At 40.6% G+C, this 144,179-nt stretch overlaps 4 protein-coding genes across 11 annotated transcripts; 1 reads left to right on the top strand and 3 right to left on the bottom strand.

The window, feature by feature from the left end:
* Positions 1-29,772: 29,772 nt before the first annotated feature.
* CPM (carboxypeptidase M) lies at positions 29,773-64,695 on the top strand. Of its 2 annotated transcripts, XM_076332583.1 has the most exons (9): positions 29,773-29,838; positions 30,032-30,182; positions 49,438-49,535; positions 57,533-57,705; positions 59,180-59,364; positions 59,615-59,785; positions 60,624-60,776; positions 61,829-61,977; positions 62,753-64,695. In XM_076332583.1, exons 1-9 carry the CDS (start codon positions 29,821-29,823, stop codon positions 62,984-62,986), a joined length of 1,332 nt encoding a protein of 443 aa, XP_076188698.1. In that variant the 5' UTR covers positions 29,773-29,820; the 3' UTR covers positions 62,987-64,695. The 2 variants fall into 2 exon arrangements, with proteins under 2 accessions (XP_076188698.1, XP_076188706.1); XM_076332591.1 differs by lacking the exons at positions 29,773-29,838; positions 49,438-49,535 and having other exon boundaries at positions 30,061-30,182.
* A 40-nt stretch (positions 64,696-64,735) lies between these two features.
* On the bottom strand, positions 64,736-84,064 carry MDM2 (MDM2 proto-oncogene). Of its 5 annotated transcripts, none has more exons than XR_012994836.1 (12): positions 83,978-84,064; positions 83,265-83,337; positions 80,909-80,983; positions 80,401-80,534; positions 80,192-80,241; positions 78,777-78,844; positions 78,524-78,617; positions 75,791-75,951; positions 74,625-74,780; positions 72,909-72,986; positions 70,731-71,352; positions 64,736-67,178 (listed from the first exon to the last, which is right to left on the bottom strand). XR_012994836.1 is itself a non-coding variant. In XM_076332546.1 (12 exons), the coding sequence occupies exons 3-12, from the start codon at positions 83,331-83,333 to the stop codon at positions 70,783-70,785; spliced, it is 1,455 nt and encodes a 484-aa protein (XP_076188661.1). In that variant the 5' UTR covers positions 83,334-83,337; positions 83,486-83,569; positions 83,978-84,064; the 3' UTR covers positions 64,736-70,782. The 5 variants fall into 5 exon arrangements, 4 of the variants coding, with proteins under 4 accessions (XP_076188661.1, XP_076188651.1, XP_076188676.1 ...); XM_076332546.1 differs by adding an exon at positions 83,486-83,569 and having other exon boundaries at positions 64,736-71,352; XM_076332536.1 differs by having other exon boundaries at positions 64,736-71,352.
* A 19,266-nt stretch (positions 84,065-103,330) lies between these two features.
* On the bottom strand, positions 103,331-109,901 carry SLC35E3 (solute carrier family 35 member E3). Of its 2 annotated transcripts, XM_076332512.1 has the most exons (5): positions 109,472-109,901; positions 109,163-109,273; positions 107,380-107,538; positions 106,335-106,417; positions 103,331-105,863 (listed from the first exon to the last, which is right to left on the bottom strand). In XM_076332512.1, exons 1-5 carry the CDS (start codon positions 109,859-109,861, stop codon positions 105,677-105,679), a joined length of 930 nt encoding a protein of 309 aa, XP_076188627.1. In that variant the 5' UTR covers positions 109,862-109,901; the 3' UTR covers positions 103,331-105,676. The 2 variants fall into 2 exon arrangements, with proteins under 2 accessions (XP_076188627.1, XP_076188638.1); XM_076332523.1 differs by lacking the exons at positions 103,331-105,863; positions 106,335-106,417 and adding an exon at positions 106,466-107,150.
* A 1,020-nt stretch (positions 109,902-110,921) lies between these two features.
* On the bottom strand, positions 110,922-142,379 carry NUP107 (nucleoporin 107). 2 transcript variants are annotated; one of them, XM_076332492.1, is made up of 28 exons: positions 142,324-142,379; positions 141,420-141,518; positions 139,588-139,677; positions 135,124-135,239; positions 133,020-133,155; positions 132,387-132,490; positions 130,627-130,754; positions 130,263-130,311; positions 128,977-129,048; positions 128,333-128,421; positions 127,330-127,408; positions 126,217-126,330; positions 123,933-124,023; positions 122,697-122,773; positions 122,096-122,155; positions 120,530-120,675; positions 120,374-120,422; positions 119,166-119,235; positions 118,591-118,709; positions 116,895-116,933; positions 116,381-116,531; positions 115,245-115,351; positions 114,160-114,262; positions 113,821-113,981; positions 113,448-113,573; positions 112,587-112,700; positions 112,122-112,289; positions 110,922-111,250 (listed from the first exon to the last, which is right to left on the bottom strand). In XM_076332492.1, the coding sequence occupies exons 2-28, from the start codon at positions 141,514-141,516 to the stop codon at positions 111,143-111,145; spliced, it is 2,763 nt and encodes a 920-aa protein (XP_076188607.1). In that variant the 5' UTR covers positions 141,517-141,518; positions 142,324-142,379; the 3' UTR covers positions 110,922-111,142. The 2 variants fall into 2 exon arrangements, with proteins under 2 accessions (XP_076188607.1, XP_076188614.1); XM_076332499.1 differs by having other exon boundaries at positions 141,433-141,518.
* Between the last annotated feature and the right edge of the window lie 1,800 nt (positions 142,380-144,179).

Below are 144,179 nucleotides of genomic sequence, written 5' to 3'. Positions count from 1 at the left end.
TCCACAGGTACTGCGAGGTTATGAAAATACTTGAAAAAAATTATTCACTACCAACTCCATATCAGTAGGCAGTGTAACTGCCCTGCTTTTGACCCCCTGAACAATCTGGGATGACTCAGACTCACAACTTTACTTTTGGGAAGCTTCATTTTAGAATGCTTATATCGTTTTTTTTTAACACATTATTTGCACGTATCTTTTCTAACCCCTCAAAACTTGCATTGCAGTTTGTTTTCTAAAAAAGAAACTCATGTAGACAGTGCCTATCCCTGATCTTCACTTGTTTCTTTTCCAGTTCTTCAGGTTTCTCATCATCTGGGGCTGGAAAAATTTAGTCCTTTATACTTCTTTTGCAGGAATGTAACACCTACGCAAAACTGGTATTAAATTGAGGCCTTATGGTTTAAAATGTTGGCTAAAAAGCTGAATTTGTGTACTGAGCTGCTATATGCTCTGACTCAGTTTTAATGACAATAGGTGAAATTTTCTACCTTATATGATCAGGGAAATGTAGCCCATAGATCAAAATGAAAATGGTTGTACTTCCTATTATGGAAAGCAAACACATTTTCTCAGTCAAAGGTGATTCTTTATCTAGAATTACTTTTTTTTTTAAAGTAAAAGTAATTACAAATGTTTTCTATTGCATTTAGCACACTTATCAGAAACAGTAAGTTTATAATAATTCTTTGATTTCACATATCACCTGATACATGACCATATTGACCATGACCGACATGGGAGTTACTGACATTTTTTGGTTTTCTTTAATTTTTAAGGGAAATTCAACATTTGAGTCCTCAGTGGATGACTCTTTTCTGTAGACATGTTGATATTGCACCTGTTATGGTGAATTTAACGACCATAAGTCAAATGAAGCACATTCACTTAACAGAAAAGCTTGAGAACCATACAGGAGCAGAGGGAAGACTTAAGTGTGACACTTGCATTTGGAGACAGCAGTAACAGGCAATCGCATGGTTTCTTGCATTTGTAATCCTTGGGGCCATGCCAAAGTATATCAGAGTTGTCAACTGATTTTTTTCCCAATTTCAAAAGCATCTCCCAAATCCTCAGCAAATTCTTTAGCCTTAATTGAAAACACCTCATTTCCTGTGTTTTCTGAAAGGGGGAAAAATGTAAAAATATTTATCTTGGAGACAAATTATTGGACAAATGGTGCCCTGTAGATAATTTGTTGGGACAACAGGATGCTTGGTTGGAAAAAGGGGGTGATTATGTAAAAAATATTTATGACTTACATGGTTCTCTGTACTGGAGTCAAATCTCCTAGTAAATGAACTTTTCTTCTGGTTCTGCCTCATGCCATGTCATTTTAATGCCTACGGTGATGGAGATGGGGACAACATCAGGGAGAAATATTCTGAAGAAGCAGCAGACATTTCTGTTTGCTTTCAGACATTTTAGTTAATGCTTTTCTACCTTATAAGAATAGGTATGAGCTTTTAATTATTAGGAGGATCTCAAAATAGGCTAAGCACAGGGTAAGCAGGTAGGAAATTTGAAGAAAAACTAGAAACAAATACAATTGTTCTGGTGATTTAGCAGCAGCATTTCTAACTCATACAAACCTCAGGAAGCAAAGGGGCTTCTTGCTGAGATGACAGACACAAATGGTTGATTAAATCTAGCAGAGGAATAAAAGGGCCACTTTTGTAGGAGGTAGGCAATACCTCTCCCAGTTACAGCAGAGTGCTTGAGTTTCTTAAATGAGCTTTTGTTATGTTCATGCTCACAAGGGGAATGCTTAATGTGGATAATCTCTCTAATCACGATGCAATCTGAGAGTTTATTTTTTCTGGAAAGATCACTGCGAGAGCTCTTGAGAGAGAAGATGAAAAGGGTGTGAACTCTGAGAAGTTGCAAACTGAGAGGGGAGAAAAACCCTGTCCTTGTAGGGCCGTGGAAAGGAACAAAAGGAGGAAGGAAGATGAACCAGAGAACAGAGGGCAATACAGCAAAAATGTCACAAGCGGCATGAAATGTCTTCTGTAAGGGAATCAGTGGGAGTTGTAAGCTATCGGTGTCTGAGGCTGGCAACAGAGATTCTCAGGACAGCAATGAACACTGTTTAACCGAGGAAAGATATCACCAGATGTTGTTTCTTTTCTCTTGCGTTTATCATTATTTTGTCTGTTCTGATTTGTCTATCTCTGATTCATATCCTCTACTTTTACCCTTCTGTGTGTGAACAGGTACACCTCTACTCTAAAAGCATCCTTAGTCATATATAGTGTGAACTTGCAGTTATGGTAACTGGAAAGACTGAAATATTTTCCCTATGCATTTCAGGGGGGAAAAAGATAACCTCAATGTGTATTTTTAAAGATATTTTCTAAAAATATTTACACTCTATGCATTGTTAAATAGTTAAAATTATCAGAAACACTGTAACTTCAAAGAAAAACAGGATATTGTATTGATTTCATTGGCTTACACAATCAAGACTTAGAATGTGGCAGTGTGAAGATTATCTAATATTTGATAGCAAAAGTCCCGAACCCACTGGGAAAAAAAAAAAATCTATCTTCACTGCATAGTCCTAGAATCCCAGGATTACATGATAACTGAGGCTGGAAGGGATGTCAGGAAGTCTGCAGCCCGCCCTTCTGCTCCAAGCAGTGTCAGCCATGAGATCAGACCAGGTTACTCAGGGCTTTTTCCAGTCGGGTCCTGAAAACCTCCAAAGATGGAGACGGCACAGCATCTCTGGAAAACCTGTTCCAGTGTTTGACTCTCCTCAATGTGAAAAATGTGTGTGTATATACTGGTGTATGCCAGTAAGCCAATATTGTTCTTCAGGAAGATGTACAGGTCAGAAGCATACAAGAGCTTCATGTCAATACTTCAGAATATTCATACCAGGATTCCTGAATTATGTTTTTTAACCATGCTGTATGTGTGTAAGTATATATGTTTGTGGAAGGCTGAAGAGAATGCAGAGGACTGCTGATTGAACAGAGACCCTCACCAATGCCCAGCTGGCTAACACCCAAAACAGATTAATGTCTAAAAAAGGCTAGAATTTGTACATTCGGTGAGTATTTTATGATATGTAATCCAAGAAACATCTGTGGCTCCAGCCAGCTTCTCATGAAAGGAAGTTCTGATTACAAAGCTGTCATAGCAGTATACACTAATCTATATACTTAATGGAAATTTCAAGGAGAGGAGGACACTGAACAGTTCTTACCCTCTAGAGCTAGGAAGTGATGTGAATCGCAACCCTTCAAAACCCTGGAGACAGAACCTAATGATTCATGAGATTAGTTTAAAAAAAGGGGGGTTAAAAATAGTAAATGTTCTTTTTATTGTTACGCTGGTTTTAAATCCATATAGTTCACATGTTCTGGCTACACAGGCCTGAAATCTATTGAAAAATGCACCTACTTAAAAAGCAAACAAATAGCAGCTGAGACCATTGTATAATCCAATGAAACTATGAGCTTGGCTTTATGCTGACAAACAGGGCTTTTACATTGCAAAAGGGTCTTGGTGTAAGTAAGAGTCAGGCCCAGGAGTTTTAGTCCAACCAGATCAATACCTTCTACAGAGGATGATAATTAAACCCACAAAACCTAAGGCACGAGTTTCTGCTTTTTATTAACAGAAATCTCAGCTCAAGAGAGAAGGCGGCTGATGCTTTCTTCTGAAACACTGAACTCCTGATCTACAGATCATCCCTTCTTCCTAAGTAATGTAGAGGGGCCAGCATCAGACGACAGATGGGTCTGACATCGACTGTCTTCTGCATGCTTCTGCTTGCCCCAAGAGCTCGCCTGACTTCAGTTCTGTGTGCTACAACTGTATTTCTGACATACCATCCTCTGTGCTGTCCTTGCAATGCCCTTTGCACTGTGACTTGGTGGGGTGACTGGAAGACAGTCCTACAGCTGTTTTCCTTAGCGCCTGCCCATGCTCCAGAAACCATCTCAGTTACAGAGTGTTTAGGACTTTTCCAAAATACTTCTCATTTTTGTCAGGGCATAAAGATTTTAGGGTGCCGATGAAAAATATGAGGATAAACCAAGTCCTAACACCCTTCCCAAGTATCATTTAACTTTTACTCAGTCAAAACTCCCACTGACTTCACTAAGTCTTTTGAGATTTGGCTGTATCACATTAGCACATTGCAATCAGCTATAAAAGCAGCAACAGAAATGAATCCCAAAGAGTAACATCAGAGCAACATACATTATTTCCATCCAAGTAAAAAGATCTTCCGGGATTTTCTTTTCTGGTCAGATCTAAAGCTAAACACATTACTCATCTGTGCACAAGTCTGTTTGCTTTCCAAGCCAAAACTCACTAGAAAAACAGGAAATAATAAGATTGTGATATATAAAACTAGGTTGCTCTGCTCTGTTAATTTGTCAAAGCCACAAAATATGTTTTCCATTAGCTTTCAAGTACAGGGTAAAATGTTTAGTGCATCTGTCTACCCATCAATCCATCCATCCGTCCGTCCATGCACCCATCCGTGCATCTTATTTTTTCTGAGCAGAGCAAAAGTTCAGCACAATTTTCAGCTATATTTCTTAGAGTCTTTTCTTTAGAGAAAGCAACTGGCAACAAAATTAAGATTGCATTTTGCTCTTACTGATAAGACTAACCCTGTGAAAGGGGAGTAAAAGAGAGTCAGGAGCCTCACGCTTAAAAGTGCGGTTCTGCTGGTGCCAGTCTCAGCGGTTCAGAAGGTGCAGTCCTTCCTAAACTCCTTCCTCAGGGCAGCTAAAAGCGAAGGAAAGTCATTGGAAAAATCCCATCGATTTCCAAGTGCACTGCATTACTCCCTAAAGAGCAGCGTTCACCCTTCATTTCCACACTCCTTAGCTTGCATTCTCTCACTAAACCTCCATGCAATAACCAACCTCTGTAGCTTTTTATTTCTGACCATGTTTTCAGAACTGGATGAAGTGATTTGGTGACTGGTGATTTTTGAAAGAGAGGTCTTAACAGTATGTATAATGCATTTAAGCCTTGGAAACTGTGGCAACTTTGGCTGCCTGTGCTGAAAATGGAACTTCACATTTTTATTTTTTGATTTTTGTGAACTCCAAATACATATATATACATGTATATGTATATGACTATGCTGTATAGATGTGGGAAACGATGACCATCATCAAGTCTCAATACACCCAAACCCTCCAATTTTTAACAATTGATTTTACTAGAAATACATGGGTTTTTTCACTTACACTTCTATATTCATTGTGCTTGTAATGATTATATGCGAGAAATCAGAAAGTCCCATTTACTTGTAAATGTATTAATCCTAACTATAGAGCCCAGGCAACTATAGTTCAGGTCTTCCTCTTAATTTATTAAACCTTTGGACAGTACTAAGCCTTGTTAAAGTGTAAAAATGTTACTGATCATACTGGTGTAATAGCACCTGAATAGGCAAGCGGATGTACTTAAGCTAACCTTAGTATGACCCCAACACATACACAGTAATTTTTGAAGAAAAGTTATTATATCCATATACTAAATTTGTTCAAATGCATACCTTGTTTTGTACTGAACTTGCCCAGGTACGTAAGCCTTCCGTGGCGATGTCTCTGTTTGTTATCTGATCCAGTAATCTTTGGACCACACAATTGTCAAGGATTAAATGCAAAGAATCTTCCGTGCAATCAGAAGTGTGTCAGGCCATTAAATGGCCAATGCTAAACCAGTGGTCAAATGGTTTATAAGTTTCATGAAATTGTTCCAATCAGTCCTTGTCTTCTTCCTGCATTCCCTCCAATGTTCGTATTTTATGAAAGAAAGGTGGAATTGCAACACCAATATGTACAGATGATGGGGTAAAACACAAATCTTTGCATACTTCCCAAATCGTTAGCACTACACTTGAGGAATCCACAAAAATTACAAATGCAGCCTTGTGGCTTAGTGCGTACGATAGACAAAGAATAGATAGGAATTACGGCTAACATGCAAATCGGGTGATTGCTGCTGGCAGTCCTTATAAAACCAAGTGAATGCTGGGAATGCTGAATGTGTCTTTTAACAAATTTCTTGAACATTCAATAGAGAATACAGATATGAAGTCATTGAAATAATATATTATCAATTTTTCCCCTACCAAAGGTGATTTTTAAAAAGGTAGAAGCTATAATGAATATCAGGACTTTGGTGAGGATCATAGTGACAGTACAGCTATGATTTCACAATGAGGTGAAGCCAGAAAATGTCATGACAGTGGAGAGTGAGCGGACTTTTTGTCGGGACTAATCTCATCTTTGTCCAGGTGAGCTACAAATGTGAAACTGAAGCTAAGTATAGGCTTGGCCTTGTGTGAGGAACAAAATACATTTTAATACATTAAGTAAGTAGGTATTTAAATTGTGCCAAATTTCTCACTGGCATGTACAACCCTAGGTGCCAATAAGCATATGCTACATATACCCTAGCCATGTAATCTCTATTATTAGTATTGCTTATTTTTGAATAACAGTTTAAAAAGCAAACCCAAAGCTTGCAGCTGATGTATGTTGCTAAATGTCATACACTCCAAAGACTGTCCAAAAGTCTTAAGCAGTTCCACAATTCTTCACAGAAGCAGAGTTGCAAGATAGGACCCATCAGCAAAGCCAAAATATGTCCAAAATTGTACCTCATTTCTGTGGCAGGAACATATTCTTTCAGTCGTAACTGAGATGGGTTCAAATGTGCTATTGTGTTTTGGCCTGGATTTTTCAAATCTGAAACACCATATATTGATGATCACATCTGTTCCTAAAGCTGTGAAGGACTCACAGATCATGTGAAGGACTTTGGTACCCATAGCGGGCCGTGAACACCAGCACTCAAAATTGCTACCCTTCAGACTGGTGCTCAGATATGATCTCATCTGGGAGGGATCTAAAATCATTGGCTTTTCAAAAGTCCTGAAGGTTCAGCCTCTGGACATGTGCAAAAGCACTTCAGTTTTGACGGGGCTCAGCAAATTGTTTTCTGTCTCATGCATGTACTGCATGTACCTCACCAGAATTCAGAAACAAGAGTTTCTCTGCCAAAGTGTCTTTGGTGGTCTGCTCCAGGAGGTGTCAAAGCCTCTCTCATGCACCAGCAGGGACATTCTCAGAGGCTACTGATTCCACTTAGATCATGGTGTGGTTGATGCGGCACCGTCACTCCTTTTTCACAGGGCTGCCCCAGAGCTGCAGTTCTCTCCTTTGCCTGGGAGCATTAACAACTCCTATTTCACATCTCCTGCCTCTTTCAGAGACTGGCCTAACCACAATCTGTGAGTTACTTCACCTTCCAGTTGAATCTGTGCCCCCATGAAGAAAAGAATTAACAATTTCTGAGGCCAGAGGGAATACCCAGATGAAGCCTGGCTTTGTGACTGCAGCCCTCTCACTGGTGGGCAGGATGCTCAACCTGCCCTAGAGGCGGCTCCTGTGATACTGGAGAGAGACCAGTTCCCACCAGCTGCTGTTTCTCCAGACAGTGCCTGAGACTTGCCACTGGCAGCAGCAGGACAGCTGGAGGAAGCTGGGAAGGGGGACACTGGGGAGGGGCTGCCAGCGCAACTGGAAGTGGCTATAAGGAGACAGAAGGCATATCTGAGGGATGAGTGTGCCCACCTTCCTCCCCGTCCCCCTGCTCCTTGCAGCCTTCCTGGCACAGACAGGAATATGGCCGGAGGTGCTGTCTAGGGAATAAGGACATTGCATTTCAAGAAAGGCAGAATCAATGAAAGCCACTTATTATGTGCCATAATAAAACAAAGCCACTGAATAAAACAAAAACCGTCTATTCTGGGAGCAGATGCTGGAGCTGAGGTGACCGCCCTGCCACCTGGGCAGCACTCACCCTTTCGCTGGCATTTTTGCTGCCCTTGGACTTTGCCTGCACCATTAGGAGCTAAGCACTTGAGTGGTGAGCACGCTGTGTGAGCAGATTCACACTCTGCAGGCATGCTCCTTAATTGAGGATGTGTCTGCCTATTATGCTGGCTCTGTGATTTATCATTTGCCAGACTGAATACCCTCATCAACAGCCTTGTGTTCTCAGTGAGCTGCTGTGTGCTGGGGGAGTGGGGAGTTCAGCAGAGTCCTCCTTCCCCATCCTTCACAAGCAGGCAGTCTCTTTCCTTCCCCCATGCAAAGCAAACATCCAACTACGAGGGGAAACAATCTAACTGCTGGGACAAATTGTAAACTTCTGCAGCAAAAAGTACAGACAATTAAGTCCAGTGACTGGTTCTTTGTTACAGGCTTTTCACTCCAGGTTCATGCATGGGACATCTGGATTTATGCGGTGCATGAAGCTGAGCACAGGGGCATAGAGAATGAGGGATTAAATCAAAGGGAGGGTGGGGTGATGGAAACCGTGGGAGGGAAGAACGAGTGGGAAGAAAGAAGGGAGGAAGGGAGGGGAGATAGGATGGATACAGGCAGTTGAAGAATGGGAACGGGTTAGTGGGTGATCATACAGATTACGTGAATCATCCTGTGCTGATCTCTTCTCCCACTCTGTTGACTGCTGGAGCTATCACTTGACATTTTTTCATGATGTCTTACTGAGAATAGAAGTAACTCTCATGTTTCCAGTGAGCAGAAGATGAGCTGTTAAAAGTTAAAGACTAGAAACCAGTAGCTTTTGGAAGAGATGCAGCTCCTCACTGATCTAGAAATAGAGCTGAACTGGAAACGTCATTAAAAAGTTTAAGTCCTTGCAACCTGGCAGATTTCCTACTTTTTAAAGGGGTGATTACAGTCCAATAAATGTGTTTTGCTAAATTGTGGGAAATGATTAATTTTTAATGTGGCATCCCCAAAAGAATTCTTTTCACTGAGTTGTTTTTTTCTCCTCTCATAATTGATTTGAGATGTGTAAATATCAGTACATGATATTTGCAACTGGAGTCAGTTGCAGAGCTTTTCCTGAATTAAACTCATCATCTACCAGACATCTGAGCATTTTTGTAAGGAACAGGAAAACAAGCTTTAAAGGTTTGTTGTACAACTTTGTACAACTAGTCCAGTTGTACAGAGGATATATCTGTCTTGAAGACTTTTCTGGATCTGGGCAGAGATCTCTTGTACTTCATCTTCCACCACAAATATCCCCCTTGAGGTTCATTCATCTGTCCCAGTAGTGTTGCCAAGAACAAACTGAAGTAACATCTAACAGTATTGTTGGACACTGTGATTGTAATTTCCAAAGTGACTACAGTAATTTTTTTCAGCTGGGCCTCGGCGCTCTTGTTGGCTGCCATCTTGTTTGAGAGGATGACTCTCCATTCTTCTCATCTTTCAGCAGAGTCTTCTGCTGAAAGTATCTGCCAGATGCTTTCTTGATGGTATTTTTAAAAGTTTTGAGGCACCCGCTGTTTTATTCTGGAGGGTTTAGATGGAAGCTCTGGAAGTAAGTGGGTATCCAGAGACATCTGACCCTGGCAGAGTACGTCCCTCTGGGCCACGTGGCCCACCTGGAGTCCCTTCAGCTGCGCTCCCCAGGGTGGACAACAAATTGGACAGAAGGTGGCTTTATTTTACTTCTGCTGCCAAGTGTAGCGGCAGCCTAAGGGCAGCTTTTACTATCTGAGCGTATAACTTCCTATATATTATCAATTAGAGGAGGTTCTGTTGGCCACAGTTTTGCTGATGAACCATCAGTGTCACGTCAGGCATTACAGAGGTAAAACCCCATCAACTAGATCACCATGACTATATCCAAAACACTGCCGTACGTTAAAAGGAGCTATGTACGTACACTATAGGGAGGTCATCTAGCAGCCAAGATCTGAAAAAGAAATAAAAGATCTGTTAGTAAAGGCAAGGAATATTGCTTCCCTGTTTTTGAGCACACCCAGAATGTGCACAGCAAAGCTCCCATACAAACAAAAACAAGATAAGCCCACCCAGGTACTGCTAGTAAGACACAGCAGAAACAGCCTTCACGTCTTTGCGTGTTAGATTTACCTCTGTGACTTTGGAATGAAGAGCTCTGGAAACCAAAAAGACGTGCGCTCATAGAAGCACAGTTCGTGGCATATTTCCAAATAAAAGCAGAAGAATCATCATGTTAGAAGGTTTAAATTATCTATGTCTTCTTCATCAAGTTGGTTTGTCTGAGGTTGCATTTTATCTGTATCTCATTAAAAAGAGTAAATAACGTATAGTCATGACTGGATAATGTTGCACGGGCAGGTCTTTCCATAACTCCAACATCAACATGTGGAACTGCTGTAATCCAGACCTGGAACTGTTCACAAAACAAAAATAAGCCCTCACTTTGTTTTTGGTTTTTAAACCTGATTGCAAATCCCATATACTTTTTTTGTTGAAATGATGCCCAGCATTCCAGTAAGACTGGAAATCTTAATTAATTTATCAATCATACTTTATTTCCAGTGTGACACATGGAATGGTTTCATCTATGCCGGCTGTCAGAACTTTTCAAACTGGAGATGTATCAACAAAAATGATATCATCTGTTCCTCATTGTTGTGAACTGTGTGCTTTATGACAAGATAGAAGAGGAAGATTTATCGGGAGAAGATTGCCAGATGCTGTCCAGAGAGTAGAGGAGGTCTTTAGCTCTGAACTAGGCTGAGTGCTTGTTCCTTACCAAGCCAATAAAGTCCTGGCACTGTAACAAATGCTGTATGTGTATTTGAAGGTTTGAGAGGGAGACAATGAATAATAAAATATCCTAATTGAATGGGGATAGAGTTAGCTTTGAAAGCCACAACACAGGTTTTTTGCAGATGTCCAAATTAAAGCACATCTCATTATATAGATATAAAAAAAAATCTTGAGCATTCCAATTATCTATTAAAAATGTCAGTCTTTTATGGAGACTGTGAGTTTTAGAAAGCTGTTTCCCCTGTTTATCCTCCTTGCCGCTGCTGATGGAATAAACTACAAACTGACTTCCAAGATAACAGCTAAGTAGCAATCGGCTAGTGATTGGTAAAAGTAGTTCATATGAAAGATCAGTTTTGTTCCTGTGCTGACCAGGTTGCTGTCTCCTACTAAACACACGGACCTTCCAAGAGAAGGAAATAAATTTTCTACTCCCTATTCCTAGAGTAAAAGGCACGAGAGAGAAACCATGGGAGAAACTAGCAACAGGAATAAGAAAAGCTGTACCAGCCTGGAGAAAGATGATCAAGTAAAAGAAAACCTCCAGAGAAAGGAATGATTTAGAGTCTATGCAAAGGGTCTTCCTGGGGCTTCATAGTAAAATTACAATTTGACCACTGTGAAAGTCTCACCATTCTGGTGGAATTAAGGGGTGAAAAGGGAACAAGGAGCCCTTGGAGGCTGCTGGATATTTGGATATTGCTTGATATTAGATGCCAGATACTGGCATTCTATGATATCCAGCAGTGTAATGAAGAAGCCTAGATACAAGATGTCTACTCTGATGAAAAAAAAATTGAGGTAGAAGAAAAAAAGAGAATAATTTGCTTTTCTTGGTTGTTTGTTTTTGTTTTTGTTTTTTTATATTTTCATTTGCTGATTTTTTTTTTACATTCATGGAATCTCTAACATGGCTTCCAAAAAGTTTTGGAAGTAAAAGAGAGCTATACACAAAAAAGTTCCTGATTGTTAGCAAATTTAAGGCAACTAAAATGGGGGATTCAAGATAAGCAAATCTAAGAGGTATCAACATAATAGTTCAGGCTTAGTGACAGTTATATTATGAAAATCAGTAATGTGTTTTCAAGTAAATACGCGAGTATGTGCATGAACGAGATCTTGGAGGAGTGTGTACATCAGCTGCACAGTAAGCGGTGGAAAGAAAGGAAAAAGGAGAAGTTTAAAATGAGAACCTGAATAAGTGCTGTTGGCACTGAAGTGGTTAAGAGCTGAAAGAATTGTGGGTTTAGCATGTGTATTTGAAGATTTGAGATGGAAAGAATGAATTATATTCTTATTGAAGAGGGATACAGTTGGCTTTGAAAGCCAGAAGTCAGCTCTGTAAGCGTGTGTTTCTAACTGATGTGTTAAAGCCAATTTTTCTGATTATGTAAAGAGGGACTGTTGATTTAAGTTAAGCCATAAAGTTCATCTTTTGTTACAGAGAAGAGGTGGAACCAATGGATAACATACACAAAGTAAAGACTGATGAACAGATCACCAGAAACTCACCAATGGAGAGAGAGGTTCCTTAGCTTTGTTTTAACTGTGATTTTTTCTGGTTTTATTATCATATATGTGCAAGTGAAAGGGAAAAGATATAATATTATTATCAGATTGTTTGCTATAGCTGAACTTAAAAATAGGAGAAAAATATTAACAAATTGAGGTAACATGGAGAAACACATCCCGCTTTAACCATGCCTCCATCTCCGAACACGTTAAACTCTTTCTCTCAGTGAGAACAAATGTACCTCCATTATTAATAGGAGTCATGACTAACAGATCACTAATACATAAACAAACAATGTCTGTGTATGTAATAAAGTACATACAGGTAGATGTGAAATACATACAGGTAGATGTGACTTCATGTCTGTAAGATGTTGAAAAGGTGAATTGGTTAAGTATGGAAATGCTTATTATGGTAAAAAGTACTTTGAAAGATTGTGTAGCGTCATGTGTCGTTCTGCAGCATTGAGGAGAGAAAAAAAGTCACTTTGTGCAGGGCTATTTTGGGGATATTTTTAAATGCTTATAGGAGGAAACTGATGGAAAGAAAATATATGGTCAAAACCAGAGGTTTGTCATTTGTGGAGACTGATGATCAAAACTTTCCGTGTATGTACAATAGGCAAGCATTCCAATTTAATGAAAAAGGGTGTTTTTTTGCTGAAAGACCTGACCAGGTAATGTTAGAAATGTACGACAATGTTAAAAGAAAAACATGTTGCCACTGGGTTCATATAATCGCAAATCCACCTGCTCACTCAGGGTATGGTAACCCAAAATACGTTCTGTTTTAACCTTGCTATTTATCAGTCAAGATAGACTAGAGCAAGAGAAAACTTTCTGGATAGTTTTACTGTCCAGATATTGCTAGCTTAAATTGCAAATCAGCCTGTGCAAAACATCTGTGAAGACCTGCACCTACAGCCATCAGATAATTGCTTATATTTTAACTTAATCATATGTGACCTTACAGATTGGTTAGAAATGGGTCAGTTGTGTCTGTAAACCTTTTCAGTGCATAAAGTGACAAAAATATGTGTATTTGTAGAATAATCTCCATGAAGGGACATGATTACAATTACATGACATGCATAGAAATGACCATCAAACTCCATCAAGTAAAGGCAGTTGTTCAATAACTTTGAACTGGTGCCTTTAGGTACCTGCTAAACTACTGAGGTACATGCTGAAACACCCTACCTTTACTGGATTCGTCAGCTAGGTAGCTTTCCAGAAATTAGAGTCTGTTAGAATAACAAGATTACTCATATTGCAGCCATGGTGGGAATCCCTCCTAATGGTGGCTTCCCACAGTTAGAGGCATTTTCAAATGGGGCTTTCCCTTTTACAGTTGTCATTTTAATTGTAATAATGATTTTGTTAACTGCGCAAATTGTTTTGGCTATAAAAATGAAATGCTTAGCAAAATGACTAATGGCAATACATCAACACTGTGAATTACAGGTCATCCACAGGCCTGTAACAGTCATTATGAAGCAGGACCAGGTAGGAAATAGCAGATAACTCCTAGAAGAGCCTCTGCTCAAGTCCTGATCAGGAGCCTTTAGCCAAAAGGGTGTTTCCAATATCCTTTCTGTTCTTGTGAGTGATATAGCTTGCAGTTTGCAGACTATCAGAAGGGGAAGTTTTGGTTGCCTGTAATAACACCGTGTATGTAACATTAGAAATAATACCTGCTGTAGGACGGGTGACAGTGAACCAGGTTTCATGGGCTGGCCCTGCAGTAGTTTCTCCTGGGACCACACAACACTTCTCTGAGCTTCCTTGCTTTTCAGAGTAATAAGTTCGTGATGCAACAGGACAGATTTTGTAGAAATTTGCCTTCAACTGAAGAAAGAGATTCTAGGGACAAATTGCTGTGCACAAGAATGGAATAGGCATGCTGGTAGGAAATGGCATTACAAAGCATATAGTCAGAGAAATGGAAACAAAACTGCAGTGTCCCAGACCTCAGAACAGTCCAGATACCATCAGTGAAAGGACAAGATTGGCTCAGAGTGATGTGCATCCCAGAAAGGCAGGACAACAGCCCTACTGTAGCTTAATTCTTTGAATACAGAAGACTAACACAGTAACAGCCCGTACCAGAAGGCAATAGTGCTGTGTTAGTGGCTTACAGACAACATTAAATCTTTCAGAACATAGAAAAACACCCCTGCAAAGCAGGGTGACTTTGAAAAGACTGCTAGTGAAGGGTAAGGGAGCCTGACGTGTGAGTCTTCTCAGGAAACTTGTTCAAATACTATCTAGAGAGTCCTCGTCATTACAAAGATATGCAATACCTAATATCAGTTTGTGGCAGCCCCACAAGCCGTCACAGATAGAGATCATAATTTATTGATGCAGGACGACTGTGTGACTCTTCACTCAATTAATTTATTACACAGAATTATTCACACCATAGTTTGCAAGAGCCTGGTGTTCCCAAATTAGCCTCAGCAGTCTTGGCATCGTGTAACAGTGGATCTAACAATCTATTTCTCAGTAAAATTGAAGGGTCACCTTAGCCTCCTGTGTCAGGATAGGGCCTGATCCTATACTACAGTGCAAATAGTATTCTCAATTGTAGCAACACTTTTTCAGAATTGTAACAACATTTTACATGGATAAATCCTCCTGAATAATATGTTCATACATTTTAAATCTGTCTGCATTTTTCTTTCTTTACCTTAACTTACCATTGATGGAACTACAGTAATATCAGTGGAGCTACAGCATTTATTACAGGATAAAGTGCAGAGCGCCTGTAAAATGAGATGAAATTGAATATATGGCAGTTTAGGCAAAATAGCATCATTTTCTGCACTCCATACAGGGCTATAGTAAATGTACCCTCTTTTTCTGTGTTTGTTTGCAGGGTGTAACCACAGATTCACTATATACTTCTTGCGGTTTTTAATTGGTGTCTAATTTTCTCACAGCATTGAGCAGATCATTTTGAAATGTCCATAAAACGTACATTTTAAGCAAACAGGGCACCAAGCTGGATTTCAGTCTTGTTTACAAGTTGAAAGATCCAAAGGTGCAACAGGGCTGCTGCAAACTCTGTTCTGTGCCCTGGAGCAATCTTACACTAGCAGGATAAGCAGTTTATTTGATGATTCAATTTAAAGCCTTTTCTGATTGCAGATTACTGTCACTGAAGTGACAGTATCCTTCTGTAGGGAGAGTTTGTTATAGGAAATTTTAGTGAAAGGCTCTTTTGTTCTACCTTTACTATTTTTAAAATCACTTTGTATTAAATGCATTTATGAGCCCTCTGTCAATTTACTTCATGCACAGCCTGAGTGTTTTAACTAGAGATGAAACTAAGGTTCTGATTTTTGAGTCTTTTCAAAGTATGAAGTAATGGGTTTGTCCTTTTTACAGAGAAAAGGATGAGTCAAGATAGCCAGTTCCAAGACTGGATTTAGTCTTAAAGTCTGGATTCTATGACTTTCCAAAAAATTTAGTGTTTTCACCTTGGGTTTTAATACTCGAATATTTTGGTTTTATTAATATTTGAGTATTTTTATTTTAATGTCCTGATAATGTCATTTGTCTGTGTATGTCTTGTCATTCTTCATATTCTAGTATTTAATATGAAGACTTTCTTTCTACTCCCAGTATCTTCTTCTTTGTGAAACTTAGGTTTAATCTTTAACTATATATATATATATTTAGACTTAATTCAGCCCTTACATAAGTGGATATATCTCCCAGGAACTTGAAGACACTTGTAGCTATTTATGCAAACCTGAATTTGACCCACTGCTTTCTTTGTGAATAAGGAATAAGGAAAAACAAGGAGCTTAGGTCATTAGTCATGAACCATGTCATTAGTTACATAAAATTCGTTGGACCCATTACTTTGCTGATATTACATAAATAAATCAAAGCCTTCACATCCATGAATTGCTTAGCAACTCACGCTTTTTGTGTTTCCTTGATAAAATCTGAGTGCTCAGATTTTTTGCTGGATGAATGGTATTGAATCAGAACCTGAGATCCTTAGATTACCAGCCTGATTGCTGTCTCCAGTTTTATGGGTCTCCCATTAATCAGAACTCCAGGTATGGATGGGAGCATAAAAAAGGTGAAAATAGTTGGATTTTGAAGGGTGGGGAGACATATGTTCACACTATGCTCAGAAAATGCTCTGTGTATTATCAATGGGCACTTCCAAGTCAAATTTTCTTCTTCCCTCATTTTTGCTGATCATTTGTCCTTTTAAATGAACGTATCTGCTCTCCCCCAGTTTGGTTAGATCTTTTTTGTACTTTCCCAAAGCTTGTTAGCACACTCCTTTTTAATAGCTTCTCCTGACTGTTTTCCCCCACTTTTATCTCTTTCACAGAAGTAATCAGAATTGGTTGAAGCTCCCAGTACACACTGGCCATTCCCACCAAGTTAAGGAAATAGATTAATTAAAATACCAATGGCTTTTAATGTTACCCTTCTTTAAAATCCAAACTATCCAACTTAAGCATTTGAGTGATACTTCTTATATTAGTTGAAGTAACACAAAAGAACTTCTAAAAATTACTGAAAGAACTATTTCTACCCAATTTTAAAGATGCAGGGAGGAGGGCACCTAGTGAACTCTGAAAAAAAGATCCTTGAGTATTTTTGGCTAGAAAAAAGCCCACTAACTTTAAATCCCGAAAGTACTTTGGAAAAGTACATATGCTGTGTAATGCTCAGCTTCATATAACAAAGGTCATTTTTCTGTTTAAACATCCTACTTGGGGTTGTGACTGGACATTGCATATGGTGCTGTGGTTATTACTGAACAAACAGTTTAAACAGGTTTTATAAACATCTTTGCCACTCAAGAATATTTATTCTTACATGTAATGCTCATTTATCCACTTATTTAATTATCTGTATAGTTGTGTAATTGTTTTATATTTTATGAACAAACTTTTTTATATATGTTAGCAAGAAAAAGGGTCAACAAAAGGGGAGAATTACGTGAGCAAAGAGAAGAAGACATCAGATTTGTGAGAACTCATACACTGCAGTATATAAAAACATGCAACTCCTTTCAAACTAGATAGCAAAGTTGAAATCAGTAGCTGGCATGACACAGAAAATCAGCGTCATCTATTAGGTCAGCAAGCCAGGGTTCTGAAAAGTCCCAGTATCATTTTTGATTCACCCTGAAAACTTGACATAGACTGGAAATTATGTTCTTGTATTTTCCTAATTTCCTAAGTATTACCCAAAATAATAAAAAACCCAAAGCATTTCTTATGCCTCATTGCACTGTCAGAGTCCTGTTAGTGGGGCAACAGCAGGTAAAATAGAAATGACAGAGCTGAAAGTCACTAAAGGCTTGAGAGATGTGGCCACTGATGACAGGAAGGCACACAGATATCTAAGAGAAGAGAAGCGGCTGATCAACGAATGGTTAGAATGGCTTGGCTTGCTATGACCTAGGCTGCTTCCTAAATATTTCTGAGAAGGCCATCAGTTTTTCCCCAGTGTTAACGGAGAGAAAGAAAAAAAATGTTTGCAGCCTTTAAGAACAATCTGAAGGGTGCCCTTACGACCTGTTGGGTAGCTCGTGCTACTTGGTAATCGGCCTGAAGGGGAAAAAAAGTCTGTTGAAGATTCCACAGCAAATGGTTTAGTTCACGTTATTTTTCAGTCTTCACAGTGCTGTCTTTGCACATTATTAGGCTTTTAGCAAATATGATAAGATGGTAGTTCATGTTACAAAGAGAATAGCAGTTACCAAATACTTGTGCAATAATTCACTTGAGCTAATATAAATAAGGTAGACGGAAGTGGTAGGAAACAAGCAAATTAACTGACTAACGTTATGGACCCTGACTGTGGAAAAAGACAGCATGTAGGCATTTAAGTGTTGTCCAGATTTACCTACCATGACAGGCAAGAGTTATATTAATTTCAGGGATACAGGAGTTCAGTTTATTTGAATTCCTCGAGTCTTCAATTGAATACAATGCTGTGAATAGAAATGTAAGCACAGAACTTTGTTAGGCCTGATGACTTTGAAAGTGAGAGGACGTTTTTTGATGCTGTTGTCTGTACAGAAAAGAAGTCACAGGGATAGCTTTGAGGCAGATGAGCACTTTTAGTGTTCAAGTTTCGCAATGTCAGCTTCAGTTGGAGGTATGCGGCTTCTCCTCTATATCCAGAACATGGCTAAAAATCAGTCAGTAAATACAGTGGGTGAGACAATACCGAAGTAATACAATAGCCTGTTTTAGGTAAATGGAGGCAGGCTGGGCCTAGGAATGTCTTTGGTACATCTTGTGAGTCTTGTTAAGTAAAGAAAATGGAAGTGGAAAAAGAAGCCAAGCACCAGGATGGATCAGGCCGGAAAAGGAGGACGTCAGTGTGCAGAGGGTGTGCAAAGTCAAGCCGGGCAAAAACAGCTTCTGTGCCCTCTTGGAGGCCAAGAACAGATCCCTGAGGTTCCCAAACCTCGGCTGGCACCAAATATCTTTGAAAGATGCTGGCACTGTCCCAGATGTATCTGTTGACACAAAAGATAATAAACTATTTCTGGTCTCATTAACTCAATCCCCAGAAAGCAAATATAACCTCGTTCATGAACTGTATAGAGGATGACATTTCACAGGACTGAATACCTGTTCTTTCTACGTGTTTTGGATTTTTCTTGTGGAAGATGAGGTAAAAAGTCTCTTCACTAAAAGAACAGGATTGCAAACTAGAGCGTCCATGCATCCTTTTCCTGGCTTCTTCATGTGTAGGCCCTGTAACAGACTTACTAAATGACACTTGAATTTAGGCTGTAAATAAGGGTCATAGCTGAGTCTAGTCTCATTTGCTGCTGAAGCTGGAAAGGATTGTCTGAGACCATGGACTGCAGGAAGAAAACATAGTTCTGTGTTTAAGGTTGCAAATACTGTCCAGCTGAACGGGGTTATGTCTCTGCCTCTATTATGTGATGCCACTTTGTAAAACTACTTAACAGATGTGCCGTGTTCCTTATTTTTGGGGACCTCGACTGATCTGGAGTGGCCAAATTTGTAAAAGTCTCTAGTATTTACAGCTGCAGCTGAAGCCAGTGGTAGTTTTCTTTTAAGCATAAAGGAAGTAATATAATGCTAACTATCCTCAAAATTCAGTTTGCTGGTGTTTCAGATTGGCTCCTAAGACTGATGAAAACTTTTGATCCTATTTTTTCTGTGCTCCAGTGCCTCATCTGTAAAATGAGGATAACATCAATCTTCAGAGAGGCTTATGAATATATTAATTCTTGTGAATTATTCATATTCCATTTTTATGAACATGACAAAAAAACTCGAGGAAATTAACAATTTGGTCCTCCTACCAGGGTTTGGGAGGTCTTTTTGTGGTTAAAATAGTGGTTTATTGAAATATCATGTAAATTAAATTGGTTTTAAAGTTCACCCTGAATACAAAATAGGAGAATTACACTTCTTTTGAAAGTGAGTCAGCTGTAAATACAGATTGTATACAAAGTTGGTCAGAAGCTGAGCTCCCTGACTAGATGAACATTAGTTGGAGGGACTGGGTATTGTTTGATGGAGATGCCAGCAGAAGCAGGACAGAAACTAACAGCAGCAGAATTAATGCTAGTGTTGCTTGAAAATGTAACAAAAGAAAATGCTTCTTGTCTGACTCCTACTGAGTTCAGCAAACTATCACTTCATGACTGTCAATTATTTCTAAATGAAAGGGATTAAATTGACAAAATCCTTGATTCCATCACTAGTCTCCCCTTTTAGGGGGAACACCCACAAGATCTGAATGTTGACTGATCTCTCAGATGAAAACAGGCCACCCTCTGAAATAGAATCATAGAATCATAGAATCATAGAATCATTGAGGTTGGAAAAGACCTCTAAGATCATCGAGTCCAACCGTCAACCCAACACCACCACCCACTAAGCCATGTCCCTAAGTGCCTCATCTACTCGTCTTTTAAATACCTCCAGGGATGGGGACTCCACCACTTCCCTGGGCAGCCTGTTCCAATGTTTCACCACTCTTTCAGTAAAGAAATTTTTCCTCATGTCCAATCTAAACCTCCCCTGGCACAACTTGAGGCCATTTCCTCTCGTCCTATCGCTTGTTACTTCGGAGAAAAGACCAACACCCACCTCGCTACAACCTCCTTTCAGGTAGCTGTAGAGAGCGATGAGGTCTCCCCTCAGCCTCCTCTTCTCCAGGCTAAACAACCCCAGTTCCCTCAGCCGCTCCTCATAAGACTTGTTCTCCAGACCCCTCACCAGCCTTGTTGCCCTTCTCTGGACACGCTCCAGCACCTCAATGTCCTTCTTGTAGTGAGGGGCCCAAAACTGAACACAGGATTCGAGCCTGTGCGGCCTCACCAGTGCCGAGTACAGGGGCACAATCACTTCCCTACTCCTGCTGGCCACGCTAGTTCTGACACAGGCCAGGATGCCATTGGCCTTCTTGGCCGCCTGGGCACACTGCCAGCTCATGTTCAGCCGGCTGTCGACCAGCACCCCCAGGTCCTTTTCCGACAGGCAGCTTTCCAGCCACTCTTCCCCAAGCCTGTAGCGCTGCATGGGGTTGTTGTGGCCAAAGTGCAGGACCCGGCACTTGGCCTTGTTGAACCTCATACAATTGGCCTGGGCCCATCGATCCAGCCTGTCCAGGTCCCTCTGCAGAGCCTTCCTACCCTCGAGCAGTTCAACACTCCCGCCCAACTTGGTGTCGTCTGCAAACTTACTGAGGGTGCACTCAATCCCCTCATCCAGATCATCGATAAAGATATGAATAGATAAAATAAGATAAAAAGATGAATATAAAACAAAATATTAATTAGTTGCTCATCAAGTGGCACTACTTATTGTGTACTTTGACCAAAATAGGGGTCCTGGGTACAGAAAAAAATTGAGTTCATATAATAAATATCATAATACAGGCACAAAGTATCAGAGTAACTGTTGTGCCAGAAATCTTTATTCTATGCTAGATTTTACAACCCTACTAATATTTTTTCAATTCTGTGTATACATCAGGTAGAGGATCGCTACATTAATGGAGATCAACACGCTATCAATTCTCCACAGAGAACCCAATACCATATATAGTAAGAGATTTTACATAAACCTTTATGAACTCATAAATAGAAGATACTTCAAAGGGAGAAACTAAAATATTGTATTAAAAACTATTCCTTTGTACTTCTAACCATATTGAAATTAGAATCACGGCTGAGATTTGCAGAACAGGGTGGAGAATATAAACTAAAATTTTCCATTAAAATTAGTTAAATTCAGAGTTGATCTAAGCATTTTAGCCACGTATTCTGTCTCAGTAAAGAAAAAGTATTTAGTGGAAATATATCTATTTTCATAACACTTTCCTGTGGACATCTTTTGAGGTCATTTCTGACCAGAGAGAGAAAGGAAGTGAGTGAGAGATGCTGGCAGACCAACCCTAACTGAAAACCCGAGGGTTCTTTTAATCCCCAGACAGCTCCATCCTCTCGGAGGCCTGCCCTTCCCACTGCCCAGGGACTCTAGTCCCTCTGGTCTCAAGTTCATTCAGATACTGGAACCGTCCCTCAGCATTGTGGCAAGTAGTAAAACCAGTAGTAAAACTGTTGGTTACAGAATACATAGACAATAATATGGTGGCATTTGGCTTTTCCGCAGCCAGAAGCAAAGACCATTTACCATAGCCTCCATATTCTGTGGAAGGTCACGTAGTTGCTAGTTCACCAGCAGTTACTCCATACACATAAACAAGTGTTCTTACCATGTTTATGATACGTGCAGTGTTGCCTGATTTTTAGAGCATTTTTGACTTTCAGTAAACCTTTTGAATGAGCTATTGCTACCTACAAGTTCAGCTAAAGTCAGCAGAAGTACAAGCACCGTGTCTTTCTAATTAACCCTATTGACCTAAGTCAGCAAATAAATAAATACCAAGCTTCTGCAAGCAGCTCTGTTTTCATTTTACTTGCCCATGGTCTTTGCAGAATGTCAAATGATGGTAGACCTATTCTCCATGGCCCAGTCAATACATCAGTGCAAAATGCTAATTTATCACTTTTGCATACCCTTCAATTACTCTATGTACATGAATGACAACACAGGGCAATGCAAAACTGAGTCTAGAGAATCTAGAATCTTGAGTGGAGCAGAAAGATAAAACATTCTCACTTCCTTAATTCTTCAAAGAGACTGGAGTAAGATACTTTCCACATTAATCAGTTCTGAATAGAACATAAACACAGAAAGGAAAAGGTCTTTGAACAAGAGTAAACAACAATATCATATTTTAACCTGATAAAATGCCCACAGGGGACAGGGAAAGTTCATGAAATCACTATTGGCTCAGCAACTCACTAAAATTTTGTTTCAAAATAGGATGGAAGGAATTAATGATGACCAAAATTCTGAGCCCAAATCATTAAAAGAAGACACAACAGAAATTACAGATGCATATGTCCATGGATCAACTTTGGTTTCATATAAAGCAATGTAAACTCTAGAGTGACTAATGCATATTCCCTCTCCTACAAGATAGCACATGTGTCATCTTAATAATATGCTTAACTGTGATTGAAGGCAAGAGAACTTTGGCATAAGTTTAAAGCTGTTGAACATATGGTTGTGTGTTTTACTGGCTCAGATTCTCTATTTGCAGCTGGGTAAGGCTGGACAACAGATAGAGATAAAGATCTTTTTTGTAATTCTAGATCTAGACAAAAGTACCAAAAATATTGAGAGTAATTGGTACAACACTGGCTGGAGAGTAAGAAATAATTTTTTGTCCTTTTATAAGGAATAATGTCATAGATATAAACTTACGCAAGGAATAATATCTTTTGTGGTTTTTTCTTACATGCAGTGAAAAGAAATAATCCTTTGTTTGAAGACAAAGAAAGAAGTCTGATAAAATGATCTAGTAGAGTGACCACCCGTTTTGGTTACATTTAGACTAAAAGGCCAAATTTAGAGGTCTAATCTCATGAAATGTGACTCTAAGGGAACCAAGACAAGTAAAAAATCTGAGTTTACATTAACATAGCTTACATCATAGGATCAGGAGAAGATGCAAGTTCTGCCAACTCAGGTTCTCCTTTAAGTTTAGTGCATTATTTAAAATGATTAGAGGCAACATAAAAACAAGAACTTTCTTCAGTTCACGTAAGAACTGGCTAACATTCCAGTCCTGTAAAACATCTGGTCTTTCTTGCTCCATATCAAAGCTTGACTACTTTTGTAGTTTTCCAATCATTCTGTAAAACATGAATTAGGGGGGGAAAAAGAGTTCTCTGGTGTCAGCAACAACTTTTTTCATCCTGATTTTTGATTTTCTGATTAAGTAATGCATGACCTCCAATAAACTACCTTCAAAGCCTGAGGATTAGAAGATTCTTTCTTTCCAGGTTGCGTCTTGTTAAGGGCTGCTCTTTAGCCAGCCTCCATAACCACCACGGGAGCAGCTTTTCTCCGTGGGCTTACAAACATTTGTGACTAAAAGTTATTATTTTTGCGGGCTATTGTGTTTGCAAATACTGATTGTATCAAGATAACCTTAACAAGCTTTCTGTCATGACAGGTTGCCTTGGAAGGCTCATTTGTCTGGAGGAATTGTCCATATATTATCACTTCCTATACAGAACAAGCAATAGTATCAGACTAAGCCTACAGAGGTTTCCATATTGGAAAGAGCATTCTCTTTCTCTAATTTTTGTTTAACTGGCATTACAAAACTGCCAGACAAGCACTAATTAATCTACAGATAAATTCAGCATTACTATTCCCATATAATTAGTGGGGTAGGAGAGTAATAGGATTTCACGTCCAGCCTATCTCTAAGGAACGAGCCATTGCCAGAACTGAGGCACAGCAGAAGTCTCCTTCTTCCCAAGAAACCCTCTGCTGACCTGTGGTATCACATACCTCCCTACCTCTAGCTAGCAGTTCACTGTCAGTTCATTCTCACCCTCCATGGGCCATCTAGCCCTTCTGCACCCTCAGCCAAGGCCAGTGCTTGTATGGGCTAGGTCAGGGAGCTGAGGCAGGTGAAAATGAAGAGATTTTTTGTGTGTGTGTGTGTGTGTGTTTGGGTTAGCTTCCAGATGCACCAGTTCCCTGATCCAACTGACAACATGGCTGCTTGAGTACTAACACTGGCAAAAGGGAGGCAGCAGGGCTGGGTGCAAGGATGCCTCCCTCAGGGACAGCTCAGTTTTAGGTTGGTTTAAGCTGGCCACAAAACCTACCTGTATCTTCGGAGAAATGGAGCTTTCACAGAGCCATATGGTTTAATAAATGACAGTCCAACCAGTACACAGCCAGTACAGATTAATCCAAGAATTAAGCCAGCTGCTTTCAGTGAGGTCAAGCAAGTGGCATATTTGTTTAATGCACCACTAAACATTCATTTTTAAACTGCTGATCAACAAATTCACAGTTATTGTATATCTAGAAAGCTCCCTTTTCATTTCTCTCCCAAAAGAAAAAGGTTAGTTCAAAACATCACAATGTGTACTTTTCACTGATAGGAGATTTCAGCGCATACTGTTTACTTGGTTGTCTGTGTAGAGGCCCATTATGCATAAATCAGTGCAGAGAAACAGAGGATTGTTTTATTACACAATAAAGTTTTCCAAAAAGTCTTAATTTCTTGTTAAGGAAATGGCACCATTGTTTACTTGAAATAGATATGTTAAGTGGCCTGGAGGAATTTTGTTTAAGGAGACAGACTAGCCATCATTGTGAGTAAGAGTGCTGCATTGTTCTTGACAATGGCAATTAGGAAGATATTTTGATCTGAAGGTAATTAGCAAAAATGGCAAAATGCTATTCTAAAACTTGATGAATTTTCCAAATGTTGAAAAGCTGAAATCAGTCCAGTTCTTGGGACAAATTTCAGATTACTCAAAAGTATTGCTTAATATCAACAAGAAATCAGCTATGAAGAATCTCTGTAATTTCCATGGTATTAACTGCAATGCATTTCACATACAAATTAGCAGACCTGACAAGATGCTATGTCAACATCTTAAAACCCTCACATTTTGTTATCCTGGAGTCAGATCAGCAAGATGTTAGTGAGCAGAAAGACTACTCTCAGTCCTTTTCCACATGACACCCCCCCGCCCCGAATCCTCTCAATTGCTTTTTCCCAACAGCAGCATCCACAACCCTTCCAACTTCCAGCCCCTTCTCCTCAGCCCCCAGTCCTCCCACCTCCTCAAAACCTCTATGGACATTCCTCACCTTCCTTCTTCCCATTTACTTCCCTGAAATCTGTCGGTCCCCAGCCCACTGAACTTCCCACCAAACCTTCCTGGCTTTCCCCATTCTTAGTCCTGTTCTCTTACCTACCCAGGGACCCATTATGCCACAGGTGCAAAATTAAGTTAAGTTCTGCCTTTCCAGAGAGAATGTATTTTCAAATTACATCTAATTCTGTGTGAACCACTGAAAGGGCAAGTATAAGCCAATTTAAGAGGAGAAAGGTAAAACTGAAACATTTTACAATTGTATTACAATACCCAACACACAACACTCAAGACATTTGTCTTGAACGAGATCATGTTCCCACGCTTCAATCCCCTGTGGAGCAGAACTGACCTGTTCCACCATAGCACATGACAACGTGTTGTCATACAGTAGCTCAAAATCTCTGCTGTATGCAGATTTTGCTGTTTGCAAGATGGGATGAGCAAGAGGCTTGTCAGGCAGCTAGTTGTGGTTCCAGATTCTCCAGCTAATTCAGTGCTTGTCTGGACAGCTCTGAACCATACCAGCTGCTAATAGTCCCCCTCGGGATCATTTTCTAATTGCAGATTACCAGACACAGCAGGGCATCCCTTTCTTCTCCGGGGGTAATCCTTGTGCTGGGACAGAGGTGAGGAGATTTATGAACCAAGTACGCAAGCCTCAGCTGAGAATTGCCTGCGTGGTAGAGACAACTAATAAGTTGGTGAATGCTTGAGTGATTTCTGGTGCTTTTGTGTCTTTCATGCAGGGAATCTATCTTTTGCCATACTTATGTCAGTCTGTTAATTCATCAGTGTGGGTATTATACACCAGAATGGCTCCGCTGCAGTTTATTCAGGTGATTGGTATCTGGGTTTACGCTAATCCAGGGCTGTGCTGTCCTATCAAATTCATGTGTCTGTGTCGTCACTTGTACTGAGCTCACTTGTCTGGTCCATCTCACCGGAGAAAGCCTTTATCTTGTGTTTTTCCCACAACAGAAATCTGATTGTCAGGTCCTTGGTGTTACATCGGTGCAAAGAACATGAAGCTGTAGTCTGTATGCCTAGGACATGATTTCAAATGAGAAAGTTTTAATAGCAGCGGTGATCCTTAAAAAAATTAATTCTTGTTAGTAACCTCTTTGTATTTCTTGCTAAAAATAATTTGATGCTTCAGTTATAATGTGGGACACATTTTTTTTACTAATCTTTGGAAAGTGCAGAAATCCTGCATGAAAGATCTCAAAACACTAAGATTTCAAATTCCAAGATCGGCTCTGTGAACGGCTCTCCAAAATCACAAAAGCTTCCAGAAGATCTTTTTACTGCTGAGACCTACCTTAACTGTGTGTCTGTGAAGTGTCAGGCTTACTGTGCTACCTAACTATCGCGTGAAGAATTTTCGTACCTGTTGCTTGTGATAGGATTTTCTTTACCTGTCACTAGAGGGCAACACAGCTACTCACATCATTACACCACCCTGATACACGCCCAAGCAACTCTCTGCTGAGATCCACGGGTGAGAATTTCACGTCAAAATTTGCATTTTTTTCCCTACAAAACCCATGCTCAGGTGCTAGCTTTAATAGTTACTTGTTGAATGCTTTTGAATGGACGAGCCGGAATGACACTGAGAGGAGAACAATTAATGCTGTTTACAGCAATAGGACTTCTCTGTTTATCTCGCGTCCTCATAGGGGGTCATTGTCCACTGCAGTGCTGAGAACAATAACTGCAATCCGTTTCAGACACGTAGTCCCTGATTTTGAACTACTGATGCCAATGGGAGATTTATCGCTGACTTAATTTCATGCAGGATTTAGTCTTTGGTACTGACTTTTACCCACAACTGAGTATGCCAGAATATTATTTGCCCAGGTTGGATTAAGCTGACCTTCTGCAAAGTGATTCAAGAGCAACAGGTATCTCTTGAGTTTTGTGCAGGCTGGGGGAAAAAAAAAATGTTTGATTCTGTCACATGTAACTCAAATATTGCCAAAGAGGCCGACTTGTCTTAACTTGCAAGCACCTGGCATGGAAACAATCTATCATTTTGAACATTCCTAAATACAGTAATGCTCTCATTTAACCATGACTATGTTGGCTACATTAAAGGATGGCGTAATTTCCAAAGGCGATAATGCTGTGTGATTACCTAGTATCAAAAGCTATTTTAGTCGTGTCACTGAGATTAAGTTTTTACAGCCCCGTGTGATTTTTACCATGTTGCCAACACCCTACTCTGTCTTGGAGTCACAGTTCTCTGATTTCATGTGATTATCTTGGGACAGTTTCCAAGTATGTATAGGTTGGATTACCACCTGAGTGTATTTTCTTCCCTGCTTACTCAAGTGGTGTCTCCAGATTATCTTTCAAGGAGCCTATATATATATATGTATTTTTTTTTTCCAAGCCTCACAAATTCAAATGTGAAGCTCACATACTTGACTCCTTCCTTCTGCTTCTCTGCAGACATGTTTGTGGTGTAACCCCCCCTCCCCCCAGTTTCACTCCCATTCCATGTAGAAAATGTAACCAACTAGTAACTTTTTAAAAATATATATAAAGAAGGTAAAATACATCCATATTTAGGTCTTGCAAGAATTTTCTTTTGTGATAGGTGAGAGGAGGTCTTGTCAAATTATGAGAGTTAAAATATGGTGGAGTCACAGTATGAGAGAAAGGCTCTGGGGGCTGTCCCCTCCCCCAAAATGCCATGCTAGAAGGAACACTATTCAACAGAAGCCTAATATATCCCTTTTAACCAAGTAGCCTTCTACATTGCATACATCCCTTGTCATATGTCATATGTGGCATGGAACTCCCTCTCATGAACTAAGAATATTTGAGGGGTCTGAACGTAGAAATCTTGCCACCATTTTTAGATGTATATGCCTCTGGTACATTGGGATACTACAGATATTTGCATTAAAATATAGTTTGGGGTTTTTTTCTTAAAGCTTTGGGGTAAAAAAAAAAGGTATCTTAATTTAACAGTAACTTTTTATTTAACAAGAACTTTTTATTAAATACACTGTCTTCTATTTGGAATGCAGGACTTGTTATTCGGGATTGGCTCATACATTAATTTCCTTCAATATCCTTTTTCTGACATTGTCCAGTATAGCAAACTTCAGAAGAAGGCAGATAAAATCCTGCTGCTGGTTATAATGGAAACTGCCATTTTCTGTCTCAGAAAAAATTTACAAACAGTTGTATTCTAACACTCAGTTATATCCACATCACATTTTAAAAGAAATTTAGATGCTATCCTAATTCTTGTTGCTGGAGGCCAGCTTCACTTTTTTTCTCTTAGTCCTTTTCAATCTTAAAGACAATAAAAGGTGATGAAAAAGTCTTTGTGGTGAATCCCAAGACTAGGATATCCCCAAGGCAATGTGGTTAGTACAAAACCAAGAAAAGCATTTAATTCTGTAGATATAATCCAGTCCTTTCAGTAAATGAATACAAGCCTATTAAAAACTCATCTAAAAAAAACCCGCTAGGCAGAGATTTTGTTAGATTTGAGCAGATAAATTCTCTCAAGATCACTCTGCAAGCAGCAGGTTTTGTCTCTGGGCCCCAGGTGCTGATACCCTGATCACACCCCAGGACCACACAGGTGCTGAGGAAGAGCAGTGGTATGAACGGTACATGTCAGCCGGAGCCGGGCAGCTGTCACACCTCCCATTAAGAGAGAGAGAGGGAGGGAGGGAGAGAGAGAGAAAGAGAGAAAGAAAGAAAGAGAGAGAGAAAGAAAGAGAGAGAGAAAGAGAGAGAGAAAGAGAGAGAGAAAGAAAGAGAGAAAGAAAGAGAGAAAGAAAAGAAAAGAAAAGAAAAGAAAAGAAAAGAAAAGAATTGAATTCGTTTTGTTTTTAACAACCCTTCTTGTGAATCAAAACAATCACCAAAACTCAAAACGTGAACTTTTGCGCCCCCCCCGCCCCCGTCTTTTTTTTCCCTTCAGTCACCCCTCAGCCTCTCCGGGAAGAAAAATGAGGCAAAACCAACGGGGACTCGCCAACACGTAGCCGCGCTGTTTCCTCAGGACACCGCCCAGCAGCAGGGCCAGCCAGCGGGTCCGCGACGACACCAAGTCGGCTACCAGCCGTATGCTCGAGCCCTTTCCCTCCGTTCAACCTACAAGGAGGGACACGCGGAGGAGGAGGAGGGTCGGTTTCACCCCGAGGGGCTGCCGAGGATAGCGGGGAGGGCTGCGCCGCTCGCCGCCGCCGCGCTGACAGGAGCCGTGCCGCGCACAGGTGAGAGCCGCTGGCGAGGCGGGAAGGAGGGAGGGGAGAAGGGGAGGGGTGTGTGTGTGTCCCCCTCTGCCCCTTGGGCGGGCCGGGGGGACCTGACTGGATGAAGCCTGCGTCAGTCAGGGGCAGGGCGAGGCCGGCGACGGGGGATGGCGGCCCCCGCCCGGCGTCGGGGCTCCAGTTGTGAAAGAGCGGCGGCACCATGCGGGCGGCCGCCGGGGTAGGAGCGGCGGTTGTGGGTAGAGGGGGAAGGCACCTGCTCCCCGTGAGGGGAGGCGGGCTGAGGCGGGAGGTCTCCCTCCGCGGGCTTGCCGCTGCCCCGGCTCTGCCGCCGCCGTCCTGCGGCGGCAGAGCCGGGGCAGCGGCAGGCCCGCCGGTCCCCGCGGCCGTTTGGCTCATCTGTTTCTTTCTAGGACGTGTTGGCCATCCTCTGCCTGGTTTCTCTGGCGGCCGCGCTGGATTTCAAGTACCACCACGCCGAGGAGCTGGAGGCGTACCTGAAAGGGGTTCATGCCGCGTACCCCGCCATCACCCACTTGCACAGCATCGGGCGCTCGGTGGAAGGTAGGGGGTAATGGCGGGGGGCCGGGGGGGAGCGAAGGCTTTCTGGTTTATTTAAATTGGGACAAGCGTGGGTAGAGGTGGCTGCGGTGGCGTTTCGTGCGCGCTTGCTGGCGGCGGGGCTGCTCTAATCCCAAGTGCCGGGTGCCTCTCTGCTTAAATCTCTGTGAAGTTTCCTCTTCCTCTTGCTTAAGCGTGAATAACAAATTCTGATAACACGTATGACGCTTCGGCTAGGGTCGAAGTTCTCCCAACGCCTGTTTTTTTGAGAATTGGAAACTTCTTGAGTGGCAATTTCAGAAACCAGGCTGTCTTTAAAGAGCTTAAAAACGTGTGTTACCCCGTTTGCTAAGTGCCCGTTCTAGGTGGGGCTGTAATAGGAGCGTGTTTTCTAACTTGTGGGTATGTTAAAAATATCTTCTCTTTTGGCTTTACCTATTATTCCAGTAAACCTGGACTGACTAGAAGAAGGATTTTGATTTCCATACTGATACAAGGTCTTGTGTTTTAAGTGAAGATTTCAGTCTCAAATCCTACAGTAAAATATACCTCAATCAATAATCACCTTTCTGTCCTTACATAGATATCTTAATTTATCTCTCTATGATTGGTAATTGCTTACAATAAATCTATAGAAAAAAAGGGACTTTTAAATTTGTTTAAAGAGATTAGAAAGTTTAGTGTTTATTAGTGTGTAAATACCTTAATGTGTATCTGTCTAGTTTTACGCAAAAAACCCCTTAAGTAGACCTCAATTCAGAAAATTAAATCACTTTGCTAGGAGGTATAAAACTAGATAGAGAAGCTCATTCTTCAGAAACATCATCTGTTCCTCTAATCCCATTTCATACCACTGGAAGGAGACAGTTGTGGCATCTATTATAAAATCTATGCTTGTGTTTAAAAAAAAAAATCTACATCCTTCAGGGTAGATAATCATGAAGAAAGCTAGTAGTTTCTTTTCATACCTCCTTCTTTGTGTTATTATGTGTGTCTTCAAATTTTTTAAATATACTTGTATTTGTCTGGTACATTACTTTTAGTTGAAAAGAGGGTTCTGTTTCAGGGAGATATCAAACAGCTGTCATGTTGCTATGGTTATGTGATCTTGTCTGTGTGCATGTCTGCTCTCATCTTTTTAGGAAGTCTCATTGTGGGAAGACTCAAACTAGACATGAAATCTTAAAGTTATTTGTGTTCTTGGTTTCAGCAAAGGCAGAATCATATTGGATTATGTTATTCATTTGCACGAGAGAAGGCTAGTCCCTTTAAGTACAGTTCCCTCCAGTACAAACTACCAATTAACCACATCCTCATTTTTCTACCTTGAGGGGACTTAGCTAACATTTTAATGATAGGACTAGATTCTGACTTTTCTGGCATGAACTCTGCTGGCTTATTTTTGTGCAGGTAGGACAAAACCTTTCATCCAACCTGAGAGATTGAAATTTTGGCTTTTGCATATCTAGACATCCGAAAGCTGATAACGTGAAGTCTTCAACTTGTCTGAGTTCCATTAGCATGAAAACTGGAAATGCATCATCTCTTGATTGTGAGCGAGCAGTGCTCTGAAACATCATTCAGATTTTGGTATGTTGCCTTCTGCTCTGCCAAACTCTGTGAGAAAAAGATAATTACGTGGGCTGTCCCTTGTTCTGCCAGCTACACATCATGATTCACAAAAAAGTCATCACTTATGCTTTTTGCATGTCCTGCATGCCTGTAGCATTGCTCTGAATGGAATAGGTGGACAGTGGAAACTTTCTCAGTGCCACATAAAGCAGAATGGCAGTGAAAAATGTTCAGTGCTTCTCTATTCTTTTCTTCTTTCTAAATGTTAAGAGACTTCTACCTCTGTTAAGAAACGTGCCTTTAGAGTCCCCTGAAATATGGTAGAGGATGGTACTGAATTAGGGTGTCTTTTTTTTTTTTTGCTCATACTAAAAGGAAGTTTTGTGATAACAGTAGTTATACAATTTTGCTGAAAATGAAGTTTCAATTTTGGTCAATGGGCTGAAGTTCTGTTCCTCTTTTTCTCAACTAAGTTGACACAAACAAGAATGCACGTATGCACATGCATGTGTGCTTACTCGTATGGGTTTACTAGTGTTGTCCTGCTATCAATTAGCTAAAGCCTGATAGCAAAGTGTACTTGTTGATGATGAGAAACAGAAACTAATTTAAATGTTATAAAACTGCGATCAATGTGATGTAGTAAGTTCTCTGTTAAGCTGTTGATGTTCCTGGTATGGAAATTCTTGATGATGAATACAAAATCCTATGAATCAAAGTGGTGGCTATAAAGCCACCAGACATAATTTTACTGTTTCTCATGAATGGCTATTGTTCCCATGTTATTCTTAAATCTAATCTAGGTTTTACTCTAATACTAGATTATTTGATAAAATTATATACTGCCATCTAGACTTGGATTATGAAGAATGTGAAGTAAAGGCTTGGCTTTTGGTTGGCATGTGTAGACCCAGAGCTCTGCGAGGGTGTAGAATCCACTCCTAGGAGCCCAGATGTGGAAGGTGATAGGGACCTGTGTATTACCACTTCAGAAAGTGATTGCATGTAGTTCTTCTACAGAAATACCTAAACATTCTTCATGTAAGAAGCCTCACATGGTCCAGGCAGATCATAAAGTAATTTAGGTCTGGAGGCCATCTAGTTTGAGCTCCTGTTCAAAGTGGGGCTAACTCGAATGTTAGATTATGATGCTCAGGGCCCTTTCCACCAAAGTTTTGAATATCTTCAAGGGTGGAGATTATACAGGGTGTCTGGACACCTGATTCAGTGCTCAACTACCATTGTTGTGGAAATGTGTTTTCTTGCATCAGATTAGAATTTCCTTTGCGGTGAGTTGTTACCTGCCCTTTTGCTTTTAGACCTCTAAGAAGGGTCTGGTTCTGTCTTCTCTATAATGTCCCTTTAGGTAGTGGAAGGTTGTAGCTGTATCATCCTCCAGGCTGAACAAACTGACCTCCCCCAGCCTCTCCTCAGATGTAGTATGATCATCTTTGTGGCCTTCTGCTGGACTTCCTGCAGTGTGGAGTTGTGTCTCTTGTGCTAGGGAACACATAGCTGGACACGGTATTCCAGATGTAGCTTTACTAATGCTGAGTGGAGGGGAATAATAATTTTCCTCAAGCTGCTGGTTTATGTTCTTGCTGATGCAGCCCAGCATACAGGTTGCCTTTTCTGCTGCGAGAGCGCACTACTGACTCACATCTATCTTGTCCACCTAGACGTTCCTCCCACACCCTGCAACCCCTAGGTTGCAAAGCCACAACCTAGCCAGTCTGCAGCCTGTACCCACGTGGGGTTATCTTCTTGGGCTGATGATCCCAATATGGGGTTCTTCCGCTCCAGGTGCAGGACTTTGCATTTGCCTTTGTCAAACTTCATGAGTTTTCTGTTGACAAATTCCTTCAGCTTGTCAAGGCCCCTCTGAACGGCAGCCCTGGCCCTGTTGAAGGTGTTAAACAGTATCAGCTTCAGTATTGACCCTTGAGGAATGCTGCTGATAATTTGCTGTCACTTGAACTACCAATTGCTCAGTCCAGCCAGCTTCTGACCTTGCTATAGTCTACTCCTCTAATCCATATGTTCCCAGCTTGTTTACAAAGATACTGTGAGGGTGACTGAGCACTGGAACAGGCTGCTCAGGGAGGTTGAGGAGTCTCCATCCTTGGAGATATTCAAAAGCCATCTGGGCAAAGTCCTGGGTCCACCACCTGCTGTAGGTGGCCCTGCTTGAGCAGGGCGGGGTTGGACCAGGTGACCTCCAGAGGTCCCTTCCAACTGATTCTGTGGTTCTGTTGAAAGCCTTGCTAAGGTCAAGGCTGAAGAAAGAGTGCTTTCTTCTCTCCCACTAAGCCAGTCATTTCTGCATAGAAAGTAAGCAGTCAAGTATGATTTGTCATGGATAAATTTGAGGTGAGATTTACAAAGTGTGTTTATTTGATGTATGTAGACTATATCAGCAATATACGCAACAGAACCAGTACCAAGAGCCTCACTGGAAAGCAAACTAAAAGATGCCCAATCTGTTTGGTGGTGGTTTACATCACAATACGGAAATTCACGGCTCCTCTGCCAGATTACTGGGAAGAACGTGTTCTAGACTGGCAATGGCCTGTTCAGTCTCCAGGTCTGTACATTTGGAAGCTATGACATTTAATTATGCATCTCATAGCTAAGCTGTTATCCTTAAACAAGGGGAGAAGGGAGCTTAAAAAGATGTAGCCCACTGGCTGACAAAGCTGAGTGTTATCTGTTTGGTCTAATTTAGTAGGTAACCTCAAATACCTCAAGATTTGTAGGTGATTTGTATGTTTGTGAGAGACTGGATATGGTCTTATAGCAGGTAGGCAGAGATGTGTGGTGGCCCAGAAAATACTTTGATTCTTTTATATTGTTTCAGATGTGTTATTGAATAAGCTTGTAAAAGACCTTTGGCGGGAGCTCTGTTTTCTAATACATACAATATCCAACCTCAGTACAATATGTGCACTCTCTAATAATAGAGGAGGCTGTAGAGCTGCATCAGTCTGGAGAATGGGACCTGGTGTAATCATATTAACCTGTCCTGCCTTATGTCACCCCAGTGAAAAAACAGACTGACTCTTCAGCAAGCAAATGTTACAGTGTGCATTATCAAAAAGAAAATATTTGATGTATGTGTATGATCTGTGGCTTTTCACTGTTCAAGATACTGTGCTGTTATTCTTCTTTGAAAAGAAAATGAAGGTGGTGGGGTGGTGAGAAGAGATTCCAATAAATAGACCTAATGACCTTATTAGGAGAATAAAAGCAAGCAACTGTTGAAAGAGCTGAGTGGCTTTTGTAGTAGATCCATACTCTTTAAAAACTCTTTCAGATACACTCTGGATTTAGATAAAGTGATAGCATGCCAATTACAGCTTGTTTTAGATCTAGCTTTTCTGGAGGCCAGTCCGCATTTTTAGAATTCCAGTCAAACTGGAACAGTTGTAAACATCATCCCTAAGCCAGATCCTGCTCACTGAGCAAGAAGTTGTGTATGCTTAAAGTATCTCTGTCTTTACCTAGTGGAGAGCTTCAAAGTTGACTTAATAGATTAACATCTCTCTGGCAGATTCTGTCATTGGAGAGACAAAAAGCAAAACAAAACAAATTGACCAGATTTTATTGTGGTTTCATTAGAAACTTTCAGAAATAGCTTCTTGCAAAAGAGCTGTCCTGAAAGCTTTTTTAGGTGAGAACTATGTGGTTTAATCATCCTGCTCTGCTGCTTACTATTCAATTGCTCTCTCTGCCCTTGAACTGGCATATTCCATCCTTTAATCTTAAGCACTTTGCAAACTTTCACTAGTCCACAAAAAAAAACCTCACGTACTAGCATTCTGCTCTACAAACAGAGAGACTGAAGCATGCAGGGTGTGTGTGTGTGTTTGGTTGGTTTGGTTTTTAAAGTTCATGCAGGACTTCCACATGGATGTGTGCATAGCGGATACTACGTACTACAAGGAAGGTGTACTCGGCAGGGCTCCCAGCAGGCCAGGTTTCTCAGTGGCTCAGGTGAGGTGCCTGTTGGAGCTCATTATGTCTCCCTCCTGCCTGCATTAATGGGTTTCCCTCCTCAGAAAACAAAGGGAATGGCACATGCCCAGGTTTCCATCTGATAAGCAGCTGTGACTTCAGCAAAAGGGCTTGTTAGGTATCAGGATTCAGTAGTGCAGTGGGAAGTGTGTGCTTGCCTGGTTAGTAGGGTTAATAGAGAAGCTAGGTAATTAATCTGTCCCTGACGTCATTCTGCACAAACATCAGTGGAACGTGTGCCCAAAATATGCCAGGGATCACTTTAAATCTCCTGACTGTTCAGGAGATCATGCTGTTCACGCTGATACTGCGTGATTGACACTTCTAGGCGTTTATGGGAGGCTATTGAACAGGGGAGTGCTAACTCCAGGTTCGTTGCGCTCCAGTGAAAGTATTTAATAATAAAATTGTTATTATTTAATAATAAAATAATAATAAAAGAGCAGGTATTATACTTGTCTATATCTTGATAGTCTGTGTATGTAGCTGAAAAATTATGTCTACCTAGGGAAAAATAGGAACTTATTTTCAGACATTTCTTGTGATACAGTACAGAAGGAGCCTGGGTTACTACCATCAATAGTAAAATGCACTGAAAATTTTATTGAATTTACATTAGAAACACTTATATTCTGGATGTTTTTATTTTGTTTAAAGTACTAGAAAACAAGTTTTACTGTTGGAGAAAACAAAACTGAAATATGTATCCATAAAATGTTTGTACTCTACTGGAATTGTTCTTATCAGGTTAGTTTCAGGGGTCCTGGCACTCTACAAAAATAGAATGAGAAGGTTATACATAGCCCAGTGTACTTTGAAGTAAGTTTCTCAGTGTTACCCATTATTAAATGTTTGTACAAACTAAATGCGAGTACCAGTGTATTTAAAAAGAAGGAAGAGGGGGGAAAAAAAAGGTGATAAAGATGACTCTTTTTTGTCTTCAAAATAAACAAATTGTCTAGAGGAAAATCCACCTCTGTGATGTCATAATGTGATGTCTTTAAAGAAATATTGCAATTATTTTTTTCTGTGGTTACATGATGTGAAGTACATCTGTGTAGAAGAGTATTACCTTCTGTTTGTTCCATTTGAATGACTGCTGCAGATGGCTTTACTCCTGTCTCCAATCCCTGATAGTATCTCCCCTTCCCTCCTCCTCATCTCCCACCCCACAAATTTCCTTAGTACTGTGAATTACAGGCTCATCGTGCAAGCATGGCATGTGTAGATAATATAAGCATTGATATTTTCAATGTACAATTTTAGAAACAAGAATGAACGAGGCATTTCCCACTCTGAGGGCCTCATGTAAAGCACACTAAAGTCACTTGGCTCAAGTCCAGACTTTCATTTGAAAATGGGCGTTCTAAAACTTATCGTGATAGTTGAACTTTTACCCATTCTTGTCTGCTTCTCTTCTGATTTTTTTTTTTTTTTTTTCTCCTTATGTGCTACTTGCTCTTTTTGGTCTCTTCCTTCATAACCATCTTTGTTCTAGTCTTTGTCAGTACTTGTGGGATATAAATGTATGTTAACAAGATTCTAGGTAGGTTTATATGTTCATTTTATTATTGAAAGGGTGTGCAGGTTCATGGATGGGCTTGATCTTAACAGCCTTGTAAACTCTATTTGCAGCACGTTATGTGAGTCACTGTGATGGGAAGGGGGAAAAAAAAAAAACAAGAGGAGGAGGATTGGCTCCTTCAGGGTTTATCTAGTCAGGCTAAACCATGACTTTAAAAGCAAGAAGTATTATCCTGTATTTTTAAAAAAATCTTCAGCTTCCAACTGAGCTTTGCTCTAAGCCGTGTGCTTAAATAGAACTCACGGTTACTGCATTAGCTTTAACTTCTAAGTCCATTTGTCCTAACTGAAGCTAAAAAGTCTTTAAATGTTGAAACATAGTTTCATTTTTCATCTGACTGCATCCTCTAGCTATTTAGTTACCAGAATTAGTTTAAATGTGAATACTGTGTATGTCTACTTATAGGAGAAGAGCTGTAGCACTTCTACCTTCTGCAATAGTAGTTTGACTACTGTAATGTGACATAAGTAGTTTGTGTGCAATTAGTCTTCCGATAGCCAAGTACTAAGATTTTGCCTGACGATAACATGACTTAACATTGCTTTCCTGTCAGTATGGCTACGCTTTTTATGCAAATAACTTATAAAAAGTACGTAGCTTGGTCAGCATCAGATGTTTAAAAGATTAATAAAGTAAGACGTTACTCTTAAAGATGCAGTCACTGACTCTGAGCATGTTCCTATTCTCTTGCAGTGAAAGTAAAATAATTTGCTTAAATCTTCTCTTCTCTATGCTTGCTGTGAATTGGTCAGTCATCTTTGTCTTGCCTTCTATGCTATCTCCTACACCCAAAAATAATAATGAAAGTATGTGTATGTATTTGTATGTGTTGTGCAGTTTTCTTTTACATACATGCATGCATACACACAAATGAAACTTAAATACGGTTCTTACAGAAAATCTTGTGGGAAGGTTTTTTTTCTGTGAAACCTGCCATATCGGAGATTCCTGTCCCAGCCTAAAAAAACCCACAAAACCAAAAAAATTTCAAACAACTATTTGAAAGGAACATATCCTAACAACACAGATCAAACACTTCTTGTATAAAAACTGCTATCTAGTACTGGAATCTTTATGTTGTAACTTTAAAATGGGAAGATCTGTTCTATTTAGAAATAGTCCACTGTTCCTGTGAGCAACACTTATTTAAAATCAGTGTTGTGGGAAGAATCTCTGCTCTCCTGCCTCCTCTCTACCCCTTGCTTTGTAGTTGTCCAGTTGCAGCATATATTTGTCAAACTTTTCTTCAGAACAGTAGAGGTCTTAAGCCTGCAGCCATCCTGTTTTCCTTCAGGAAGACTTTGCAGCTTTCCATGTTTGTTTAGAAGTAGACAGAGTTGACAACTGGATATTGTAATTCACACCAGTGAAGTTAGCAATGCTAGGGAGCTTGTGTAACATAGAATCAGCAATTGCAGCTGGTAGGTGCGGTTTGATTCTTGTCTATCTCCATATCCTTTAGCTGGTGTTGAGAAAGTAAATATGTGGAAGATGTTTTTAAAAAACCAACCAAACACAAAAACACAGAGCTCAAGATACTAAGAACCATGCACAATGGATAGATAAACTACTGGGTTTTTTTCCCCCTCACTTCTTGTAGGATTCTGCTTTTTGCGGCATTGTACATAAATTTTTTGGCCATGGAAATAAGAGGTGTGATCTTGAAACGTGGCTTGTGATCCTTTGTATAGCTCATAACTATACTGATAATTTAATTTATGGTCTGCTGATTGCAAGGGGCAAATTAAACCTGTACTCTTAATTCAAGTTATTTTTTATATGTAACTCAGTGTTGACTTACACTGGTCCTAAGTATTCACTTCCTCAGACAGCTGTTTTTCGGATGCTGTAAAGTAGCACAGGAAGAGAAAGAGATTCTCCAATAAAGAAAAGAAGAGAATGGCTTTCAATTAAGGGTCTTCTACCACCAGATCAGGTCTGTTTATTAGCCTGTCACAGTCTATATTTACTGGTCTTTGGGTTGTGCTGCAGGGCCTATATTTCCCTAGGAATAGGGAAAATCAGGTGAATATTGATGTTAATGATCAGTGGTGTGCGTTGAATTCCCTTTTCAGTACAATGTTGTTAATTTTAAAACAAATTCTAATCGCAGACTTACTTAAAAAGAAATAAAACTCTTACCCTATGCCTGTGTTTTACCCAGATGGTCAATCTGTCTGCATTCACCACTTACTTGAGGAGAGCACAGTAACACATCCCTCTTACCCCACTTCAGGGGATGATGCTTTTTAGTAAAAAAGCGTTTCTAGTAGCTTTTTATTCACGTCCCACAAAAGAAGAGCAGTGCACCATGCATCCCTTCTGGGTGGCCTTTCTGCCGAGGACCTCTGGCTGTAGATCCTTGGAGCTACCAATGTTGTTGATTCTCAGGGCTGCTGAAGTAAAGCTTTACTGTATGTAGCTATGGTATGGCATATTGTGTTCAGCTCGTTCACATAAGTACAAATGGAGACCTACTCATAATACATTAAGTAGTTGACAGGCAAGTGTGACTTCTTACCCTGAAGCATTTGTCCCTTAGGCGGCAGTTCTACGCATGATTTTGCATAGAAGAGAGATCTAGATTTTTTTTTTTAAGGCTGGGTTTTTTCTTTGAATGAAAGCTGGATGTGCACGTGATTGCTAGTTCTGCTTTCTGAACTTTTTATGCATTAGGTAGCTACTGGAGATGGAAACGAATAATGCATAGGGCTGGCTGTAGCTCTTTTCCCCTCCCAGCTGAGACATTACCCTCCCTGTAAACTGCACCAGTTCTGGCACAGTAACTCTTACAATCTATGGAGTGGTTCAGATGAGAGGAAGAGGTTAGAGGATGCTTCTAAGCAGATGATTCTGCAGTTTGATGTATAGGGCTTACTTCTTGTTATGGGAAAGCTCAGTCCATGGCAGTTGGACTTAATTAAATGACTGTAGCTGCTGTGTAACATGCTGAGCTCACAGTGGATTTGGGACAGTTGAGTTACACTTCCTGTTTGTTCCTAGCCAATGTGTTCTATAGCCATAGTTCTTTCAGTTACTTGGGGCATTTAAACAGAGCTTGAGCAGATCTGAAAAAGTAACATTTACGCTAAAGCTAAAATAAAAGCAAACTGTGTTCTCAATAAGAAATATAGTCCTACTGTGTCAGTTCAAAAGTCCAGTCTGGTCCAGTATTCTTTTTTCCAAGAATAGCTAGATAAAAGTCTAGGAATAACGTAGGCACAGAATGATACCCCAGTATGCACTTCTAGCAACGTGCAACCTGGCTGTTTCTGACAAAGTGAGTTTCCTAATCGTGGTGGACTTAAAGTAGGTTAAAGTACAAAGCTTGCTTTGATACACAATTGCATTAGGCTGATCTCAAAATCCAAGAGGAAACAAAGGCTGCCAGAACATGTTTCTCAGAGACAAAGGACTAAGTTACTCTGTAGGTAGTAACACTGCCTGAATTTTAGCTCCTTGCAGTGTCTGTTGCCCTCCTAAAAGACAGTAACTAATGTTTCTAAGGAAACATTTTGTTACGCATTTTGAGAGAGAATCTGGAAGCAACTGGTCTTTTTCAGCCAGTTAAAAAAAAAAAAAAGAAAAAGGGAGTGGGGGGAAAAGCTGCTCACTGTCTGAATTTGTAGGACTCTGCTTGCCAGTGTTGAGATGTGTATTGTTTGGAGCTTACTATTCTTGGAGCAAACATAGTGTCTGAGATCTGCCAAGGATGTTTACAGGACATGCATAGCAAGTCTCTTGATGAGGCACTTCAATGCACTGAAACCCACAAAGTACACCAGTAACTTCTCAGCCATGTAGGAGCAACAACCTGTAGTCTCCTCCTGGTTTTCTACTCCCTCTCTTGCCTTCAAGTGGCAGGAATAGTTTTGGCCTCCTCTGCCTCTGGTGGTAAAAGGGTAGGCCAAATAAAACTGTTGAATCTGGATAAATTGCACTTAAAAACAAACCATCCCCCTCCTTGTGCCTGGCTTGTATTATAAGCAATCACTCTGCTCATGATGATCCAATGGTACTACTGTGAATGGGTAATATTTCTTTCTTTTATGTATACAACAGCTTTTCTGGTAATTACTAGATGCATACCAGTTTCACACCTTTCTTGGAAAATCAAGCACGCATTTTCAGAACCAGGTTTAAAAACCCTGTGGTAATAGAAGCAAGAGTTGGTGAAAAGGAAAAATAGTCTGTTTGATTTCTGGGAGTGAATATGAAACCAGTTAGTGTAAATAGTGGGGAAAGCCTGTTCAGGTTAATTCTACATGTCTGTGGTGTTCTCTTCTTCTCAGTGAACAATACTGAATAAGGTTAGTGTATATTAATTTAAAAACAGTATTCCCTTCTGGGTTGTTTTTTGTTTGGATTTTTAAAATTTACTTTTATTTCTTGATTTGTGTTCAAATAAACAGGAAAGAAAGAGTTGTTCTCATAAGATACAAGTCCTGTGAAAGTGTCGAAAGCAGCTATGGATGTCCCAATCAACCAAAGATTTGTAAACCTTTAGGAAGATAAGCAAGCACATGAACTATGAACTGTTTTGACTCCCTTCCCATCTCAAGTGCTTTGGTTACAAATAAACAGTATCTAGGTTATTGTTGTGTTTGTTTTTGTTTTTTCTAAAGAGTCACTGGTTATTCCTACAGTTCTGCTTATAACGTACTGACTCTAAATTGGATTGGCTGGTATAATCTCTGGAAGTGGATAGGTGCTTATTAAATAGTGAGAAACTGTTAGGTTTATTTTTTGCCTTTAGAGAGAGGGGTAGCCTTATGCCTGTAAGAAGGGATACATGGGAAGAGACCAGAAGTGTTAAATTAAGCAGTGGCCCCAGCATAGTAACTGTGTCAGGGGTAGTGCATCTGTTGCTGAAACATTCTGGTCATTTGTACCTCAAGAAATAGCACAAATTGGCTGAGATGGGACTGTCTGTATTAGCACTCAGAAAGTTGTCGAGTGGAAATACAGAGCACAGGATAGTCCTAACACTTTGAAACAAAATTTTAAAGTGCTGCACAGGTACTGTACCAATTGGTCTCTCTTGCTGTTACCCTCAAACAAGCATTTGCTTCCTTATCAATTATTTTTACTTCTTCCAATAGCTTACTAGGAACAGTGTAGTTAGAGTAGTTCTTGCTAAGTATGATCTCTCTTACAGTCTCTCCATTAAGCAGGATACTTGGGGAAACTAAGTAGTAAAACTTTTGCCCCCTTCCACAAATAAGAGGTGCTCTCAGTTTGGGGCTGGGTTGGGGAGGGGTGGGAGTGGTGGCTATGGTAGACCTGCAGTCTAATGTTACCTTGGGCTCTTTTGGGTTTGTTCTGCTTACCTACACACCATGCTGAATATTGCCAGGTATGCCTGGCTAACATATGTAATTGATCTGTATCTTTTTAATACTTCAAAATACCTTGAAGACTTTCTTATATTTAAAGTGTCCTAGCTCTTCTTGGGATACCAGCTTTGTTCATTACTAATGCTAATCCAGGCTGACTTTAGATAATCCTTTCTGCCTCAGTGGACCATGAGAACATGGTATACTGAAAGTGAGGATAAATGCACAAAAGAATCTGATGTACTACAGTTGTTCATACAGATGTCTATCTGATCCCCGTTTCAGGTATGTAGGTTATTCTGAGTATAAATTAGACAGAGTGCCTGTTTTCTGAGCAGACAGCTGTCTTTTTTCTTTTTGGCTGATAACTTACAAAATTTATATCCCCAAAGGATACATTTATATTACTTGCCATAATCTGGAGGTTGCTTTACTCAGCAGTCTGGCTAGATTAAAGTCACTTATTTGTTCATGTTTGTAAGGCTACTTCTGCAATGCTACTACCTCAGTCATTCTGATTAAACCCTTCTAGTTATATAAATAATGTGTCGGTAACTCAAATTCTGTCAGAATCTGAATCAAGCTGTGTGCTGTTGGGCAGTCCCCTTGTGGAAGACATGTTCCAAAATAGCTTTAGACATTCCAGCTTGAATTGGTGATGGCAAATTAGAGTACCACAGGGCCAGGATGCTGCTGGTACTTGCTTAGCAAAAGGGGATTGCTCCTGAAGTCCTTCATTAGCTGTGGTAGTGTTTTGCTGGAAGACAGTATTGCCCCACTGTTATCATGGAGAAACTAACACTTTGTCTTCATATTGAAGCTTGGAAGTACAATACTAAGTTACATAAGCATTTAATGTCTTCATATTTCCATCTTCTTTCCTGTGCGTGTGTACATAGGTGGCAATTGTACTCCTGTGTTACACACTGAGAGTACTGATCTTTGCAGGGAATACAAGTACAGATCAGAAAAATTAAAAGACAAAGAATGGTTTGTGTTAGCACGGAAACAGATTTGCCATGAATGTGATTTAAAAGTTAGAAATTATAAAGCTGGGATTGATTTCTTGATCTCTCCCTTCCTGCAAGATAAGGAACTTTATGTAGTAATAAGCATAGTTTGACTTAGTCTCAGAAAATAGGTGTCAGGTGCAGCTGGGAAGATACCCTGACATAGTTCTGTAATAAAAAGAAAACTGTAGAGATGCCTTAGTATCTTGCATGGTAACAATTAACCTAGATTTACACTAGTATTACAGGTAGCCAGTAAGGATGTAGTATCCCAAGACATAGCAGAATATGTTGCCAAATGCAGGTAAAGAAATGTTTCCAATAGTAGTATGCATAGTTAAAGTGGATTAAAGAGAGTGTGAGAGATTACGTGGGAATTGTGGTATATCTACAGAAGAATTTATCAAGGAGTGACTCCCATGCCATCCCATCTCCCCACAATATTTTGTGTAAGTAATGCAGAAGCTAGTTATTTGCATCACTTCTCTTCTGTCAAACCGTAATTACCTAGTGGTTGCTCTTGCAGTGGAAGCTGTTATAAAAATCAGCTGGTATGTTTATTTCACTACTGTTACTTGGTGTTCTCATCATAGAATCTAGGCTGAAGCTCTTCTGCTTATACTGGAATTGAGCAGGATTGATATAAGCTATGCCTAAGGCATAGCCACCACCCTCTTACATTCTCATTGAATAAAACCTTGTCTGTCTGGTCCCCCTTCTTATTTTGCAGTGCTTTGATTGTATGCTTTGGGGGTCAGAAACATATATCTTAAAAGTTTGTGTGGAGCATGACAGAATGAAGCCCTGATAGGGCGAGTTCTCAGGACTGGTGATCTATCAGTAGTCAATATCAATCTGAAGAATAAAGATAAAGCTTTAAGTTGTTTGCACTTTCTATCTAACTTCTCTATCTTCTTTTCTTATTACTAAGGTGGCCTTCCCTACAGCTTAGGGCCTCATCTTTCTGGGTAATATGTAAACCACCCTGGTAATATGCTACTTGGCCTGTAGAGTTTGTTGCCAAACATGGGATAAGTAAGAGTAAAAAATAGTAAGTTTTAAGGAAGAGGATATGAAATACAAAGAGAAGTAAATTGTGGCTTGTATCAAATCTCAAAAGTATATTTTTTTTGAGGTCATTACTTTGATTTGGTGTAATGTCATGTTGCCTTTTTTCATAATCGAGCTTTATGTGTTTTATAGGTAATGTAGATGGATCCAGGTAGATTCATATCTGAGGCTTGGATTTAGACATCTAAAACCTCAGTTTTCTAGCCAGTGTCAGAGCAAGTTTTGTATAAGCTATATTCAGTGCTGTACTGTTCAAATAGGTATTCAGTCAGATCTGGAGCCAGAGTAAACTGGTTTGACACTGTTTCCCACAGCCTTCTCCTGGACAAACTGGCAAGATACAGATTGGTTAGGTGGCCTGTGAGATAGATAGGAAACTGGCTAACAGGCCGCACTCAGAGAGGTCATCAATGGTTTTTACTTAGGCTGGCAGCCTGTCACAAGTAGGGTCCCCCAGGGATCAATACTGGACCCTACACTGTTCAACATCTTCATAAATGATCTGGATGATGGGATTGAAAGCACTGTCACCACGTTTGCTGATGACACCAAACTGGGTGGTGAGGTGGACAAGTCAGAAGGGTGAGCCGTCTTAGAGAGACCTGGACAGGCTGGAAGACTGAGCTAGCAAGAACAGTATGAAGTTTTACAAAGACAAATGCAAAGTCCTGCACCTGGGATGGAATAACCGAAGAGCCCAGCACAAGCTAGGATCTGCGTGGCTGGGGAGCAGCCTTGCTGAAAGGGATCTGGGGGGTCCTGGTGGACAACAAGCTGAACATGAGTCAGCAGTGTGCCGCTGCAGCAACGAAGGCAAATTGGATCCTGGACTGCATCCGCAGGGGCGTTACTAGCCGACATAAAGATGTGATCATCCCACTCTACCCACTGCTTGTCAGGCTGCACCTGGAGTGCTGTGTCCAGTTCTGGTCCCCACAATTCAAGAAAGATGTGGACAGACTGGAGAGGGTCCAAAGCGGGGCCACGAAGATGATCGAAGGGCTGGAGAACCTGTCCTGTGAGGAAAGACTGAAGGAGTTCAGGTGGTTCTCCCTGGAGAAGAGAATGCTTAGGGGGAAACCTCATCGCAGAATTCTAGTACTTAAAGGGTGGCTACAAAGAGGATGGAGGCTCTCCCTTCACAAGGAGCCATGTGGAAAAAGACAAGGGGCAATGGATACAAGTTGCACCGGGAGAGGTTTCGTCTCAATATAAGAAAGAATTTTTTTACAGTGAGAGCAATCATTCACTGGAACAGCTTCCCAAGGGATGCGGTAGAGTCCCCATCACTGGAGGTTTTCAAGATGCAACTGGATAAAGTGCTTGATAATCTCATCTAGGCTCCCTTTCCCACAGAAGGTTGGACCAGATGATCTTTTGAGGTCCCTTCCAACCTGGGCCGTTCTATGATTCTGTGATTATTTCTATGATTAAATTGTTCTTGGACCTTGCATTCTAATGAGAGTCAATCTTTCTTCCTCTTCTCTCTGTCCTGTGCCTTTCTAGGTAGTGACTACCTCAACATGGATCAGCATTACTACAGTTCCTACCCATGAAGTCAGCGTGCAACACATGACCAGCCCAGGAGGACTGTAGTCAGTCTAATGTTTTTTCTGGGTCGAAGTGAAAAGACTTTTGAATCAGTAGCCTAGCCTGAGTGGTACTGACAGTGGGTCTGGTGCATTGCCCAGTCATTTAACTTCATCTCCTAGCCATAACTTTCTTTGAAATAACAACAGTTCTTTTTCATAAATGAAGCTGTAAAGAACAAAGTGAAGAAAAGTAGAAATAAATTTCAGAATAAAACAAACCAGGGAGTGCAATCCAGACAGCAACATCTACAAATGACTGGGTTTCTTTCCCACTAGATCTGGAGATCAATTTCAATTCCCCATCTTAAGTCCCAGTTGTCATAGATCTGTTTAGAATACTGATACTATGCCATGAACTGTGGCAACGCTAGAAAACTTAAAAAAGGGCTGCGCATTCTACTAGAAGCTGTGTAATCTGGCTCTGTTCCAATACAAGTCTTGTTAGTTGTCCTGAGACACACAGTTAGAAACATGTTTGTCTTGATTACTTGAAATATAGTTCACTAATTAGTTGAAGTCAGTTCTGGTTTGGCAGTGAGAAATGGCTTTTTGAGATACATTCATTTGATTCAAAGCATGGGAGGTAGCTTAGCTGTTCACTTCAGGTACAAAAACAGAGTTATCTAGGCTTTACTGATTAAAGGAAACTTAATCTATATGTTGAATCTTTTTACACGCAGTAAATTACTGCTGTATGGAAAGAAATCTTACATCATCCCTCATAGGTACACTATCCAGTACTGCAGGCTGAGCAGACCCAGGAATTTATTTTAATTGTTAATGGTAGGTTTAATGGTTAATGGTAGGTTCTCACAAGCTGGAAATGCCAGGAAATAATTGATGTCTCAGTTCATGGGAGTGTTTATCATTTAGATGGCCCTCACACAAACTATAAAGAGTCTAAACACTAATGCTGGAAAGACCAACTTCAATCAGTAGTTAATGCTAGTCTATACTTAGCTCTTCCCTGAGTTTCCCATGAGTGCAATTTCACAGTGATAGCAGCAGGAATCAGCACTGCTGATGGCAAGGCACTGGAAATCTTTTTTTAATTTGAAATCAGAATACAATATTATTTGTAGAAAGTCTTAAATGACAGAAATAACTATAGCATTTTAGCTGTACTTGGACTTGCTTTAGTATATATAGTACTGAATTGGTGCTAGTGCTGCTATGGGGAAGTGGCTAAAGAATATGGCACTGTTCTACATTGGTTCATGAAGTGCTCTAAAAAGTCTGTATGCAATGGATATGGATGTCGTCATTGCTAGTAGTTGGATTTGAAATGGTCTTTATGATCTGCTTCCATTAAAATAAAACCAGGGGCTAATCTTAATGTCTGGTTATTGGTGAGATAAGATGCTTCATGTTCTGGGGACTACAATATTGTTTGGCTGCTGTGATTGATTGGGTATTTTATATATTAGATAATAATTATATACAGAAAGGTAATATAAATATAGCAAGTATATTGGCTGGTTTAATGTCCTGATCCTGCACTAAGCTATCTCACTGTCTAGGTCACTCCTTTGTGCTTGTATAGGAAATCATCAAGGATTTGAGGAAACTAATGCTTTTAATCAGCACTTAACTTCACTTACATGTAAAAAGCCCTCTCAGATGAATTCACTGAACCTGTTGGCTCTAAGATATTTTGAAGCCCTGTCTGTGTGCCTGGTACTCATGCTGATAATGGGCAGTCCCAGGGCCGAAGGAATTTATAACTTTATAGAGGATATACGTCTCCTCTGTAGGAAACCATGCGTTTTACAGTTTAGCTGTATCCACTTCCATCTAGAAGAGAGCTGGGACACCATCAGGTCTCAGTGCATCTTGTAGTGTTCCTTCTGTCCTCTTCAACTTTTTTTTTTTCTCCCATTCCTGAAGGTACTGCAGTTGCCACGTCTTTGTTTTCCTTTCTAGCTGTGTGACTGGCTCACTGCAGCTATACCATGAGGGCCATGGCTTCCACCTTTGGGAAATTGTTATGCTCCAGAGTTTGTTTACTGCAGATTTGATGATCCACAAAGATTTAGGAAATAATGTTTTTTATAGTACTGCATATAGCAGCACCTACATTCTTCTTTCCTGTAAGTAACAATGACGTCTGGAATCTGCTGAGACAGCTCATGAGTCCCAACAAGCCCTGCGTGAGAACTGGGGACAGGCAGCATGCATGCAAGATCTGGCCATTAGCAATCTATAGGCTGTGACCGCTGTTATCAAGGAACCGGTCCGGTTTCATTGCTGCCACCTACTGAAACTAGAGCTTTCCACCTCATTGAGCAGAATAGTGGGAAGCATAGCTTTGCAGATGAGAACTGAAATGCCACATCACTAAAAATAATCAGAAATGCCCCCCACCCCCTTTAAATGAAGACTTCCAAAATGTATGTTTGTTTACTTTGTTACTTAAAGTTCAGCTTCCTGTGCAGCTTTACTGGTCCTAACTAATACTCTTTCTGTAGCTATTAATTCTTTCCCTGCTGACTTTTTTTTTTAATGTCTCTGATACAGCTCTGCCTGGTATCTTCTGTTTTCTGAGCAGTAACTCATGAATTTATTTAGCTTTTCTGTGTTGTCTTTAATACAAAAAAGTTATACTCTTTCTTTGTGATAATGGAAACAGCTGTATGTACTTCAGAAAACCCTTATCATGATTTAATATTTTTGGGGGAAGAGTGTCTTTTATTTTAAATAATCTTTAGTTGCTTGGTGACTTTGCTTGACAAGCTCTTGCTTGCTAAACTTGATTTGAAAAATGTTTATTACAAAAACACCCCAAACTATTTTCTAGCACTGGTTAAATGCATTTGAAATTGCAGGGTTCTCTATGCACTTCTGGTCAGAAGGCAAAACATATTTATTCCTATAACTAATTTAGCAAGTACTCATAGAATAAAAAAAACCACAGTCTACTTTGATATCCTATATATAGGACTGACTGGGCAGCAATGAAATACGAGAACTTGTACGGTGGTCTTAATGACCAACTTTTTTTTTTTCTTTTTTTCTCTAAGGTTTGTATGATTTTACACTTGTTTAAAAAAAATGTCTTTTCCCCTTCCCCTCTTAAAGGTAGAGACCTGTGGGTTCTTGTTCTGGGAAGGTTTCCAACCCACCATAAGATTGGCATTCCAGAGTTCAAGTATGTTGCTAATATGCATGGGGATGAGGTACGTTTCAACTTTTGTAATGTCATTTATACCAAATACACTTACCAGAGGTTTAGAGTGAACTTCTCTCAGGTGTGTGCTACTCATTATTAAGGTATATCATACCTCGAAGAAGTCCTAATATGTGTGTGTTTCTTGAGGAATTTCAAGAGTAAAGTTCCCTTGTTTTGGTGGAAGGGCTTTAGGAGACCTTACATCACGGTGAAGAATCCTACACCTAAGACCGCTCTTAAGTAGAGAGCTTTGTCTTCTCCATGTGGATAAAACCAGAGGCTTTAACTTTCCTGGCAATGAGTCAGATGCAGTAGTTTGCTTGTATGTTGTTACTGCCTAGGCATGAAGTATGACTGATAGAACTCTTCAAATACATCCTAAGATTGAATAATAATTCCTGTGAAGCACCAAATGATTTATTTTAGAAAGAAAATTTCTCTTGGGAACCTTAAGCTAGGAATACCTAGATTCACCTGAGATAACACAGGGAGTACAAAACAAAAAGCAATTTCAGGCTTAACTGGCTGTGGAAAGAATGCCCACTTATTAACAATAAAGGGAAAAATGGTGATTGTGAGCCTTCCTGGTGTAGTACATGAATCTGGAACAGAAAGCCTCAAAGCTTCACTCTTCTCTCTGATCTTTTCTTGCTTTCTATTTCCCTTATTCTTTAGTTTTACCTGCTTTTATTAGTCATGTTCAGGATAAGTTTAAACTACACAATATATTTCTATGTAGTCTTTAAGGTGAAGGGTAAATAATTCAACAGAGAAATGGCAAAATTTATATTTTTCACATATATACGCTAGACTGTGAATTCCCAAAACTAAGAAAAATAGATGTAGTAGGAAGTGTATCCTGTGTAAAGCATAACATATCACAAGCTATTGCTATTACCAATACTGTGTGTGAGCACTTAGAATCATTATCATTAAGGCACTTGCACGCCTACAGGCACTTGTGACATTATGTGCCAAGAATTTTCCCCAAGTTAGACTAGTTTCACCTTGTTTGACAGTGGCTGTGCTCAAAGGGCTGCTGGGAATCTGACTGCTTTGGAATTTAACTCTGTGTGGGAGGAAGCTGATTCATGGTTTCAAATGGGTACATGCGTTACTGGATGCCCAAGATAGGGTTTGCAACTCCTAAAACCTGGTGCGTATCAGCAGGGTAGTCCAGGGTGCCTAGGAACTGAGGCTCTGTGTGACAATCCCTGCAGACTTTTGGACAATCCCTGATTTTTTTGCAGACAATCCCTCATGGGAATTGCAAACCTATGGCTACAGATGACCCAGCTTTGGTGGGAAAGAGATGGAGGGCAGGATATGATCTCATCCAGAATGGCCTGGCTCTCAAATCCAGTATTGCTGGACTGCAGAAGGCCACTCCTCCTATCGAAACCTCCACAGTGAAGCACTCCTGCCGCTATCACTGCCCAGCTGGATATGCACAAGGAACTTTGACCATGGAGACACATGCTGTTTGCGTATCCACAGGGTCAAGAATTGCTGGAGATCAGGCAACCTGGATCACTGCCTAGGATCTAAATTTTTATACTGACTTTAAGGAAGTGAGGCAAGACTTTTTTTTTTTTAAAGTATTTGGCACTGTGTCTGAGTTTGTCTGAGCAGGGTTGATCCTAAGCTGCCTAGGTACTGTATAGCGCTAAGTGCCATGCTACATTCTAGCTTGTTCATTAGACCAAGCACGCACCTAGGGAAGATTCTGGAAGTAGAGCTATTCCTCCTTTTCAGGCCCTCATGATGATCTTATCCATACTCACAAAAACATAAGGCAATAACGCACAGTTGGTGTTTTGTTTTTCGTATCTGACCATAAATGTATTTCAGATGGCAGGAAATGAATTCCTCATATAGAGAAGCGTTGGAGAACTTTAATATTTTTTCCCATAATCTAAGATTCTGCTGGACTAGTCACTGGGGAAAGATTCAACTACCCCTATAATATATTAAGCAGATAAGTTTTGCACTAACTGTATGACAAGCTTCAGCTTGTGTTCCACAGTCTTTCATAACTTAAAATTGCAGGATTATGGCTTCATTGATCTAATTAGGTCTTTTGTGCTTCAGTGATGCTTTCCATAAATGGTACAAAGTAAGAAAAGTTCTGTTCTCAAGTATTGTTTGGTGATGCTGCCCTTCTAACCGGTCACGATCACGCAAATGACATTTTGGCCGGCTGCTCCTAAAACCTAAAAGTTGGGGGAGAGCCTGAATTGCATGTGTACAGGCTGTTCACACATGCTGCTGGAAGAAAACCTAGGTTATTTGGAGAGCTGCCCAACAGGGAAGTTCTAATAAAATAATGTGAGTACACAATACTAGGAAGAGAGTATTTTTTTTTCAGAACTAGAAAGATTTTTAAGTAGGTTCATTTTTCTTAATATTGTAAGACATGACCAGCCAAGGTTTAAATGACCTTATTTTGTGATCACTGTTGCCAAATAGAGTGAACTTTTGCCCCAGATCCCCAGAGATGCAACAAAAGACTTCTCCCATTCTTTCTGTGCCTGTATGAAGTTGGCCATTTTTAGCAGCACTTTTTGTTTAACCCGAGCCAGATTAAAACTGATAATTAGTTCAGTCACTTGCAGTTATGTAATCAAAATGGCACTAATAGACTGCACAAAATGGACAAGCCTGTGAAATGTTAATAAAGTCTGCACTGAGGAAGATGAGGGAGAGGCTTCCTGCTGTTCTGGGGCAGCTCTCATTCTGAATTAGGCAGCAGCCTCTCTTGTCCCAGGCTTGTAGTCTTACTTGAAAGATCGTCTCTTCCTCAGTGTGTACACTCACACGTACCTCTCTGGGGAAAAACTCATTCCACTTAACATCGACCACAACCAAACCCCCAAACACTCCGAAGTCATAAATGGAGCAGAACTATCACCTTTTGACCAGCTGTACCAGTGACTTGAATCCAATCTACACAACTGAACCATAGGATCTAATTAGAAGGCTGTTCCTAAACCATGTGTGTCACAGCAGGAAAACGCTTTAAGGAAAAGCATGTCTGAACAAGGTGTAAACTACCTGTGCATTTCTGCTTGTCCCCTTTAATATATTAAGTATATGGCTTCCTTAACTTTCTATAGCTATAGTGTAACTGGGCCATCACAAATAAACTCTTTTCCAGGATGGTAATGCTGATACCAACCCTTTTCTCCTAAATCATCCACTTCTGATCACTTTCTTTTCTTAGTGTAATAGTATTTTGCCTCTTTCATTATGTGAAGCTGAGCCTATACTGATAGGCCTGAGCTAGCCTATGTGAAAGGATGTGTTTGTTTTGCTGGCTTATCTTGTGATTTAAGTTAAAGCAACTAGACCCTATTTTCCATGTCATCATAGACATGGTCATATCCACAGAAGGGTTTCCTGAGATATGGTCACTTATTAGGCATTGGGTGACTGAGGACTGGGGTAGATTTATTTGTGATCAGTATAACTGGGGATTAAAAACAAACAACAAACTAATGAGTCTTGTATAGAATTTCTCACTCTCATTTCCAAAAAATGAAAGGAAGCTGCATTTACACTATCAAAATACCACTATAAAAAAAGGCTTGCTTTTTTTTTTGTCACCAGGTTGGGCAAGAAGAGTTGTGTCCACATACAGTACAATCTGCTATAAGGAATTTTCAGCACATATTCCTATGTCCTTTGTTCTGTGCAATATAGTATGGAAGTGGTGTGGCAGGGAAACAAATATGTGCTCTAGAAAAAATAATAAAGAAAAGAAATATTTCTTGCCTAGTGAACTGTTTTCCACCTGGCTTCAGTATCAGCTGATGTGATGTAAAAAAGGTCAGAAGCACCAGAGATTTAAAAATTCAAAGCAACCAAATCTATTTGCTAACCTCAGACTTTAAAAAAAGCTGGATGCTGCTGAGATCTCTTTCAACACAGGTAGGGCTGCTGCCTCGCCCCAGTTACCTTTTTCCTTATCTTTACTCCCACTCTTCTGAGTGGGAAAAGGAAAAGTGATCCATTTCTCAGCCAGGTGAAGCTTAGACTGAGAAGAAGCCTGAAGGCTGTGGAATTTGTCCAGGTGGTAACATCTTATGCTGGTTACTAGTTCAAAAGCAGCCCTTATGTTGCCATTTCCTTCAGTGATAAACCAAGGAACTGCAACTCCCTGTCATACATGTGGTAGTTCTCGTATTTCCATAGTGATTACTGCTATAGAAGTAAATGGGTATGTGCCAAACTGTATTTGCACAGTCAGTTTAACACTGGTAAAGAAGGACAAACACAGTGGGGTGTGTCGCAGCCGTGCATAATAATTAGTGCTGTACAGGCGTTAAAGAACGTCTGGTAAGTGTGGCATTTAAGTGGTAAACCAGGATGGACTATTGGTTTCTCTGCTGTAATTCTGCTTCCTTAGGTGGGGTTGTGCCTGGTGTGCTGCGCTAGGTCTGTAGAGCAGTCAGGGCTGGCGCAAGGAGACTGGCAAGACCATGTTGCTCTGAAACAGGTCCTACCTGATGGTTTGGATCTTTCTTTCAACATAGTTCAACTTAAAAAACAGGCCACATTTAAGGAAAGAATTTTAATCATAAAAATGGGCAGACTCTATCCACACATGGTCCCCTGGTGTTGGGTCTTTATCATGGGGTAACAAAAATGTTTTAAGAACAGGGGTGCTGCAGTAAAACGTTACAGTGCAGGTGCACTTGGAGCTAACCTTAATCTCTTAACTGGCTGCTACTAGGGCTTCTTGAGTAAGTCCTTCAGTAGCTGAGCAGGGTGCTGGCCCAGCCACGCCAGAAGCGATAGTCAGCAAGTTTAAGGGGTATGTCTACAGAAATGGCAGTCACACCCTTTTCTACAGTGTTTATCCATGCCCTGACACATGCATGCTTCTTCATTCAGGACTTCCCCTGAAGATCACTGGAAGCCTTTCCTGCTGACTTCTTTTGGGGCACGCAAGGAAACTGACAGCTGAAAGTGCATAGAGAAACTTAATGTCTGTGTCCCTAGAGGTGGGAGAAAGGGTTTTCCGTTGCTTTTGTGTCACCCCTCATCTGAGCTACAGCAAAACAATGCACCTGGGCATCGCCCTTGGGATACTGCAATTAAAACCAAATATTCATCATGTCTTCTCAAAGCCCCAGAGCACAGAAAGGCTGTCCCCTGCTCTCTACATCTTTGTGTTAGACTAGAGGCAGGTTAAGGTGTCTGTCCTTGACTTTACTGTCAGAAACCTACCTCCACTGTGTCTAGATCCTTTATTTGAATCTCTAAAGTAAAAATAAATGTCTCGCAAACTTTTCTCCACAGGTAGAGTTGACCTCTCTAGTAACAGGGTAAAGCTTGGCTGGGCAGGAGATGACTTCCAAGGGCTAGATCAAAACTTGAGCTATACTTTCCCAGAAACAAAAACTTTCCCTTTTCTTCCCCTCAAACACCTCCAGATGTGCTTTCTCAAGAAATGCAAGGTGCTCTGGATGAAAATAAAACCAACCTTCTGTCACTCCACCAAAACAGAGTGGTAATAAATACATTCTTCCCCCACTGGGGAATGATCTAAGTACCAGCCCTCTGTGATAGAGATTAGCCAAATTGTTTAGTGTTCTAAGTACTGCGGTACAGCAATAGCTATACAAGGAATCCTATAAAATAGGGTTAGTTTTTTAAAATACCATATATGTAAGTAAGTGGGTTTAACTCTTAAGTGCAAAGAATGTCATCCATGAAAAACTGGTCATCTTCCATTCTTTATAAACATTGTCCTTTTACACCACCTTCTCTTGTTGCTTTTCTTTATCTTTTTCCCACTCCTGTTCCTGCTTCTCTACCCTTTCTTTTCTGGATGTCTTTTTGTCAGGCACTGAAGAGAAGTATGGTAGGAGCAGAGGCACTTTCCTAGTTCCTCCAGAGAGCAGTCCAGTCTTGTCTGTAGTTTAGCTATCTCTGTGGTAGGGCTGTTCTTGTTGCTTCTGAGTCTGCTAGCTTTATCTCTCATGCCCAGGGCCATGATTTGACTGACTTCTCTCCCCTCCTTTCCCCCCTCCCAGCTCTGTATGGTTCCCAAGATGTCTATCACCCAGAGCTGGAACTGAGCTGCCTGTACAAGACAGGTTCTGTTGCATCACTTCTTAAATTTCACAGAGTAAATTTATCAAACCTGCAGAGCAGTCTGCTTTCATGTACTCAGGTGCTGTTTTGAAAGCTACTGGCAATGGAGGAAATTAGGTGACTTTTCTCCCCTTGTGAAAGCCCATTTGCTGTAGCATCTAGAAGAAGAACCACTTAGTTATCGGGACAGTAAACGCATTCGTGTAACGCAGCTTCCCCTAGTGGATTACTAGATGGTGGCTTGCAGGAGACCATCAGGACCTGACAGGAAGGGTTAGAAAACTTGGGAACAAATCTGCTGGGGGGCAGGTGGGAAGAGGTCCTTCTTTTTCCCTGTACAAAGAGCATGGCAGAATTGCTCAAGTACCAACTCGGAGACCATGGCTGTCTTCAAGTATGACACTTAAAATGGTGTGATCCGCAACTTAGCGGAGTCATGTTTGGCACTACATTGTTTGTTTGTTTCTCCTGCGATAAACAGCAATTGCTGGCTAACTGGCAAGATATGGTTTGTTCCCAACCTGAACAGCAGTTATACCCAGCCCTCCTTGCCCCGTCGTGTACCAACCCAGCTCCTGCTGGATGGTGTCTGTGTTCCTGTTTACCTCAACACCCAGAGCAGGATTTGCCACTTAAAATGCACCAATGCTAAAATTTAACAAGATACTATTGCAGCAAATAGCTGTGGAGAAATATTCCTTTTCCCCTGCCCAATTTCACCTACCTTTTACCTTAGCCTGTACCAGTCTGAAAGCAAGCTGATGTTTATCTGTGATACCAGGTTCATCCAGTAATGCCACTCCATGTTCCTCACTTCAGACAAAAAAGAAAAACTCTTTGCAGTATTTCCACCTTAGTGATGCAAGACTCATTCTAAAAGATACTTAGGTGCTGTAGCTCTGAACTGGAGCCTGCAGTGATTTACCAGGCTTTGTTCTTGGAGATAAAGTAGAGATAAATTATCTCTTGCAAGTCTTGATTTGTTCCCATCCCAGCCAGGGCTTAGGAACCCTACAACACCCTTGAGGTACGGATCACAGTGCTATAGAAAGTACTCCTGTAAAGTATGGTCCAGTGAACACTGTCCTAGTGGTTTCTGGGGTAGAACAGGACTGTTCTTAACTCACTGGATCTGGAACTTGCCACTGTTTTGCCTGAAATCTGATAGAGTAGACCGAAGGGAGATGTCCTGCCAGCTTTCACGAACTATAGAAACTTAAATGAACAAAAATACGCATTTAGCTTTTTCTCTGCCACTGCCTTTCCTTGATCCAAAGTCTGCATCCAAATGTCCTTCCATCTCTTTGCCTAAGGATTTATATATACCTGTTTGGTTTCCCCAATGCTTCTGTTCATGGCATTAAAATAAAGCAACGTAACAGAGAATATAACAGAAGCATCTATGGGGCCTCTCTTGATCCTGTATTAAAGTTGACTTCCCATGAAAGGGCATCAACAAGAAAAAAATCCTGCTCTGTAGCACCCTGGAAAACATGGAAGGTGTCTCCTTCCTTTCTTCTGAACCATCAACATCACTGCAAAGTGGTGATGCACAGCACTGATGCTTATGTGCAGGGCCCGGGGTCCCTCGGGCATCCATGCAGGATTTAAGCAGTGCAGCTGACACAGTTTCCCATTACAGAAAAAGCTCTGGTTGATTGAGGTTTAAAACCCTTGTGACAACCCTCCAGTGACTCCTTTTATGTATTAAATTACTTTAAATACATTTAGGGGAGAACATAAAACAAAACGGTGTTGACCAGAATGCTCTTGTATGCCTTTTATGTGTCTGTAATCCAGTAAGAAAAATCTGTAAGTGCAACGTGGTGGGTCTTTTTTTTTTTTTCTTCTTCTTCGTTTTCTGTAGCAGACTTAAAATAAAATCTATGCTGCTTTATACAGACTGTTGGGAGAGAAATCCTGCTCCATTTGATAGAATTCCTGGTGACCAGCTATAGACGTGACCCAATTATTACCCGGTTACTCAATAATACCCGGATTCATATCATGCCAACAATGAATCCTGATGGATTTGAAGCTACAAAAGTACCTGATTGTTATTACACACGAGGAAGGTAAGGGTGGCTTAGGAGGGTGGGAGTAGGTAAAGAAAATGGGTGGGGAGTAATAATCGGAGATAACCAAGAGACTGAATCATACTTGGTGGAGAGGATAGCCTAGAGGATGTGTTAGGGCTAATTTTGGCTGGTGCTGTTCTGAAGACGCACTGTTACAGCATAGAGTTTTTGGAAGACTGAGTCAGACTGGTGTTTATACGTGGTGTGGCTAGAGGAAATTGCTCAGAATGGTGTAATGACCTGACCTAACCTTTCAGGCAGGACACCCAGGCTGCAAATAGAAGCACAATAACCTATTTAAACCTTTAGGTTGCTACAAAAAAAAGAAGGAAAACTCCAGCCACAGGGATCTATTTCAATTGGAGAACTCTGTAACCCTCTTAATGAGAAAAAGGTGTGTCTAAGCTTGTTGAATGAACTTCTAGAAATGTGTTTAAAGATCATGTCGAATGCAGATCTAGTAAGAGGGAGGAGTTAGGCAAGCAGAGCTAGCTACAATAGGTGCTGTGCTAACAGTAGTGCTAGGAAAAAAACTTACGCATTGCATCCTGTGCTACTTTTGCATTCTTTAATGTAACTATTGCAGAGACCAAAAAGGGGAGGAAAAGTTTAACAAGCTAGAAGAGGGAAGAAGAAGAGAGAGTGAGAGAATGGGAAGAAATGCCAAAGGGACAAAGTTGGAATGTGCAGAAAAAGCAAACTCATGTGCTAGAAGTTCTCTTGGATCACTGGCCATGGCAACGTCGGAAGCAAGTGAAAAGGTAGTTTAGGTAGTTTAGTTCTCTAGGTGACCGGTGTAGGCCCTCCTTTTTATTAGGAAAGAAATTTATTCCTCAGCAAATTGATAGGATTTTTATGGAGGGTGGGATATTTAATCCCTTCACTGTCAAATAGACAGAGTTTAACTGAGTTTAAAAATCAATACAGCTGATGCTAAATACCCTCTCTACTCTCTGCACTGACCTGTGTGAGTGAAAAAGGAAGATAACATTTGCACAGGCTGGACCTTCAGGTACAGAGGGAAGAGAATAATACATCCCGTGTTTGAGTCAAATTTTTTGCTCTATGTCCCGAGTGACAGCAGTACAGGGGACACAGCCACCCAGTAGTTACCTTGGTCTTCTATACAAGAGTGAAAAACACGTACAGAAGGACAACAGCCTCCTTATCTAGCTTAGGCTTTTCTAATTCACGTATGAGTAGGTGTGAGCATGCCATATGCATATTAAATATTATTCGCTGTTTCCACCTGAAATATAATAGAAGAATTGTTTTCTTGTGTCCTATGAAAATTCCAGTGCTGCCAGAAAGCAAACGAGAGTCCATCTTCTTAATGCTTGAGATTTGCAATGGTCATCTTGCGTGTCTCCTGAAGACACTAGCATGCCACAGACCTTAAGTACTGGGAGGCTGGCGACGTGGAAGCGCCTATAGGCAAAACGGTAATGGGAATGTCTTCTCTCTTTCTAAGGTACAATAAGAACGGAGAAGATCTGAACAGAAATTTTCCTGATGCCTTTGAAAATAACAACGCTAGCATTCAGCCAGAGACTCAAGCAGTAATGAACTGGATAAAAAATGAAACGTTTGTTCTTTCGGCAAATTTGCACGGGGGTGCCCTGGTTGCCAGTTACACCTTTGATAATGGTAACTCAGGTAAGCTAGTAACAAACTCTTTTCTCCACAGCTGAATTGGTTTAGGATCATTAGCTGTACCAAAGCAAAATTTGTAAGGATTTCTGCAAGGTTTTTCCAGCTTTTGAGCTGGGATGGGCAGACTTTGATAAACCCCATCAAAATTCACTGCCTGATACGGCTATTTGGGAGATGTTTATCCTGTATGTAAGCCAGCACTGTATGTTTTACCAGTAACGAGAGTTACACGATGGCTATCTTTATTCTGCAGTTACCGGCTCTTTGAAAGGCTATAGCAGGTCTCCAGATGATGATGTCTTTATTCATCTGGCAAAAACCTATTCTTTCAACCATGCCATCATGTACAAAGGGACTGGGTGTGACAACAGACAACCCTTTCCAGAAGGCATCACCAACGGGTATTCTTGGTACCAGCTGGAAGGTAAGAATGTCAGTGATATTTTTTTTCAGCTGCTTCAGATACGATGTTCTCACTTTCTCCTGCCATCTTTGATGACAAAAGGGCTGTGATTTTGCCCAGAGTAGAGGGTTGATGAGGGGAACAAGCCAACGCATTCACGCGGATTCTCTGAGCAGGACGTGGGTGTTTGCAGGCTCTCCCGATCAGCAGTTACACAAGTGAATGAGGCAGTCTCTGCCGTCTGGCTGCTTCTGTGCCCTTTCTTAAGGCCTGCATAGCTGTATAGATTACGCACACGCACTGGTGTGGCACCAAGGTCGTGTCCTTTCAGAAAGAAAACCAATCTTCTGCTTGTATATCATCCTTTTTTTTTAACGTTTGATTACTGAAATAAATGTTTTCATTACTGTTTATGTGTAGCCAAATAGAATATGGGTCGTGTGTACTGTGGCACTGCGTGTTGTTTTCACAGTCGGAATTCAAAGCCTTAAAAGGCTCTTAGGGTGGCTTTGGCAGTGGCAAACTCTGTGCCAGCCTGTGAATTTATCTGCCCCTATTTAGTTGGGAGTGCTCGAATGAATTTAAGTCAAAGACCCACCCTTCCTCAGCCATAATAATCATCATTCCCGAAATGCCACTGTGCTTTAGAAAACACCGCTCTATATGTAACTAGAGTAATCAAGTTGGTTTTCCACAGGAGGTAGTAAATACAAGTGTGACATTGAGGAATAGTTTATCTGATTTACTTTTCTTGCAGGTGTGATGCAAGTACCAACACTTTAACTCTCCTGTTTTTCTTCTAGCTTGAACTTGGTCCTTCTTTGCAGCTGAACACTGTTTGTTTTATTTCACTTTTAAGGTGGAATGCAAGATTACAACTATGTCTGGGGACAATGTTTTGAAATTACATTGGAGCTGTCATGCTGTAAATATCCTCCAGCAGACCAGCTGGAAAAGTTCTGGAGAGACAACAAAGTTGCTCTGATCGAATATATAAAACAAGTACATCTAGGTGGGTACGCGAATGGGGAAGGGAGCTAAAGCTGAGGCCAGGCCGGTGGGCAAAGCGGGAACCCTTCAGCAGCCTGGGCCAGTGTCAGAGCTCACAGGTGAGGAGCTCTGGCGTGGACTTGGGAGCTATGGCTTCTCAATAGCAAGTGCTGCAAGGCCAGGGATGGGTGAGGGAGGAGAGCTTACAGGTGTGTCAGGTGTGAGGCGATGGGCACTACTACAGTGGTGCAAGGGCCTTAAAATGCGCTGGGGCAGGAGCAAGGGACAGGCCCCTGGGGCCGTCTTACCATACACCCCGCTCAGGGAGTCTGCTTTCCTGAGCAGCCTCGGGGCGGTCGTTTATTCCAGAGGCCTCTAAATGTGTGCGCGCGTGTGCATGTGGATGGTGTTTCACGGGTCTCTGCTGCTTGGATTCGGTATTTTTGTAAGGCTTTTCCAACTGTGAGGTCAAGATCACACCTAGAAGAGAGCTGTGGCTTAGTGAAGCAGCGGTACTTTACAATGAGTTGAAGGGTTTGCATAAATCTGTTGCTTATCTTGCATTTTGTTGCCCAGAATGTCTGACTGCCGTTTTATCTTTGCTTAATCCCAGTGCTGCCTTGAAGGTGGTGTGTGAGAATTTAGGGAAACTACTTCATAAGCAGACACTGTTGGTATTCTGCCATTGGGAAGTACTAGATAAGAGGCTGACTTATTTTAAATAAAAAAAAAAAAAGGCAAAAAACCCCCAAACCAGTACTGAAGATTGAAGCCCTTCAGTAAAAGACGTGTACAATAAGTATACATGGTGTTTTCAACAAAAGAGATTTAGAAGCAGAGATTACAACGCTGCTTTCTGACTTAATATGAGGGTAAACTATTAATAACAACAACACAGGATTTTCTATTTTAATTCCCTTCAGTAAGATAGAAGCGACTAGTGATACTAGATGTGCTCGAAATCACTGAAATAGCCTTAGAGTGCCTCCAGCAACAAACAGTCTGACTTTCCCAGAGAAGGAGGCTCACCGCAGTTACAGGTTGTGATCTTTCTCTCCTCTCCCTTTTTCATAGGTGTCAAGGGTCAAGTTACTGATAAGAATGGGAATCCTATTCCCAATGCCATCGTGGAAGCCAAAGGAAGGCGTCACATCTGCCCCTACAGAACAAACGAACAAGGGGAGTACTTTCTTCTCCTTTTGCCTGGGACGTACGTGATCAATGTAAGTGTGCGGCCTCACCAAATTATTGTTTCTAATTGCATTGAGTTCCTGAGCACAGTGAGACTGCATCCCTACAGACGAACGAGCTGAACTTGCTCAGGTCATATACAGGAGCTGTAAAGACTCTTTAGCAGAATTAAATGAAAATAATATCTTAAAACATTTTGAGTCAGCAGAAAGGAAATTTTTTGATACAGTAAGATCTCAAGTCCCCAGAACTTCTAGAGATAAGCACTCATCTGACCTGGATGGTGGAGCCAGCTGGGATGAGCATCCGGACCACGGTGACACTAGCCTGAGGTGTCTGAAACAAACCGCAGAGCTCTTGAAGGGCGAGGAGGTGGAGGCTGGGATCCACGTAGCCCCAGGCAGCGACGGGCTGACGCCGCCATCAGTTGACAGTTATTTCCTTGGGTCAAAATGGCTTCTCTGCGGAGGTTGTCTGGTATTAGAGAACATCCATGCAGCATAAGCCCTTGGCTGGCAGCAGGCAGGGCCTACGCTTAAGCGTAACTGCAGGATTCCCTCTCCTGTACAGCATGTGGTGCACCCCTGTTATAAATAAATATTCTGTTTTCATCTCAGGGTTTTTTGGGGTTTAGTCTTATTGCTGTAATGTGAAAAACTTTACTCTTTTCTCATTCCGTGTTCTCAAACTTATGTTTAGAACGCTTTTCCTATACATTGAAAGTGTAAATAAGCATGTTAGATAATGATTGTTTCACAGCTGAACTCAACGCTTCAGGCCAAGTAAATCTTTCATGTTTGCTCCTAGGCTACTGTACCGGGATTTAAACCGATGCTGAAGACAGTGGAAATACACGACAATACCGGTAACTTCAGTGCTTTGAAACACGACTTCTCTTTCTCAGAAGTCTCTATCAGATCGCGAGCTGCTTCGTGTCCCAAAACTCCCCTCTACCAAGAGCTCGAACGGGCTTCAGCTGCAGTAAAACCAACTCTACACGTCTTGGTTTTAATGACCGTTATGCTTGTAATTTTCAAATAAAGTCAGGAATGACATGACAGGGCGAGGCAAAATCTTCCTGCACAAATGTGGCTTTTCAGACAAGGAATTGTATAAGAACATACATTCTTTCGCATATACACCAAATTCTCAGATTTACAATCATGTTTACTGTATTTTGTAAAATACTGGCTCGACAATCAAATGTTTTACTTTAATTATAATATAGACTATCATGTTTTACTCTAAAGAAATTCTGTACAGCCTGTGGCGATAACTGGAGAATTTTGACGCAGAAAGTACAAATACATTCTGAAGAATCTGCCTGAGTTCAGAAAAAGGTTTCATGCAAACTCAGGTTCCCTGGTGAACCAACAGCTAACGTGCCACACAACTGTAAGCAGTTAGCTCAATCCTAATTTCTCATAATAAAGCCACTGCTGTAACTGAGGAATGGCATTTTTACGTACGCTCTTTCTTACCTAGACAGATGAGACTGCTCAGGGCTGAAATAAGGTAAAGACCAGTAACACAGACACGTTGTAAGACAGGAAGATGGAAATAATGAAGTGTAAGTATGCGGCCAAGGGCCACATTGCTGGAAGCCTGATGATAAACTGTGCCGTCAGGCAAAAGAGAGTAACTCAGGTCTCTGAAAACTGTGTTCCTCTAAGACAGAGCTATTGAAAACAACGCGGAAACGGTCATCTACAGCTTTATACCGTTGCTGTTGGCCATTTTTTACCGGATTTGGTATGGAACAGAACCGCATACAATTCAGAATTTTTTAATCTGACTAGTTTTAGCAATGGCTTTAGAGTGTTTATGTTGCACAGCTCTGTTACCACCCTGTTTGGGCCACGTCTCATGTGCCAGAAGCTGGCAGGCACACTCAGCAAGGCGCAAACCAGATCTTGTTCCAGAGGCTGGTTTTGGTGACGGCTGAGCTGCCTGTGTGCCCCTGGCTGGGCTGTCTTGCTTGCGGAATGAGCAGATTCCTTTCGCCTGGCCAAGATGAATTTGGCAAGACATTTCCAGGGCCCTCTGAAGTGGTCCAATAAACACAAAATTTATCAAGAAGAAAAGCCAGTTAGTACCGTCTTCTGTCTTCATTTTAAAACTCCATCTGCCAGTAATTTTCTTAACCAATTTCAAAAGTAACCAGAAGAGATTATCTTTGGAAACATCAATCTTTTCCTGTGCACAGTAAATAAAATTGCAGGAATGCAGTTACGTCTTTTGATGCCTTTTTAAACACACCGCCTCCACTGAAAAGGCACTCCTGCCCGTCACGCCAAGCCCTGCCACCAGCCAGGCTGCAGAGCTTGCGCATCAGCCACTCGTCTGCCAGTTGGCCGGATTCTGTGCAGCCTACGAAGTTGTAAATACACTTTAGAAATTGAAACAGCAATGCCGAGGTGGAATGAGGGCTCTGTGTGCAAGATACTGTATTTTGAGTGTTTTCATTGTATCCACTTGAATTTTCTAACTTTTTTCCCCCTCTGAACTGCTGTGGATTGTTTACCAGTCAGAGGAGTAAATAATCATCCACTAATCCCTCCACTGATACTTGGTTCCGATTCTGTCACTTACAGCAAGAGGAACTAGAGCCCCCTTGAGTTTAAAATCCCCCAAAAGTATGAAATCTGTGAGGAGCCAGCGGCCCAGCAGCTGAGTGCGGGCAGAAGGAGCCTGCATACTGGTGCACAGAACTAAAAATCTGTATGAAAACCAAGTAGCAGAACTTCTAAAAATTAAGTCATTGACATGAAAAGAGAGCACACCAAGGAGTATATAAACAAATCTTTATTTAAGGCTTTTCGACAGAACATAGTATTTAGCTTTCTCAGCAAAGGAAAAACTGAAAACCAAAAGGCAGACACAATACACGTGAAAATTCTTCTCATAAATGTATCTATACTCTGTGCAACTCGAGCGGGTACTTGTATTTTAACGGTTACCTACTGTGGCAACACATGCGCTGGTTATCTAGACGGTACGCAGCGTGACAAGTTCTTGAAAGCGTGTTCATCTAGGAGTAGCGGCAAGATTGCCTAGTTATTTAAATTCACTATAAACCGGTCTGCTTAATAGTCATTCCAATGATGCGTAGTCAGACGACAAAGTAAGACTGCTTTTGGACAAGCTATTTGGTATTTTACTGATTATGTAATAGTCATGTTGGCGGCCATTAATTTAGCTCAGTAACAAGAACAAAGTCAGGCCATTAAGTTAAAGCAACATCTACTCAAAAGGGAAGACAACACCTTTCTAAGTATCAATCACCAACAAATTTTACATGTAGAATATATATATATATACACACAAACACATACACACACGTATAGAGGCGTTCACCTGAAGCTTTCAGTGCATCTGTGCTAAATAAAAAAAAGAAGCACACATCAGTTAAAAGCAACTTTTTTTCCATGGTTCAGTAAGTGCAACTCATTGTTAAAAGATTCCTTTAGCTACATTTCAGAGAATTTCTTCTTTTTTTGCTTTAGATTGCTTGCGTAACCTTTAACTGACCAGTAACTCCAGAAAATAAGGCTTTGACTCAGGAATGGATGAGCTGGAAAAGTTCAGTTAGGGTAGGTAATCCCCCCAGCGCAGAGGCACACGCCTGCCAGCCGGGAGGGCTGATGCTCTAGGGAAGCGCTGGCCCGCTCCCCGAGGCTGGAAGTACAATAATGCATCGAGAGCACAAGCACGCTACATAGCGTCCTCTCTTAAAGTACATCGGTGACCCTACAGACGCTCAAAGCCTGCATCCACCTGCCGGCACCGTGAATAATCGAGAGTGGCCAACAGAGCTGAGAACCGGTATGAACGCGAGTCCCGTACACACGTTCCAAGCTCTTCCCTGCCCCGGGAAGCACCGCATCAGCAAATGTTCCTTTTTAGGCTAAGTGTTGCACAACACAATGTCGTTTCTTCCTGAGATAACTGGCACCCCACCAGACGTGTGGCAGGTTAACTGGCGGAATAAATTAACTGCTTTAAAATTATAAACTCTCCTTGTAAAGTTACGCCCTAACACAACAGCAGCTTTAGATTAAGATGGGAAAGAAAAGTTCTTCACCCCTATACTAATCCTATTTATTCAGTTTCATTATGCTTCTAAATATTTTCTAATCTTGCTTTTGTAAGAACACAATTTTCTGAAACAACTACTCTTGTCAACGCTTTCTGTAAGAATAAGGAATTGTTTTTCCCTCACATTAGTCTTCAAGGGGAAAAATCTGCCTGAAGTCTTGCGTGTGGCTTCATACCCGCACAGACACATTCCAGAGACAGCGACATTTAAGCAAATTCACAGCAATCAGAACTCGGTGATAAAATTGTACCACGCTGTAACGCTTTTCATCAGTTAAAGTTTTGTAGCACTTTTACCCCTTCCAAACCAGCTTGCTAACGGAAGCGGCAGCCGCAGCCTCCTGCGCACTACGGCACGGCACACGTTTCTTCCTGTGTCCTCGCTGGCAACACTTTGCAACCAACATTCAAGGGGCGCTGCTCGGCAAAAAAGCGTCATCTTTGCAGCGTGGATGTTCAATACAATCAGCAATCCAGCTACTTCTGTTTCAACTGTGCAAGTTTTTTGAAGGACAAAAGCAGCAGACTTTGTAACTAATAAATCTTAAGTGGAGACGCGATATTAAAGGTTCTCAGATATTTTAATATTCAACGCTTCTAGCCTTTTTGAGCAATGTCAGACACTGAAACAAAGCAGTTTTGCCACCTGCCTCGAGTACTTCACTTTGCATTTCGCCTCCTCGGGTCAAGGGTTGCATTTCAATAATAATAAATAGCTACACAGCGAAAAAGTCTAATTTAATCAGAAAGTGGGTTTATTGTACTTCATAAAAAAGAAGAAATGCGAGTTCTTGTAGCATTTGTACTTAGCTGTTGCCTACCTGAAGTGCACGAAGGAACAGACTAAGACAATTATTGAAAATTGTGTACTGTCACATTTCGTCAGCATCCGGCCATCCCTTCAGCTTTCTTGGCCACGTGTTCAAATGCAAAAGCAATTACCATCCGTTGCAAATTAACCTTGAAACCTCTCATCACCTCACCGCACCTTCCAGACCATCACCTCCAATGTCACCAGCACAACGAGGCCGTCAGTTAGCTTCTTGGCTGTCCTCGGAGATGCAAAAGCATTCCAAGGGAAAATAAACACCATCAAAACATTTTCACTCTGCTAACGCTCCACCAGCCTCCATCTCTATTTAAGAAATGTTGTTCAGGTTCAACGCAGTCGTCATTTTCAGGGAAGGAAAAAAGAGAACAAAGCCGTAAGTCTTCCTACGCCCCTCTTAATCTGAATATAATCTGAGTATTTCACTTTATTTTAATGCTACAATTTCTTAAATACGTTTCCTGTGACTGTGCTTTACTAAGTATACCTATTTATGTATCTACCCACGTACCAATAGACTAATTCAATAAATTAAAGCTCAAAACACTAACTGGAAGCACAAGAATATTTACAAACTGCAATAAATTAAAGATTAAAATCAGCACGATATTAAATAAGAATCTCAAAGACCTCGTCAACTACAGACAATTGTCAATTTCTTCTGTGCTGCTACCCAAGGGCAGAAACATGTTTACAGGACAGAAAGAGCAGAGTGACAAACACCAGGCTGGTCACCACTCACCCGGCACGTACCGAGCGCAGGTTGGGGTGACGGCACAGGGGCAGACCCAAGGGTTTCAGCCTTTCGGACTGAACACCCGTCCTGGCTGGGGCTGGGGTCACAACGTCCCGTACACAGCCCCCAAACCCCGCAGGCAGGCACGCTTGCCTGCCAGCATCTGCTACAGGAGCTGGAATAGGCACCCACGCTCACCACTCCCTTACTGATAAGGCATGCCTTGGGGAAAAAAAACCACCACCACAAACAAAAAGTCCTAACGTTTCACTAGAAATTACTATCAGAAAATAGAACTCAAAACAAAGATTCACTCTGGCACAGTAGTTTGGCCACAGATGCAGAAATCAAAATTACCCATTTCCTCAGCGCTGTATGGAGTGGAGGGTATTTCCAGGGCTGTTCTCCACCACAGGAGACATGCTAGGGAAATACAATTTTAGATCATAAAAGGGGAAATTCATCATGCTGTATGCTCTCACTTTATCTTTTGCCAAAGCATAAAGCATTAGTAGGAGATGAAATTGTTTTTGAAGAAAAATCCCAAAGCCGAGTGGTTGTGAACGCCGAGGATCATCACCCACCATACGTGCCTTTTTTTTTTTTTCTTTTGAGAGCTGAAGTTTTTTGGGGTTTTTTTTGTTTGTTTGTGGGGTTTTTTTTGTTTGTTTGTTTGTTTTTTTTTTTAAATAGAGATATCACTTAAGGGAAGTGAAAGAGAATGCCAAGAGCGGGACAGTACACTTTGTCCCAGTAGGAACTAGGTAAGAACAGCTGCTCTCCCAGGACCGCAGTTACATAACCATCACAGTGACCGCAGAGAAGGTATCGCACTGAAAAAGCGTAAGATGCAGGAGATGATGTAATGGACAAAGCTTTTTAAGTACGGCCCCCAGGTTATCAATGCTTCTCCTGCATATACACGTCCACAATCCTCTCTCAGCTGCCGATTCCAGACTGCGATATGACCGCTATTGGGTTCTGACCTGCAGGTGCAATGGAAGAGCCTCTGCAAGCTTCACTGCGCTGAAGTCTACCAAATCAAAAATTAAGGATGCGTGAATTAAGGCAGGTAACCATCTATTAGAAGCATCCCTACTTGAAAAATTTAAGCATCTGCCCACAGGACTTTCTCTATCTCGGGCTGAAGGATTATCAAACCCCATGAAACCCATGAAAGGTTACTGCTGACCAAAGAACTTCTAGAACCTCCAGCTACCTGCTGTGGCTTTACAAATTGCAAGGGGCAAGAAACTCGCCTGTAAGAATTTGAAGAAACATATACAGCTGGGGGTTACATTTTGTTCAGTTAAAATTAATCACGGTAAAACTTCAGAGACACCAGTATCTTTTAGTAGCATTTTCCAAAAATGAGCTCAAGTGTACAAACAAATCGTGACTGATCCTGGTAATTCAGTCTTTACCTAGGAAGGCATTTCTTTGCAGGCAAGTAACAACCAAAGGTTTACAGAGTCCCTCCTGTACAGCTTTACATCCTTTTCCTAGGCGCTTCCTTGTATTCCAAGGCGTTTGCAGCCCCGGTTTACAGACACTTTATACTAGAGTAACTACTTCAGCTCCGACATGAAGGCAATTATAGCGGTAAAAGTCTCTGTGCTAGCGCACAGGCATCAACAGTTTTGTACTGGTGGTGTTAAGCAAGCTGTTTGACCTCAGCCTGCAGGATGGCAACACAGCACAATTCCTGCATTTAGGCTAGGTCTCCATTCTTGGCACTCCCCTGACGCTGAAACTACTTATTTGCCATTCTCTGTCGGGCAGATGATCAGCAGCTATCTGTAAAATTAAAAGGCGCTGAAACCATACAATTCCTCTTGTAATCTAGTTTTCCAAAGGAATAAATACACACACACTGGTACAGAAACTCTCCATCTGAAAAACAGCTCAGATGAGTCATCTAACTAAACCCTGAAGATACATGTGAGAATATTTTTGTAAGCTAAGGTATTTTTATACTACTCTGAACGCACCACAGAACTGAGTCAGTAGACTCCTTAATAAGGAACCTGGTAAGTTTCACAAAGTTTCTGACAAGTACAGTGAGGAGACAAGAGCTAAAAGCAGTAAAGGACAGGTCCAATGCGACCAATTTTCAGTTGGCCAAACACCTTGCAACACATTTTCAGAATTCTTGTGATACAGATGAAAAACAGCGTTAAGTTGGAAAGACTACTGAATTTAAAGAATGTCTATGTGAACTAGAACTACACAACTTACTTGTTTCTGCAGATGGAGGTGGACTTTTTTTTCCTCCCTATTTTTATTCAAGCGAATGTAGTGATGAAGCTGCATGCTATACTGCTGAAGCCAAAAACAAGTGCAGAAAGAGTAAGGTTGTCCCCTACTATTACCCGACTTGACATTACACAGCACCTCCTTCATTTGTCTCGCCTGTTCAAGTCTTTTCTCACACTGCTAAAATAATGAGGATAGTACAGACCTCCAGACCCACAAAGCATTTTAAAAGCCAGTTTCTCAGGATGTTTAAGAGATAACTGTAAGACTGAACTTGGACCAATGACTTCTCAGGACACACACAGCCCTGAAGTTTACAATGCACACTGTGAAAGACACGCAATACCCTTTTCTATTTCCAAAACCTTACGTGTTTTTCTATCGTAAGATCTCCCCTGTAATTTGGTTACTCGGAGGAATTTAAGTTTTGGGAATGAGGGAGACAAAATTCTATTTTATTGACTTATTCAGAGGGTTCCGATTGAGCCTGGTGTCTTCACCAGGCAACAGATACAAGGTTCTCCAGATTCCAGTATCTTCTTGAGAGGAGAAACTCACATTAACGAACTCTTCAACATGTCTCTCCTCTCATAATCATTGAATTTGGGTTTTTAAATGTGTGCATTGAATCCAGTAAAACAAATGTCACTATCTTGTATGGAACATAAAGCACGCAGAAAGGCAGGTAGTTTACAGGAATTGGTCATTTTTGTTGAGAGGGATTTAAAATCTTCAAGTTGACTTACAAGTATTAGGCTAACCTCCTAACAACTCCAGCACATTTATTTCAGCAATTACTTTTCATACCAAATGCGAAGAGACCCAAAATATTATTTTCCAATACGCATACAAAAATAGTTTCTTACTCTCTCAACCAGTTTATGAAGTTCCTTTTGCTGCTCACCAGCCAACGTCCATCTAACCGAAGTAAGTTAGTACAATCATTTGTATGGGCTGTCTGCACACCGGACAGGGTTTGTTCCTCTTCTTAAGTTTCCTTGCGCACGTAAAACATGACATGAGGTGTCCCGTTTTGCCATGTACTATGCAGCCATTTTTAGGTCTGCTCTGACATATGACACAGGGCTCTATGCTGGTAACAGGCAGACTGGATTCCATGCTTTCCTCTTTGTCTGCCATTTCTCTCTTCTCGGGTTCCTTATAGTCCTCCTGACTGCTACAAAACATGCTGCTTGACGTCGAAGGCTGAGAATAATCTTCACTTTCCTGAGACTCAGAAATTTGTACTGCTTTATCCTCATTCTCCTCTACAGCTGGTTCTTTATCTTCAGTCATTTTCACTTTCTTGCAGTCAGGAACATCAAAACCTTCTTCAGACTCTAGGGGGAGGGAACTTTCTAATTTGCTCTTTACCAATTTATCGCTCTTTTCATCTGGAAGCCAATCCTCACGAAGGGCCCAGCATCTGTGGCAATGTCGTGGCAGCGGAGGATTCATTTCGCTACATTCGGGACACTTCCAATAATCCTTCAGTGAATTAAAGGTTGGAACAGCTTAAGCTACTTGGAATGCTTACAATCCAAGCATTCAGAGATTATAAACAATTTATTACTGCCAAAGTAACAGTTATCTTGAGCTATCAACTTGTATACAAGTTAAAAATTCTATTCAGTGTTTGGTCCCATTTTATGATTCTGAATTAAAATAGTCTGATTTTTAAAAGACTCTGACTTTCCCTCTTCTTGCAGTAGATTTGTGAAATAAAAATAGAGGTAGAACAATAAAGACTTATTATTTCTTAGGCAAAATTGAAGAAACCAGACCACAAAAGTCTTCAGAGAACCTCATGAAAAACTTCGTTCTGATAAAATGGTCACCATTCCCGGTATTTCAACAATGGACTTCCGAAATGGAAACTATTCAAGATTAAAGGGACATTTAACCTGGGATGCTAAGCTGTTGGTGTGCAAAACGGCCGGGTGAGGGCACTCTGACACAGTAGTATTAGAGAACAGAAAACATCGGCCATTTTGGGAGGGGGGGGAAGGCTGCATCACTGTCTAAGGTTACTCAATACGCTACACTGAAAATATGCCACTATCTCATTAAAAACATGCTTCATTTCTAAGGAGAAAGACCCTTCTTTGAAATAATCTATGCCGTAGGGGGAATGAGAACAGAAAACAAACCAAAACTTATTTAGAAGATTCGAAGCACTTTTTGGTTTGAGTCCTAAATAACATCAGTGACATCAAAAGCTTCAGAGACCAATTTTAATTCCTAAAAATAATGTTCAGACATATTTTTCCATACATAAGCAGTGCTATGTTTTTAGATGGTGGCTAGCCCTATGTTTTACACACAGTAAAGTCCCTCAGTCCTACAGACCATCAAGGGACTGGAACATTTCAGACAGTTTTGGACAACAGCTTTGTTCAAGCTTCGACTGTGAAAAGCAAGTATAAATAAAAAGACGCACTGCTTTTTAGTTCTAGTGTGTGCTTTTTTCATCTATGTCTACATACTTTGCCTCAAACCCCCAAATTTCTTCCCACACTTCAAGAATGTCTCACAGAATTTAGAAAAAGCCTCCAAATCTATTAATTTTACAGTACTGTTCTGAAAACAGGTTTGCCTTCACATCTGTATGCTACGGATTCCTTCATTCAAGCTGGACAATAAAACCAGGTATTACGATTTATAGGAAGATTTTTTTAAATATACATGACTAAGTTTTTTGGTTTGGGTTTTTGGTTTTTGTTTTTGTTTTCCCATTTTGTGCAAAAAGTCAGATACTTAGGCTCCAAATAATTTCCTTCCATTAAGTCAGTGAAACGGTAAGTATTTTTTTTTAATGGATTAGGAAGCTTACTTTTTTTTTTTTTTTTAAATAGCAAGGTTCCTTAATAGTCACATGTTCAGTAGTTAAAATATTGTCTTGGAATCTTCAAGCATACAAAAAAAAGTCGATTTAATTAAAAAAAAAAAAGGTAACTGGTAACAATAGAATTCATCTATACTCCTTGATCTACTCTGTCAATTCACCCAACTTATGATGCTTTGCCAGTCAAGTTTTTACTCACAGCTAGAGAAATCTCTGGATCTTCGTCAAATGAATCAGCATCACTATCTTCATCCTGGTAAATAGTCAGCTGATATACCTGGTTTAAATAAATAATAAAAAAAGTATTGATGTAACTGTTTTTTGGCATTCAATTAAAAATCTGATAGATTTTTAATCTGATAGATTTTCTGATAGACTTTTAATGAAATGTAATAAATAGCGCATATAAGTTAATTTATGTTAGCAAATAACTCCACAAAATCTGATGACTGGTTTAGGGGAAAAGAATTCTGTTCACACTTGTAACACACAGTTTGAAGAAAAACGTAGACCAGACAGGTAGAAGGCACCACTTTCTAGAATAGAGGTGATCCCTCCCCTCTGCTCAGCACTGGTGAGGCCACACCTGGAGCAGTGTCCAGTCCTGCGCTCCCCAGTACAAGAGATACGGAGCTACTAGAGAGAGTCCAGCGAAGGGCCATTAAGATGATTAAGGGATTGGAGGAGCTCTCACATGAGGAAAGACTGAGAGAGCTGCGACAGTTCAGCCTGGAGAAGAGAAGGCTCAGGGGGGATCTTATCAATGTATATAAATACCTGAAGGGAGGGTGTAAAGCAGATGGAGCCAGGCTCTTTTCAGTGGTGCCCAGTGACAGGACCAGAGGCAACTGGCACAAATTAAAACACAGGAGGTTCTGTCTGAACATCAGGAGACACTTTTTTTACTGTGAGGGTGACCAAGCACTGGCACAGTGCTCAGTTCTGAGCAGCTGTGGAGCCTCCATCCTTGGAGATATTCAAAAGTCATCTGGACATGGCCCTGGGCAATCAGCTCTGCTTGAGCCAGGGGGGTTGGATAAGATGACCTCCAGAGGCCCCTTCCAACCTCAACCATTCTGCAATTCTCAACACTGCTGCTGGGGGCAGGGGCACACCTCAAGCCTTTCTTCCTCCAAATCACTGTCTTGTCTCAGGGTGCAGCTCCACAGCACTGTAAGCCAGTGTACATCAGTACAGTCAGTCCCATTCAGCCCTTCAGTACCACAATCACGTATGTCTCTGGCAAATTCTGCCTCTGGTACTTAACCAATCTTGCCATGAGCTGATTCACCTCTTTGAAGTAACAGAAAACTAACCCAGAAAAAAAAATAATTTCCCACTTCAGTCCTGACATTCCAGATATCCAGATCTCTTGAAATGATGGTAATCACAATTTTACTGTCTTCTTGCCTCCTAATGAAAATTTCTAAAATTGTTTCAGCATCTCTATGAAACATTTATATTCCTGGAGGCAAATGATTCAGAAATACCCCTTTGAGAGTTACCAGGAAAGTTTTCATTATTGAAAGTGTTGTCAAAGCTCAACACATACTTCTATAATTAAACATGCAGGAATAGACTCAAGTACACATGCTGCCATCGACTCCAACAGCTAGTGACTGAAGTCAAACAGACTCTTCCAGACTGTCAAGAGTCTGTTTCAGAGCCTATGGAAAGCCTTAGCACCATTCTGGTTACTGCCTGGTGGGTGTATAATGGTGACCCAACTGCACAGGCATGTAATTTGATTTAATGAACAACTGGGTGCAGTTTGTGACATAGCACACACAGTCCTGAAATAAACCTGAAGAGTTACTTCTTCTTGTTGGAATCTCAACATGAAGTATTCCTGTAAGTTTCCTTCCCCCTCTCACCCCTCCAAGTCAAAAAAACCCCAAACAAAACAAATATGTACCTCATCATCTTCATCTGTGAGCTCCTGTCCTTCTTCATTGTGACTATAATCTTCTGAATAAATAGACTCAACTTCAAACTCTACACTGAACTGGTCTGAAACAGAACTGTGGTCAAACCAATCAGAGTTTTCGCTTAATGAACTGGCATCAAGATCCTGAAAAAAAGAGAAAGAAAGTACACATTCAGCCTCACTAGTCCAAATCCATAACCATTACTGTTAAGATAGCTCTTAAGATAAAACCGAACTACTCAGTTTAATTAGCTATGGAAGAAGTGACACCACCTGCTGTTAGACAGAACATCTTCTGAGACAAACGAATCATAGGCAGGTCAAAATAAAGCCAGATGTGAAAGCCTTTTGTCAGCTCTGTAATAGAGGCTGCAGTCAACCTACAGCCAGCTTGAAGACTACTGCTACTATTTCACAAAGGCTCTCGTAAGAAGTGAAAGAACAGATGCAAGAAGATGCTGTCTTTTGGCGGCATGTCATTAAATTCTCTACTCTCATCAACTCTGTTAACCTTCATTTGAGAAAGTGGCTAAACAATTATAAAATAGCAAGAGTGAAGATACAGTATTAGTTCTGTCAATTCAGAATACAGTATGTGACTAGGAATACTGTTAGTTTAGCTCTTCATGACTTAGCCTAACCACAGATAATTTGCCTCAAGTGTTTGCTGAAAACAACAATAAAAAAACCAGTAAAGGCTTGGAAAATTAATACAGCACATCATCAGGGCACTACTATGTACAGTTACCAAAGCCGTACCGGAACTACCAGATGCCCAGAAGCACCAACTATTCTGAATTATGGAACACCTGTGACTGCTTTTCTTCTCTTAGCATTCTAAGAAACACTTATTTTAAAACACAAAAATATATCTCACATTTTTTCAATACTGCGCCTAGCAGCAAGAGTCTTTTTTTTTTTTTTAAAGAATATTCAGAGTTAGTATTTTTAACGATTTCACTTCGGCTTTGTCAGCAGATCTATGAAAGACCCCACTCCACCCACACACCAACTTTTCTTTCAGCCTCTTTTCTCTCCTCAGACACCACTGAAGGAACTGCTGCTTTTAATTAAGAACATGGTGTTTTAAGATGCATATTTGTACTTGTGGTATCTGCAAAATTTGTACCACAAAAATATGTATTTTGACTTACAGGAATGGAGAGAGAATCTGTTGAATCACTGCTATTGCTTCTTTCACGGCACAGACCACTGACTACACACCATGAGAGGCTTTCATCAAACGTCAACGAAATGCTGTCCGACTTGTGTCGTTTTCTTCTGTCACTATGCAGATCGTCTGAAGCATTTTCTTCTGGGCACATTCAAGAATTTTTATTACTCCAAAAACATCTATGCAATGTGCAGTTTTGAACATTCTTAACAGAAGCTTAAAATATAATTTACTTATATAGGAATTTAAGAAAAATAAAGTCATTCAGTATTATTTTATGGGGAAAAAAGTAAAGGCACCAAAAACTTATTTAAAAAAAGACACAGTAACACTGAGAAACATGAGAAGTGTGAAACATTCCTGACACCAGTATTTCAGGGTTTGGCTTTCCCCACTTGTCCCATCAGTACAGCTTGTAAATGGCAGTCTCCACATGCAGGAAATAAAATAGTTGCGAATTTGGAAGCATTCTTACTCCACTTCACACATGACACATTAAACCCCTTCTAATTTTAAGGAATACAGTTAGGATCTTAATTGTCCTAGCTCCCTCTACAGTCAGTAGACAGAAAGGCACTTTCAGAGGGCTTCTGAGCCCATCCCAGAATTTGCAGGGAGACACAGCAACTAGCTCCCATGTCACATGCATACAAAGGACCTCATGCTAGGCAAGATAAGTTCAGGTTCAAGTTTCAGATACCTCAACTAATGTATTAGTTAACAGTTGCACTATATATAATTGTATTTACTCAACAGGATTTTTGTAACAAACCATTATGACTTTCACCACACACTAGCAAGAAAATCTTCAAGGCTACTATGTAAAAACTGAACTCTGAAAGCATTGCTTTAAGCTGTGCTTATTAAATATGCTTGGTTTGAAGGCAAAAAGACAATGCTTTTTAAATACATCACATTTTGAAACAACCACCTGCAGCAGCATAAGGAGTAGGGGGACAGCATTTGAGGGGTAGGTAAGTCAAAATTCAGCTCCACTGACTTTTAGAGTGTTTGGTAAGAAACAATTTTATTTAAAAAGGCATTGCAAAGTCAGTATGTAAGCGCAGCGGAGTGAAAACTCCCCAAGAGGCCTGACAACTTGGTTCAACAGACCTCAGTAAGAGCCTGCTGCCTCCCTACAGGTGCCTTTTGCACCCACCCTCTATTGCCCAGCTTCTCCCTTGCCTTGCAAAACACACCCTGACAATCCACGAGTCTTCAAGTCTTGAATCTTTCATTGTAAAAGAAAAGAGAACAAAACACTTGTACATACTTTGAGACTTCTCTTACTTTCCCTTGGTGCTTCTTGGCTCAGCCCCTCTCTTTTCTTTTTTCGCCCTGAGAGCCCCACCAAATTTGGTGCCCCCAGGCCCAAGGGTTGCTCCTGTCCATCGTTGTCCTCATTTAGTTGTCATGGCTCCATGCTGTACTGATACTGTATCACCACAAGGTTTCTATACACTATATAAGCGGCTCCAAAGGAGCCGCTACCATCCCAATTTAACAAGAATAGTGGTTTAAAAGGAAGATTTCCTATAAATTAGAAAAAAAGTGTATATAAAAACACTATATTAAAAGAACTTTTAAGGTTGTAACAAACTAATAAATGGATGCAAAGACAAGAGTTAATAATCAAACCTACAATAAGTAAGCACAACACAGGACCTTATGTGCTCTGGGTCATGCCTAAATATTACAGGTTGTGATGTTTAACCGAGACTTTCCATCCTTTCACCAGTTTTTGTTACAACATTAAAATGTTCTTTTAATTTAGTGCAAACCGCTCAGCAACGCAGCACAGTTTCTGGACTGACTAACATAACAGTGGCCTACGATGAACACAAAAAAGACACTACAGAAAAGCTGAGGAACTGAAAAATGTTCCCGAGCAACTGAAGAAAAAGTTCTATGCAGCGACAGAAGGTTATCACTGCCCAGGTAATTACAACCGTCAAGTCATGAGGTAACAGAAGTAAGTGATGGAACAAACTAATGTAAGAAATTCCACAGAATAGTATTTAAGTAGAACTGTAGAGAACACTTCCATTGAGAAATTTGAAGTTATTCAGGTTTATGCTGACCAGCTTGTTATTTGCTAATTATTGGAGGAAACATTCCACATTTTGAAAATGTATTTGCCAGTGATTACTGAGTAACCACAGTAAGGAGAAAGAGGAGACAAATACGATGCTTAAGTCACCAAACTTTTAAAAAAAGTGCTTAAGGAATGGTCAGGTACCTAAATATATCCAAAATCATCCCATGTTACTACCAGACCTTTGATGTCTTTGCCACCAACTGAAATCCAATGAAAACCGCTTTTAGAGAGCGAACAAAATGTAAGATTTTGTGGCTGTCTACAGAGGGAACTGAAATGAATTTGACTACATCAGCCTCTTACAAACAAAAGTGTTCTCATCACAAAGACAACACAACTGATTAAGTCCTGCTGATGTGAACAAGTTTAACAGATCTGTGGAACAAGTTATTCCATCATCTTGCTAACAGTTCTAAAGATCTGAACTGTAACATGATACTGAGGCAATGCAAGGAATTGCGTATTTCTTCCAGACTGAACATTTTGTTTTAGATAAGCAGAGAAACATGCATAGTATTTCACAGCATGTTTCAAACTCAGTAAGGCAACAGAACGTACTTTTTTTCCCTAAGTGGCCATGCTACTGAAAGCTCTGCATCATAAATCTGCACATACCAGATTCACTGTGCGTTCTCCTCCTAGAAGATGTAGTTGGTCGGGAAGTCACATTTGATGAAGTCTGCTTCTCTTCTAACTCTTGCATAGATTCCTGGTTAACAGAAATACTGAGTAAGCCTGAGCACAAATATGAGGTAAAAGGCTAGAATCAACTAACTGCATCTAAACCATTGACATCATCACACAAAACTAAACAGAATTTACTTACATCTCAGAACATTTATTTAAAGAAAAAAAAAAAAGAAATCACCTTTAGAACATTTTCTTCTTCAAGCTGAAATCTGGCATCATCCTCAGGTGTGTCAGCAAGCATAGAGTCTGAAACCAAACCAAACCACACCACCATAATACAGCACAGCAGAAAAATTCAATTTCAGGCTCAAAAACATTAGAGTAAAAGCAAAGGAGAGAAGTTAACTGCACACTGCATTTACACAGTAAATTCTAAACAGAACTTACTATCCAGACGTTTTGCAACAATGGAAAAAAACCCATTCCTTTGCTTTTCAGATGTGTGCAGCACTTTCCCTGTAACATTACTGAAGTGGGAAAGCGGGGAGGAAGAAGAAATCTCGACTGCAAAGCAGCTCAGAATATTATAAATGCCTTCAAATGAAGGCTGTGCATTAGCTGGGATTCTGCAGATATGAAAGAATACAGGCAGAAAATATTTTACACTTCTTCCTCTCCAAAGTATATTTTACTAGCTATCATCTTATGGAAACACTGAATTAAAAAGACATTAATAGAAGAAAAATTAAGTTCATTAAATAGAAGAAAAGTTAACTGTTGTTAGTTAGATATGCTTGCTACCAGACTGACCCTGAATTAATAAGTTATCTTTCAAGAAAAGAATTTGAGAGATAATTTAAGTTTGCAAGCATAACAGTAAGGGGTAATAGAGCATGTTTCCCATCTTCAGCAGCTGAACACTTGCCTTCAGGAAGAGTCAGAAACAAAGGGATTTCTAATATGGATTTAGAAGCCAATTTACAAAATGGCTTCCATTGTTTAACTTCTGGTTCACTCCTTGTATTAGCCAAAAATTACAGCTATATTGAGCATTTTTATACTGCAGGAAAGATGACTGTATGTAACGATTCTCCATTTATGGAGTGGCTATCCACAAAGTTACCACAAAGCTACTTTTTTTAAGTATACAGACCTTTTAAAAGATGACTCAGTATAGCTGAGGGTGACCAGTTCTAAATGTACTCCACATTCAGTTTTGAAAATTAAAACAGAACACTAACAGAAAGAATAAAAAGCATTTGCCCTGACTTCACTGCTGGCACCAGTTCAAGAAGCTAATTTTTAATATTAAACTTTTTACGTTGTTGAGGGCTTTATCTGTAAGAAATACAAACAAACGACTAACTTTTCAATTTAGTCCTCTTTGTGTTCAGCTCTGATTGTGCTTGTTCTGGTTCTAGTCAGACAAAACTACCCAAATGCTGTTCAGATTTTTCTTCTTTTTTCTCACCCAGAAGAAACAGCGTTTGCTTTGATTCACTATTTGTGATGGCTCTGGACAGTAGTGTGTAAAGCCAAATAGCTAATTATGGAGAGATCGACGTTATCTGATCGCTACATGCAAGATGCATTAAAGTTATATTTTCCCTACTACTATTTCCCAAAACAGAAGGTCGTCCCAAACTAGCTTACCTTGTTGATTGATTGCTATCAGATTTCTGGAAATCATTGAATATAGTCTCCTTAAATGGGGATAAAGAAAAGAGATGTTGCAAGTTAGCTACATGTAATTATAAAAGAGAGCTTACCATCTTTGAAGATGCAAAGAGTTAAAAAAGGCCATACGCATTATGTTCTCCGCTATTTCACAACCAGACTCTCAGAAAAAAATCCGATTTTACCTGTGTTCTTTTACTGAAAAGCTTGTTACTCCAAATAAATCCCCCAGGAGATCATTTGCACAGTGTACAATATGTTGCTGTTTTTCATCATATAATTGTTTAGACATAATATATTGTCCAAGATAGAATATTACCTGTAAAATAAATAACATACACAGACATTAAATACCCAGGTTCTGTTGTTAAGTTTAAGTGTAAGAGAAAACACATTAAATTCATTGAGATTTGCTCTTCTGACTTTGATTGCCTGAAACTCCCTCTGAGCTGCAGATTTTGATCTATCGTTCCCCAAGTACTCTGCTATTCTACTGACCACCAGATACTTTTGTTCAGATTTTGAGAAACTTGCTAAACTCCACCTAACAAGTCAGCAGGAGAATAAAAACAATACCTTGTCCCAATATCTTCTAGATAAGCTGTGAACTACACTGCCCCCCATTCACCCAAAACAAAAGAACAATCTATCTGTATTCACTGTAATCTACCTTTAGTGATCAAAAGTTCTCACCTCCTTCATAGTAAAAGTGTCCTTTTCTGCACCAGCTAACTTCAACAACTTCAACAATAGTGGCTTTGGTTTAACCTGTGTGGGGAAGAAGAAAAACAGTATGCACCAATTATTCACCAAACAAAAGACTATTTACACAGGTTGGCTTCCTCCTTCTGTATTAACCTAATACACAAACACACAACTACATTAAAACCTATCCACATCCAAGTTCTCTACTTTGCAAAGCTAAACTTAAAAGAAAATAACACGAACCAAATCATACTGAACTTCTCGTACATTGTACACCTTAGCTCAAACCCCAATCTTTCATTGGTACATACAGATTCCTCGACTTGAGCTACAGGATTCATTTGGTGGTTCCAAGTACAGGGCAGGGTCCTGGGGAATTCAGCTTCACTCCTTCAGTCATTACAGTGTCTCCCAAAGGGGACGGAGGGAGGGAGGGAGGAAGGCAAACGGACCTTTGTGACTAACTGTCAGGTCTAGAGTGCAAGTCACAAAGCAAAGCACTACTGGTCCACCTCTTTCCTAGTCTCTTCCTGTGACAGTTTCTGGGGCTGTGGTTTTGCATTTGCCAGCTGGGCTGCTTTACCTCTGAAGACTTTTCTTAGCTGGCAGAAGCACACCCTGTCCTTTTCATCGTATTTCAATCACTCCTATCTCTGCAATGGCCTCCCACCCACCCACTGTGCCAGCAGAGTTGTTTCTGCAGCCAGTCTATGACAATTTTTGAGGTAGAGGAGGGAAAAGTTAAATAAATAAATAAATAAATCACTTTCCCCCCTCTTTTTTTTTTTTTCCTTCTCACCAGACCAGTGTCTTGATCGCATTCACTGCACTGTTCCACAAACAGCTCTGCCAGTACCAGTGCAGGAGATGAGAACAAGCTGCAGAGGCTGCCACAACTGCAAAGAAAATGCCTGTAGAGCCACTGACGGTTCCCAGTGCAGTATATTCTAGTACTGCCAACTTTAATAGCAGCATAATTATTCTAAGAACAGGCTAATATTTAGCTATCCTAATATATTCCCTCAAATAAGAAAAGATATTACAGAAAAGAAACGTTTTATAGGAAAGTGTGAATAATTTAAGTCGTCATAATGTGATGCTACCATCTGCAGTCAGATCTGCGTGGCAGAAGAACTTCATACTTGCAGGAGTCCGGGAGAGATGGAATAAATGCTTAAGGGAAAGGACGGGAACTTCCCTACATTCCACTTCAAGTATCTGCTAAAACCAACGTTAAGTTTTAGTGCATTAGCAAGAGATTAGTTGCAAGAATCACACATAATGAAAACAATAAACAAGCTTGTGGACAACGTTAGATGTCTACTCACCCCTTCCTAAGTGCTGAATTATTTAAAGCATGCGGCATATATTACAGTTTCACAGAGGAAGCAAACAGTAACTTATTAAACTACTAATGACAGCTGAGCATAGAAAGGCAAAGCACACTTTCAGATCTCTGAATCCACATCTAGACCCACGGGTTCAGATCCTTTTACTCCCCAGCCCTCTCTCCCCGACTCCTGCAAGTATGAAGTTCTTCTGCCGCGCAGATCTGACTGCAGATGGTAGCATCACATTATGACGACTTAAAAAAAAAAAAAAAAAAGAAAAAAACGAAAAAAAAAAAATCAACTTTGAACAGTCTGCTGTTCGGTTTACTTCGCTTTTTTGAAGTTCTGCTATCAGTCCACACTTTTAAGATTTACCCTTCCACAAAAAGTAATCCAGTTCAACCGTCATTGTACACATGCCGTTTTTAACCCACATCTCAGGTGTAACACATAGGCTTCCATCCTCAGGAAAACTTACATAGAAAGTCAGGACAGCACGACTGTCACTGTATCATGGGAAGCCTAGATATGCAAAGCCATAAACACAAACGAAGACTCTTATTACAACTTGCTTATGAATTCCAATAGAGGAGAAAATGAAAATGCCAAATTCGAAAACCTTCAGTTGTAATGACAAGATTATTTCACAAACAGTGTAAGTTTTGCACAACGGAGATCTTTCATAACTCTTCAGTTACGAACTGTTAACAATTTCCACCACAAAATACTTACCATGATCAAATGGGACCATAAGATCCTTTTTATTAAAAGAAAGCAACTTGACCATCAAAGGTCTCCAGGAAACAGTCTAAACCTAAACCATCGCCCTCAACTCTCAACCACGAATGAGAAAGATTTGCTTCACAATTACAGGATCAATGAGTGACCACCCTCACCGGATTTCCTGGCTTTTCTCTAACCATCGCTCGCTGAGCAAAGTGGCCCTTCTGAATTAGCAGATAAAAACTCTGCAAAAAGCATGAAAAACTCGCGCATCCAAGAGAGCTACTGACCAGCACCTCTTGCTCCGAAGTGGTGACAGAAGAGGCATCCGTAAGGGACGACATCTTGGTATTGCACATTTGCCTGCAATTTAAGGGAGAGCAACCTCAAAATGTGGAACACAGCTGCACAACCCGGGCTCCCGCCCGCGCAGGGACACCCCAGGGCAGGCGCAGGGCCGCGCTCCGCAACCCTGGGGGGTGCAGGCGCCACCCCGGCGGTGCCCACTCACCTCGGTGCCCTTGTCCAGCCCACACGCCGGACTCCGGCGGCGGGTATCTGGGCCGAGTCGGGCCGGGCCGGGCCTTATATAGCGCTGCCAAGAGGAGGCAAGTCGGGGCTTAGCTCCTCCGCCGGCCACGGCCCGACATGCCTGAGCATGACCAGGAGTGGCGGCGCTGCCGAGTCACCGCGGGGGGCGGGCGGCGGCCGACGCTGACTCACCGCGGCCGCCAGAAGCTGGGGGGGGGCGGCGGTACGGAGAAACAGCCCGTCTCCGCGCCTGCCCCCCTCCCCCCCCCCCCCCCCCCCCCCCCCCCGACGCCGGCCTCGCTCCCCCCGCGGGCGGAAGCCGCGGCGCTCGCTTCAGCGCCGCGCCCGGAGCGAGTGGCCCCGCCGCGCTTCAGCCGCCCCTCCCCCAGCACCGAGGCCGCCACGCGCGAAAAGCGAGCCCCGAGCGACCCCTCAGCCCCTGCCCCCGAGCGAGCCGGGAATCCCCACGCACCGCCAGCCGCGCCCGCTCCGCTGCCCGGCCCGGGGCGGGCGGAGGACCGGGGGCCCTACCACGCCGCAGCGCGGTACGCGCCCAATGCCGCCATTTTAGCCGCTGCGCCGCGCGGCCCGCTGGTCTCTCCAGCGCCCCCTAACGGGCTCAGGGCAACGGCCGCGCCGCGCGCAGGCAGCGGGGCAACGGCCGCGGAGCGCCGCGCGCGGGCGGGAGGCGACGCCTCTCACACAGGCGGCTGCGGGCCGTGCTAGCCTGGCCGCCCGGCCCCGGGGCGTTATGGGATGGAGAGCCAGAGCCCGGGCCGCGGCGGCGGCCGGAACAGAAAAGCGGTACCCGGGATGAGGGACAAACTGAGCGAAGGCCTGGCAGCAGCAGGCGCTGCGAGACCCGCGCCGGGGGGCTGTGGGAAGCAGGAGGCTCGGGCTGTGCTCTGCCGGCGGCTTTTTCTTTTCTCGTCTGCGTCCTTGCTCTTGTCTATCCCTTTTATCCCGTCCCGACTGTGTTTACGGCCACTGCACAAAAACCGTCTGGCTGTGGTAAACAAAACATGTGGCTTGTGGACGTGAAGCATTGAGGAGACAGAGCTGCAAGAGCAGGGCTTGTTGCTGACAGCGAGCCTAAAAGAATATGAATGTTCCCTACAGATCCTCACTTAACTAGAAATTTAAAAAAATCTTCTGTTGATGTTGAACATCTCTCTGACTTCCTCTCAGACGCATCCGGCAGTTCTGAGGCGCAACCCTGTGGACATGGGGCGAGGCCGTGCAGCCCCCGTCGGTGGCAGCCCTCTGGCCCCCTGCTTCGTGAGCACTGGTTCTGAAACATCAGACCTTGTTTGGGGATAAACAGCCTTAAGACTTCTGATTGGCAACCTTGTACTTCCGTAAATCCAGCTGCAGCATATGTTAGTGATAGAAAACTTCATTATGTCAATTTATTAGGAGGTTAATAAAGGCAGAGACTCTTGCTTACAGTCCACATAAATTCAGGGATGCAATAATAAGTGTTGCTTGCCTGGCTAATGGGGAACTACACCTTCGGATACTAGCTTGATTTGGAATGCTCATTTGTGCCTTTTAAGTTGTTTTTTCACTGATACTTGGGAGAGGAAACTAGGAGAAAACTTTACATCCAAAGAGAATTGGATGCCGTCATATTGTCCTATATTCCTGTCATCTCCCATTCTATAATTTTGAATATCTTTGAAGTGTAGGGTATTTGGAAGTATGTTATTTTGATAGGTACTTATTAATTGCTACACTTCAACTAGAACTGGTTAGTTTTCAGTCTGACTCCCTTTTCTAATTCTCAGGTTTTTTTGTTGCCCATGGTGACATTTTAAAATTAGATTTGAATAGTGAAAAGATTTCTTAAAGAACATGAGCGCTGCAGATAGTGTTTAAAGATATGCTAGAGCAGAGTAAGCATAATGCTAATTTTCCATGACAACTAACTTGTCCAAACAAGCAGTGGATAACTGCCTGGACATGTCCGCTGGCCAAATATAGATTCTCAGCAACCGTGGCACCTTGTAAAAATTCCAGCAATGGTTTAAACCTAGATATTTGTGTAATGACGGATTTTCAAGACGAGCTTGTTATCCCTTTAGAGCATAAAGCTCAAGGTCTAGTGAGGGACAGCCGAGAAGCTGCCAGAATTTTGCAAAGCGTGCTCACCTCCTGTTAGCACCGGAGTTTCAAGGCAGACAGAAATCTGGTTTAAGTGGAATGCCTGGCCACCGGCAAAGTCAGATATCTGCTCATTTCCACCCAGCACCCCAATTACTGAGATCCTTAGCTAGAAAGCTTCATCATTAGGAGAAAATTACGTCTATACAAAAATGCAAGAGGATAGAACCGAATGGCTACATTCAGTTGATGTAATACTGAACAGCAGTGTTATTGATGCTCTATCTTGTCCTGTTATGGCATGAAAACTATTTAATTCCTATACAGAATGCATTTTACTGAACTGAAGCAAAACAAAAATAGAGTGTTTATGTAGTTCTCCCAAAAATATATCACATTATTGAGCCTTGTCTTAAGCACAGTATCATTTTGCTAAGGCTGTGTGGGAATTAAGGTGCTTTTTAAATTAGCAATAAATTTTCTACAGTCCAAGACTTACCAAACTGGAACTATGACTTTCTTTTTCCACTTCTCAACCAATAAGCATCTTGTGACCAATGACTTTGAGATTAAATTGGGATTCTTTAAATAATAACTTCCCTTAGCGACTCATCAACTGCTAAGGATAAAAAAAAGACCCAACAGGTTCTGTCTAGAATTTTTATCAGTCTTCAAGGACAATCTTACCTCTTTTCTCAGACAGACTAATCTCAAGTAAGGGGAGGCTGTGAGTAGGTAAAACACGCTGTCTGTGCTTGCTTAGGGAGATAGGGGGATATTTTCTGACACGCAGTGCTGCACCACTTCTGTCCCGTTTGTCACTAGTTTCTCACTAATACAGCACATGCTGTGTCTTCAACATACATAATCATTTTCTTATGCTTGATAATTCTGGACAAATATAATTAAAAAGTTTTACTTGAAGGGTGAGTAATAAGCTTGTATAGTTATGAAAGCTGACTTCGCCACTAATTCAAGGTCCTAAAAAGAAAAGGAGACATCGCTACAGTAAGACCCCACCTGTGTATTTTATTTATCATGCTCAGAAAATATCTGGAGCAGATGTAGCCCAAGTGCCTTAACTGGAGATACCCACTTTACATTGTGGTTAACTAACATGGTATGATGTTTTTAATATAAATTCAGATTCTAACTGTAGACATTTCATTGTTTAATGCTTGGAAGCTGAATTCTTTCATGAGATGGATCTAGTCTACCTATAGGTGTCTGTGCCAGAGGAGAGATGGGTCGCTGTGCTGCGGGGTGCCCAACTCAAGTGAACGGATGGACCGTTAAAGACTTCCATTTCAGATTTTTGTTCCTCACCGTAATTCTTTTTTTTTTTTTTCCCCCAGCATATCCTGCTTACCCTTTCCTGGCTGCTGCCTAGTCAGCATCCAGCACTTACATGAAATGATCCGAAGTTCCCAGATGCTGATCGGAGGCATGGGTGGCCAGGGTTTGTCAGGTCTCATCTCTGACCCGTTTGCTGTTTCTTGGCTATCAGATGAGTTAACCTCACGTGCTGTCTATCAATTGCTCCCGGACAAAAAAAAAAAATAGAATTCAAAAAAAGCCTCTGGGGCCTTACACTGTGCTGATATATCCTTTCCGAAGCCTTAGACTGCATCTCTATTAGTGTGACACAACGTTGTGATCAGTCATGTGCTGCAGATTGTCAGGCATGGCAAGATAAAAGGATGGAAAAAAGATGCTGAAATGCAGCTGGGGCATGTGTGGCTTAACGGGGCTTTCTGCCAGGCCTGTCTGCTGCAGCCATGACCCCACATGCCAGACAGTCTGTCAGTACACTTCTGTACAAATACAAGAGAAAGAATTTTGTTGTTTTCTTGACATTCCTGTTTTGTTGTGTAAGAAAAAGCATGTTGGTAAGAAATCCTCATACCAGTAATAGCATATTCGGTTCAGAGAACTTAGACTTCATGAGCTAAGACCTATCCCAGTGGAGAGGTCTGTCAGTACCTACAGTACCACCACCGGAAATGTCTTACTATAAATGACACCCATATTCTACTAAATGAAAAAGGGACGCAGCCTTCCTGGGGGCAATTTTGAACGGACAGTAATGACAGGCAGGAGTCAAGAGCAAGGCTCGTAGCAGCGGTGGGAACCCAAAGACCACACGGGATGCTGTCGCAGCTACTTAACAGGGAACACTAAGCTGTACTTTGCTGTTAAACTTGTGTTTTTCTGGTGCGCAGGAGCTGTGTTTTTGAGCTGCCCAGGGCTGCACTGCCCTTTCCAACAATCCCAGCTGCTCTGTGGGCTGGGTGGCACGGCAGGCATTCTGCAGCTTCACCTATATCTGCACCCTGGGCTTAAATATCTGCAGTATTTTATGGGTGGTTTGGATATGAGATGGGCGGTTTCCTACATTTCTGTAACTTCAGATTCAACCTTGTTTATTTTGAAAAATGTAAAATGACTTCAGGTGGACTGGCAAAGATGGCCTCAAACAAAATGTTTTTCTAGCAGCCGTTCACAAGCTCTTACCTCCCTCCTGCAGGGACTCAGTTCAGGTGTGCCCTGCTCTTGCGAGCGTTAAGTACAAGCTTCTTCAAAACCACCCGAAGCTGGAACAATCCCACATCAGAAGACAGAAGTTCTGCTTTTGTTTAGTTGGTGTACACATTCCTTCATACATCTGGGAGACATTGGTAGCCTGTCTGCCCAAATGTGATTCCTATTTGGTAGCAGCTCAGTCATCCACAAGCAAAATTAAACAACACAATAGTGCACGCCTTCTGAAGGGAGGCCAACTGGCAAAAATATAAAACAGCTATCTTGAACTTCTGCTTAGGAGTGCTCAGTATCTAACACAGAATGAAAGGTTTGGGTGTTTTTTTTCCCCTCTAGTTTTCTGTTTACTCCTCGCTTTTGGAGCTCATGGAGCAATTCTAAAGAACCAATGGAAAATGTCCATTGGAAAAGGGAAAAATGTCAGGAAAAGGCTCTTCTTACTCTCAGTAGTTTCGGTTAGGAACATCACTGAGTGAAGAAACGTGTTTTTCTTCTACTCTTGTTAAGCATGGGTGAAGTATGTGGCTAGACTGTGACCATTTCCTGCTTTGCTAATCTGTAGCTGTGAAAATTAAATAATCCAGTGATCTCTCCTTCTGTAGGAGTACTTGATTGCATGTAATTAGATCAGAGAAAGCCTCAGTTTAGCAATAGTCATCTGCCTTGTTTAAGCAAACTAGGATGACCCCAGGTCAGTTTAGAACTGTTCTATTAATTCAGTGTTCATTTGTCATTCAAATGTACTATTCAGTCCAGCACAAACCACATTTCTGTTCAAGGGAGTGACCCAGAAGGGTGTGTGCACAGGCTAATAGGACTCATGTAGAAGACTGAGATGTCTTTCAGACACTCCTGAGAAAACACTGAAATGGATTCAGGGACAACCTAGATCTAGGAGAGGCTGAGGGCAAACGCAGCATGCAATCCAAATCCCGTCCGGGATGCCACACATGGACAGAACTACAGTTGCTGATGAGGTCAGGCCTGAAAGTACTGTTAAAGTCAGGCTGCAGTTTGGGTTAGAGGAGGGGAAGACAAAAGGTTTATTTTAACTGTCTGGCTGTTATTTGAACTGTTTGTTACTAACAACAAAACGCAGCAGGGTGTTATATTACACAAGCAGCTACTTAACTCAGACCCATTCTATGCATCTGATCATGTACCTCCTAGAATTGTCCCAGCCTTGCGAACCCATTTGTCCATATCTCCCCTGCATGCTCCCAGCTCCTATGCTTGCTTTCTAGCTGCCTGCTATACAAGGAATAATATCCTTTATTTTAGACCACAAAGTTGCTATACCATCCTCCATTGCAGACATTCTTGTGGTCTGCTCCACAATTTAATATTGGTTGATGTAACCTTATTGACCGGTGTATGATTTTACTTGACGCAGAAAGAGCTATCCATTCCTGAAAAACGCCTCAGCACTCTCCTTTGGCTAATATAATTGGTTTTGCTTGTGAATTACAGTCACCTTTCTGCTGGTATCAAATGGCTCTCTATTTTTGAGAGCATAGCTTTGCCAATACAGCTTTTAACATACAGCTTGCAGCGTGTACAGTTAAACAATAATGCCAATAGCCAGACAAGTAGTTTGTGGAGCATTTACTAGAGGCATTACTAGTGTCTGGGGTAGCCTCGACTTGAAACCTTGAAGGTTAATTTGAGTAGTTCCCCTCCAAGAGTCCCTTGCCATCACAAACAGGGCTATGTTATCCATCTTGGACGTATATTCCAAAGCCCATTTTGGAAGTGGATTTGCCGAGGAGAGGAGTTTCCTTGAGATCAAATCTCCCCCAAATCAGGCATGGATTTATATACCTCCTGAAATAAACTGCTGTACCTTGCTAAGTCACCCTTCTGAAGAGACGCATTGCTTTCCTGGCTACCCAGTCTACATTTTTTCCTTATTTATATGCCCTCTCTTGATTCAGGTGGATCCTGATCAAATGTCACCTCACCATCTAATTGCTAGCATGCAAGTACTTGTTGCCAAGCAAGAAGAGAAGTTTTTTTTTTATAGTGGCCAGTTGCCTGCCTGTGAATTAGTACTTGTTTAAACACAAACATGAAACAACAGCATCTACGTAAGGAACGCATTTATGCCACTGAAACAGAAATCCTGAATGACAGTCAGCAAATCAACCCGAACTCCACTTGAGACCCAAACTAAGAAGAGGACTGAATCCATGGGCTCCTAATAGTGAGTTTGTGTGCACTGCATTGCTTGCTTTGTGAACAAGCAAACCCAAATCACTGTGTAACTTTATGTCCAGACAGTGGTTATTCAGTCCTCTTGCCCTTTCCACTTCAAAATGGTGGCTGTATTTGGTCTGACAGAAAGACTGTCTTATGGGAAAGACACAGAAGAAAAAGGCAGGTTTTCTAGATCAAGAACCAGTGATATACGTACAAGAATAACAGGCTGGCAGAGTAGAAAATAAATTCACCGATAAATCCCAGACAGCTACAAACTTGTACCAAGTTTTCCTTTTACCTAGCTGGCAAAGCAGTCTGTGAGACAGTGCTTTACATCTCAAGCATATTGAGCTTTACACAGAAAACAGTCTATACTGGAGAGGCAGTCATCTTGAAGCATGTGGTCTTGTGATCCTTTAAGTTTGCATAGCATAATTTATATGCAGTAAAGTTGTTTCTTTAATTATTTATATATTTCCAGTGGTATATTAGTGTTGTGATTTAAAAAAGATCTGAAGGGAAGGAGATTTACACATGACATATACAGAGGTTCTTCTTTAACTGCTCTAACATCCAGACAGCCTCATTATGATATAGTTGTAGTGGGCCACACATACTTTCATCTTGAGTGATCTTTTCCCAGATTTCTTCTTCTAGCAGTAGTTGGAATTGGAGGCTTTAAATTTCTGAAATATGTCAGAACTTGCATCCTTCATTTCTATTTATGGCTGATTGTGTGATTTATTTCCTCCAGTCCACATGTATAGCTCTTCTGTACTTGCATCTCCACAAAGAACATAACTAGTCATCTTGCTCTCCCTTGGCAATAACCTGACAGGATTGTCAAAGTACCTTATCAATATGACATAATCATATTAATGAATGTTAAGGATGTGATAAATGCTGTTTATTCACTGATGTTCTTAATGGCCCTGTTTGACCTGTTCCTTCCATTGATCCTCAAGGATTGTCCCTTGCTCTCACAAAGGCTACCTAAAACATGGAAAGCAGCTGTTTAGCCTCAGCATTTAGGCTCCATCTGTGCATCAGTTGTATCAATTTCCCATTCTGCAGCTACTCACAGTTCATCTACAGCTCCTTTTTCCTATTCAAATGTCTAGTAAGAAAGGGCTGGGAAAGTAGGGACTAAACCTCATCTCCCAGAGTTAATGGACTACTACTGTGAAGGGAGACCAAAGCAGGAAATATTTCTGTGCTGTAACAGAACAGGCAAATGACCCTAAAGATCTTGGGGATCTAAAGATCTTTGCAAAAATTATTTGTCCTTCAATGGCAATCTACCGTAGAGAAAACCCTTTTTCTGTGGAAGATTATAAGACCAGGTGCAAGGGGTTAAGCATAGGCACCCAGATTCTTCCAAAGGCCTGGACAACTTTAGGGAACTGAGCTGGCTAAGAAGATAGCCAGGTGTTCCTGGGAGGAGTTCTGTGACACACAGACATGCAGTGGGCAGTTCTGCTGCAACAGCCTTGATGATTAATCTGCTTGTGCCAAGCTGGGTGCCAAGGCCCTGGAACACAACAGTCACAGAAATCCAGGGGAAAGCTCTCATACATGTTTTCCCCCTGTAGCAAGGGGAAAGCTCTCATACATGTTTTCCACTCTCACAGCTGCAGTGAGAAACGCTAGGAAAGTGGGATTTTGGCATTTAGGAGTTCAGGTGCCAGACACTGGTTGGGATGACCAGCACTGTCTTGAGCTTCTTTTTTACATTCACCTCTGAATTTCTCCCCTTTGCCCCATATGGTGTTTTTCTCCCAGTACTTCCATATTCTTTGTCTCCTTCTCCCCTCTATGTCACTGCTGCTTTTCGGATTTTGTTAATATTTCCACAGTATATTTAATATATATACTCTCTAGACATATAAAAAATAGTTTCATACAAAGAGCTTGCAAACTATTCTGCAGATACTCTTATGTGTCCTAATTTTTGGTAATTACATGTGAAAATGTTTGTAGAATTGGATCAATAAAGCAGCATATAGCAAGAGGGTTTACTCCTATTTTAAAGTGTTTTAATATCCATATATTTCATACCCTGCCTTTCTTCTTTTATTGTAGAGTTTTAGTTCTTCATAGCTTCCACCTGAAAGCCACCTGATACTGGTTTCCAGTATGTGACATTTTTTAGCCTGAGGAGGACTCTAATGGGTCCAGCTGCACTAGAGAAACTTGAACAAGACAGGTGGTTCTTGTACGTGGCTTGTTTTTGTTACCAGATTTGGGGTTTTTTTGATTAAATATGAAACAGGAAAAGCAAGGGGAATCCCCTACCCCAGCTGCCCTACAAATTGAAACCTCTTTCTAAGTACTGGTGGGCAATACAGCTCAGGATAACATCCACAGTCTTTATCAGGAAGGCAAGGTTTGGAGACAGAGAGAGGAAGTATTAATCCAAAGGGTATATGAATTTTTGAAGGATGCCTGTGCCACTGAGCTTGTTTTTGTGCCACCTCCCCGGCTCCACTAGCTGGCGTGACAGACATTACCTCCCTTTACAAGCCTTCAGGCTCAGACCACGCTGGCTTTGTAAGGAGGTTTGTTAGTGAAGGTTTATTGGTGATTGTGCCATCTGGTGGAGAAAAGGGTTTTTTCCATCTACAGCACGCAAAGAAAGGCTCTTGGAAATAAATGGAGAAAACTTGCATAAACCCATTGATGCCACTGGAAAAGCAGGACACAAACTAAACGCTGACTGCAGATGAAGAAGACATGCAAACTGTTGTTCTGTGCTTTGTTTGGTTTCATTGAAGTATTAGTATCTCAGTTATCTCTTGCCTCCAGAGAAAGCAAGTGCATGGACTTTTTGGCATTCCTTCATTCAGCTGGTTTCACAGGGTCCGTCTTAGCATCTTAGTTTAGATCACCCCTGTCATTTAAAATTAATCTTTTTAGCTGTGGTAGCTTTGATTCTGTGCATTTTTCTTGGCAGTTTCTTCTGCCTTTCTTTGTGTACCTGGAGAGATATGCAGGCACTGGGCTTTGACTTCTGACCTCCCTTACTTAACACCATGTTGTTCAGATATGAGCCAAGGCCAGAGGAGACACAGCATGGTAGAACACTTTGAGAGAAATACACAATGGTAGTGTTCCTCACAAGGGAAAAACCCCAAATCCACCGTTGTGAGTCCATAAGATATTTCTGCATCATGACTTGGCTGTCAGGAGACAGGCTGCAGTTTCCTCACATAAATAAAACAAGCCTCACACAAACATATCCAGAAATGCAGTGCAGTGAGATATTTGAGAGCACAGGTCTTCTGGCTTTCAGCACCAAAATACAAAGTTTCAAGAAGATTCATGAGAACACTTGTGTTCCCCAATATCTACTGAAGAAGGTCTGGTAGAATACAGACCATCCCTTTTGGCAGATAATTGCCTATCCTGATCGTTAACTCATTCAATGCAGGAGATGCCACAATAGCTAATTTCCTCTTTCTTACGGGATGGGATGTAGGTAAAGCTACAGAGAATCATTGACTTGGGCCTGTCTTACCCTCTTCCTGATCCCTAATCAGCCACATTACCTACCATACCTGCTCTGCTCAAAGAAACCTATCAGTTGTGGGGCTTACTCAGCTGCAGAACCACGCTAAAATGGTTGTGTTTAATAGTGAGATAGTGAAGTTTCAACACGCATTTCTTTGGTAGGCACGCTACTTCACCGAGATCTGTTCCCATCCACCTCTTCCATCCTCTTGCTGCCCCTTCTGTTATACTGGCACAGATATTTGTGCATCTATGGCATAAAGTGGATAAAGTGATGTGGCATACCTGAGAAATAGTGCGTTTTTTCTGCAGGTTACTTTTCAGCCTGATCAGTTCCCTGAGGTAATCCTGAGTAGCTACACAGTGGCTGGGCCAGGACATTGCTGGAATGATGGCAGACAGGTAGGCAGGGGAAAAGGCGGGATCTGCTTCAGCTAGCTTAGGCAGCAGTACTACTGAAGGTGAAGCTTACAGAAAGCTTGGCTAATTTCAGAGCACACCACTGCAAAAGAGGTGTCACATTCTCCTCCTCGTCTCCTCACTGCTGGCTGCAAGCTCTGATGGTGAGAGCTTTTTTGGAAGCAGTGTGGTGTTGGATTGACTCAGCCACCTTGCATGGTTAGGTGAAGCAGCTGAGCCCATCAAATATCTCACTGAAAGAATGTCCCGAGCCCATCTAATGCCCTGTTGAAACAATGGCCTTGCCAGGACCTGTGCACTCCCAGCCAAGTATTTTTTTGAGCTGGCTTTGGCGTATCTGACCACAGATTTAACTGATTCAACAGCAGGATATTTACTCTTATTTGCTGCTAGTATGTCAGCTTGCTTTATCATGCAGTCACATGAACACAAGAGACATCACAAGGAAAGCAGCAGGAAGACACAGCTGCAAGCCGAGAATTGGAGATGGAAATGGGGAAATAACCTCTTCTGAAGGCAGGGCACCATTCCGTGGTCTTTCCCTTATCATCTAACCGCACCTTGAATGTCCTGCCGTTACCTGTAGTATCAGTCACCTGGGTTGATAAGCCCCTGCAGTATCTCCTGTGATAGAACTGGGTCCAAATTCCCAGAAGTTTCCCTCAGGTGTTGCTTAGGGAGAAGTAAAGAGTACATGTTACCACTGATAATTACTTTAGCTAGCGCTAGCCAGTTTTTCCTGTGTTGCAAAGGAGCTGAAAGCTTTCTTTGCAAGATGAGTTGGGTTGATTGTACCATTGAAGACACTTCTGATGGTAATTTGCAGGCCGTTCTGTTTTATAGCTCATTTGCTCTGTACTTCAAGCTGAGCCTGTTCTCTTCCATGAAAGCTTCCTTGGAAATGTACATCTTGACATCTGTAGAGAGCATGTCTCAGCTGTGTATTTTTGCATTCCACTCATGCAGATATTAAGGGAATTTCCTTTGTGATAGCAAATACACACATTTTACTGTGGCAACTTTTTATTTTTGATAAAAGACTGAGAAGTGAGACCCTCTTTCATTTTGTGGTTAATCTTTCCATCACTTTCAAAGATTTTTCCCCACACACTTCCAAAATTATGATCTTGATATTTCTTTGCCTACTAGCAGGCATGATTTGCTGTTGTTATTACAGCTTTGATCAAGCAGCTGTAGCAAATAAAGTTGCTCCAGCTCAAGACATCACTTCCCTCTGCTGTTGACTGTACCTTCTTAGCAAAAGTTACTGCCCTTGCAACACAGTAAGTCAGAGGGATCGCTACCCACATCTCGGTGGGTTCAGTTCACAGTCTGGCATGTTAAACTGTTAACTGAAGTGACTGCATTCAAGGGAGACCACAGCATGGGCCCACATTCCTCTTTGCTGACACAGATGGGAAAGGACAATCGTCTCTGGAAGAGAAGCCACAAGTAGCTGGGGAGCAGTACTGTCTCACATCACTGTCAGCGTGTGCACATGGAGTAAGAGTTAAGAGTCATTTTGGTTCATGCAGCCATACAATTATTTTATGCAAGACCAAAAAGATGACTGCAGTAAAACTAAGGAAACTTTATGGTTTTATCTATGCTTTATATATGCATATCAGCTCTCCACTTTTACTAGGTTTTGGTTCCATTTTTCAATGCAAGCCTCTATTCAAGCAATGCCTCTTTAGAGCCCAATGTCTCTGACTTTTTCTTATGCTACAACCCAATCCTGTCAAGCCACTTTTGCAGAAAAGTCTTTCCAGAAGTTTGTTTCATGTCAGTCATTCCTAGCCCCAAAATGTTAAATCCCGTTAGTCAATAAGGATGTCACATCCTAAAATAATTTCTTTAGATATCTTCATATGCATTGATTTACATCCATTTTTAAAGGGAAACTCTGGAGATCAGCGTCTGCTTATCTTACTTTTAAACTCAATGAAAACACTGAGAGTACTTAACTACAAGATATTTAAATCCTGGCTTGCTTAGGGACAAGTAACTGATTAGAAAATTAACCAGCCTTTAAAAATAATATCCCAATGAATTCTGATTTGTGTGACATCCTGTGAATTATTATAGGCTCTCAAATGAGTAAAGCTGTCTTCACGGAAGCAGAAACAGCTGATGTAGCACAGACTGGTTCAGCTAAATGGAGCATGCTGAAAAGTAGGACCAACGTACAGACCTTCCAAAGATCTTCCCCTTATACAGGGGACAAGGAGAATAGAGAGTTGCCAGTCCACGGGAGGCTGCAGAGGCAGGCAACGAGCCACTGAGGCTCAGAGCCAGCCAGTCTCCCAAAGACTTCAAGACCACTTATAGGCACATAAATATGTTGTGGAGTGCTTGAGAAACTCTTTGAGGGCTTCTGGCTGAGAGGTTGGTAGCTGTACATGAAAATAGGGCTTTCTCACCATTTTGTTTGTGTGTGAAACCTTCTCCTTCAAAACGTGCCTTCTGAGGCTGGGCATGTGGACATTACATCTGAACTACTGAAAGAGGTGCCTCCCACCCTGCCCCGCTTCCCTCAATCCTGTTTCTAGCTGTGTGGTGTCACTCTTGTCACTTGTCCCAGCACTGAAACTTGCCTGCCTGCACAGTAAGGCAATCGACTTGCTGTCTGAACCAGTCATGGCTATTCGGCCTAGCAGAGAGTCAGATGAATCTCCCAGCTCAGACAGATCAAGGGGCAGAAGCAAGTATCCAAGCCGTGTTCATGGGGAGGAGCAGGACATAGAATCACAGAATGATAAGGTTTAGAAGGGACCTTTAAAGGTCATCTAGTCCAACCGCCCTGCAGGGAACAGGGACATCTTCAACTAGATCAGGTTGCTCAGAGCCCCGTCCAACCTGACCTTGAATGTTTCCAGGGATGGGGCATTTACCATCTCTCTGGGCAACCTGTGCCAGTGTTTCACCACTGTAAGGGACGAGGCTCACATGACTGTGCTGTAAGCACAGACAATGCCCCAGGGAAAGCTCCAGAAGCCAGCCACGGGGAGGGGCCCGGTGCCACTCTCCTTGACTAACTAATGTCTCAACCACTCCTGGAGCTGGGGGGAGAGGACTCTAGAAACCTTGGGCTGGAGCCAATAAATAGGGGCGCACGTGAGCCTCCTTGGGGACACTCTCCCCACTGATACCCCCTGTTGGCAGGTCTGACGCTGGATCCAGGATTGGTGATTTCTTTATCTCTCTCTCTACCTCTCTCCTGCTGCCCAGCTCTCTCTTTCTCTTTCTCTCTCCTGCTTCTCGCTCTCTGCTTTTGATGTTGTTAAGTAATACAAGGCCTACCTCAACTCCTCACAAAGCTGCTTAGCTTGTGTTATATATTAAGACATAGAGGGTTGATGCTTATAGAAGTGTTCGTGCCGTTAAAGTTGGAGTTTGTTTTTGGGCCTCGAGTGTTATTTCACCTTAATCCACACTGAGGGGATTTGCGGATCTTAGTCACTCTCCCCTTCCCGCAGGTGGGGCGTGACAACCACCCTCAGTGTAAAAAATTTCTTCCATGTGCCTTTAAGCAGTAACGTGCCATTCCACTGACTCTGCCATCTCATATAACATGTGCTAAGAGCATGTCTTTCACTAGATCTGCTAATTTCTGAAAGTTTCTGATTTTCAAACTACCTGTATTTTAATTTCTCTCTTTGGCATCCAGGATGAGGTTTGAATGACACCCAAGTACAGCTGGTTCTGTAATCTTGCATCTAGTTCTACAAAAACAACTTACTGTGGGTGCTGAGCAACCCCAGCTCAGTGCCATCCTCCCATGTGTCCATCCACTCTGCTGTCGGCTGGACCTCACTGAGAGTGTAGGTTTAGGGGTGTAGAATTAAGGTTTACATGTCCACCCCGACAAAGGCAAAGCTATCCATGAATCAAAATAGCCTTTGTGGGAAAGTTTTGCTTGGGCTTTGTTTGGCAAACAAATCTACCACATGTCTCCTCTTCTTTTTTTCTACCTGTAGACCAAAGTCTTATGCAAACTGCACCTGAAGAAAAGCTGAAGAAATGGGTCTCTGGGGAATGACACTAGCTAAAAAACATTGGTACACTGTTAATACTGATCAGAAGAATCATCGCTCAGAAAAGTGAGATTGTGTGGTTTCAGAAATATCTCATAATTGCCTGAAGGACGTATGACCACCACTGTCGGTTTCTCCTCTCAACTGGATTAACAAATAGGAAACCAGTTTTTGACTAACCACCACAAGAAATGCATTTAACAAGTAAATCACTTTGGATCCCAGAAGACCTTAACATTACCTTTGCACTCCTTCGAGAGAAGCGCTTTATTTCACAACAGCTGATGCTGTAAAATACGAGCAGCTTTTTCCATTCAGCTCAGAGACAGAAACCTGAGTGGAATCAGCATGCGCGCACGTAGATATATGACAAGATCTTAATCTAAGTTTTTAATATGCAACTCCAGAGTATTGTAAAACAAAACTTACTCAGTCACTGCAGTTAGTTACGCAACAGAAAATAAAAGTGCACAAATAGTTTCTTTTTCCCCAGAGTAAGAAGGATTAAAAACACTATGGACAGAGTAAGGAAGCAGAACAAGGACTCAGTTTCCTTGTTAAACAGCATACCTAATTTAGTTGGAGACCAAAAAAATGTCAAACTTGTCAACTATGCAGCTTCATTTCTGGAAATGTCAAGCACATGCCATTCTCCATTAAGTACAATTGAAAGGGAAGAAGTTCACACTGACAAATCTGGCTCTCCTATTCAGATGCCTAATTGTGGAGTTAAACATCTAAACTTAGACCTTATATTTAAAAACCTGCCTAGATGTATACACGCTGTATACTCCTCTCAGTTGTCTCTTAATCCACTTTTTTTTCTTTTAAATACACAACCACCTCTGTTCTGGCATCCCAGTAGCCATGATTACTCCATGTGCTTCACCCGATCAGAACACAGCTTCTTTAAACAAGTTTGTTTCTCAGCCTCTGCTTAGTAAGAAAGTAAAAAATACAACTGTTTTCTGTGCCAAGGTCATTAAAAATTACATTCTTACGCTGTGCTTCAACCAGAGATCTCCTCCCTGCACTTCCTGGATGTGACACAGCCGTCTACAGTTCTAAAAATAATCCTGCTCTTTTCTGCCACACTGCTAGCCTGCATGTGCATCCTGCATGTGCTAGTTACCCACACGGCTGTGCTGGACTTCTTGGAGCTCCTTAAATATAACCATGTGCCTTTGAATGAAAGGCTTGTATTCATATTCCAGTGAAGCCACTAACAAATCAGAACATATCTTTGCAGTGCTAATCCTCCAGCAACCTTTGGATCATCCCCACTACTTGCTTCTAAAAACATAATTTACTTTCATTACATTGTGTTTAATCTTTCTGTGTCTGTTCCTGCCTTTCCATTATAAAGGCAGCATATTGTGCCTATTAGGTACATGCAACTCCTGAGCTGGCAAATTACTTAATTCAGGTTAACCTGACTCCTCCTGTATTTTACGCAATTTTTTTTTTCTGGATTGGAAGGCAGTTAAGGGGCCCTAGGTAAAAGAAGCAACACTGGGTGTGATCAATATATTTATGTGAGCAGTGAATACGATTTCTGTCTTAATTCCAGAAAATATAGTATAATTATACAGAAAGAGCAGACTGAAACAGGAAAGGGAGCTTTCTTATGCTCCTACTAAAGGGAAATTACAAAGACTAAAATTTGAAAGGATTAGTAACTGCTCTGCAACTAAAACAATGAAAAGGGATTGAATTTCCCCTTTCTTTAGTTCTCGTTGTACCATATATTGTAACTATGACCCTTTGGGCTGGGTTGGATCCCCCACAGCAGGGCTGACTGGATGCTGCAGTTAGATGAGGCGATGGAATACGTTCTACTCCCCAAGGTCCATTAGACCTTTCAGCTACTGGGGGAAGACAGAAGCACTATCCAAATCAGTTAGATGAAAGCAGAAACAGTAACTTCAGGAGACAAGCTCTGTAGGGAGAGGTGATATGTTTTCATTGGACCAACTGATACACTTTTAAAAAAGCAGACCAGCTTTCAGGAACACAAACCCTCCTTAACTAAGCCCAGCACCACTGGGCGAAGGGGAGGTGGAACAATAGCTCCCTTCTCTCAGGAAGGTTAACCATCGCTGCGGGACGAGTCTGGCAAGGATTTTATACTGTCTGAATCCAGCTATTTATTTTTTTGCATGGCATTTATATTTTCAATTTTTATATTATTGATCATCACAAAAGCTAGTTTAAACTAAATTTGTCAACTACTGCAGCACAGCAAGAATTCATACAATTCAGCTCTTGCATTCTTTGCAATACCTGCCTGGAGATAAACCCACACCTCTCCCCACTGCTTAGCACAGGTCTTTTTGGTAACATGTCTCTGTGTCTTAGAATAGGATTTCTCATTATCTAAGATTATATCAGCTCCTGCTGATAGTTTTTCACTTCATGTTCTTAACCTTCTGCAGCTGACATCCCAATCACCTTTGCAGCAACTGAGCTGTCGAATGGAAGGCTGAGACTGTGATCAGAGAGAGAGCACCAGCAGGAAAACAGTGAATTTGTATGGAGCAGAAAGCTGGTGCTTATGTGCATCTACCCATTTACAGCAGTAGAGAAACAGAGTGCGCTGCATCTTTACAGTTAGAAGAGTGAAATTCTTCTGCAAAACGAAACATTATCTTCACTATATATCCAGTCTACCTTTCATTTATTCAACATTCTTTTTTGTTTTCTCATTAAACAGGGAAGTTGGTTTGTGAATGGCTAACAAACTTTTAAGAGGAAAAAACCCATAACACAAACACACACCTGCAAGTCTGCAATCCAGACTCTATTCTTTCAAAATCCAGGTAAGACACCAACTATGTAATTGGGAGCAAAACAGACATCTTGTGAGGAAAATCTTATTATGAAAGGTGATTTGAGGGAGAGTAAGGCCTGCTCTCCGAATTCCCTTAAACTGCAAGCCTCAGGTTTGTTGTTAAAAGCAAGAAGATAAAAAGCTCTCTCACCTATCAGAGCGAGTTGTCTTTTTCCCTTCCTAAGCACGTTGGTGAATTTCAGGCTGAATGTTTCTAAATCACTGCTAAAGACATTAACAGTATGTCAGTGTTTAGTAGCAGGGTATTGCTCAAGAGCAAGCCCCTTCTCGGCAGCCCAACTGTATAAATATATACAGTCAGTTATGAAATCCATCATTACCTCTTGATAGATTTTGCAGAAGACGTGACAAACTAGACATGGGTTAGACATTAGCTGTACTCCAAAATGTTGTGTCCAGAATGAGTGTCCAACACTCTTCTGAATCTCCTATTATATAGGACACTATAAGAATGAGATTTTTACCTTAATACTTAACCGGCATTGACTACCACTAATATTTAAAAAAAAATTTAATAAAAACTATGGGTAGCCCAAACAAGGCTTTAATGTTGCTTTAGCCCCAGGCCATCACTGGGCATTCATTTCATGAGATGAGACAGAGAGAGGATACATTCCTGCTGAATTGCAGCTCTGTCTTGAAGGTAGACTTCCTGCAAGACAAACCTCCTTTTCGTACATGTAACAGCAGCAAACTGCTCTCGTTCAACCTCAAGCCTGAGAGAGTAGCTGTTCACCCATCGACAGAAAAACTCTTCTGGCACAGTGCCCCCAGAGCCTGCAAGAACTTGGCACGTTGTACAAAACCAGATGCAAAATCTGTCAAACAAGTCCTGAGTTACCAAAATTAAAGGTAACACACTCAGTTAAAAGCTTTATATCTCTAAGTGAAGGCATACTTCCTGTTCCTTTGGGGAAAATGAGAAAAATGCATGTATTTTGTTCTAAAGCATTTGCAGGGACAAGGCTAGCAAAGATAACTTACCACCAGTCACTCATATTTTAATCAGAATCATCTGGATCTGCTCTAATTTTTAAATGCCACCCTGGTATCTTACGCTAGCTTTTTCACTGGAACTACATCAATGGTAGCTTTTTAAAGTAAAGAATGCTAATATAAGCAGCAAAGCACTTGATGGCTGAAAAGGACCAAGGTCTGTCTTGTTACCACATTTAGTCATATGTAGACTATGAAGTAAAATGAAAAGCAGAAAGTAAACACCGGGGTTTGTACAGTACGGCTCCAGTTGCGACGGCACATGCAGGGTGATGACTACATATTGTTAAAGATGCCAAGTCTCTAATTTCTCTTTCAGGAAAGCCAAAACTGAATGAAATACATATGATCAACAGGAAAACATATTAAAGTGATATAGTAAAAACTAGAATAAGCAAATTTCCCACCAGGTAAGTATCAGTAATTTTTATCAAACTCTACTTTTACCTCCGGGTTTAAAAGTTTGGCTAAATAAATTATCACGATGCTTGCAGTAAAACCATCTAAACTGAAAGTCTCTCTTACTCCTTCCTTCTCTTTGTTGTCTTACAATCTCCTGAAGGAAGATTCAGTCCCCCCAACATAAAACTCAACATATACTTGCCTGTGAAGGAAGGATTTGGCTGGTGCCAGAGTTACCCTACTCTGGCATCGTAGCAGTTAACTTCGTTTTGCTCCTGCCCTCCCTCCTCAGTACCAACGGGACTTCTCTGCTAAGGGGTGGGGGAAGAGGTCTGAGCGGTGAGGGAAGTATGCATAGTTTTAGCATAGGGGAAAGGTGAGACCAAGGAACCTCGGCACTGGAGACCTTCATGCAGGACAGAGAAGGAAACGGAGAACATGCAGAGAATGGAGTATTCAGGAAGGACTTAGGTGGGGGAAAGAGACAGGGGTGAAGGAAAGCACACAGGCAGTTTGTCAGTGGGCAAGTGTGTGCATACGTACATGTGAGTCCCTGTATTTGCCCAGGGGAGTGGAGGAATGCAGCCTCCCTCATTTGTGTTATGACTTCAGCCCCTAAACATGCGAACTCCTTGAAATATTTATATAGACAGAAATCCAAGTGGCACCATTTTGTCTTATGCACACCCTCAAAGTGTACGCAATTCAAGCAGAAGATGAAAAAATACAAGAACAACTGTTCTCCCCTGCAATAAACAGATACCAGTCAAGAGATTAAAAATTTATTCCCACCCTACACGTGGTATCCAAAGAAACAATACATACAAAGATCTACTTATCCCACGATTACACAAGCCTCCTAGATTTAATATTTTGAACCATATGACAAAGTTCAAGATACTTTACTTGTTAGATACAACAGGTATATCTCAAAGAAGAGTTCTTGAACGCATGAAAAAAAACCCATGTCACTTAAGTGACCTCCACAACTTATACATTCCAGCAACAGACTGTATTTATAATGTATTGTTTTAATGACACTGTTCACTTTCTCTTGCAGATCTGCTCCTCTCCTTAAGGAGTCTTTTGTATTTTCAGACATGGTTCTTTTGTTCATTCTAACACTTTATATTTACATTAGTCTCATCCCAAATATTGTTGTCACACAGGCTTCTAATTCAGTTGTTGTTTTCTAACTGTAAGAGTCTTTGCAGTCTATCTACATTTTAGAAGAACTTGTGCACAGCACAAATTAATGCAAATGGCTTTCTCAGTGTACGTACTGAAGGATATGCATCCAGAGACTGACTGTCTGAACACATCTTTCAGTAGTCCAGGCTGTATTTTTAAACTAATTATAGATTTACAAAAACGTATACAAAACATTATCCTTGGACCAATACAACGTCTAAGACACAGTTGGTAAAGATGTAAAATTTTTCAGGTATTTCTAACTCTGAAATGATACAGAGTATTACGGTGTAAACTTAGGTTACACAGAGAAATAACTTTCTTAAATCAAGAACTCTGTAACAGAATAAATAATTTACAAGCTTGAGAAGATTCTGCATTGTTTCTTACACAAAGACTTGTTACCTATATTGTAAAAAGCTTAGAGGAACTAAATATCATCTCTGTCGGTAGTTGTAAAACTTAAATACTTGTTTTTGTTCACATAATTCCCCTCTTTAAATCTGCTAGAGGTAGATGAAGATAAAACAAACCCCAAAATGTAAGGATTAAGATACTGCAAATAAATTCTAACCCTGCAAATCTAGCGAACATATGTTCTCACCAGATTTACTGAAAGGAGTTACTTTTTCTTTCTTTTTTTTAAATAGAACAGCCCTCAACTTCTTCCTTCCACGTTGTCAAAATCAGTGCTTGATACTGGCATAAAATAATTTTCAAGGCGTTCCCAAATTAGAGCAGAAGCAAGTCCCACCTCACACTTTTCAGTCGTTCTGATACGTTTCCGGGGACTGCCTGTTGAGGAAACGCTGCTGCCTACCCAGCACTACCCAGACAGCCCCTGGGCCTCCCCCCGAAACAACAGCAGACAAATCTGCAGATCCCACCGAACAGTAACTCTTGGGGAAAAGCGTGGGAGTGAGGGAGGTGGGGTTGAAGGCAGGAGAGAGAACTGGGCAACCTTCACGTCCATTACAGATGGTGACCTTTCTGAAGATTTCTCCAAAAATATTTTTAGCATGGGTGTCTGTGTGCAAAGGCTGCAAAATATTTGGTTATCACCACAAAATCAGCAATTTTATTAGGCTCACGAGTATTTACAAGATCTCATGTAAAGCCTTGGTTTTGGCATAGAGAAAATTATAAAGCAGTAACAGAATTTTCTAAAAGATGAATGACTTCATTAATGTCCCGATGGACCAAAAGAAAAATTTAAGATGAACTGTTTAGATCTGATTTCCTACTTTTCTATAGCTTGGCCTGTGGCTTCAAGTTTTCCAATGTCTCCTCTAGCCTCTCTCCACCTGTAATTTTATCTACTTTCTTCAGCCAAAATCTATCAATGTGTTGAAGCCAAATATACATAGAAAGTATACAAGAAATAGGATTGAGCTTGGCGGCCCTTTTTAAAACTACCGAACAAAGTATGTTTCCTCTTCATCATTCACCAGACAAAAAGGAAGCAGCATCACTACATACCAGAACATCTGCATAAAAGCACCTCCAAGTTTCTTCACAACAGTAATACTGGCATGATCACAAAGACAAGATTCCTTCCTTCCTTTCTTTCTTTCTTTCTTTCTTTCTCTCTCTCTGTTATAACTGTTGCCATTGTGATGTCATTTGGTATGCCAAAAATATAATTACTTCAGTACAATTTCCACAGCAATTTGTAATGTGCCTTTTTCTCTTTTCAGTTACCATTTAAATTTAATGAAAGTGATAGGACTGACTGAGATGGCAAAACCCCAGCATTTTACATAATTCAGTTCGTTTGGTTTAGTTACAGAATAACAATCCTGGCGGTTAAACTAAAACCATAGATCTAAATGAACGAGACAATTTTGTGCATTCTAGAATCAATGCATATTTAAATACTTGTTTTTCTTCACAATACTATTAGTCTCCAGAACCCTTTGCTTTATGGACGCTGAACCAATTTACTCTTACTGCTTTCCTGCTCACTAAGCTTGAAGTGGGTGTAAGCTAAAATGCCCAACAATGTGCACAGAATCCCAAGGCCTTGATTAACAGACAGTGGATCCTTAAATAAGAGGCACCCTCCCAGGAGGGTGATGCAGAACTTGAAATGTCCGAACATGTTATACCTAGACATCTGTTAAGGATAATAGCAAATATCAGTATTACTTTTTGTAAAAAGAAACACTTGGGAACTTCATTAATTACATCCGAAGCATGCAACGGTATGTGGCATTGACTTCAACACATGCAACTTCCCTGCATCTCTGCGGCTATGAGAATTAACCTCCATGTAAAGCCTTTCACCCGGTGTACACTACAAACTAACTGACAACGTCAACACTTCCTCATGGTAGCCAAAATGTGGGTAAATATTCTTTGTAGGTATGAAGGTCACGTCAGTAAGTTAACTGCCATATCTATACAAACCCCAAAGAAAGAAATGAAATACACTAAAACATGAACGTGCTTTTCCAGCTTCATCATTTAAGATAAAGCAGGCAGGTTACCGAACAATTTTCCCACAGTAAATCAGCCCAAACGAATGCTAACATAATTCACCTCGAAACAGGAGAAACAACTAATGTTACAAAGGATACGTGACAGGTGACGTATTTCCAATGATCCAGTAAATGGACAAGTTTACCATAAAGGCTATTATCCCAGACAGCAGTACCATTATCTGTGGATTAATGGACACAGTCAGTAATCTGACACGCTTTTGCCATTTGTAGATACATTTCAGGTTATTTAGTTAGTTTCCTTTACTTTCAAATGCAAAGTATCAGGCAAGAAAAAACATATGGAGAACAAAAATAGAAACAGCTTCAAATCAGTACAGACATTGGTGACGTGTACAAGTAGCTTAGGGTATGATGTCCATAAATATATACTGATAGAACCACAAGTCTTTTCTCCTTTACTCTCACTGAACATTCAAGAGTGATTTGGAAAATCTGGCTTCTCATACACATAGAAGTTGTATTTGTTACCTTTGAGACAAAGTCTTATTTATGGTCACACAAAAAAACTATTTTGGAAAAAGATCTGATTTTATTATTGTGAATACTTGCTATTCCATTCATAAACTGCAGCGGTATGAGAAATGACCCATCACTGAGCGGCACAATCAGCAGTGGTAAGAATAAGAATATGCCACTAGCTCCTTTTTGGACAGAAGGATAAAGAGAGAGAAATTACAGCCGCCTTGGTGAAAATAAACTAGCAATTCTAGAGAACAACCAATGTTGGCATCCTTCCACAGAAGAGGAGTTGAGAATGTCAAAAGTGAGCATGCTTATCTCTTTTCTGAGTGGACAGTAAGAGCTGGAACTAGGGCACTTACATATTTTTAATTTAATACACTAGGGGAAGCTTCTGGATTTTGTCAGATTTTCCTGTTGTTCAGATGCCCTCTAAACAGAAACAAGAATAAGGAGGTAAATCAATTGACGGACAGACTCCTCTGGGAGGAAGTGGGGCAGACACAACAAGTTGTTTTTTTTTCTCTCGCACATGCCCCTCTCATCTCATCATAGTCAACGACTGCACAAAAATCTCTTTCACAAAGGAACAGATCTTAGTATCAAATTTAACTACATCAATGATGATTATTTATTTAAATAAAGTCAATAAAAGCCTTACCACAGCAGAAAGCGTCCAGGGCCCAAATATTCCCCCTTCTCCAAAGACTGGCTCAAAGAAGGGTATGATGAACAACAACATAGCCGAGGACATTGGTGCCTGATAGTACAGCAACTGCATAGAGTTTACCTGCAACTCATGCTGCTTAGCTCCTACCCACTAAAACCAAAAGAGAAAGCTGTTAAACATGAGGGGAAAGAAAAAAACATAAATGGAAAACGTGAGCAAAAGCAATCTGGCTACTAACACAGAGGGAGTCTCACGTCGACAATACGACGTAAATGGACTGTTGAGCACCTTTGCCTAACCAGAGGCCTACACGTTTGTCTCTTGGGAGCACACAAGCCGTAGAGCGCAGTCAGGCGAGGAGGAAAGCGTATGCAGGGGCAGTGAAAACACCCCTAAGTGCCTAAACTTTCCTCTTCTCATAGCCTGGGGGTGAGGTATTATACTTGAGGAAGAGCAAAAAAGTAGCAGAGCTGGGAAGAAAATGCCAGCTTCCTTTTATTCTCAAGACAAATTCCAGACCCTGTCTATGATGGAGCTGAGCACCTTTGCCTAAGCAGACATCTGCTTTTGCTCCTTCTCATTTTCCTCCACACAGAAGCTAACAAAACCAGTAAACGTTTGGGTTTCTTTTGCCAGTTTATTCCAAATTTACTGGATTTAATTTCAGTATTGACTATAATTGACTATAACTTGGATTTTCAATGTAGCATGCTTTAAGAGACAGCATTAGTTATCTATGGATAGGAAGACAGATGCTACAGGCAAAAGGATGCACCTTTGTATCATACTGAAGAGTGATGTTTACATTAATATTTCATAAATCACATTCATCGGTAACGGAGATTCCAGTGTACACAATATAAACTTGCTAAGTTTTTTGAAAAACTACAGGGTAATTTCACTCAGGTACTACCATTTCTCCAGTACATGCACCATCACCTGAAGTTACTGGGCAGCATCTCTCTCCTCCTCCTGCCCCAAATCAGGACAAGAGACCGTTATTTATCCCCTCGCACACTACAGGTCAGAGCGCCTTGCTTCTTTCGGAAGCACAATACATCTCTTCTGAAGAAATTCACATTTAAATTGATGATGACCATCACATCAACATGACAGTGGACTCTAATTTGGGAGGCTTTTACAATCATGGCCGATAATGAACTGGTCGTGAGCTGTTAGTACAATGTTACAGCAGAAAGGGCTAAGGCAGTCCTTAGAGGTATCTATTTTTTCACCAATAATCAGCCAGAAAGGTTATACTGTGCCAATATTTGGCATTAGTGCACCCTCCACAAAAACACCTTAGACTGTGTACAGTCGAAATTGAAGAAGGATGCTGATAAAATGTGAATAGCTCAAGGATAAACCATGGCATTAACTGAAGGACTGGAAAATATCCTTTATAGGGAAAGGTCCAAATACAAGACACTTGCTTCTGCAAGGAGAAAATCTGTGCTCTCTAGAAAAATGGTGTTTTACCGATGAAGTGATCTTCACCCCTTGAAAATACGCTCATGACCACGTTAAAGGTGACACCCCGATTTTTAGCAGCGAGGACGATCAATTCCTTAAACAATTTACCAGGGGTTGCGGTGGATTATCACAATTTGTTGTTTTTTTTTTTTTTAATAAATAACGGAGTACGGAGGGTTTCCTGGAAGGCAGGGTGCTGTTTAAAGGCGATCTAACCGAGGGACAGCAGGCTGAAGACCAACCACCACAGCGCTCCCGCCCGCCCTCCCTCCCTCCCTCCCTCCCCCCCGCCATTACCCACCACTTGGTAGAGGGAGGTCACCAGGACGCCCAAGGTGGCGAACGCCATCCCGAGGACGCTGAACTTCACGTCGTAGTAGGAGTTGAGGAAGACGCCCAGCGTGATGGGGACCTGTGGAGGAGGGGGGGCGGGGGGGGTGTTTAGGCCGGGCCGCTGCCCTCGGCGTCGCCTCAGGCCTGGGCGGGCGGAGGGAGGCGGGGGGGGCGCGGGGAACCCCGCGCCCCCCCCGCCTCCCTCCGCCCGCCCAGGCCTGAGGCGACGCCCGAGGGCAGTCCCTCCCTGCTCCCCTCAGCCCCGCCGCCTCCTCACCAGGGTAAGCTTGATACGGAGGGGGAAGGTCTTGCCGTAAGCCAGGCTCTGGATGACCACGATGACCGGCGTGGTCATGGCCTTAGCCAGCTGGTAGGTACCGATGGTGTTGCTCTGCAGGGAGAGGTTGGTGAAGACGACGAAGCCGCAGAAGCTGAGGGCCAACGGCAGCACCTGGGAGGGCCGTAGGCTCTTGGGGGAGAAGGCGCCGAGCGCCTGGCACAGGTAGAGGCCGAGCCAGGTGATGGCGAAGTGCACCAGGGTGAGGCTGAGGTTGGGGAAGCCCAGCCGCACGTACAGCCACTTGTTCAGGAAGACGATGCAGATGGAGGCGGCCAGGTTCACCAGCAGCCCCGCCGCCAGCCGACCCTGCGCCGGCATCCAGCCCATGGCGTCCCGCGGAGTCGGGCAGCAGCGGCCGAGGCAGCCCGCCGGCCGCCAGCGCACCGGCCGGGCCGCCGCCGCCGCCGCCGCCTGCCCCCGCCCCCGCCGGGACACGTGTGTTCGCGCCTTCCGGTGGCCCCGCCCGCCCCAGCACAGCCCCGCGGGCGGAGCTGCCGCGCCGAGCGGCTCTGCCCGCCCTCGACAGCTACCGGGCAAAGAGGTGGAGCTGCAGCCGCCCGTACAGGGGCCGGGAGCCACGCTTCCGCGGACCCCCTTCCGGGAGCAAGAGGCACACGGAGAACGTGCACCAGCAAACGCGCCCTGCGGCCCACCCAAAGCTGCGGGACCTCTCCCCGGCCACCCCACCCCCCCCGTACACCCACGCAGGCAAGCCCCCGCCTCTGCGGTGGGCAGAAACACGCCTTCTCCCCAGGCACAAGTACCTCTCAACGACTGGACTGGGTATTTCTATAAATACACGCATAAAAATATACGTACATACAGGTATAGCACAAATCACGTTCTTCGTCAGAAGACACCGACTGGGTGAAGGAACTGAAGCCCTTGCCTAATTGCACTACAGCTCTGCCCTCTCCAGTTAGGGGAAAAGCAGGTAAACGTGTGTTTACACATGTAAACAGGGCCAGGACAAGGTTTCTAAATAAATTACAGAATCTCAAACTTGGGAGTTTGAAGTTTGATCAGCTTTCCTCCGGTTCAGGATTACATCGGCATTTCAGCAACCGCACAATGTATGCCAGACCAGTACAAGCCCTGAAGCAAGCCCTCCTCTCTTCCGAAGGGGTGGTAGTCCTTCACTTTCTCTCTTTCTTTGACGTTCCTTTCCTCCAGCTCCCTGCATCGGCTTTCTTCTCCCCTGCTTTCCACATACATCCTCCTCCACTCTCACTTTCCTCTCCACTGTACCCTTGCGCATTCTTCTCCTGCTGAGTACTGTTTCCCGTCTACAGGCAGCTCTTTGACGTGTAGCAAAGAGATTAAGAGGTTCATGCAATCACCATATCTATATAATGTCATTAGAGATTAGAATGAACAAACATTTTCTATTTGTGAAGCACTTTAATTAGGAAAAAAAACATTATGAAAAAGGTTGTATAACAAACATCATCTCTGAAGTTGGTCAGAATTTTTCAAGTTGAAATTGAAATCTGAGGGTTAGGTTTTCCCCCCCTCAAAGATCAGAACAGTTTATTCAAGTCACGGTTTTGTTCTTTTTTATAACCAGAATGTCCATGTTCAGAAGTTTTTGCGAATATCCATGAAATCCTATGACTGAATTTCATATCCCAAAGGATCAAGATCCTGGTCCAGAAGCATCAGAGAAGATTCCCTCAGCTTCTGTAGAAGCCTTCGGAGTTCTTCTTTTGAAAATACCTAAGAATAAAAAAAGACATAGTGGAGTTATATTTATTTGCAATGAACAGCACTGACATCAAAGTAAATGGTCGTTAACTAAGTTACTGATTTTCCTTCCTTCCTTCCTTCCTTTCTATTTAAGACAGTGTGAACACCAGGCATTTCAGAATGCCATTTAGTAAAGGACTGGAAGCTAGTAGCAGTATCCAAAACCTGAAGGTAGTCTCAAGATAGCTCTGTCTCATAACTACTACAAAGATTATTGTTAAACAGCCAAATTTAGTTTTCCTGTTATTGCTGGCAGAGATCTTAAGCCAATCCAGGCGAATCCATCACAGTATTTTTCTTAGCCTTGGTGTTTCTTTTCAGATTTCTAATCCTTGGGTGGTTTTTCTTGGGCGGGGGGGGGAGTGTTGTGGTTTAGTTTTTTTGGGTTTTGTTGTTTTTTTTTTTTTTGTGATAAAGGTTTTTTTTGTGTTGTTTTTCAGGCTTTTGGAGGGGAGAAGGTTAAGTAAACCAAGTGCTCCAAAACAAAACCTGCTAATACAATGTTCTGAAATGTAATGGAAATAAAAAAATCAATTACAATTCTACAGTTCAACTTATTTCAATTCAATAGCCCCCATCCAAAAATTAGTAACTGCACTACTCAGAAGAACTGCTTGTCAAAACATTGGCATCATCTTCAGTGTTTCAAAGTTAACTCTTTGATTCCTTAAGTTGGCATACAAGGAAACCCTTTACTACTGCAGTGAATGGGAAGAGATGAAGAAACTTATGCTGTTAAGGAACATATGGCACCTTCCTCTCTAGATAGAAGCTTTTCCCACAGTCAACCCACAGAGCTTTTAAATGGAAGCTAAGCTGTCTGCAGCTCTCAATAACTCACCGTATAAAGCTTGTGTCGCTCAGAAGCAACCATGTCAGCCAGTCGTAGGCACTCCTGATACTGTCCAGTACTATGTAACACCGTGTGCAGTAAAAAGCACATCATTGGCAGACACAGCTTTCGCAGCAAAATCATCTGGTGTGTTCGTTCGGGGTCATCCTCGGCATCCTTACCATAGCAAAATAATATATTAGTATTATGAACATTTACCTTCAAAAAGGCAACTCAGCATAACCACATAATTAGCAGCGTCAGAGGCAAAAAACTGGACTAACCAGCCTAGACTGGACTGCCAGGTCCGATTTATATGGTAACTGAAGGGGAAGCAATCTGTAACTGGTCACAGCAAGGCCAGAGTGAATGATAACAGAGTAAACAGAAGCACATCAAACTAAAGATGACAAAGGTAAAACCAGGTACAACCTGGCTTTGTGGTCTACGCCATGATATAAAAATTCATTTTACCTCTCTAACATCAACCATCCATCCTCCATCAACAAACAGCAACACATTGTACATTTTCTCTTTCACATCAGCTGTAAGAGCATCCAAGAGGCCTTTCCAAATACCATAGTCCATCTGGCAAAGAAACAAAAAATAAACTACTGCAGAACAGGATCATTTCCAAGGCTATTTTAACACAGACTCTTCACCTAGCATGCAACAGCCAGCGCAGCTGTAATTCAAATTAGAATCTTCAGCCAATTGCCAAAACCTAAAAGCCTGCTGCTAACAGCTATTTCCATCCTTGCTTAATTCCCTGTCCAGAGAGTCAGACAGGTTGTTCAGAAGCAGTCGAACCCACTAGGGGAAGATAATTTTAAACAACTTACTCTGCCATGCTTATAAAACAAATACTTGTATAAACTGAATACAGCGTATTCATACTGTCCAGACATACAAAAAGAACTTTTGGCAAAACAAACAGAACTGCAGCATCTTTTGGAGAAGAAAATGTGACAAATACAAGAACACAAGACAGCCTTCAGCCTCCATTTCCAGGGAAGAGTTAATAGCAAAATTGAGTACTCAGATTTATTACCACCACTGACAATCAACACAATATAATGAATATTTACAATTACAGTGTACAATATTATACGTAAAGCTGAGTCATATAAGAATAAAGCATGAGAATTTATTGTGCAGTGGCATTACTAGTCTATCTCATACTCCCTCTTTTCAACATAAAAATAGAATAATTTATAATAGAGTTCTTTAGCAATATGAATTAGCAGACTTCTACTCTGTTTCATTAAACTAAGACTGCCTCCTATGCAAGAACGTAAGTGTTTATAGTAAATAACAACTTGAACTTTTACCTACCTCATACTTCTTTTCTTTATGTTCATGGGCCACTTTTTCAGTGAAACTTGCTTGTGGTAACAAAGAAGGCTTCTGCGGAGCTGAGTTCATGTGTTTAAACCATTCATTGAAGGTTTCGTGGGCTTCCTGGATTGCATTGGAAACAGCTTTTTGACATTTTTCACTCATTTATTTATATAATTACAAGAATGTCATTAAACGCACAAAAGCCAAAAGTATAAAGAGAACCTCACTGTTTCGTAAACTCTCAGCTATAGTGCATCCAGGAATGAGAAGTTAAAATCAAATGGACAAAGCTTAACATTTCACCACCAAGGCAAGGCCACCATTATTTCTAAGTAATAACTTGGAATACAGCACATTTGAAACTCACCAAATATGCCCGAATACATAAGTGTTCCCTTATAGCATTGTCATCTTCAGCTGGAAGTGGAGTATCCATTCCCTGTTCTTCCCATTGGTTATATATCTCTGCTATAGAGTCTTGGGGAATCTTCACAAACACATCTTTTGCAGCTTCATGTTTCTTGGATGCTATGAGAATGTGAACTGAGTATCAACAGCTTTGCAATTTCCATACTTCATTTTTACAAACTGACAAACCCATGCTTTTTAGTAGACTAGATTCAAAGTTATATCAAGTGTAGCGCCAAGAGCCAATGAGAACAAAAACAACATTTAAAGAGTCTACAGTATTTGTGAAGTTTAGTACCCAAGAACTTCCTCATGATTGCATTGCTTTGCTTAAGTGCTTCTGCCCTCTGTGCAGGATCAAATACGAGCCAGTCAATTACATCTATTTTCAGCCGATCTGCCTGTAAAAACCAACATATAGATTCACTAACATTTCAAGCATACAGACACATTAAATCTCGTCAATGAAATACACAAGTTTCTAGAGATCTTTGGATAGCATTATGACATACTAACAAGGATCGCTTTATTCACAACTTTAGTATCAAAAGCTTAGAAAACAATCTCTGCAATCTAGAATCATTCAAAAATCCATTCCTAAGTATTTCCAAGATATTCGGACTAATGGATGAGCATCAGCTCTCAAAAATTTTTATGGATTACCATGCATCTTTCTCAAGCTTTAATATGAACACACTGTACAAACATTATGCTTATGGAGCCCTTGCTACAAGGGGTGCTATCAGCCTGCAGCCACAGTTTTCCAACTCTTGCATTAGATAAACCACCTATTTGGCTTAGAGAGTTTAAACTTTGTACCGAACAGCAAAAAAATTGCCACAAGTTTGCAAACTATCAGTTGCTTTCTAAACAGTGCTTTGAATGCAAGCTATTAACAGTACCTCACTGTCACCAAAGTACTAAGTTGGATGCAACCAACACTCAATAGCCATGACAAGGAAACTGTCAGTAAAGGCAATGTCTGTGTAGCTAGAATATGTCACTTGAGCACGTAATAAGGTGCATCTGAGATCCAAAGTATTAATCCTCATAATTCTTAGAAGCTACAATAATATCCTACTCTCAGCTACAACGTATTTTGTTACAGTCATTTCATGGGCTTTATCTTCACTTATTGTTTGCATACAGACATGCTGCTGAGCATGCATACACCACAGCCCAGAAGATCAAGAAGATGTAGAATCAGAAGTTATGAATTCGTGCAATTCAACTCCTCACTTGATCACATGGAAAGTGCATTTCCCTCACAGGCTTTTTCAAGGCAATTTCCACCACCGTTGAAAGAGAAACACGGATCATCTATGGTGAAAGACACTGTAGTTGATTGCGAACTGGAGTATCTGCCCTACAAAGTATACTCACCTCCGTTGTGCCTGTATCTAACATATGGTCATGGTGACTGAATTCACCAGCATCCTTCTTGCGGATGTTTTCAACAACAGTTTTTGTTATGGTTGCAACATCTAGACCTAGGTTAAGAGAGAACCGTGTAACAGCAATCATGAATTCAAACTTGCCACAAAATTAATTTCAGGCTCCAGTTGTTGGTCTTATTCCTTACTAGTAATTCTTATCAGTCTGTTCACACTCACATTCTCAGACTAAATTATAAGCTTTTGAGATACATAATTTATTGCAGATATTTTAGAAGAATGATATTTGAGGTAACAGAGAACATCAAACATGGGAAAAAGGATAAGACAACTAACAAGTTTTTTCAGTCTGTGCTGGGGACCAGCATGTAGATACATTTGCGAAGACCACTGACTCCTACAATTCTGATGGCAAGACTATGATTTGACAGGAATGTACCAGGAAAAGCTCAGAATAGTTCTTTTACAGATGTTGAAGCAGGACGTTCTATTTTTGAAACCTTACCCAAGTTTTTAAAAGAAAATGGCTAAAAAATGATTGAAGAAAAGCTAGACACTGAATTCTGCAGTAAATCTATTTGTGATTTTTGAGTGGCACAGAGGCATTGTCAAACAATGGACAGTGGGCTGCTTCACTGTAGTCCCTTTTAGTTTGATGTATAGGCCTGGAAGGAAGCTTACAATTAATGCAAGCAGCCCACCACGGCTAAGAAAGAGCACTATAAACAGGACAAAAAACTTAAGATACTCATAACCTTCCTAAATCCACAAACAGGTACGTATTTGTATAATTAGTTTTCTGAAATAATACGATCATGTCAAGCTTCAGAGCGTATATTTGAGACAGGCAGCTGGCATTTACTTCCTGCTGTGTTTGGACATAATCCAGAAGCAAAAGTGGTATTTAGTTTAATTCAGAAAAAGAATTGCAATTCCAGGTTAGTTGAAAACCGCAATATACCTACTTGAAGAAGTGATCAGCAAATTTATTTTATTTAATTGAAAAATGAAGAGACACAGGAAGGAAACAATATAATCTTCATAGCTAGGTCTTGCATTAAAAACTACTGAAAGACAAAATAACCCAGGATATAAAATGATAATTTGAATATCAGCATCTCTCACCCGCATCTTTTGCTAATTCAAGGCAGTGGTGGCGTTGATCACTTTCAGTAACATCTTCGAGAAATAAAGCATACTGAGCAACAGCTAGCTCTGGGGGCAAGTGGCTAACATAAAAGGCTATTAAATCTGTGTGCTTCTCAGATATCATCCGCTGCAGAATAAGAAGCAAATATTTAGAAAAACATACTATATTCCTCTGTGTAAACACTTATGTGTTTACACTTGCATAAAAACATGTTTTATGTAAAAACATAAATGTGTAACGAAATCTGATTATTTTCTTCTGATACAGGAAGATTCCACTTCTCAGCTTCTAACAAGGATCAATAAAACTGTCTCTTTTACGCACTGCTGACAGAAACTCTGCATATTAGGCAAGCTTCCATGTATCTCTTGAGAAGAGAGCATTAACTGCATCATAGCTCTTTCCATCCTGTAACCTTAAGTCTGCTTTTCTTCCCCCTTTACGCCTAAATTACATCAGAGAAAGCAAACTGTATTTTTGAAAGCTTACCTGAATGTAGGTCTTCAGGACTTCAACAGAAACTTCCTCCTTATTGCAAACAAATACAAATCCAATTTTAAAATCAGATAATGTGGCAAAAAAAAAAAAAAAAAAAAAGATACTTTACAGGCTACCACTATTACATAGACACAAGGTTATTTGCTTATCCCTGCTTCAGTAATCTACGCATTCAAACAGGCTCAGCTGGAAGAACTGTTTCTCTTGGAGAGTGATTAAAAAAATGTGTCTTCTGATTCAAAGATTTAGTGTTCCAAGGATTTTCTTCTTCAGCAACTGGATAACATTTTTTGGTCTAACTGGAAAGTTACTTTTTAAGCTGTTTTTCAAATATTTCCATTTTACCATAATTATTTTTATTAATAAATAAAATGTCAGGCGAATAGATGACTATTGCAGTGTGCTACATGCACTGTTGTATTACAGAAAATTCTAATGTACCTATGTACAGGGTATAAATATCACCTGGCTCATCCGTAATAGCCTATACTAAACATCAAAGTATAGTCCGAGCACCTGAGACTGCTTTAGCTAAGACTCAAGTGTTTGTTACTGTGAAGAACTATAATTTTAGTTTTATATGTGTAAATGAAATTAGAGATCTTCATCTAAGCATATACCTATATGAATTGTACTCAAACATCAAATAAGGAACACCATAAAAGCCTGCACAACTGCCTCTTTCCTCTGAGGTCTACTGAGGGTTGATTGAGTAATCGTTCAGTAAATTCACCTACTCCAAAATTGTAGAGGCAGTAATCAACAGTTACTCACTATCCCACAATGGAATTTATGTAGGAAATTGCACCTTTTTTGTCCCCTCTGTTAAACGTATGCTAATGACTAGTTCTACCATACTTTAGCTTAAAGACCTACTCTACCAAATTTTGAGTCTGGCTAAAAAATGTGTATGTATACACGCACGCGCGCATGCACACACACACAAGTTCCTTTTAATTAGTTAAATGTTAACTGACTTCAAAATAAATTTCCACAAGGGAATGAAGCAATGATTAGAGGCATGAAAAAACATAATAACTCAGAGCTGTATTTAAACCATCTAATGAAAACACACCTGTCTTTTGCCAAAATAGGTTACATTCAGAAACTTATTTGATACATGAACGCTTCTAAATTTTAAAGTAGTAGAAAAGGAGAGCTTCTAATTACTTGCAATTGCCTCAGAAAAGAGTAATTGCAGCTATGTGACCCATCTGTGTATTTAGCATAAATAGGCTAGGTAGCTAGTAGGCTATACTTAGTATATGTTTTGAGAAAATATGAAAGTTTCAGCTAGTACCAATTACCTCAAGCAAAAACAATAGCAATAGGTACAATTCAAAGGACTGTGTATAAGATCAGGTTATATTCAAAGCATCTTGGCTGCTATGGATAAACCTAATACTGAAGTTTGAGTCAGGTCCTTCTCAATAAAGGGTTTATGAGTAGAATCCATCATCCTCAAAAAATAATTTTCAAGCTGAACCAGAGGGGAGCAGGATGCTCTTTTCTAAATTTGACCGTTGTACTTAGGCGCCAAGATCAACAAATACACTCTTTAAGCATGCAGCTCCTCATGAGCCTGGCAGTAATTTACCATCATTGTACGTAGTTTATATATTTACACACAAGCATTTCTACTTCAAAGACTAGTTATTGCTGTGACAACAAATCAAAGTGAACTTACCTTAGTCTGCAGACCCAAAGTGCGGAAAAACAGAATAAGATGCGTCATGAAACGAAGGAGATGTCCTGGGAGCACGCTTCTGTCTTTGGAAAGCCACCTGCTGAATTCTTCCATCAAACCTATAGCCACCAAGGAAATGTCGATATCAGCCATATCACGGGGAAAACACACCTAAGACATATTTCAAAATTATGCATGTATTCAGCAAATGTAATTTAGCCTCAAAAGCCCAACAAAACAGAACACCAACAGTTTTGCAAAGATTTAGCTGTTTGGCTTAAATATCTGCTGTATGTATTTTGTCATTTCTCAGAAAAAGTTACAGCAATAGTCTCACATTTACATGATTTCATGTGTCTGACACATTTACATGATTTCATGACTTCTTTGAAAACTACCTTGTATGTCAAACTGCAGAAAGTCCCTACAGTTCTTGATTAAAGAAGCAGCTTAGCTTTTAGGTGGAGTTTGCCTACTGTGTGCTTCTAAAATCCATTCACATATAAGTTTCTGGAAAGGTCACTAGAAATAATGTAGTCAGTTGACATTTAAAAATCACTTAGAGAAAAACTCACCATCCACATCTCCGAGTATAATGAATTTCTGAATCACGTGATAGTGTTCTTGATTCTCCTCTATAACCCTCTGGGGAGAGAAAAAGAAAGTTCAATCTTTCAATAAAATCTTACAGCATAACGTATAAAGAAAGCAAACTTATAAATAAAGCAAAGGTTCCTTAAGGAAAAAAGCTTTCCTATCTCAAAGGGTATTCTGCATAAAGAGCAGGAGAAAAGGCACTTGCTACCTCAATGTCAAGTTACAAGAGTATTGACAAACTGAAAGAAAGAACCAGAATATAGATCTGTGGAGTTAATACTTTCATGGAAGAGATCCAAGACTAAGGGCTTTTTGCTCTGAAGAGGAGAATAAGTAACAATGTTACAGAGAATAGATTCTACAAAGTCACAGAAGAAGCAACAATGTGTATAAATCCTTAGAGAAAAGGCATGTGAAACTTACTTGAGGAGGAAGAGATTTTTTTTTTCCGGTAGAGGAATTAATGCATGAAATACAATTTAAATGCACCTGTAAAGTTGCTACATGGTGAGGATTGCACTAGAAAGGCAAAGGCAGCTGGGTGTATCTGTGGCTGACTGCATCAGACTGTAAGCTTTCAACATGTCTGTCTTTGCAATGTGATACATGCTGTATGTCTGTTCCATCAAATAAAAGTGTCATTTCAGTTTAATCTTTACAAAATTAACATGTAAGTTATACATTTCATCTTAAATGAACTAAGTATCCTGGGTGTTAAAAGTAACAAAGAAACACAGTCTGTTTAAGCAAATATGCTTTTAAATTCTGAAAGGTTTGTTTTGAAATATGCACACAAACCTCCTATAAAGAAAACCGAAACCTCCTATAAAGAAAACGGCACATAATCAATCTTTGCACATTTTATCAAAGTGTTAAATAGGTGATTTACTCTGTCTGCTTTGTATGTCTGACAACACTTGACAGTCAGCTATTTCTTTAGCACACCCAGCTACTTTGGCAGATATGGGGCAAGACAAAACCTGTATCTTCTTCATCATTAAAAAGCGGCAGCATATAGAAAAATCTATTTGAATTGAGATATTACACATTACAGAAGTAGAAAACCTACAATAAATCAGTCACTGTGCGTATTTGAGCATTTTGTTAAATAGTGTAGTAAAAGTAGAACCTCGTGAATAGTTAAAAATGGTAAACAGTGAGGAGAAACACTGTAATTAATATGTACCTTTTTGTCTGTTGCCTGAAGTTCTTCAAAAACTTTTTCTGAAGTCCAGCTTCAAAAGTAGGAGAGAAAAGGCAAAAAAGTTACCTTGAATTTTCCAAACAGATCATACAGGATCCTTTGTTGAGTATAGGAGCATAATTTTTACTTAAAACTTACTTTGTTTCTAAATAATCTCTAGGGAGCTCTTCCACCTCCTCTGCAGTTATTACTGAGGTTCGTATTTCCTGCTCAACAAGAGTGTCCACCATGACCCTGAAATATGCCCAAACAGTATCTTCCCAGGTATCGCAAACTGGAAGAAGCTACGTATTAAAAAAACAGAGCAAAGATTACCAAGAGATGGAGGACTATCAGAATCTGAACAGAGCAACTGTAATTTAGGATCAGATTTCCAGGCACCAAAGCAGACTAATAACCATCTTGAACAGCATCCTTTCCTTCATCAAAGCAGGATACAAAAAATCCTTTCACTGAATAATGCTCTAGTTCCCCGATTATTTTATATCAAAGGTAGTCAACAGAAATCATCCTATCCTCCCTCCAGAAGCAGCACCACTCTGACAACATTCCCCCTCTTGTGTACCACCTCAGAAAACCAATCCAGATGAAGACTACCCACTTTTCTGCCCGATCATTTTTCAAGCAGGATCACTTTGCCTTACTGGTTTATGTCATGGTTGCACAAGTCACAGTGCAGTAGTGAGCAGTGAAGGGTAGGAGGAAGGGAGTACTGCTGCTGTGGTGATACAAAGAATTTTATATCCAGTTCTTCTCTGAATCTTGCTAGGCTCTTTCAGCAGTGATACCCTGGGACAAGTTCCAGAGAAAATACTGCATTTCATGAAACACTTCTCTCTTACAGTAATTTTAAAATTACTGAATTTTACTGAAATTACCGAAAATTAATTTCATTAAATGTCTCTCTGCTCTGTCACAAGATGCTAAGTATCTTCTGTTCTGTGTCTGTGTAATTTTACAATGCCTTTTTTCCTGTAACAGAACTAATTTTAAATTTCAATGAATAAAACCTGAAAACGTTCCCTATTCCCTCTCTTTTTATTTTCTGAATTATCTTTATTTCTACTACATCATACCAAGATTGGGGGGGGGGGGCAGCGAGAAATCAAGCTCCTCAAGTAGGAGCTTACCACTGATTAATATAACAGCACAGAAACTTTTATCATAGTCTGCAATGTTCCTCGTTGTTCTTAAAAATAATAATAAAAAAATCTAAAAATCACTAGTTAGCAGTGGGAGAGTATAAAAACATCTGCAGGATTAAAACGAATAAAAAAAGAGAGAACTACTTAAAGATGAAAGTGAGCATCGTGCAGAGTATAAAACCTATTGATAATGAAATCTGGGTACAGAATAATCTCACCAACTTGTCTATAAGAATACTGTGCATGAGCAGGAAAGTGACTATATAAGCCCTTAAATAATACTAAACTAGAAAAGAACTAAAAAAACAACATTAGAACCATTTGTACTGAAAGTCAGCAAGAATAATACTGAGACAAGTCTACTGTATATTTAATTAAGGCACGTCAATCCTACAAAGAACATGTCTACTAAAGCAGCGAAGTTTGCTATTGTCCTGTTTACTAGATCTTTAAAAGTACAATAAGCAGTAATTGTAGTATTTCTGATAATATCACTGTCACATATGAGAAAGAAAATGCACAGCTACCAAACACCACTTAAATAGGAGGCTTGCCATACCTGTTTGAGGTTTCCACTCAGTGCCGCATAGATTGCTCTCTCATATCTATTAAACTGCTCCTAAAATAAACAGTAGGAAAATATAACTTCTAATTACAAAGCACATAAGTTTTCTAGTCACTTTACATTTTGTTAGAGATTAATCCATTACAAAATGTTCCATCTAACAATTTCCAAGAAAAGCTGGAAAAAAATCACAGGACACATCAGGAGCCAAAATAAGAATAGCAAGTGACTTCCCCTTCACTGGTATCCCCTTGTAACTTATCTGACAAGTTTATACTGACCTGGAAAGAAAGCAACGTTTTTCCCTTCCCATTCAATTAAGTCAAGATGAAAGTCAAAGTTAGTGTCAGCAGTTTCACTTTCAACCAAATAAAAAAAAGTCAGACATTTCCTAAGCCTGAAAAATTGGTGCTGATTATGTAGATTTCTCACTACAAGATGTAAATACGTTATTTCAGAAGACCTTTTAGAAACATTAATTGCAAATCCTATAGGCAGCAAACACAGAGGGGGTACATTTACTTAAAATTATGTTACAGAGTTCAGAAAAGTTCAAATTTATATATTAATATCAAGTAAATCAGCATTATCTTACCTCTTCAGCCATACGCCAACAACTTACTTTCCAAATGCACCTGTATGGATTCCCTTGAACAGGCTCCAGCTCTTTTCCTACATGCAAAGGATAATAATAAAAAAAAAAAAAGGGTGGGAGAAAGGAGGAAAAAAAAAAGAAAAGAAAAAGGTGCTATTAAAAAAAGAGAAACCAGTAACAAGGTAAAGCCTATTTTCTGTTACTAACCCAATTTCAATCCCTTTGGAACTGTTCCCAAAGCATTTATGCTTTTGACTGGACTGCAAGGTGGCTTTTCTGGGAAGTTTGGTAAATGCACATCTTAAAGTTACAGTATTTTGAAAGCTTAGCTGCTATCTAGCTTTGAAGAAAATAATGTTTTTGACCATAACATATCTACAATATTTACATTTGGAAAACAAAAAGTTAAGGAGAAAAGGAATTTTTATATCTTACGGAATACAAACTTCTAAAAAACGTCACTACTTCAATGCTGCTATTCTGCATGCATCTGCATGAGGGCATGCATCATGGAATGAAAACCCATATAACAGCAGGCTAGGTAGGTACACTCAAAACAAGGCTAGGACACTGGTGAAGCATGCAGATAAAAGTAACAGGCTATCAGGATTTGAAAAGTGGGAAAAGCATTATGCCTTCCAGACCCGGCTACGCACAACACTTAGACACGTTCTTAAATTCTTTGCTAGACCCTGCAAATGTCCTGAGCATAAAGAGAAGAAATGTACTGTTATAAATAGGACCGTGTGCAAGGAACCCCAGAACCAAGGAGAAAGGTAATTTAACAATTTTCAAATATTTAAAAGCATCTTTTTTTCCTGCATTTACGTTTGCTGAACTCTAGTCCTACTATACCTTTCTGAAGCTGGATATAGAGTCCAACTTTGAGTCTGTAAGCAACAAAATGTTTGCTAGGTGGCACAAGTCAGATGTTGAGAAAATGCAGACCGAAATATTATATGGAGGTGGAAAAGGTCTGTCCAGAACTCCGAGACATCTATTCCCTAGTGATTATGCTTGATTGTCAAAAAGAAAGTGACTTTAGCATGTTAAGTGGATTCAGTGAACTCATACCGTCAACTGAAGTAATTTCATGTTAGTTTTTACGCATTCAACAGACATGGATACAAAAAAGGCTCTTAAGATGAGAGATTTATCTTTGCCACAGACAAATATTAAGAGAAAGCCCTCTGCCCTATTTGTACATCTGTCTCAAATGCACTTTGAAGTAGATACCTCCATTTATGTTAGGATCATGATACAATTTCCATCCTTCCAAAGTTGCAGCTCTCCAGGCCTGACCACATCGTTTGCATAAGCGCTGTGCCTGAAAAAGAATGGATTTTCTCAGCAACAGGCTTCAAGATAGGAAAACCACTAGCTTCTCCTTTAAAAATGTGAACATTATTAAAATAGTTAATTTGTGTAGAGATTCTACTATGCAAAAAAATAAGCACAAAGAACCTTAAACTCAAAACAACCGAAAGATTTCAAAGTAAATAAAATGTCAGTGTTTTTTTCACTTAAACATTTTCGTTTTTCAGTCAGTTATAGCAATGTGAGAAATATGCTACAGTCTCATCTTTGCTAGCTTTAACAGCTGTTACGCATCCTTCTGATATGTTTAGTTTAAGGTGTCGTCTTGTTGCTTAGATGTATAATCCATCTCTTCACAGTCATCTACTTTTCCAGTTGACTTAGCCTTCCAAACCCCTCATGCACTTGTAAAAACAGCAATCCCACCTTTCCCATAATGATATTCAGTAGTCTATACACTAGCACAAACAGGTTTAATTCAAAGCTATTCTGAATAGCATGGAAAGTAGAACAGAAGCTGTACAAAAAGAAGATTGCCTACAATTCTTCCAATCCTACACCACTAAAAAAAAAAAAAGTCAGCGACAGATTATCTAATTAGTCTGACTGGTACTGTTCCAGGACTGACAAAACAGTATGAACAGTGAGAGAAATTGCAATATGCAGTCTTGGTTTGTTTAGCCAAATTCTGTTCTTTTCACACTGGAAGGCTGCAGACATTCAACCATTTTGGGAATGGTGACAAACAGTAAATTTAAAGAACAGACAGGCAAGTTGTTCTAGCTTACCTGCTGTGTATTACCTATTGTACGGTAAATGAAGACAGGTTCATTCTTAATTCAGAGTAAATTCTAAGTATTTTAACTTACTCTTTCAGTAGTGAATAACCCACTTCATGCTTATCAGACAGTAGGGACATAACAGCGACTGCAGAACAACTGATGCTACAAATTCATATTCATATTGCCCTGCAGCAACATGCTCATGTGCCCATACTATCAGAAAATGAATAGATGTGCACCACAGTGGAACAGAATACTAGCAAGTAACCATATTCCTAAGTCTAAGGTCTTGGGCACAAGAATCTCAAGTCGTGTCCCCCTCGTCCTTACTCAAATATCATTATACATACATAAAGCCTAGTATAAGGGCATCAGTTTCCAGCTGAGGCCTTTAGACAACACCACAACAGAAGTATTTACATGATTAAATTATGAAAGCCACTTCTCAACTGGGAATCGTTATTCAGAACAGCTTTAGGACCGAAATTGCCTGGATGTTACTCAGCTAAAGATTAATGCAAAGTATATACATCATATATTCTCTCTAAGGTAGGGGAACAAGCAGACTTACAGTGAAAGAGTTAATGGAGAATAATAATGTGCTTTCTAGAATACTTAGATAAAGTCTAGCAGAGTTTTCACTGCTGAAGACCTTGCTGAAAAATAAAGGTAAGAAAACTAAAGGTAGGAAGCAAGAAAAAGTTATTTTAACTAATGAGAGTAACCAGTGTAAATAACCAAATTTCTTCCGATGGCAGTACTAGCCTATGGAGCTTGTGCACTGGCCCCCAGTTCTCAGTCCTGGCACACATCTCCAAATGTGCCACTTTGCAGTGGTTTGTACAAGGTAAAAAAAAATAGCCCTGACTCTTTCCCTCAAGTCCACTCAGATCATATACTCAAGGGAACGTTAGAGGAGCAGAGCAAGTAAAGTTTGCTTAATTTCATGTTATTTCTAAGGAAAGCATACCTCAAACCTCTCTCTCTAGTTAAAATTGCAAGTGAGTTCCACTCTAATATATCTAGAAGGAAGCCTGTATGATAATCCACTGATTATCAGAGATGCAATTAGGAAGTTCTTGGAAATATTCTGTGTGTTTGTCTGGCAGTATCTAATATCAAGCCACTACAGTAAAAAATTATTGTCAAACAACCAAAAAACCTAAAGATACAATGTTTTTTTCATAACATCTATTCCACACCCAAAATTACTTAACTAAATGCAAGATTTCATTAAAATAATAATTTAGCAGTCCATCACTGTCAGTATTGATAATAAATTGGAAATTAAATCACTACAAGCCAAATTTAAAGACACTTTAGTCCACAGCTTTTCATCAGCTTTAACATAGATTTAAATATAGATTTAAAATAAGATAAACTAGTTAACCAAGAAGATACTATAATTTTCTGCAGCTTACCTCATCTGTCATTCCTGCTCTGATGAGAGTGAAGAGATACTTCAATAACCTTGCATCATCTTCTCGATCCAGATCATCAAGTGGCAGTTTCTGTCTTATAGGAGCATCTGGATCCTGCAAGAAAGAAAGTCACCATCCATCCACACAATGCCTCTCTGTCTCTTTCAATGATTTCCTGCCCTGTTTTATAATTTGGAGTCACTTTTTCACATTGGCACAACAATCTGTACAACCCACATAATATCTAGCATGATACTTCGCCATCTTTCCTCTCTCATTTCTTCTATTCCTCTTCTGTCACCGTTCTTATCAGAAGGAGTCATTGCAATTTCTTTATTTACTCCACCACCCTGTTTTTTTGCCCCAAACTTCTCATCTTCCAGCTCTTCTCACCTTCAAACATCCTCTCCCCTTCTGCCTCTCTACCTACCAGACTGTTTCTCCTCCTCCACCTTCTAACGGAAAAGGCTTTTCCCAACAGCTGTGCTTGCTTCTATTTAATCCAAACAGATTTTCTCAAGCTAATCAATACCTCAGATCACTCCCCAATTGAATTAATCTTCTACGACTGCTTTGCTGTCACTGAGGGAGTTCATTACCTCCTTCTACTGGACAGTCATTTCTCTTCTTGACTTCCCTCCTATTAGCTTTTACTGTAGGAGCTCTCAAGGAATCCCATCAGGACTTGCTTTCGTTGTACTAATTACTGTATAAAGACAGCACACCCTTATCTGCAAGGGCTTCCAAACAGTTTTATAAGCTTTTCTGGTTAGGAACATGAGTTTGTTTCAGACATAAACAGTACTAATAAAGCCATTTACTTCACCAAACAGACCACAGGTACTTGTGATGGGGGGTGAGGTGGGGGTGTGGAAGCGATTGCTGAAAGAAAACAGAAGTCCACATATCCCAAAAGGAACTCCAGAGGTGTCCTGTCTCACAATTTCTGTATTAATTTTCATCTTTTCCAACTTAAATGTTTGCAATTTTTAGATAGTACAACTACTTTTGGATAGTACAACTATCTGAAAATTGGTGGAAGGCTGTGAAAATAGCATATATGCTCTCTCTAACCCATTTTGAAACCAAACCTTATTTTTAAATAATACTTACCAACTCTGTTACCAGAGCTCGAGAACTTCCAATGTATGTACTTAACTGTCGCTGCTTCAGGATATGTAGTGTGTTCTCCCTGAAAACAGTGAAATGTTTTAGAGAAAAATGTTTTTTTAAGCAAGCATCTTTTAATAAGACAAATACTGAAAGATATTTTTTGTTACATGGAATATGGTTACAGAAGAGACACACTTGATTTGGTTGGTTTATCGATGGACTGTGTTACTGTTGTGAAAATGCAACATTTCACAAGTACAATATTAGAATCAATTCACATATCTCTGATTTCTTTCAAAAGCATCCATTATTTCAATCATTCATGTATTAAACTATGAAATGATTTCTGCATGAGCAAAATTTTCCATTAGCATTCACTATAAAGTCAGTCTAGGACAGAAATTCAACTTTGGATGAACACATGATTCCAAAAGCCTGTATTCACTGGCCATTAAAAGCAGGTTTATTCTAGGCATCTAGAATCAAAGGCAGGCTTTGGTCTTTTCTGCTGTAAACCCCATCATTGATAATAAAGATGACAATAACGGCTTCTGGTGAAGGGTCAATGACACAAAGTGATGACAAGAACTTACAACATGCAAAAATTAAAGCCAGGCAAAGAAGCGACCACCTGAGAAACATGTAATAAAAATGGTTTTGTCCAGCGTAAACAACAGGCTGATCAGCAGGTGACCATCTCTTATTGTGCTTTATTATGAAAAATCAAATGTGCATCCAGGTTAAGATTAAATTAAGTTAAGTTGCTTTGATGGTTTTCCTTCTATCCTTGCCTCCCAAAAGCAGTAACTGACTTTTGAGAAGACATACTTCAGTGGGTAGGGAGGAAACCGCGATTTTTACATCTAAGAATTTTAAGAAAAGAAGTGAATGAACTGAACAACTTTTAAAAATCCACTTCTTTTTAAGAGTGATTCTGTGTCTGCGCCTGTGAATCTTACGCTTGGTGGGAGCATGTATACAATCAAAGAAAGTCTGAACTCACCAATACACAGATTTTGCATAAAACTCAATATTATCAGAGAAGTCCCCAATTTCATCCTTGGCAATGCTCTCTAACCAGTCTACCACCAGCTGGAATAAAATTAAATTGCATTTTTAAAACAAACATGTAACACATAATATTTTAACTGCCTTCCTCTCATCTCTGGATCTACTCGTTATCTACATGGTAACCAAAGGCATACAGATCCTGAAGACTATTCCACTTTCATTTTAAGTATCCAATATGAAGGCTGTTTAGGCACTTGATCTCTATTTCTCACTAGATGCTGCTGTTACTACAGTGCTACTTAACAGTTTATTAACACCATCAACAGCAACAGATGCTCCAAATGGGGATAGTTCTCAGCCCTCCATCCTCCCCAAGCTAGCCTGAAAAACATTTCTGATACTTAGAAACCGCATACAAAGAATAACGTACTTCAGTGAATATAAAGAAATAAGTATTTGAAATTTCTGATCTTTAGAAATTAAAAAGCATTCTTTTTATGCATACAAAGAATAACACACTTCAGTGAATATAAATATTAGAAACAGCTTAATAAAGTGCATAGAGCATTAGTGTTATAAACATTTAAGTGTCTACTGATCTATTTCCATTCTCATCTTAAAAACTTTCCGTCATACCTGGCTTTGTCGAACAAGTGAATCTTTCTGAAACAAGTTGTCTACATTTGTCTTTTCACTAGCAGTTAAAACCTATTTAAGAAAAAGCTGATTATTACTTCATGGAAAAGAAAACTTGCCACAAAACCACAAATACCAAACTGAAGACATACCAACTCATAGACTTACTACAAGTTCAGTATGCTACCTCTCCCCAACCCCTTTTTTAAAAACAGATGACATTATACATTTGTTTTATTTGGATGATTGTTTACATCCAGTTACACTACAAACTGTAAAAATGAGATTCAGAATATAATTCACAAATGTATGACCAGAGAAAGATGCTACATAGTAGATCCATTGATTCCACTGACTGCACTCATATTATCCTAAATCCCATTTATTACTCTATACATAAAAAAGATGACATTTTCCAAGACCATATGCACACTTAACATGAACAAGTGGGAAAAAATCCCAAACAAACAAAAAAGCCCAACCCCAGAACCCTGATCTTTATCTGCTCTCCTGCATTAATTTAGCTTTCATTAGACTTGCAACAAAAAGAGAACAGAAGATGCATTTTCCTAAAAAACACAAGTAGAAGGAGATTGTTTTTTGGCACAATAGTGTTTAATTTAATAGTGACAACTTAGCAGTGGGAATCCTAGAGGAAGCTATTTTATGACTGAGAAAAAAGCAACTGCGATCATAAATTTTACAAAGGCAGAGTCACACTGCTTATTGTTTTGTCTTCCTAAGCAATCTATTCTATGATTCTGTATTCTGGCAGAAAAGGCTGGAACAAGACACAGACAAGAAGACTACAGCTGAAACAAGAATGCTAAAAAATTTGGATTTCTCTTGAGATAAATTGGAATTAGGATTGCAAAGGCTAGACAGCTTGAGACCACATGTTCTTCTTTTAGGCAAAGCAAAATTATCTCTGACCTACGGGAACATTACCCCTACTGATGCAACTTTTTAAAAGAAATAAAGTTATTTCTAGTGGATTTTCCAAGTGTATGTGGAATACTAAAGGAAATAAGACATAAAGTATAGTTTATAATATTTTTACAATAGCATTTTCTATTTAGAACTGAATATTTAAATTCACTTTTCACAATATATGAAAATTTAGTATTTGTCTTGATAAAAATCAAGTAAGTCTCATTTTTGTTTACATTCTTTCACCTTTCAATTTTGAGTGGCTGCAATACTGAGATTGTAAAAATACAATACAAGCATTTAGCTTATATTTAGCTCATTATATCGCTTAAAAAAACCCAAAAGTCCAAGCTTACTGTGATATCAAATGCAGTTTCATCTTCCAGTGCAGACTGTATCCTGTCTCTAGAAATAAATGCAAAATCCTAATGATTAAAATAAAGCTGAGAAAATTCAGCAGAATGCATAAGTGAAAGCACTTAAAAATACCTTTATAAAAATGTTATTTTAAAAAAATACTAGGAGTTGCAAAAGTAGAAAGAATAGGTCCATTTATAACTTTCATTTCTGTAAATAGATAATAGACATATATATCAGCACCTAGTCCCATAAACAGATTGTTAATAGGTACTTAATTGCTTCAATCCATATTTATAAACTCAAAAAATATATCCAAGAAATCGCAGTGCAAAAACATAATGTGCTTTTCAAAGGATTTACCTATAAAGCGAGGACAACAGTCTCCAAGTTACCATCTCCTGCTTAAGAAGCCACAAGACACTGGCAGTTTTTGAAAACTTTTGCTGTCCAGGAGTTGCCCGATAAACTATTTTCCCTAGTATATTCACCTGAGGTAAATAAATTTATACATAGTTAATATTGCCCATCATTGTATTTTTTCTAAGCCATTACAGCAATCTTTTCATTATCCTGAATGCTCTCAACAACGAAGTTTGACTACCATCTCATCAAAATAGGTAGATGATACTCTACACCATAAATTCCCTTAATTGTTAGTAAAAATAATATTAACACAGCGTAGATGGCATAACCAAGAGAGTAGCTCTGTTTTGCAAGGCACTGTACAAAGCCAGGATAGAACCAGCTTATGTCGATCAATTAAAAAGCACCAAAAGACTGGGAGGGAGAGAAGGCAACCACTGAAAAAAAACCCAAACAAACCACCAAAACCCTCAACTTTGTTTCCATATATATCAATACAACAAAGTCAGCCCTACTGGTATTTGTGACAGTATTTATCACTGCCTGAAAGATACCCTTTCCTTTCTAGCTCTGGTAAATGAGGAAACCCAAACTGTTGGTTACCACATAATTTACAGTATTACCAAAAAGAAATTATATTATCTTTTCCAAAACTTAGACAATAAAGTCTTCTCCATCAGTAGCTAGTTCCAGAGCTCCTACTACTTCTAAGACTGGCCCCAAACTCTTACATTTTAGGAGTACCCAATTTGTCAGGTATCAATATATTCACAAGTTTTCAAGTGGGAGGTGAGCAACAGATTTGGAAGAATCCTTCACTCTGCTTTTGTAGGTCCTTGGCAGCATACAATCAACTCCCCACAGTTCCAGGTGGCTTAAACCAACCACTCTATATTCCATGACCTTGTAGATGGTATCCATTTTCTCAAACAGGAGGAATGGAAGAGACCTTGGAAGTTCCACCATCTCACAAAATAATGAAGTTCACATTTATTTTCCTTCTCTTGTCTGCTTCCCACTTAGGAACACAATTGTGGTACACGCCTCATTAAAGATCTCAGCGTTCTCCAGCACAGCCCCAACAACAAATTTGCACAAAACAGGGCTAGCAACCTTCTACCAAGAACGCATTTGCTTAACATAGACACAGGTATGAAGTCTCTTAAAAAAAATTATCTGCCCACCTCCCTCTGTTGTGATCCACGCTTATTGACAGAAGCATCATAATTTCTTCCTTTCAAACTGTTAATCCCTGCTGATCCTGAACTGTCAGTCAACAGCCAATCATATAAAAAACTGTGTCTAAAAGCAGAGACACCTTAAATCTAAAGTTGAACCCTCTACTGCCAGCTTGTTAGTAATGTAGCAGAAAACTCTTAAAACATAATACAATGATTTTATTTATTTATACTCGAGAGAAATAAGTAGTTTTTAATCCAGCTTATTATAATTAACAAAAAATCCATACATCTGCTCATGTTTATTGTCACTTGACACTTGCAGTGGAATGGCAGCCAGATGACATTTTTAGTATTCAGCAAGCTACACAATGGGTATTCCTGTGCCAAAGTAGTGTATGAAGAAAGAGAGATGCTATTCAATGCTAGTGGTCAGTGACTCATAAGACTGCAACCAGCTGGAAGATTTAAATTATCTATGTTAAGCACTGTGACTTCTCAGCTTAAAGAAAAATAGCAATACTACTTAGGGAAGGGACTGTAAAAGAAAGTAAGTAAAACCCCAAGCAAACTACTTACCTGACTATTACAAATACCTTCATACTCATCCACAAGATCGAAAATGGTAGTTGATGTATGCTTCAGGAAGGAATGCAGAAAATCTGAGTACATGCTCATAGTAGCTAGAACAGATTTAAGAAACGGTCATATTAGTCAGACACAACTTGGTAAAAAAAACCTCAACACGCTACAAAAAAATCCTTCTGATGACAAGGCACCTTGTCTTCCATAAATCTAAATGAGGACAATGATGATATGAACTATTTATATCCCATAAAGTGGGAAGAACTTACCAGGTAAGACAGTAAGATACACAGAAGCTACAAGGTAAGTCAAATAATTATAAAACTTCTGCTGTAAACATGTCATCTGAGAAAGTTTTAACAACAAACTCATTTGCGTATCTCCACAAAACTAATCCAGTTTCTGTCTTACATCACCAGAGCATCCCATCTGTGCCATCAGGTTCCACAGAAGACAAACTCTCAAAACTCCAATAACTGGAAGAGATAGCTTTCTGAACTTTTTAAACTAGGCTGTTTTTGACAAAGATATATCTCAGCAAAATAATACAGAAAAAAGAACATATATATTTATATCCCATAAATAAAAAATGTGGTCAATTATTGTGAAAACTTCAGGTTGTCTCACCAGCTTCCCCAGGATCATCCTCACGCAACAATACAGCACTCATAGTGACATCTTCTGTCATATTAGACATGTCTAGATTTACAAACATTCCTGTCTGCTGAGGTGAGAGTGCCATTGTCCAGCTACTTTCATCCAACTAAAAGCATAAAAAGAACAAAAGGAAAATAAACAGCAATCTCAGACTATTATAAGCCTAGCTCCAAGTTTTTTCATTCTATATAAATGGTATAAACAGAGCAATTCTAAAAATTAATAGTGAAATAACTGCCTTTAGATAAGGTACAACTATGCCTTTAACAAACAGCTCTGAAGAGATAAATTCTAATCTAGAAAAAAGGAAATTCTCAATGTTTTTTTCAGGAAATAACTAAAGTAGAAGCTAATATAAGACCTACTTTAAAACACCATGTATCACTTTTCATCTTAAAACAAATAAATCACTCTAAACTTTCATATTCTATTACGCTAAATGTTTACTTAGTGTTTTGTCGTTCAAAGTAAAAAATGACAGAATAACATTGACTAAGTTGTAAAGCAGCTGTGAGAAGTTAAGCAAAATAGCTAAAATTTGAATTAGAACCATTTACCACAGTCTTTCAACCTTCTTGGTGAATTGCTCAAAACCATTTGATCGAATGAAGCAATACATGTTTAAAATAATAGCAAGTATCAGAATATTAAAGGGGGAAATAAAGACATATCTATACTTTTTGGGGGGTATTTCAGGGGATGTATTTGATTACATATCTGACATCAGAGCAGCAAAATGGCCAAAACAGAAGATAGACTGTACATATACTGCACTGACAGGACAGCTTCCTATAGCTGTTTCCATGACAGCAATTGCTTTCTCAGCAGCAATTAATGCTATACAAAGACCTAGAGATGTGCCACTGGTTGATTCTTTTTCCAGACTCCTAAAATGGTCAAACTACCCAAACAAGTATAAACAGGGAAACAGATGACGTTGCTGTAGCAGTCTCTTAAGCATATCCAAAAACTGTGGACATATACCTGTTATTCTTCCTTTTATGCCCCAGTTTCTACCCACAGTATTCCTCTTGCCTGATTTCTCTCTGCCATTATTGCCCTCTAGCCTCTAGAAAAGAATGCTATAGCACTCCAACTGCAGAGTGAAAATAACAAGAAACTCAGTTCCAATAAAATCGTTATCAGGTCTCTGTGGGAAACACAAAAAGGGCTGATGAATGTTCTTATCTACCAGCAAGTAAATTTCCACAAGACATAATTTAAGTCCTTTTTCCATCGCCCTCCTGTGAAAGCCTTTGTCTAGTCCCAAGTTTCCCCCTGCTAATCTAAACTGGATTCAAGTCAGAGCACTAAATACTAACCTAAAACGTACTCCACTCACAAAACACTAGTTACAGAATGACAAGAGGCTCCGAATCAGAGGAAAAGTGCCACTGCTCAGAGCTGTATACATGTTGATCAACTAGGCCCCAGAACCTGATAATTTAAAGAAACAAATGGGCTGTAACAAACTATAGAAACAACCAGAAGGGAGAATGAATTAAAATGCACATACAGAAAGACATCTTAACTTGGTTTGAGCTAATTTAAAAATAAACAGAGATAAAATACTTCAGACGTCCCTACTGATAACTTTCCTAATCAGTGTTTTTCCAAAGACATTACAGTAGAAGATAATTAACATAATCTGAAAAGTCATCAGAAGAGCTTGTTCTTTGAAGTCCAAACTTTAACATCCAAATGAAACCTAATACCAGAGAGTGATAAAATAAGAAAAATTCTGAAGGTTTAACTTGCTGACATAGAACGACTGTCTTTGAAGAATTTGTAAACAAAGTCAAGATTTTTGTAGTCACAAGCTGATGTCATAGGGACTAGCTTAACACACATGGTGTGTTTAGCAAGTCCTTAAACCCCTCTATTATTCCTCACTGCATCATCTCAAAGAACACCACAGTAATGAATAATACTAGCAGCAAGCAGCAATAGTAGTAATAGCAAGCTTGTACCACCCACAGTTTGTCCTGGGTGCAAACACTGAAACACTGTAAATTTGTAGTTTCTTGTAAGTTTCATAGGAACAAAAGAGGAAAAGGTGCTCTAACTGTCTTACCATTGACAGATTGCCAAAAAGTCCAGGAGTTGGTAGAATCAGAGGAGATTTTCCTCCTGTTCCCAGGATGGCAAACATATCTGATGGCTTCACGGAGCTTCGATTTAGTGCAGTAACTGAAAGAGAGAGAGCCTTTTCTGAAAAGAAGTATTTAAGGCCACTGTGCTCTATCAAGGAGCTCCAAAGGAAATCTTATAACGGAGACTGAAGTATTTATGAAATCCTGCTTGGTCACACAAGAAACAAACAAACCAACCTGATGGAGAAGTAACTTGCGCCTGTCCATCTTCATTTTCCTTCCATCAGAAGGCTTGTACCAAACCCACAAATGCCAATTATAAAAGAAAAACAAGTCTTGGGCCCGACAACACTTAGAAATAAGGAGGTTAATGGAATTTAATAATCTACACAGCTAGTTACACTAGGGTTACACAAACACCCTGTTAACCAAGTCTGGAGCATACTCAAGCCCTAGTTTTCCAAGTAGGGTATGTATAAACGTAAAGACAAAGTGTATCTATTGTCATTTCAGTTCTTCCTCAAGCGCAGCAGCATTCCAGATAGAAGTCTGAAGCCAGGTTGAACACAAGTGTGTATATGCACCGAATGTGTGACACACCTTCAGTTACTAAAGAGTTCATTGGTACGCTCACAACATCAGCATAAATAGCAATAAATCTCCAGTCACTCCTTCTTGGAAATTGGTCTCCAAACCCTTAAAGCAAAAGGCAACAAGTCTGCCCTGCCAAGCACTACATCTGCTCCAGATACTCCTGCACATGAGTGCAGTGGCTAGTGTTCCCAGGAATATCTGGCCCACGTTAAAAATGGAGACACTGCTTTGCAAGATGATAAATGCCCCATCCTATGACAACAGGGTGCTCCACCACAACAGACCTTCATATAGCCCAAAGACCACAGAATTTGCACCGAGACAGTAGCTGCTTGGGTCTTCTTGTCAACCTCAAACAGCCTGGAAAGTCATCTAAAACATTGGTTGCATCATCACAGTGACAGCCAAATCAGGAGCTGCATCAACAGCTGCAAAGAGGGAATGACACATAGTCCCAAAGTTTTGTTAGCAAATTTGGAGACAGAAGTGCCTGTACAGCCCTCAGCAGCAGTTCTTGATACCAAGATAGCTTCAGCATCAAGATCATTAACACTTCCTTTTGGAATGGAGGACTGCTGGAATCAGAGGCATCAAAGATGCCTACAACAGTATATACAACCACAAAATAAAGAGTATGTCCAGGGTCTCCATCATACTCATCCCAAAGATTGCAAGAGTGTATCTCGTCAGATCTCTGACACCCTCAAATTGTAAGGGGGCAAGGTCATTGCAAACAGGTACAGGGACCCTAGAAGGCTTCGTATCAATAGGTAGATTTGGTTTTCCATGCATCAGTTTCACACAGATCTAGAAAGTTGAAGAACCAAAGGTTTCTGTCCCAAGGTTTATATCCTTGTATTAGCACATACCTCGAATCACCACAAATACATTTTCCCTGAACTCTTGAGATGTGGAAGTCAGGCATACTGAAGATCAAAGAAACAAATCAATTCTCAAACTGTAGAACTAGAATTATGGCTAACAACATTAACAGTCTGACTCTGAAGTTGCAGATCAAAGCATTCAAATTGTTAATGGGTCATCATTCTCCTCTCCTCCATGGTACCAGAAAGTAATCACTATAAACCCCCCTACCCATATGATACAATGCACTCAAGGGTTAGGAATTTACAGGGTGGCAAAAAAGAATTATGTTGAATAATCCTCAAATACAGTTTCTAATACCCCCAAATGCACAATTAGGAGCAAGTGACATCAAAGGAAGCAAAAAACCTTGTCCCCAGGAGAGGAGACAATGGATGCACTTCACAAGAACACTTTAAACGTTCCACTGTAGGAATGAGACTGTACAACGGGAACAGAAACAGAAGTGAAAATGCTGATGCTTTGTTTGTTGCAGAATCGTCAGACAGTTTGAAAGAGAAGTAGCTCTAGTCTATGTAGCAGATGACACTTGTGACTCTTAGAAAATCTGTACGGTGCAGCGGCAAAGGTAAAACAGAAGAAAGCCACGATGCCAAGGAGAAATGAAGGGTTGTAATCAAGAAGCACAGAAGTCTTTGAATTAAATAGCGCAGGAACGTCAAATAGCAAACCTTTTGTAAGGACTGCCTGTCCACTCATAATGCTGTTTGAAGAAAGTTTATCACAAACCATAGCCACACATGTGGATAATTGTCAGCTGTGTTTAGGGAAGTTTGCAGAGAGAATCATTATTCAGAAATCAGAAAGTCTCCTTCTGAAGTCTGTTAAAAAACAGATGCTAGGTTTACAGAGTATATGCTGTCTAGTAACATCTCCTGATGTATCATCTCTATGATGACCAGCCATACAAATGAACAGAACTGCTCAACATTAAACCTTCTTGATCAAAGTATTTTGCATCTGCAATCTCTACTTTTACCTGACATCAACTCTCTATATTTTTGGGGGGCAGCTGCTGCACAAGCAAACTGTACACTACTTCTTACTGAAATTCTGTACTGTTGAACTTTCTGAAAACAGAAACTTCATAGTGACAAAATCAGGGCAAGCTGTTAGATCAACACACTAATTGAAATAAAGATCTTCACTGAAGACAGACAATGGTCAAGATGGTATACACATGTTCCAATTTGAAGATAAAAGTGGGAAAAGAGCTACTTGATTTTGAAGTGCGCTCTGACCATCACAGTATGACGCACAACGCTTCTCTCAAGACGACTAACACACCATCCATCTCCAAGCAGTCCTGAAAGGAGGATGTGGAGCAGCAGAAGGTGCAACCATCCTCTTGGAGCTTGCTGGACAACACACTGGCTAGATGATGATGAAAAAGAGGAATCCCTTATATAAATGCCCGATTGATGACAAAATAAAGACTACAGGAAGAAACTGTGACAAGGAAAAGGGAGGTAAGCCCTGGTGATGATATGGAAATGTGAGGAACAGGCATGTTTCTTTATTTCAGCCACAACTAGTGAGGGAGGCTCTAAGAGGATTACAGACCTTTTCACAGTACGTTTAGTGTCAAGTCAACACTAAGAACAACTTGCAGTTTCACTGCGAGAGCTGTCAGTGCTGGCACACAAGTAGCTCGTACTTGAGAAGAAGGCTGATGCTAACAGCATTTATCTTTGCTGCTGGCCGCCAAAACAGAATCCACTAGACATTACACTAGACAAGAACAAGCAGGGGCTACACAGAACTTGCCAGTAACCCTAAGAAATCATGAAGAGTCAGTCTCTCTGTAACTTGGTATCTTGCACCAGTGCCAGTTGGGGAATAACCCCCAACACACTCCTGATATGGGTCAGCTGATGCAGAACACAGGGTTTGAGACTGGGAGGTTTCAGGGCAACCTGACCCTAGCCACCATGTGTGGTTCCGCAGCCCTTCTGTGAGGTGCGCCATCGAATTTCTTCTTCTGCTAGTGGAGAGGGAAATCATTTACCGATGCAACCAATAAATACACCTGGCAGAAAGGTCAGCAACAGAATTAACCTGCCACAAAAACAAGGATGGAAAAATACCTGAAGAGACACTACTCAACAATCTTGAAGAATTAAAAGCTACTGCAAAACCAAAAGAAAGCTGTGAAAAAGAAGGAAACACAACAAACTAGATTGCTGATTAGTAAGGCGAGAATCAGTTTCAATGTGGTACTTGAGAGAAACTGAAATGATACTGGACATACTCTTGTGCCAAACAAAGAAAATGAAGCTCAAACACCCTCTAAAAACTGAAAGGCAAAAATCCATTGGCATTCAGCAATAGCGTAAATATGTAACATATGAAGATATACGCTGACTACTACTAAGTGTTCTTTTCCATATTTATAATGTGTTTAACTTCAGAATCACAGAATTACCAAGAAGTTGAGGTTGGAAGGAACCTCTGGAGATCATCTGCTCCAACCCCCCTGCCCAAAGCAGTGTCAGCTAGAAAAGGTTGCTCAAGACCTTGTCCAGTCAGCTTTGGTTATCTCCAAGGATGCAGACTCCACAGACCATCCGGGCAACCAGTTCTGGCGTTCAATCACCCTCACAGCAAAAAAAGATTTTTCTTATGTTTGAACAGAATTTGCTGTATATCCTGTCGTGCCTATTGCCTCTTGTCTTTTCACCGGGCACCACCAAGAAAAGCCTGGCTGCCTTTTTAATCCCTCCCATCAGGTATTTATATACATTGACAAGATTCCCCCAAGCCTTCTCTTTCCCAGGTTAAACAATCCCAGCTCTTCTGAGCCTCTCCTCATACATCAGATGCTCCAGTCCCCTAATCAACTCTGCAGCCCTTCACTGGACTCACTAGAGTGCATCCATGTCTTTCTCCTTATGAATTGTTATCAATTATGAAGTCCAAACATATTATTCCTTTAACTAAATACTAAAGAAAGAAAGTAGTCTTACCTGGCTGGCGAAGCAATGAACTAGGAGTTCGGGAAATCAACTGGCCTCTGGGCGTCATGTTTCCAATAGTGTCATCCAGGGATGTAAGAACTGATTAATAAACAAGATAAGAAACACTCTCCTAAACACGCTTTCGGCTCTATTCAAAACGATTGTGAATACTTGGAAAGGAAAAATATTTTGCTGTAGCTCAAACATTATGAAGATTACACATCTTGTCTTTCAGACTAAAGCAGAAAGTCCCATTCATCAGCCTGAGTTAGGTCACAAAACGTTTCACCAGAAACTTAAAAGCTGGAGGGCTAAAAGGGACACTGCAAAGTAAAGTTCAGAAACCTGAGCACAACAGGTCTGGGACTCTTCATAACTGCTCAGATCAAAGAGAATACTTTTGCCCCATAAGGAGCTGCTTTATGCTACATAAACCATAACGAGAAAATCTGGACTGAATGCATTTCAAACAAAAGTTCTCTCTCTCTTAGTTCCAGGATGCTGGTAACTTTAACAAAAGTCGTCTCTGTTGCTCTACTTTGCTTCTTCCTGTTGGCAACTAGGCTCAGTGCTCTAGGTATGGTTTACTAAGAAGTAGTTGTGTAAAAGTTTCAGCATCCTATGTTATATCAGTGTCCAAGAACATCACGATTCTCAGGGACAATATAATCAGGGCCAATATCTCACCAGTTTTATTCTGCTTACAAAGAACAGAAGGACAAACAAATGTACTAGATTCCTTTGCCATCATAACCAGAAAAATACCATTATATTAGCTGTCAAATTACACGATATTTTTTTCTTATTGTAAATAAGTGGGGGGAAAAAATTCTGTGGAAATTTAAATCTATGTCTGTGCACTCTTCTTGCTATTAGTGTGGATGGAAAGCTAAGATACACTAAATAATCACAATACTCTGATAACACAATACATGCAAAAGAGCATAAGACCATAAAATTAAGATCTAACGGAGTGAAGAAAACTTCATTTTTTCAAAAACTCAGGGATGGAGTTAGCTGTGGCTCACATAGTTCTCTGGGCTGACATCAACCTAGTTCATAAGCCCACGAAAAAATGTAAACCACCACAATACACAAATGTGATGGCACAAGTTTAGGAGACAGGCAACGCAACATCCCTGCAATCATATTTAACCCATAACCAAAATAATCAATCTAAACATAGTCAAGAATTGACTATACAAGCATTTCGACAATCTCATACTTTCCCTGAAGTCTAGTGAATAATCTTCTGAGCCACCACCACAGCAGCTTTGACGTGGTTTAAGACTACAATGAGGGGAAAAGGAGGGGGGAGAGAAAATTCCATTCAGAGGAAATACTATTCTGTGAAAAGGCAAAGAATTGCATCTTTTGGCTTATCCCTAAGTTCTTCTGTAAAGACCAAGTAACATACCATGTTGCTGAAAACACAGTATTTTTCTAAATGAAACTCATCCAGATTTCGTAGTCACACTTTCAGTCAGTCATTAATATCTCTCCCTGCTAGTTTTTAGATATTGCAATCATAGTTTTGTCTTTGAACTTTTCTCCCTCTTAATGCATGAAAATATCACACAGAAAAGAAAACAGACTACCTAAGGGGAAAATATGAGACAGTTCAATAGCAAAATTTTGACTGCAGAATACCTCACAAATCAGATAACAATTTTACATTATATTCATACATTCCTCACTTTAAATGGGCATAAAACAAAAAGTAATTTGCTGTATGTTTAAAAACTATTCTCAATATGCTCAAAATCAAAGGAGTGGTAAAAATACACACTCCTTATGAACACAGCAAACAACAATTAAAGAGAAGATAAAAAAATCTTTACAGAAAAAGGATACTAGAAACTCTTTTCTGAGAGCTTTGCTTCCGTCCAGGTCTGGCCATCTCTGCATCACGGGGGGATGACATGTCTCCAAACCCATTTCTAGAGAACAGCAACACAGACACAAAGTAAGCAAGTGAATCCAAGCAGAACATACAACAAGATTTTTTTGTTGCTTCAAGTAACTCCACAACCGGGAAACTTAAACAAAGCGTAAGTCATCTCCAATTCTAGTACTGATGTCCAGTTTCCTCTACAGAACATCTAGTATTGCTCATCAGCTCGGGAAAATGAGTCGGTCTGAAAACCCACACTTTGTTCCTCCTACACCACAACAGACATTTTCTTATTAAAAAAAAAAAAAAAGCTAGTAAGAGATGCAACAGTATGAAATTCAATTTTGAATTGAAAAATTCAATTGAAAGAATGACATGATTTCACTATTTGATTTTTTTCTTCAGATACGCAAAACCACCGCAGATTGAGAAAGTTCACGTGTCTTGCAGGAGGGGAAAAAATCGTTAACAATTACTAAAATGCAAAGGAGAAGCTACAGGTGGGTCGCGAAGGCCTCAGCTGTGACTGCCTAAGCAGGCCTGCCTGCAGAGCACCCTGCAAAGGCCCGGCTCGATGACTCCCGCGTAATTAACAACTTCAGTTTAATCTATAAATATATTCCAGAAGAAACGAAACGGATTTAAAGCTCTCGGGTGACATAAAAACCTTCGATACCCCTCAGAAACTGTTCCAGCTTTGCTGCGTTTTCCAGCCCGCACTGCGAACACACCGCCCCCGCTCCTCCGCGGCCGCTACGGGGGGATGGGTCACATCACACCCGGGGGGGACCCGCGCTCCTCTCGGGACGCCCCGCCGGCACCGGCCGACCCCCCCTCCCCGCGCCTCCCACCTCTCCATGGCGGCCTCCGGCCCGGCGCAGCCCGGGCTCGAGCCTTCCCGCCTCCGCCAGCGCCGGCCCGCGGCCCGGAAGGAGAGGAGCGAGCTTCCGCCCGCGCAAGGCGGGGCCGCCGCACTGCGCCTGCGCCGCTCCGGGCGCCGCGCCCCCCCGGCAGCCCGGCCTGGGCGGGGACGGGTCCGCCGTACGGAGCACACACACACACACCTGAAAGTCTCATGCAAGCATCTTACACTTCCAAGAAGCAGAAGGGAATGCAAATTTTTCAGTCAGTGATACAAAGGACTGAATTTAAATTTATAATTACAAGTTATAAATCCACCTTAAGTTTCACATATTTGCGTCCACACTGATCCTAACTGCAGCCATGTTTTCAGAATCTCACGAGGGGTAGCAATGCTCCATACTTACAGGCAGGACAAGCAAAGACAACTTGACAGCTAGCACGACTAACACAGAAACATGGCAGGTTTATTGCCAATGCCTAACATTCCTCTGCTCCCTACTAGCTTTCTGTGAAGTTTAGTGGGGTTTACAGGATGTACTAGGTTAAAGTTCAGGATATACCACATTAAAATTAAACACGTAAACTAACTCAAAACTCCAATTACCCTTTACAAAATATGTTTTAATATAGACAGCTCACAAATCAAACAAACTGCCCTAATGCATTGCTAAGCTGCATACATGACACCTGCCTATACAAAACTGTAGTCTTAATTCAGAACTACCAAAAGCAAGAGCACGACAAAGCTCTCGTGCAATGTGTGACATTGCATTCAGTACAAAGAAAACCGTGGAACCTACGCTCTACCTTGCCTTTTTGTAAGAGAAGAAAGCTCATGTTTTAGCCCATCTTTTCTTAGTTGAAACACCTTCCTGGAAGTGTGTAATTTTTCACTTTTTTTAATTTAAATGTAAGGAAACTTTTTTTTTTTTTAAAACCAATCAAGAATTTAACTAAAGTGTTTATGTGCTTGCTTAGTATTAAAACACCCGTGTTGACTCTCAAATTAATGTTTTCTGGGGGTCTTACCCTAAACAAGTTGATTCCCATGCCTACTCCTGTTCAGGAAGCTCAGCTAAAAACCCTTTTTTATTAAAAAGGAAAAAAAGAGACAAATTTGTAACTGCCATTTTATTTATGTCTGAAAATCATGACAGTAGTGCCACGGGTCTTTGTTGTATTGGGCACGTTACAAGCAGTAAACCCAGTTTATGAGAGCTGGGATTTCACATACAGTTTTTTGTACTTAGTACAGGAGTGAAGTTACTGACTCCTCCCTGCTAGATTTTGAACTATAAGGTAAAAATGCCACAGTGTGAAAAGGTGAAGTATACTGACCATAGAAGGAACTGTAACTTCCACTATAATTTCACTCAGTATCCAAGATTGCAGAAATGTCCCCTCCCCCCAAGTTTATGGTAGCCAAAAGACATTACATGAGTTAATTAGAAATTACAATGTCTTTCAAATGAAGTAATCCACCCCAGCCACCACCTCAAAGAAAAAAATCCTGGTGGCAGTGAACTTTCTTAAAACAATGAAGCTGTAGAGCTTGTTGTTTGGCAGAACTAATGTTTCTGGAGGCTGAAGTGAGTACAGTGGAATTATGAAGACATTCCTTTCTCCATTCACAAGTCTCTCCCTAAAGAACATCTCATTGAAAACAGGAAGCCACCATCTGCTTGATGATTCAAAATTCTGAAAATAAATGGTTTTGGAGGGTATTTAAAAAAGAAAAAAAAACCCAAACCAAAACAAACCCCCAAAAAACCACAAACAGAAAAAAAGCAAAATCCACGTTTATCTGTTGTTTGAAGCCCAGATATTGCAACACTGAGAACAA

The sequence above is a fragment of the Aptenodytes patagonicus genome, chromosome 1 (genome assembly GCF_965638725.1).
Source record: "Aptenodytes patagonicus chromosome 1, bAptPat1.pri.cur, whole genome shotgun sequence".
Lineage (NCBI taxonomy): Eukaryota > Metazoa > Chordata > Aves > Sphenisciformes > Spheniscidae > Aptenodytes > Aptenodytes patagonicus.
This window is presented reverse-complemented; position numbering and strand designations above follow the sequence as displayed.

Excerpts from the sequence above, each read along its gene's own strand:
- CPM (XM_076332583.1), top strand. Across the intron at positions 57,706-59,179 it reads TGTTATTACACACGAGGAAG|GTACAATAAGAACGGAGAAG; the intron begins GTAAGGGTGGCT and ends TCTCTTTCTAAG. Across the intron at positions 59,365-59,614 it reads CTTTGATAATGGTAACTCAG|TTACCGGCTCTTTGAAAGGC; the intron begins GTAAGCTAGTAA and ends TTTATTCTGCAG.
- NUP107 (XM_076332492.1), bottom strand. The coding sequence starts at position 141,516 with ATGGGTTTGGAGACATGTCATCCCCCCGTGATGCAGAGATGGCCAGAC. Across the intron at positions 119,236-120,373 it reads TTCAGGCAACAGACAAAAAG|AGGGTTATAGAGGAGAATCA; the intron begins GTACATATTAAT and ends TTCTCTCCCCAG. Across the intron at positions 112,701-113,447 it reads ATAAAGAAAAGAAGTATGAG|ATGGACTATGGTATTTGGAA; the intron begins GTAGGTAAAAGT and ends TTTCTTTGCCAG.
- MDM2 (XM_076332546.1), bottom strand. The coding sequence starts at position 83,333 with ATGTGCAATACCAAGATGTCGTCCCTTACGGATGCCTCTTCTGTCACC. Across the intron at positions 78,845-80,191 it reads GATAGCAATCAATCAACAAG|ACTCTATGCTTGCTGACACA; the intron begins GTAAGCTAGTTT and ends GTTTGGTTTCAG. Across the intron at positions 74,781-75,790 it reads CAGATTCTCTCTCCATTCCT|GATCTTGATGCCAGTTCATT; the intron begins GTAAGTCAAAAT and ends TCTTTTTTTCAG.
- SLC35E3 (XM_076332512.1), bottom strand. The coding sequence starts at position 109,861 with ATGGGCTGGATGCCGGCGCAGGGTCGGCTGGCGGCGGGGCTGCTGGTG. Across the intron at positions 109,274-109,471 it reads TCCGTATCAAGCTTACCCTG|GTCCCCATCACGCTGGGCGT; the intron begins GTGAGGAGGCGG and ends CCTCCTCCACAG. Across the intron at positions 106,418-107,379 it reads CCTGGACGCTTTCTGCTGTG|ATAATGGTACTGCTGTCTGG; the intron begins GTAAGGCTTTTA and ends ATTAATCCACAG.